Here is a 139,976-nt window from a genome sequence, read left to right as displayed (position 1 = left end):
GAGTACATTTGGCGATCAATCAACGATCAAAGTTCATAAAGTTGACCCAGCTGACTAATGGCAAACGCCCGAGTTGGCATCGCCCGTCAACAGCAGCAGCAAAAACAGCAACAACAGCAACAACAGCAGCAACAACATCAACAACAACAACAAGTTACGCTAATGTACTAGACCGTACTAATGTACACACACACACGCGCACTTACATAAACATGTATCTCAGTCTTTTTGTATGCGCGTAAAAGTACATACTATAAAAAAACGCATGTAAAATGTTGTTGTTGCAGTAGATTGATCGACTATGCAATACCCTTTAAATTAAATAAAAATAAATTATTAAATAAGCTTATTGGCTTAATTTCAATGTTGAATTGAATTATATTATTCTTTTTATTTTATTTATTTCATTTATTCTATTTTATTTATTTTAATTGATTCTCATAAACAAATTATAACAACTTATTGAGGAATTCATGATTTATCCTCTTATATAACAATTTTTATATCAGTTTTAAGCAATAATATATAAATAACGGAAAAATTTAAAGATAGATTAGATGTAATTCTGAATTCTGAATGTGACAAGACGTTTTTATGTCCGTTTAATATATTTTAAACAGTACATCATAAGCAAAGCTTAAAGTTAATATAAAGTTAACAAAAATATTTACATCATATTTATATATACATGCTATTTTGCTTACAAATAAGATTACAAATTTATTTACTATTCATTTCGACTACAATTAAAACATAAATTGGCTGTAAATCATTTTTGACATCTCCCAAAAGTATGCAATGTTAAAATAAATAATAAATAAAATACAATTAAATATTTCAACTAATTTGTTCCAAAAAACACAAAAATTATAATAGTTAAATTATGTACAATAATTATGTATTAATATATTAAAATAAATAATGCAAAAATAAAATGAAATTAGTTAAATGACTTACAACATTTTTAACAAATTAAAATTAAATATCAAAAGATATTTAAAATGATCAAATAATTAAATTTAAATAGTCAAAATATTGTCAACATTTTTACATAGTGAGTGATGCCGTCGCAGATCTACCCGTTTAGCATCAATCGTTTTACAGCCAGCCTCGAATAGTGTATAAAAATCGAGTAATCGCACAGAGGCGTGAAAGGGGTGAGAGGGGGGCGGGGCACTAACTGTAAAGGAAGAGCAGCCCGCCCGCACGTCCGCACGTCCGTCCGTCCATCGGTCCGTCAATTTGTCTGTCCGCTTGGGTCTCGCGTCGGGCGCATAAATATTTTGCTTTTATATTTTTTCAGCCGAAGATGCGCAGCACATAAACCCCTCTATGTAGTTGTTGTCTATAAACAAAAAAGCGTCCATAAAAAAGCACAGCCCAAAGACAGCGACGCCGGCAGCGACGTCACGTCAGCGTTGGCGGTCGCCAATGAGAAAACAACAGCAACAACAACAATAAGAAGAAGAACAACACCAGTCGATGTACTTTTTGTTTATTTACACAAAAAGATTTTAGTGACTCGGGCAGGCAGCCAGGAAGTAACTAAGTAAAATGCTTGTTTGAACTCTACCCCAAAAAACGAAAATGAGAGAAACCGTTTACAGAGCCTCCTTTTGGCAAAATGGTTGCCGGTTGGTAGTACGCCTCAGCTTCTTCTTGCTTCTTCTTGCTTGTCTTTGGTGTGGGTTCTGGGAACAGTGTCCGCTGCATCATTTGATGTAAACGCTTGACACTTTGCGCCGGGCGAGTCACAAACCGCAAGCAGGCAACATCTGGCGGCTGCCCGAAAAGATTAATTTCTGACAGCGCGGGAGCGCAGCCCCAATGGCAAATTATGCACACACACACGCATACGCACACACAAGCACACGCACACACACACACATATATGTAATATATAGATCCAGCTGGAGCTGCTGATGGACACTGATGCGCGTTTTCCACGCCACGCTTTTCACGGTCGCATCCATCAATTCGTGCTGCTTGCTGTCGTAATATAAGACTTTCAAATTGAATTTGAATTCGTATTACATTTATGTTGCTTTGGCGCTGGCCTGGAACCGCGGCGTCAATGGGTCTCTAAAACTAATCATGTGCCAAGCGCGGAGACATAAAACATGCCAGCCCAGCCAGCCACTTGACAATATTTTGTTGTCTCTTTTGGATTTGCTGTTTAGTACTTCATTATAAGCGCACTAACGATGTTATTTTAATGATCTCAGACCAAAGAATCCACTTGACAAAATGCAGCAGCAACAGCAACAACAACAACAGCGACGCTCAAGTGTTTCACACAAGGCAAGGCAACAAAGGGGGCGAGGCAGGGGCGTAGGCCAACGCCGAAGGGTACGTATTTATATATATACAGCCCTATATAGAAACTCATATGCTATATATATTCACATATATATTTATGTATATCTACCCGACTGCACTTATTTTTTTGCACGGACAGACACATTTATGTCCCGGCAATGTGTGAAAAAGTCCGTTGAAAGTCGGGCATTTCTGTGCAGCCTTGTTATATATACACTTATATATATATATACATATGGCTATAGTATCTATAGGGTCGGGGTACTGTTGATTGGCATAGCTATAAAAATTCTTAGTGCCCATGCATGAGTTGCCATTGAAAGTTGTTGCTGAAAGATGATGCCAATGTTAAGCAGGTATATTTCCAGAGGGATATCCGATGGGTAAACACAAAACTAAATAAACTACAAATTTCGAAAGTATTTAAATGCTATTAAAGAAACTTTAAAGTAAGTCGATTTTGGAGTTCTCCAGAAGCGACGAACCATCAATTTTAACTTGCTAATTGAATGCAACCAAAATAGTTTTTGCAATTGAAATATTTGATAAGAGAATTATTTTCAAATACAAAATATTTAAATTTAAGAAAATATGTTGCATTTTTCCTTGAAAGGAACCTAATTACATATAAATTAGATACAATAATTAAACAAACCGAAATAAGCATTACTAAAAAACAAGTCTTTACTTTTTAGATTGAAGAAGGACATTTTTTTATATGTATCTATTTCTATTAAAACTCGTTTAGTTTATAATTAGTTGGCACATGTCTTAATTAGCTGCACACAGTTTCCTCTTAAAAAGCAATAAATGCATTATTAAAAATAATGTATTTAATAATATAAATTTAATCATAAATAATTTAAGCATATTAGCTAACTATTTATTTTATATTCCTAAATAAATGCACGCTTAATACATTTCGCAAAATAATTACAAACACTTTTATAAAAGATTTTTTTCCTACTAATTGGCTTTACAACACTGTTCGACAAAGCGGTTTGTTGTAGCTAGACTTAGAAGATATGGCATTTAAAAAAAAAACAGATAAGAAAACCCGGCAAATGAATCACGGGCAAAAGCACTGTGACGATAAATAAACTGATCAATTCAAATCTATTTTCTGTTTAGAATAAGCATATGTGAAATTATGTTTTACAAAAGTGTGGGATGCTTTGAAGACATAGCGTTAAGTATACCTACAGTAATTGGTAGCTGTCAAATTGTTTTTGCCTATTTTAACTATATTTAACCTATTTTATAAAGTTAATTTGTTAGCAGACAAAAGTGAGGATCTTACTCAAAATTCACGCAAACAGAAAGAGCTGCAGCTGCAACATTTAATTAGTAAACTTTTAAAGAGAGTTTTGAGTGTTTGAAAATACCAAAATATTGAAATAATACGATATACGATATATATGTGGATATGTATAAGACTTTTTACCGTTCTCCCGAAAACTCCGAAAAGTGTTGTGCAATTACATTTAACCCCGTTCCAAAAATCTCCATAAGTGCTTACAGTTCATTTGTGCTCCAATCTTGAGACAATTTAGCTAAGTAATGCAATTCAGTATACATATACATACCTATATATACGTGTATACATATACATATGTATATATATATGTAATCTTGAGTGTATGGAAATTCAAAGCTTTGCTGCACGCTGTTGCACTTGTCTGCACAGAAACGCATGACCAGAGGGGTGGCAGACCCCTCTCCCCCAACCACTGCGGCTGTGTGGAGCTGCGACTACGCAACCCATGAATTGTTTGTATAAGAGCAGAGAGAGGGAGAGAGCGAGAATCGAAAAGACAACAAATAAATGCTAAAGAGTGCAGAGTAAAACACGTGTTTCGAATTAAATGCAAGCGTCTTGCCCCTGCTCCGCCCTCGCTCTGCCCTTAATATGCTGCGTGCAGAATTTCTAATAGAAATTTCTTTGGCACTCTCCTTTCGTCTCTCTCTCCACCTCTCTCGTTCCCTTCCCTCCCTCTGTCTTTCGTTCTTTTTATTTAATAGCGACATTGTCGACGTGCGTTTTTACGCCCCTTGCTGAAATGTTAACTGCAATTGCCCTGCGAGAGACAAACATATAAAAAATAAACGATCTGCTAGAATGCAAAAAAAGTATATAGTCGATCCTAGAATACTCTGTTATATTTCAGGAACATTTGTTAAAAAGAAAGATCAGCTTTTAGAGATTAAAAATCTGGTTAATATCAAAGAGAAATATCCTTATCGATACAAAAAAAAGTTCACACTTTCCATTCGCACGTGTTTCAATTTCCTTAGAAACCTTGTTTCAAGTTTAAGGATTTCAACAAATGATCAACAGACATAAACGGTTAAATAATAACTTTCATATTATATAAGTTTTCTAAAAAAAAAAAATAATTAATTAAATTAACTAGTTTAACATATAATATTGATGAAAAAACTCGGAAATCACCAAAATCGAATAAAAATCCGCATAATTCTAGCTAAAACGTGTTTTTCAATTTTAGGTTTTTTCCATAAAGAGATAATTTAAATAATAAAAGCTGAATTCTAAGCGTGCTGCAATCAACTGTTGCATAACTAACCACAACATCGATTTACCCACTAATTACAGGGTATTTTTGCAGTGAGCAATTTGCACGTGCGTGCAACAATATGAAAATATGCAGGCAAAGAGCTGAAACGTCAATCAAAGCTAGCAATCAAATTGTATCTGAGATACTTATAATAACAATGCACACGCATACACACACACACACACACACACACACACACACACACACACACACACACACACACACACACACACACACACACACATACACAAGTGCAGCTGTGTGGCCGAGTTAACGTCAACCTGTTGCCGACGCTGACTTCGATGTCGACGTCGACGCCGGCAGCACGCGCTGCCTTTTTCAAGCCAACGGCTTTAGCTTTGGCCGCGGCTTTTGGGCGCAGTTGACGAGCTGAGCTGCTGGCCTAAAGACGCGACCGGCAAATCGAGCACAAAAGATGCAACATTAAATTGGCGGCAACAACTGAAACCTAACGGATACTGAACGTGCAACAAAAGTGCGTGCCACAAAGCTGCGTAATACATTATATGAAAGTTTTCTGTTCAGATTCTAATATCATTTCTGAACCTTGGCGAAATTATTGGACTGTGCCACAGATAAAGTGCAAAAAACGTCAAGAGTGAAACAAGAGAAAGAAAAATATAAAACAAATATAAAAAAAAAAGCTCAGTGAAAGTGAAGATGCCTCATCATCATTATCAGCATCATTGAAGAGGCTTGCTGTGATGAATGCGGCGGTTGTGGCTGTTGTTTATGTTGCTGCCACTGGGATTTGGGTCTCATAATTATGGTGGTAGCTGCAACAAGGAAACAATAACAACCACAACTGAATGTTTGCTTGTGCAAATATAACAAAGAGTCAAAACTTTTCACTAACTTTTTAGTCAATAACGAGCAAGAGTTGATGTTTAAGCAGCCCTTTTGAGATATTTTGATATTTTTTTATTTAAAAAAATCCCTAAATCTTCAACTACATAAAATAAAGCAGGAAATTAGGCCATGAACACTGCCCAACACTGAAAAAGAAAAGAAAAAACAAACAAACAAACATTGAAAATAGATTTTTTCTAAATGATTCATTAAATAGCTAAAACTGTAATAAATAAATTTAAATAAAATACAATTCTATAATTACTTAACACAGTTACTCAACACTTTTTAGTGTTTTTAGTTTGCTTTTTAATTAATGAGTGTAATGTACTTATTACATTTTTAATGATTGATCATTTTTCAAAACTACAAACAAGAAATATGATATTTTCTTAAGATTCACGCTTTTGTTTCTAAAACGTTTTAGTAATTAGCTACAATATGCTAAAATCCTATTCAACTGAATGAAATTCAAATGTATGCACACTTATGTGTAAAGGGTAAAGTGTTGTCTAACGCTAAACAACAAACACTTAACTATTATAATTCTTTTACTAGGCTTAAACTTGCTTTCAACTCCAAATACAAGCAATAAATAATAGAAGTAACTCTTCAAGATTCGTCTATATTATACAAAATGTGTTGGAAAGTGCTTCAAGTTAAAGGTGTGCCTAAGGCTTGCTGTTGATTGCCTTTCAGAGACATATCATATAAATTCCCCTAAGTGCATCTCAAGCACCCCTTTTGCTTAGCTGCTCAAGCAAACAACAACAAAATCATCCATTAAGATAATTTTAATACGCATAATATAATTCAAGTTGCGATGCCATAAGATCATATACGTGTTGCCGGCAAAAGCCATTTAATGAGTCGCTGAAATTGCATCCGCTTATGCAAAATGGCAACAATTACCAACACGCGTAAAGCTCGCGACAATAGTCAACCGCAGCTAACGAACGCCGAACCCAAAACCCCAAAAATAAAACTCGCCTTGAGCCAAACAAAAATAGAAAACGCACCAATCGCAGCCTCCAGTTCCATTTCCAGTGCCAGTCAACGGCAAAACCAAAACCAATAAACAAAAAAAAGGCGATTTTTCTTTGTGTCAGTTTGCCACAATTGCAATTCCCATCTCACTCGCGCCTAATTACTCACAATTTCATTTTAAAAGTAACAAATTAACGAACGAAAAACAAAAACAACAAACTACAAAAAAGTAACAACTGCCAACTTAATTACCCGCAGCTAGCTGGCGCTTATCAACACTGTTCGCTTCCCTGTTAACCGACTGTTACATCGACTGGCTGACATCGAATCTCAAAATGAATGATGCTGTTGGCCCTGACCACGGTGCGACAGCCTTGAACTCCACGCAGGTAAACTATAGATGGACGTATACTTATTATTAACATTTTTGGGTTTTTGTGCTTGATCTGAAACCAACCAACCTGAGTTCGCTGCCACAAAAGACACAATCTACAAAACCAGTTTTGTTTCGGATGCTTTTCTTGTACCCTGTTACCAGAAAATTGGGTAAACGAGTTTCATCAATAATAGCTGCCGTATGTAACAGGTGATAGAAGACTTCCTCAACATACTAGGTCTAATGTTTTATCGATTCAAAAACTTTAATTTGACAGAATGCTTTGAGCTCATATATAGATACCAATTTCAATTATATAAACGAATATATATAAAATATAAATTTATAGATACCACTTTCAATATATAAATTCTAAAAACAACTACATATTTTAAGATATTTAGCCTATTCCATAGACTATTCCATCAACTTTTTCTGCCCTAAGATTCTAAGAATAAAGTACTATAGTCAAGACCATTTCAAGACCTAGTTACAGGGTATCTCTATGTCTAAGCCTGCCAGCTTTCGCACTTTTAATTGTTTTGATTTCTGTTTTGTTTTCGCTGACTTTTTATGCGGCAGAAATGTACACGCAGTCGCCTTATACTACGATATACATCGATCATAGTACGCAGCCGCAGATTTGAATGAGAAACAAGTTTCATGTAGCTCAGTCACATCATAATTATAAATGTCGTATATTTACTGGTTGACTCGGTTTGAAAGTCAAGTCCATGGCGTAGGTCAACACTAAACCTGTTGACAGAATGGCTATTTTTTATAACGCCCATCTTACGTTGGGTGCCGTTCAAAGTACTTAGAGTGTTGTACAGTTTAAGGAAATTTAAGAGCTATCTTGAGATCTTTGGAGTAGCCATTTGCATTCAGTTTGCTTGCCAAACATTTACTGATAGATCCGAGCTACCCGAATATCGATAGCTGCTGTTTGTTGAGCGTGTTGAAGATCGCAATGGTAAAAGCAGATTAAACACTTAGGTATATCATTTATAAGGAAATAAAATGCTGTTGACTTTACGCTTAATTTATGGTGGGCACATAATGAATACGAAAACAAATCTTCTTGCAAATAAAGAACAAATAGTCGGCACTCAAGATTTAACTTATATCATACTGACATCCGCATATCTTTAAATATAAATATACTATAAATTTGTTTAAATGTTATAAATCTGTCTAAGATTCTTAGAAATACATGCAAAATTGAACTAATTTTTTTCTATCTACGGCTTAGCTGGTTCCAAAATGTTCAAGAATAACATATAATAACTATGTTATACAAATTTTATTCAATTATGGATAAAAGACAAAATAAAAAGACATTAAAATAGCTCAAGAATAAATGATGATGATTAATCTATTATATGACATATATTGTTTAATGCTTCTATTTTTCAATATTTTCATAATACATTTTATATGATCAAAAACATGTTAGTTCTGTTATCAAATTTGAAGCATAGGCTATAGTTCGTTTATAGAAGTAATACTCGATAATTCTCATTGGCCTAGATTTAAGCATCAAGCAGTTGAATTTGGAAACACAGCTTGTAAAGCTTGTGATATTTGTGTGAAGAATCTGACACAGTCATAAGGCCAGCCAAATATTTGGAGACCATGATGAAAAGCACCGACAACGTGCCATTAGTTGAGGATGGATGCGACACGCCTAACCCCGTACGCCTCACTATCTGGCACAAGGTAAATTGTAGCTCAGCATTTGCTTGCAATCAGCTTACGGATGTGCCCCTCCATGTCCAGGTACTGTTCTATTTGGTGGGGCTGACCGCGGCCCTGACCATTTGCCTGCTCATACGACTGTCCAATAAGCTGGCAGCCGATGCCCAGCGCAGGGCGATGATGCATTTCAAAGAGATCTCCAACCGCATCGGGCACCGATTTGATAATTAGAGGCCAATGTGCCGCACAAATTTGCTAATATAAACAATTTGTGCAAATAAAGCGCTAATTGATTAAATAATACGGCAAATTGAGCAAAAGATTTTATGTGCAAATTGAACAACTGGCAATTAGCAGCAACAAACGAAAAACAAACCGCATATGCTTAAAATATAAAGACACAAATTGTTAAAAAAAAATAAGGTTATGAAGTGTGTTAAAAATTATAAACTATTTTATTGTTCTCTTTGAAAAACCCTGTTCGATTCATCTCCATTTCCAAGTATTAAATGCAATAAATGTCAAAAATTGATAAAATGTTTGTTATGAAAAAAATTTAAGTTTTTTATATTCACGAACAATATGAACTATTTGTTATACTTGACTTTAGCCTTTGTTTTGCACCATTTTCAAGTTGAGAAATAAAAATCGGCGAGCAAATATTGTGATCAGACGAATATGAAAACATGTTTGTCTTGACCTTTAATAGTTTAAAGATCACAAATTTTATTGGGATCAGGCGACAATTTTTGCTTATTAAAAATGTACAACCTTTAATTACTTTATGCAAAACAACCAGTCCGGATTGTTGAGCTTGATGTCATGCGAATCGACTTTTTAACTATGCTTCGAGAAATTATGAAATGTTTTTTACATTTTTATAAAAACTACGACTATCAATGAAAACGAACTATTTTAAAATGTAAAGCCTACCTTTATTAAATCTAAAAATACTTTAAAAGATATCTGAATATAATTATTATGAAGGAAAACAAGAGTTCTCTATTCGGGAGAGCCCGACTAGGGGATACCCTGAACTTTCTACCAACACCAAAGGCAGTTTTCGCTCCGCACTCCTCTTCAATGCATTAAAAAATAAAACCTTTAACAAAAACTAGGTTCCCACTTGAAGAGTCGAACTCGCAACTTCCTATAAGTAACCGAAAAATTGCACTGCCTCATACCTCAAAGCCACGCTGAGAATTGAATTTCTATTAAAAAACAAACGATAGCTATAAAATGAAGGATATGTATACACTATTCTAGAGTAAACAAGTCAAGTTTGCTGACTCTAGCTCCTGAAGAGATTTGCTTAAAAACAAGATTTCGATATCGATTTTTATCGATTGCTTGTAAACAGGGCAAGTTATCGTTTCTTGGAAACAAACTCGTAGACGAACATGGCTAGATCGACTCGGTTATTGTTACTGATCAATCAAATACACACTTTATGGGGTCGGAGATGCTTCCCTCTGCCTGTTACATACATTTGCTGAAATACATTATACCCCTTTTACTCATTTTCAATGGGTTCAGGGTATAAAGAAATTGTGCGCAAATTTTCCAGTCTCGAGAAATAAGTTATGAAAACATGTTTATCTAGTGTTGAGTGAGAGGTTCAAGAGATTAAAGATTTTATTAGGAACAGGTGACAGTGTTTTTTTTCATTTAAAAATGTATAATTGCCTTAAGTCTTGCAAAACAAGCTAAGCTGTTCGGATATTTTGCAATGAGCTAGGTATATTAAAAACAGATCAAAATCAATATGATTTCCATTTAGCTCCCAACTTGCCAGCTCATGCTCTTATAGAGCCTGAGTTCTAATTACTAGAAATTGAACTTGGATTTATAGGTACTATAGAAACCATTCTACAATTTCTTACAGACAACTTCAACAGATGTGCAGATCAGCATGGGTCATACCAAAGTTGATACCAAGAAAAAGGGCAACTGTTGCAGCTGGCTGTTGCTGGCCCTCTTGGTTCCAGTTCTAAGTGCGGCCACTGCTCTGGTCTGGTATTATGAGGGTAACTGGTACGGATTGGCTGCGCTCTATGGCAGTTTGGTGGTGTTGCTGCTGGTGAAGCCGGGCTGGCGCTGGTTCTATATAGCAGCAGTCACGGGTCCACGGGACACCATGTAAGCCCAAGTGGATGCACTTGATCCAGTTAGATATTGATGTCTTTCTTTGCAGCGCGTTGATTGCCTACATTCGCGTTTTGCTGTTTATCAAGGGACAGGAGCGCAAGAATCTCAACGTGGGCGACATCTTTGAGGCGAATGTGGCGCGACAGCCGGACAAGCTGGCCATAGTCAGTGAGTCGCAGAAGTGGACCTTCCGGCAGCTAAACGAGCACGCGAATCGCGTGGCCAACGTGTTCCACAGTCACGGCTACAAGAAGGGCGATGTGGTGGGCCTGCTGCTGGAGAATCGCGCCGAGTTCGTGGCCACCTGGCTGGGACTGTCCAAGATAGGCATCATAACGCCCCTGATCAATACAAATCTTCGCGGCGCATCGCTGCAGCACAGCGTCAAAGTGGGCAATTGCACGGCTCTGATCTATGGCATCAGCTACAGATCGGCGGTGATGGACATAGCCAAGGATCTACCCGCCCATGTGGCGCTCTATCAATTCAATGATGTGGCCAATTCCACGGAAACAACGGACGGTCTTACACAGGGTCTGGCACAACAGCTCAACGCACTGCTCGATTCGGCGCCCAAGGACAAGGTAGCCGCTGGCGCTAGCCGTGCCGATCATCAGGATAAGCTTTTATATATCTACACATCGGGCACCACAGGATTGCCCAAGGCAGCTGTCATCACGCACGCACGGTAAGCTTGAAGAGCACGTTCCCCGAGCAAAACAAAGCTCTTTAGATTTTCAAATTATAACCGATTGAGAATTATAACAGCTTCCATAAACCTACCTACCTAAATATTTGTCTGTCCTTGCAGCTACTTCTTTATAGCCGCTGGCATACACTTTACATTGGGTTTTCGGGACAATGACGTATTCTACACACCGCTGCCGCTTTACCACACGGCTGGCGGCATCATGAGCATGGGCCAGGCGCTGCTCTTTGGCTCCACGGTGGTCATACGCAAGAAATTCAGTGCTTCGGGCTATTTCGCGGACTGCGCCCGCTTTAATTGCACGGTAAGCATACAGATTGCGCAGCTCCCTTTGCTGGTTTTATGCCCACAATTCCTTTGCAGATTGCCCAGTATATTGGCGAGATGGCGCGCTATATATTGGCTACGCCGGCGGCACCACATGATCGCCAGCATCAGGTGCGCATGGTCTTTGGCAACGGGCTGCGACCGCAGATTTGGACACAGTTCGTGGAGCGCTTCAACATAGCCAAGGTGGGTGAGTTCTATGGGGCCACGGAGGGCAATGCGAACATCATGAACAATGACAGCACTGTGGGCGCCATTGGCTTTGTCTCGCGCATATTGCCCCAGGTGTATCCCATATCCATAATACGCGCCGATCCTCACACCGGTGAGCCCATACGCAACGAGAAGGGTCTCTGCGAGCTGTGTGCGCCGCACGAACCGGGCGTGTTCATAGGCAAAATTGTGAAGGGCAATCCGTGCCGCGAATTCCTGGGCTATGTGGATACCAAAGCGTCGTCCAAGAAGGTTGTGCACGACGTCTTCTGCAAGGGCGACAAGGCATTCATATCGGGTGATTTGCTGGTTGCCGATGAGCGAGGCTATTTGTTCTTCAAGGATCGCACGGGTGACACCTTCCGCTGGAAGGGCGAGAATGTCTCCACCAGCGAAGTGGAGGCACAGCTGAGCAATCTGATCAGCTACAAGGACACCATTGTGTATGGCGTGTGCATACCCCAGACAGAGGGACGCGCCGGCATGGCAGCCATCTATGATCCCACGCGGGAGGTAAATGTCTCCCAGCTGGGTGCAGAACTCGCCACAGCACTGCCCAGCTATGCGCGTCCGATATTTCTGCGCTTCCTGCGTCGCATCGACCTGACCGGCACGTTCAAGCTGCGCAAGGTGGAGCTGCAGCAGCAGGGCTTCAATCCAGCCGCCATCGAGGATGAGCTCTACTATGCACAACCCAATGGCAGCTATGCGCCACTGACGCAGTCCATCTACGAGCAAATTCAGCGCAATGAACTGCGCTTTTGAAGAGCGGTTAAATTAGTATTAGCTTTAAGAACCATATAAGACTATCAAGAAAGAACGGTTATCTTTGGAGTGCCGCAGACCCAATACCCTTACTCTGATCCACTACATTTCAAGTCTAAGGTAGATATTTGATATACTCTTCCGATTTTAAATATTTCCGAGCATATCACACTTTTAAAGTTTGGTAAAGATATCTGGAAAAACAAACAAGTTGTTTATCCAAGAACTCAGTTTTACTTCCACTCAATCACATTAATGGAACCTATATGATATAGTGTTCCAATCCTTGCATATATTAATACATCTGTTGATGCAGACCGAGATATATAAAGATAGATTCTATACACGTTCTGTACAAATGTATAATACCTTCTGCAAGGGCATAAGAAGTGTCAACACAATTGCCAGCATTGACAAGGGATTTTCTTATACAAAGAAAACACTTAACCAGCACAAATTTAAGTTCTAGTTTAGCTCTAGTTTTAGTTAATAGGTTCGTGTATTGTGCTAGCGTATGAAATAAAAATCTTAAAGGCGACAAGTGGAACAATTTCTAAGGTTAAATACTTTCAGCAATTTTAGCACTCAGTCCTTTGGGGGCACATCCTTTGTGAGGTCGGCACGTTTCTGTTGCTCCATGCGCTGCTCGACCTGGTCAAGGCGCTCGTTCATCGCATCCAATGAGCTGAGCAGGCCCGCTTGAATCTCGCCATATCGCTTCATGGCCAATATAAGGCTCTCCTCGATCAGTTCGCTTTGCTGCGCGTATTCGCCGTTGTTATCGGTGATCTGCTTGAGCTTGTCTAGGCACTCGCTGGGTATGCTGCGAAAGTATTCCGCACCCAGCGCCGGCTCTAGCTGCTTGATGCGCTCCAGCTGTTCGCTCTGGGCGTATAGCTCGGGCGCAACTGCATTTATATAGACCTCCTTGGTGCGCACCTGTTGATGATCCTCCAAGAAATTAGGATCCAGATACTTCTCCAGCTCCGCTGCACGTCCCACGCACTGCTGCAGCTGTGTGCGTCCCGTGGTGGCTTCGCCCAACAAGGCGTTGGCTGAGCAGAGCGTGTCCACAATATTCGCGGTCTTTGCCGTGCTGCTGCCGTCGGCGTCTCCAGCATATGATTCTGGCAGTGGACCGAGCACACGATTCAGCGAATCTATTCTTTTCTCCAATATGTCAAGGGCTTCCATTCTGATTTGCAAATATCTCAAAGAAAGCGGAATGATGTCAGTGCAATTAGCAAAACAAAAACACACAAAAATACCAAAAACGCGTTGCACTTTAGTTGTTGCATTGTACAACACTGTACGCCTGTAAGCAACCAAGTTACGCCATGCACATATCGATATTTTGATTATCGATAAGCTTTCAGCGCCAATTTCAATTTTTTTAAAATAAATTTATAATTTTGGTTTTATTTGCAATTAAGATTCACAATTTAAAATTCTCTAATGACAAACGCTCTGCATCCTTGTTTATCTGCGCCAGGCTATCCTCAGAAATAATGCGCACCACATCCGCATCCAAATCGTCGCCTGCACTATCATCCAGCACACACAAAAGTCCATCGTTATCCATATAGGGAAAAAAGAATTCGGGTTTGTCCCAGCTCGCACGCTCGCCGATGCCACAGTGCGACTCCTGAGCCATATGCTCGGCCAGCAGCTCGAACTCATCAAATTGCAAATCACAGCACATGCAGCGCAGCAGGCAGAGCTGCCGTCGCACATAATTTACAACCTTAATTTTCTGATAGAAATTCAAGGTGCTAGTAACGGCGTCAAAGTCCAGACGATGCTCTTCAAGCATGTGCTGCTTCAATGTGGAAAACTGAGTCTCCTCCTGGGCACAGTACAGACACTTAATGGCATGGGGCTCGCCATCACCTGCCCAATCGGACCAGTCTGAATCACAATCTCCATCCGAGTCCTGCCGCGCAAAATGCTTATCAAAGTCAACGCTGGCATTTTCCTCCGCTCCTTGGGATTTACGTTTTTGACGCGGCTGCTTGCGCGACGCAGGAGCTGGAACTGTACGATTATAATTGATCAAAAAGAATTTGTCGTACTCGCGACGATTGGGATTGATGCGTTTATGTCCCTTCTTGCGCATATGCTCCTTTAGCGTGGGCCGATCCTGGGCATGCACAAAAGTGTTTAAAAGTTGTATATCATATTATTTATAAGCCTACCTTAAATATCTTTTCGCAGTACAGACACATCAATTTGTTTAAATTTTCCTCGAGCTGATCGAGCAACTCATCCACGTAGACCAGCTTCTCAGGCTTGCCCACAAGCAGAAAATGCCTGTCAAACAAATGATCCAAGTAGTCGGCGCGGAGACCTTTGATGACAGTGCGACAAAACAGGCACTCCTTGCTGAAGCTGCGATCCGTTAGCTCGAACTGGTGACGCTCCAATGCAGCAGTCAAGCGCTGTTTCTGCAGCAGCTTGCGCAGCTCAAAATCCTGCGGCAATATATCACAGAGCAGGTAATATTTCTCGTTCTTGGAGTAGGTACCGTCAGGCAGCTGATCCAGAAACATTGTCGTACAGTATTGTTCGAACTCATGAGCTAGCCAACAACAAATGAATTAAAATCAACTTTATATATGTAAGCAAGCATATTTACATTGGAACTCCTTCTCCCAGTATTGCAGGTAATCCTCCAGCAGCGCTATGTCCTCCACATCTGCAATGACCAGACGATGCTCGAGGTACAAGTGCGCCAGGCAATCGTCCCGGTCAGCGGGGAATATAAACACTTTCGCGCACTTCAAGCATTTAATGGCAGTGTTATGCGTGGGTTTCACTATTTGGGCATCCTTTCTACCAAATGTGGGCACAGGTTCACCAACAATTCCACTTCCTTCCGCCTGCTCCATTTGTTGACCAAAACAAAACTAGAGATGTGATGTGTGCTATCGATATCTACTATCGATACAACCATTTTTGACTGGAGCTCAGGCTAGTATGCTAATGAGGCAACAATTTATGTTCACATTGTTATTGAAATGAACCTAATAGAACCCAATAGAGGGCAGTTACATTACTAAATCTAAACAAAGAATATTATATTCACTCTTATATCGCAATACATTTCCTTAAAGTATTCACATAGCGTACTTGTACTCAATCAGCTTCGATTTGGACGTAACTTTAGCACAAAGTATCGATAGACTATCGGTCTTAATATATGAACTAGTTCCGTAGTGAATTACTCAACTCTTGCAACACGTGTGTTACTCGGCCATTTTCCATAACCTGGCACCGCGTGCGAACGTCTTTGAGCATCGCGGGCATTGTGTGTTAAATAAAATTAATTAAAATGACTGACGTTGGTAAGTAACTATAAAAATAACATAAACAAAGTACTCCCAATGGAATGCGTTATACATAATTACAGATTCGCGTAAGAAAAAGAAGAAAATCAAGGAAGAGCCACTCGATGGCGAAGATATTGGCACTCTACAGAAGCAGAATCAATTTCAAATAAAGCCATCTTCGAAAATAGCCGAGCTGGACACATCCCAGTGGCCGCTGCTGCTTAAAAATTTTGATAAGCTCAACATACGGTCCAATCACTATACGCCGCTGGCACATGGCTCCTCGCCGCTGAATCGCGACATCAAAGAGTACATTAAAACTGGTTTCATAAATCTCGATAAGCCCTCGAATCCCAGCTCGCATGAGGTGGTCGCTTGGATCAAGAAGATATTGAAAGTTGAAAAAACCGGCCACTCCGGCACATTGGATCCGAAGGTTACGGGTAAGCTGAAACCATGTGTTGATATGTGTGTGTGTTGTATAAGTGCGCGCTAGGGATGAGCCATATTTATAATACTCTGACAGTTAAGATTATAAGTGACACGATTTTTAATAAATTTGAAAAGTTCGCCGGTCGTAAAGCGATAGTTTCCTGTCCCAGCGATGTTGTTCATCTCTAACGTGCGTGTTTTTCAACCTAACCTCAAATTTTAACTAACGCACGTGCGTACGCACATTTTCCAACACAGGCTGCTTAATTGTCTGCATTGACCGCGCCACACGTCTCGTCAAATCGCAACAAAGTGCCGGCAAAGAGTATGTGGCTATTTTTAAACTACATGGTCCCGTTGAATCGGTGGCCAAAGTGCGTCAGGGATTGGAAAAATTGCGTGGTGCACTCTTCCAGCGCCCGCCCCTTATATCGGCTGTAAAACGTCAGCTTCGTGTGCGCACAGTCTACGACAGCAAATTGCTGGACTACGATGAGACGCGTAATATGGGTAAGTCACCAAATGCATAATAAACCCACTCAGCTGGAGCTGGTGCGTCGCTGCCCGGCTTAAGGCAGAGACGTGCAGAGCTACCAAAGCAAAAAAAATATAAAAATTACAGCAAAATTATAGTATTTGCACTGGCAAATGCACAGTTTTATTGGTAACACTTTCTCGTTTTTGTCTTTCGATACTCACGTGCTTAGGTGTTTTTTGGGTTAGCTGCGAGGCCGGTTCCTATATACGTACCATGTGCGTCCATCTGGGTCTAGTCCTCGGCGTCGGTGGCCAAATGTTGGAACTGCGTCGAGTGCGCTCCGGTATACAGTCGGAACGCGATGGCATGGTCACCATGCACGACGTGCTCGATGCCATGTGGCTGTATGAGAATCACAAAGACGAGTCCATGCTGCGACGCGTCGTCAAGCCCTTGGAGGGCCTTCTTATCAATCACAAGCGCATCATCATGAAGGACAGCTCGGTAAGTTCACATTTTCAGATCAGATTTTCAATTCCTACCCCATGATATTAAGCCGGCAGACGCATGTATTTTAACCAGCTGCGTCTGTGACTATGACTGGGAACAGTAACGCTGCTGATGTGTGTATGTTGGAGTTGCGCCTTGCTTGTGTATCCGACAAAGTTATTTTCAGACCACAAATTCCAATTCAAAAATTATACATTTACTTTAATACATCACAAATACTAACTAATTCAATATGATTTAGGTCAATGCCGTTTGCTATGGTGCCAAAATCATGTTGCCTGGCGTGTTGCGCTACGAGGATGGCATCGAAATCGAACAGGAGATTGTCATATGCACAACAAAGGGCGAAGCTATTTGCTTGGCCATCGCCATGATGACAACGGCAACCATGTCCTCATGCGATCATGGCGTTGTGGCCAAGATCAAGCGTGTGATTATGGAGCGTGACACATATCCGCGCAAGTGGGGATTGGGTCCAAAAGCATCAGCCAAGAAGGCGCTTATTGCTGCCGGTAAACTGGACAAGTTTGGCAGGCCCAACGAGAATACGCCCAAGGAATGGCTAACGGGCTTTGTGGATTACAACGCCAAAAAGCCAGCGGCGGCAGTTGCACCACAAGCTGCGTCGCCCTCAAATGGCTCTAGTGAACCCAGCAAGGTATGGCATAATACATTTATTTTAATATACAATTTACCTTTAACAATACCTCGTTAATTGCAGCGCAAACACAGCACCTCCAGTGTGGATGAAACGGCAGTTGATGTCACACCCGCCACAACAGAGAAAAAGAAAAAGAAGAAGCACAAGGGTGAGGAGGAGGCGCCAGCTGCAGAGGAATCAGCTGCTGATGTACCTGTAGAGAAAGAGAAGAAGAAAAAGAAGAAGAAGGACAAAGATAGAGATAGAGAAGAGGCTCAGGAATAGCATACTTTCTATAAAACTAGGCATTAGGCTCTATGTCCTCCACTATTTTGAGAGCATTTTCTTAGCTGTTAAGTTTAAAATTTTAGACGGCATCTTGTATATGTGAGCTGTAAAAATGCAAGTTTTCTATGCATTTATAAGTGACATTCGCAACGCAATAAATTGTATAATTTTATTGTACATTTGGTAGCCTGTTTTATTAGGTTGAATTTAACTTGTAGATCTTTTCAAAGGGACACCCTCAACTCTACATTTCTATGGTGAGTTTTTAGTTCCAATTATAATTTTATAATGTACAATTTTCAAATGTTACGTTATCTTCTGATGAGCGAAAACTTTCGCCCCTAGCTGAAAACTAAGTGAAACTTCTCATGTTGAATGCGGGATTGGTCTTACTGAATTTGATAACAAAGTAGATTTGAAAATTGTCTTTATAGAGTGACATTTTAATATTCTTACCATCCATATCATATTACTAACGTAGCTTTTATACCTTACAGCTCGCACAATTTGCACAATGGCCGTGAATCAGGCAGAAAGAACTCTATGGAAAACTATAAGGTAAGTTTATCCATGAACATTTATATTTTTGAAAGTTAGTTTTAATTGTGATGAGCTTAAGCTTTCGCCCCTATCTGAAACCTAAGAGAAACTTCTCATGTTGAGTGCGGGATTGGTCTTACTGATATTGTTCAATGTCTTAAAGCATTGCTTTAAATGTATAAAAATAAATTTTTGATTGAAATTTTTACTTGTTTTACAGTGTTTCCAGAACAGTTTAGACAGCCCCAGAGCCAGCTGTGCAGCTTAGCAGCAATAATAATGGTTAGTATCCTTAAGAAAGCATCGCTAAAATATTCCACTGTGATGATCAATAAACTTTCGCCCCTAGCTGAAAACTAAGAGAAACTTCTCATGTTGAATGCGAGATTGGTCTTACTGAAATAAGATTTGCACAGCAATTGATATAATTCATATCTTGGCATCTTACTCATCAACTTTATTTTGCTTTCAGTTTCTATGGGGCTTTGTTTTTGGCGAGGACGTCTATTTTCAACATCAAATGAAAGGTAAGTGTTGGATCCAAGCAACCAATTTAATCCTGCGTTCTACATGATGAGCATTAAGCTTTCGCCCCTATCTGAAACCTAAGAGAAACTTCTCATGTTGAATGCGAGATTGGTCTTACTGATACCAAACATAGCTCTTCTTGATCTGAATAATTTGTATATATGTTACTAATAAGACATATATCTTTTCTAGATATACCTTTCGATGAATTCCTTTTAAATGAAATCGTTCTTTACGGTAAGCATTGTATAATTAAGTTTGAAATTAAGCTTCTGTTTCTAGATGATGAGCATTAAGCTTTCGCCCCTATCTGAAAACTAAGTGAAACTTCTCATGTTGAATGCGAGGATTGGTCTTACTGAAAATTGATTTACAAAAAATAAATATATGCTAATTTTGAAACTTATACTAAAGCGTCTTCTATTTTTCTTGCAGTTTTTTACGTAAGAACATTACTTGGAATATGCAGTTTAAAAAAGGTAAGCAATCGTTATTTTCGTACATCCCTAATTGATTTAAACTGATGAGAAAGGAAAGCTGAACTGTGGCATGATTCACTAAAACCGCAACAACACAATCCTCAAAAATAGGTCCTACTGAAACGAAATCCTGGCATATATTTATACAAAATTGTTTCCTCAAAATAAAGAGTATATTTTTTTATTTGCAGCCTTTTCCGGATCCTACTCAGAAAAGAAACATAATTGATTGCAATAAAAAGGTGGGTATCATTTAAAAATACAAGATTAACGGTGGTGGCAATCATAGATTTTCTAACATGATGAGAAAGGAAAGCTGAACTGTGGCATGATTCACAAAATCCGCAACAACACAATCCTCAAAAATAGGTCCTACTGAAATTAAAGTCAATAAATCTATGAAACTATTCTCCATTTAAAATAAACGCAAATTTAACTATAATTTTCTATTTTTTGCATTTGCAGGTACAGTACAGTCCTATTGATGCGTGTTATCACTTGCCACTATTTTCCTATATATATATATTTTATTTTTCCTTACTGTACAAATATATTAGCAAACAAATAAAGCAAATTATAATTAAACATGTGTTCATTTTCATAGTGGGACACACACGTGCGCCTAACCTCAAAGTGCAGGGTTGTGCAGTGGCATATTTTTTAATTCAGCTGTACTTTTGGAGGGAAATCAAAAACAGGGTTGTCAGAAGGCGCTCGTTAAACGATATTGTGATGAACTTTGCAAACGTGGCACCACCAAGGCTATTAATATTTAAGGTTTGTTAAGCTGGGTTTTAATTAGCGTCCTTCTAAGCACGTGGTTCAACCAATTGCGATTAGCTTGATTTGGGCGAAATTAAAAATAATATTTCCTTGTCAAAAGAGCTCAGTGAACTTGCACACTAAGCTATTTTTGCTGCTAGCTTTATTGATGACACTTTTTTAGGAATTTGTGAAAGCATTATTTGCTTTAATACGCCAATCAACTTTGCCGCTCATTTTCGTAGCTTTGAATATCACTAGGCTTCAGTTTTTGTTTTCACGCTCTACAACCCTGTGTTCCATTCCACGCTGCTGCCTTGCCGCGCTGTTATCGGTCTCCATATTGAAATTCATCAAGCAGTCGCCGATATATGTGTGTGTCAATTTTGTGTATGTACTCGTTCGTATGTGCTACGCTTTTTACGACGTCAGCAGCGAGAGCCGCAAGTAATTGCGCGTTTAAGTGAAAGAAAAGTTAAAATATTCTAATATTCCTGTGGAATTAGATATTAGAACGGACGGCAGTGCACTGTGTGTGCACAATTTTGTGAAGGTAAGTGTTTTTATTCCCATTTAGTTTCTTACGTGGCAGGACATTTTGAGCTACTCAAAAAAACTTCATTCGGCTTTTCGCTTTGTTAGGGATGGGCGAAGTCGGTGCTTTACATTCTGACGCATGCGATCGGCGGTAGCGTGTGTATGTATCTGTTGACGCGACGCCATGTTGGTTTTCTTTTGAGGTTATCGATTTTTTTAATGCGTGTTTATTGGGAACTGCATAGATTTGTTTGACAGGTGCATGGAATGATGAGGCAATTAAGTAAGGCACAGCTGCATTTGAGAGTTCTTCAATTCTTACATAAGTTGTAGGTTAAGAGAAAATTAAGAAAATGTAAAGATCGCGATTTGTACACTTCATTTGGTTGTATAGAGTTTTTCTGACAGGTGAGCACAATCCTAACAGCAATATAATTTTAGCCCTAATCGCATTGTTATAAATGGCTCAGAACTTGATAGTCCCTTGGCCATATCTCCCTTTTACTTTCACAAAATAAATCGGTTATCGGCACCCACGTGCACACGCACACACATCTACATACATTGCAGAAGTAGTCTTAAAGTATACGTACATACATACATATATGACATAAGCATGACAACTACAGTTGTGCCATTGCCATTGCATTTCGTTGGAACGCCTGAGAATGGACTTACACACTCACACGTCGCCTACATACACACACATGCAGGCCAGTCGTCGTAGGGCCCACACAGAGCTGTTTGTGATCGCAAAATATTCGCACGCGTTCTTCTTGAATATCAAACAAAGTTTAAATAATATCAAGTGCATGTTAAAACAATTATTGCGCACATGCGCAATGCCCACAAATATTTGTTATTGGAATTGTTGGCATTAGTTGAAAAGTCTATGTGCAGTGAGAATGAACACAGCGTGTAAAATGTTTTAGTTGCCTCTGCTGCTGCTGCTGCTGCTGCTCTCGGCGTCGTGTCTGTGTGTGTTGGGGGCGACCAGCGTTTGTGCGAGTGTTGGGCATATTCGAAGGCGCTTAAATAAAAACAACAACAACAAATTGCTGGGCCCTTCTTTTTTCTCTTTTCATCTACCGTTGTGCGGTTTGAAAGTGCGTAATTTTTATTAATGCATGTACGTATGTATGTTTATTTGTTTTAACAGCCGTCACATATTTCGATACGAGCTGCTTGTAGATTTCGATAACTGTTCGATAACAATGTGCTTATTTGTAGTCCTGTGAGAAAGAGCTGGTGTATTTATATGTAAATATAATTGATTTTATTTAATTACAAGTGTGTGTGTGTGTGCATGTCGCATGCCTAATTGTTTTTTCGTTTAGTTCAATTTTCATCCGTCAGGTGCTTGTGTCTGCTTTGTGTGTGTATCTATTATTAGACCAGTGCTGCCTATTTCGCTTGGAACTCTAGCTGGGCAGCACTTTTAGAAAAATTGTGTCTTTCTCATACTTGTAAATAGAAATAGAGTGCATGACGAGTTTTCTTTGTAGCGTGACTGTGCAGTATATCGAGCTTAGACGGTTTAAGAGATTTGCTGTTGTTCACAGAACTTTCTAGAAAAACATTAATATTGAGCTGTCAATAACAGTGTGACCGTTGGTGTTACGTAAGAAAAATTCAAAGTCGAAATTTTCCATCTATTTTTTTGTATTATTTTGGTTAAATAAGTGTTTTGAACTGAAACTAATAATATGAATACTGGAGTTATATTAATTATATATAATATATAGAGGGCGCCCATGACAAAACAGACTTGTCGTCTTGAATGCTTGAAAGTAAATGTTCCCGCGCTCTCGCTAATCGATATTTATTGCTTATTGTACTGTAATATGCCTATCAAAGTCTAACGATTAGTTTTTAGATATTATTTTATACATATGTAGTCTTGTAACGGGACTTTTCGTTTTTCTAGAATGACACAAGAGCTGCCGCCAATTGTACTAAAGGGCAAAGAGTTGAGAAAATTTCTTCACCTGAAACGCAAATATCCCGTTTCACAGGAGTTTCTGCACCGGAACTGGGCCAATGCCAAGCGCTTTATCATCTATGCGCTAAATCCGCGCTGTGTCCTGCGCATCTATGCCTGGCGTAAGCGCAATAACCGGGTGCTGCTCCTACGCCGGGCGCGCCTCCTGCTCTTCGATCCGCGTCTAAAACGCATGATAAAGCGTCGCAAGGCCAATGTCAAGCAATGGTCGTCCAGTATTGTGCGCTACTACAAAAAAATGGGTCAAATAACGGAGTACGAGGAGACGGCACTGTACGGCGAAGAGTTGTCCAAGCAGATGAAACAGCAATTGGAGCTTTTGAAGAGCGGCAAGCGCGGACTTTCACTGATCGAAGATGCCAACAGAAATGTGGAGCTGCGTTTAGACAGACCAGAAAGTCCTGCAGGCCAAGAGGAGCAGGAGGAGAAGCAGGTGGTAGAGAAAGGAGTAGAAAAGGAGCAGGTTGAAGAAAAGCAGGTGGAACAGGGGGCAGCCACAGCAGTAGATGACGAACCTGCCGCAAAAGCTGCTGCCGCCGAGCAGACAACAAGAAAAGACTCGCCGGCAATAGCTGTGGTGCAGCCCAGCAGCATAGCTGAGAAAGTGGCTGAAAAACCATCGGAAAAAACAGGTGGCAGCAAATTTTTGGACATGCTTATGAACAAAGTGCGCGTCAAGAACTTTGCCAAAGAGTCAAATTTCCCCAAGCCAGCAGATGACTTGGACGATGGCAGCCTAAATAAACCCACAACTGCTGTAAACAGCGACTTTAACTTTAATGATGACATCAGCGAGGATTTCGTGGGCTTCGATGAGAGCGCACACCAGCCGGGCATGCTGCTGACACCGCTGGTGCCGCAGAACTGCAAAACCGTCGATGGCAACGGAGCTTTTGTCAGTGATGCGTTGGAAGCGTATATGAAGAAGAATAATCTGCGTGACACAAATCCCGAGGATCGTGAGCTGCTGCTCGAGCCCATGTATCAGGATGGACGTGTCACGGCGCACAGTGTGCCGCCGTATATGGATATGCCGGCGGTGCCGGACAGCCTGCAACGTTTACGCACCGTGGCCGATCGCCGGCACTATCTGCAGCGCTCCAAGAATCAAAAGATGGCCATTATCAACAACGAGGCGAACATCTACCGTGAGCTGCAGCGCAAGCAGCGCCAGCGCAAGGTGAAAATCGCTGCAATGCAGCAGCTGCAATCGTTCAGCACCCAAATGCCTTTCACACGCCAAGGCTGGCAGGCGGCTAGCTATGTGGCCACAGAGACTGACAAGTATTACTATCAGGTCATACGCATCGATGGCGAAATGGTGCGTCTGCCGGGCAGCCAGGGCAACAATGTGCGCCGCGAGAAGCAGCCGCATCGGAGTACGCTCACGGAAAAGGAGCTGGCCACGCTCCAGTGTCGTAACCAATGCGTCGATGCTACTCTGCGCAAGGAACTGAAGGTGCTGCCCACGCGTCAGTGCCAGATCAAGAGCAAGCTGCAGAAGCTCAATCAGTATCCATTGCCAGCCATATTTCGACCATGTCCGCTGTCCCAAAAACCGTATCAGAAGCCGCTGGACGATGATACGGCCGCCCTGTTGCTAGCTGGCGGCAGCATGGCCGTGGTCAGCATGCCCACGGTGCAGCTGGATGTGAAGCCGCAGTTGGGCCGGCCACTGGATGAGATTGCCAAGCGGTATCTGCAGTATATACTGCCGCATCATGACATCACCCGCGAGTGGGCCGAGTTCAGTGTGTCCACGCTGCAGGAGTCGCCCAATAGCATGCGCGAGGCCGAGGCACAAGCCGCCGCCGCGCAAGCCACAAATGCCGGACGGCGCAAAAGCTTCACCTTTGTGATACCCTATCTAAACGATCGTAATCATATCCTGGTGCGACGCGTTGTCGATCGCTCCGAGCAGCTGGACGACAGCTTTAGCTCCGCGCAGCCCCCAGAGAAGCTGCGTGAATTCCAGTTTCGCAAACAGCTGCCAGAGGTCCCAGACCCAATCGCTACGGCCTGCGCCGATATGATAAATGACATGATCAACACTGTGGCCATCAGCTGCAGCGAGAACTCGTTCATCAGCATTGATCCAGATGCGGCTCGTGGCACCACGCCCGACATCAGCCCCATCAAAGAAGAGTCCGCCGTCGAAGGTCCGGCCAAGACGGGCTCCAAGCTGACAGCCAATAAGCCACAGCCACAGCGTCGCCCCAACAAGCAGATGCGTTTGGCCAAGGAACTGCGGCGACTTAATGCCACCATCATCGATGCGGCTGCCATTGCCAAGGATGGTAAGTGCTAGAAATTTAAAGAACATCATTTATAAGTTCTTAATTTAATGGTAGGCATTTAACTGTCTCTATTGAGTTGCGATACAATCGATTGTGTTATCGATCACATCGATCGCAGTGCCTGAATAAGTTATACAGAACACATTAATTTTATATTTGTTTACTTCTTCAATTATTTATTATTTTTTCTTAAGTATTCCTGCAAAATTTCAGAAAAATTAAAAAAAAGTATTTGTAAACGTATCTGAAAATCCTGCTTTAGTCATTTTTTGAAAATTTACTATATTTATTTATGGTTTTTCTCTTATTTTCAAAAAATAATTCCTGGAGTATGTCAGTTTTGCTATTGCAATTGGTATCGATTATTCTAATCGATAACTATCTCTTTATCGAAAGCAGCAAATTTAACCGTAAAAAGAAATTATGGTTAATTTCAAATCTAAATGCTAATACATTCGATGCTCATTATGGCATAGATTATTAACTATTAAGTTGGTATATATAATAAGGTATGCAAATCTTATTACAGCAAATAAGCCATGCATTAAGGATCACTGCCAGCTAGGCTGCCTGTGCGAGAGTTTGGCCGGCGAGCTGCCCGCGCGTGAGCATTGTGGGCGAGCGGATTGTGTGCTGGCTTGCCGCTGCACGGGTGCGGAACTGACGCGCATCATGCGCGTGGAAACGGACGTGAGTAGAGGAACAATCCAAAGATTCAATCAATCCACATTCACTCGCTTCTCTTCGACAGGGTCGTGGGCTTTCCAACGAGGATGCATTCAATTTGCGGCGCAAGGCCACGGCGCGGCTGGCCAAAATGGAAAAGGATTTCACGTCAACGCTTGTGCTGACTGACAACGAGACTCTGCTGATTAACGAGACGCAGTGCGACAAGAAGCGGCGCTGCACCAAGGCGCCCAAGCGCTACGAGGACTTTGACGACTCCATTGAGGATGACGAGGACCCGGTGCGTCCCAGCAAAGCCACAAAGCGTGAGGTTAGCCTGAAACGCGCACGCGGCAGCACCGAAAGCATCAACCTGTCGCTTAACGAACCCTGCAGCGTCAAGGACACGGACTTTGAGCAGCTCAAGCATTGCCAGGTGTCGCTGCGTCGTCTGCCGGACGTGGCCAATTTGGCCACCTTCTGCATGACCCATCAGCTGTACAAATGCTTCTGCGGCGGCTTGGCGACCGAGGGCAAGCCAATTGTGATTGAAAAAGAGCAAGCGGAGCCGCCTATACCGCACTACGTGCCCGAACTGGCCACTCGCGCCCACTACAGCTTTGAGCGTCCACCTGAGGAGCCGCAGTCCAGCAAAAAACGGCGTAAGGAGAAACCACAACCGCAGCAACAGCAACAGCAGCAACTTAAGCTGCTGCCGCAGCTACCAAAGCAGCTCCAGTCGCAGAAGCAGCCGCCGCAGGTGATCAAGATCATACCTCCAAAGCCGGCGGCACCGATTGCCTTGCCAGTACAGCCGCCACCACCACCACCCGCACCCAAGGCCTGTGCGGCGGTGGCGCCAACCCAGCGTCCCGCCGAGCTGGACATTATCTTTAGCTACTATCGTTCACGTCCCAGTCTGTGCCGTCGTGCAGTATCCGTGCCCCGCAATTGTTATTTGCGTCTGAATAGACGTCGGGCAAAGCGCATGCGTTCGGAGGTGGCACGCGCCGAGACGTTGCAAACGCAGGAGCTGCTCGAGAAGCGCGTCACTAGCGCCGTGCGCTACTATCGCTCCGAGCTGGATCAGCAGCGGCGTCTAGAGCTGCAGATATTGGCGCCAGAGTTGACTGTGATTGAGGTGGGCGATGATTCCGACGAAAGCGAAACGAATCGAGTGGCAACCAGTGATGTGGCACGCAAGCGCATCGCCAATGAGTCCACTGGCCTGGAGGAGCAACCCAAACGCAAAAAGCAGTTGACAGCAGAGCAGTACCAACCGTTGTTACAGCCCGCACCCAAACTGGACATACAAATGCCCAAAATTTCTGCCTGCTATTCGCTGAACACCAATGCGGCCATAGATGCCGCCATGGGCAGCAACGAGTCGTCCGCTGTCGCCGTCAACGAGGATAGTCCCAGCGTGGACTCGGTCTCCTTCCGTACCTCCTATAATGATGTTATCAAGAAGATGAACACGCATGTGAGCAAAAAAATGCAGGACATCGATCTGGCGCTGCAGCGTGAGAGTAAAATAATTCCGGCTCCGAACGAGGAGATATTGTGCATCATTAAGTGGACCAACTTTCTGGCCGCCTTCGAGTCCAACTATGTCTTCATTTGGGATGTGCAAATGAAGAACTACAGTTTCCTGGCCGCGACCATTACGAACATGATGCCAGCCGTTTGCGGAGCCATTGCCGTGGTCAACACTCATTTTGCGCCCGATCGCAATGCCCTGCCGCTGATGGCGCGCATGCTGCTGGAGGGCAAGCGGAATGATAATACAAGCCGGCTGGCGGTGGTCATGCAGGGCAGGCAACAGTATTGGCTGGTCAAGGGCTTCCTGCGCTATATGGAGGGCAATGCGTGCACGAAGCCAACGCCACAAACCCATCCCATACTGACCAAAAAGATAAATGTCCTGTGCACGTTGATGGTAAAGCAGCGCATCAGGGAGCAGCAGCGTCATCAGCGGGCAGCAGCTGCAGCCAAACCTGGCGAGGGCACAGGCTTACTCAGCATTAAGGGGACGTCGCCCGCATCAGCGACTCCACCAACGCCGGAAACTCCAGCTGCGGTGCCAGCTTTGCCGGCACCAGCTGCCGCCACAACCACAGCCAGCACAGTATTAGCTCCAGTCACATCTACACCCGCTCCCACAGCCACAGCTACGGCTGCACGTGTCACTTTCAACTCAGCCACCGAAAGCAAGGAGCCCACTCTTAACATCTGCAGCAACATTGAATTCCGCAAGGTCGTCCAAACGGACGTGACTGAGCTGCAAATGCCCGAGATGTACACACATGATCATCGCTGGCTGGTGTTGAATCTCTACGATGACTTCTCGCACATCTTTGTGCCTGCCTTTAAGGACATGATCTCATTGGACCGCATACACAATGTTGTGCGCGTCGCACACGATACCGAAAAGATAGTCAAGCTGCAGTTCTTCCAGGATGCGCCCTACGATGCGTTCGTGACGCCGTCGTCCAGGCGTAAAATATACTTTGGGCCGCTGCGCTTGGATATGCAGCCGCCGGTGCTGGTGCTGCTGCAAAGTGTCGATGGCAAGATGATGCTGCGCGAGGTCTACCAGCGGGATCATAACATTCCGGTCCAGCGCGACAGGCGCACTATGGCCTTTTGGCTGCTCCAGATTAACGGGCAGGTGCACTTTGATATCGATTTGGCTGCCACGAGCACGTCGACGAAGTTGAACAGCTCGGCGCCTATTGCAGAACAGATACAACAACAGGAGCAGGAAACAGATGACGATGACGATTGCGTCATCGTTATCAACGATGATGACGATGATGCTGCAAAGGAAGATCCGCTCGCCAATGAGCAGCCAAAGCAGCAGCAGCAGCAGACGCACGAGCAGAGCATACAACGTATCAACTTTACCATACAGTCGACGCCCAACAATGGCGGCGGCCTGCAGATAACAGCAGCTAGTCCACAGTCAGCTGGTGGTGTTAAGGAACTACACACGTCAACGCTGCCCAGCGGCTTTGTGCCGTTTATAGCAAATGTGCCTGCTACGGGCGGCACAGCGCCGGCCACACAATTTCTCACGCCACAGGTGCAGCTCACCCAGACCGCAGGACCAGCGCCATCGTCCGCTGTGGCCGCCAGTGAGGCAAATGCCCAACCGCCGCCTCCAAAAATAAGTCGCATCTCGGTGCAGCGCTGTGCGGCGCCAGCAACAGCCACAACTGTTGGTGCCACCTCCAAGGACTCGCCGCCCACGAAGATCAACAATACGCTACAGCAACTGCTGAGCAGTGGTAATGGCAACATCAAAATTGGCACATCCTCGACTGGCGTTACCATCACCAAGATGAAGAACAAAGATGGATCCGCGGCAGCTGCTGCTGCTGTTGTTGAGCCCATCAAAATTGGTGCCAAACGCAAGACGCTGGAGTTGCCAACGCAGCCAGCAGCTATTCCGATTGGACATCCTTCCATTCTTAAGCAGGCGGGTACCACCATATCCATTGGAAATCTGCCGGTGCGTCAGGTACGTCCGCCGCCAAAGCTGGCGGCCAAGGCACAATTGGCGACGGTGCGCAAATCGTTGCCCGCTAAACTTCCCAGCGCTGTCGAGCCGGTAATGGCGTCGCTGCCTGGCAAGCTGGTGACGGCGGGATCGACGCTTCCGAACGAGATTCAGGAGACAAACAGAATGCAGCGCTTTCCCACGACGGTGAATGCCAGCAAGACGAGATATGGCTTTCTGGTGGCCAAGGCTTTGCCGCGCTTCAGGGTCAAGATGATGGACGGCAAGGTTATGGTCAAGGTGCCCGATGAGGGCGTGTTCTCGTTCAAGACCTGTGCCGCCGCCAGCGCCTACCTTAATCGGTAAGTTCTCGACAAGCTTATGGGCACTCGGCAGAGCATATAGCTAACATTTTGCATTTTCTAATTACAGACATTTGTCGCGTCAGTTGAATTTCAAGGGTTCTTTACCAGGTGATTGGAAATTTTTACCCTATGACAATCCCAATCTAACGGCCAACGAGGATCAAAAGGATTCAAATGCAACACCCATTGTAATCGAAGATTAACCAAAGTGAGAGGAAAAAACAAACAAAAAAAAATATATACAAAAAACACCCGCGCAGCAGCTAAAATAGACACAACTCATATTTGATATGTAGACAATTCAGTTGTTAATTTAATTATTTACCATTTATTATTTAGTTTCTTTAATTATGAATTGAAGTAATCTTAATTATATATCGTTTTTTTTTGTTTCTACATAAACGAGAGACTAGCGAGCAGGAGAGAAGGAGATAGCACAAAAATAAACAAACAAAACAAGAAAACTCAATTCCAATTCCCACTGTTGCGTTTTATTTGCTAGCTCGCGCGTTGTTCCAATGCCATTTCGTTTCAGCCCAGCAGAACAGCTGTTCGCAGCTGGTTGAGCGTGTTCCGTGTCTGATAGCGTTCGCTTGTGTGTGGGCAGCGATTGCAAAGTAAAAAGTAAATACGCGTCTGTGCGGCGTTTATTTTTAATAAATATAAGTACAAAATCGAAAAAGCTTCGATAAAATCCTGATAAGCCATCAAAGCACAAACGCTTCAAGTTTCAAGAAATTGGCAAAAACGTACCAAGGTCAGTCATTGGACACAGCCAAGAATACACGTATCTACATATTTATGCTAGTGATGAGTCGGTGAATGCTGCCAAATTTCAGTTAGAAGTGATCTATATAAAGTCCACTAAGAGCTAATTAGCAATTATTAGATAGATTCAGTTAATTTTGTGTTAATTTGTTAAACCTGGCATGAATGCTGTTCTATAGTATATATACCAAGTGCATAAAGTTAAATGTTAAAATAAATTGGCAGCTGTTTGTGAGCATACAGAAAGAATTGTAATGAAAAACGGTCATTACAAATCACTTGTTAATACAATTGTTAATATATTTAGTTCCTTAAAGGTTTCAGGTCATTAATAATACCATTCAAGAACCGCAATATCGCTCATCTCTATCCCTATGTGTATGTATGTGTATGCATATATAGGTGTGTGTAGGTGTATGCGTCACATTGAGCACGAGCAAGTGTGCGCGATATTGTATGTAAGCTTTGCTAACGAAAGCGCATCGGGCTTTGTAATACAAAAACTATTCTTATATTTCCATTCCAGTCACAAAGAGCACCACACGTCGAGCATACGAAAAACTCTAACAAAAATCCGTGCAAGCGCTAAAAAGTAAAAAGGCAAAATGGACGCAGTTGACTCGAGCCGGTCTCAGGAGGATGGCTTGGGCTATGTACACATCCAGGATATTCCAGCGCTGAATCAGGAGCACTGCAAAATGCGTGATCCGCAGCGCGTGGAGCGCATCATCAACGAGTTTGTCTGCGGCGGTCCGGAGCGCATGCAACTGGTTTCCGACTTCGACTATACCATTACCAAGCAACGCACTGACGACGGGCTGCCGGTGCTCTCGAGCTTTGGCATCTTTAATGAATGCAAATCCTTGCCAGCAGTCTTCAAGACGGAGACTGACAAGCTCTTCCACAAATATCGGCCCATCGAGATCGATCCACATATGCCCAAGGCGGAGAAGATTCAGTACATGATTGAGTGGTGGACAAAATCGGGCGAGCTGACCAGCGGCTTCCCCTTTGATCAGTCCGAAATAGATCAGATGGCCAGCAAATTTAAGCATGCGCTACGTGACCGAACGCATGAGCTGTTCGAGACGCTGCTGCGCCTGCAAATACCTGTGCTGGTCTTCTCCGCCGGCCTGGGCAACTCGGTGGTGTCGGTGCTGCGACAGGCGAACATCATGTATCCCAATGTGAAAGTTATCTCAAACTTTTTGCAGTACCGCGACGGTCTGTTGGCCGGCTTCCAGGAGCCGATGATACACACATTCAACAAGAACGAAACCGTGCTAAATGGCAGCGAGTATTATGATTTGGTCCATACACGCGATCACATCATTGTCATGGGCGATTCCCTGGGCGACGCGGACATGGCTGCCGGTGTGCCCGCCTCCTCGCACATTATGAAAATTGGTTTTCTCTTCGATCACGTCGAGGCGAACATGGATAAATATATGAACACGTTCGACATTGTGCTAGTCGATGATCAAACAATGGATGTGCCACGAGCGCTGCTCGCGCTCATCGAGCAACGTCATCAGCTGCGCCATCCACACCTAGCGAACGGATCCAGTGCTCCGCCTATGCTGAACGCTGCACTTTAAAATTGTTTATTGGAAAACAGCAGCTACTAACTAGTTAGCTTTAGTTTTAAAACCTCCCTCATGTTTCACATATTTATGTACATATGTTTGTATATCATAATAAAATGATATTTGTTTAGAAATGAGCGTTTAACGACAAAAATTATCTAACCGGAAATACTTTTATATATTTTTTTTATACTCTACTATCTTATTTCCCAAAACTTTCTTGAGATATGGGCTTTTATTTATAATATGTTTCTTGACAGCAATTATTTTGGGGACATCACATTTTTTGCAATTCATTGAGGAAAAAAACGGATCGAAAGTCCTATGTCAAAAATGCTTCACATTTAAACTTAACACGAGTAAATGCTAAAAAAAATAGTAGATATTTCGCCAGGCTTGCATTTATGTATATTAGTTTCCTGTGAGGAAAACATCGATTAATTAGTAAAGTAAGGGTATACACGCTTCGCTAGCTCGAAAGTGAACGGTATTTTTATTTACTTTTTGTTTCTCGCCAAATGTGTGTTATTTTTGATGTGTTTACCAGTCGCAGTTTTCAGCTGTTTCACGTATTACGGGTTCTATCAGCTGATCTGGCGGGGCGGGAGCTAAGCAAATAAGTATGCGAATGCAGATATAAATTTAAAACAGTGGTGCGGAACAGGCGGTTGGAAGTATAAATCTGTTTTGAGAAATAGAATAGAAATGGAATGAATAAGGTGATGTTTATTCATCAAAATGCTAACGATATGTATGAATAATATATAACAAAATTGGCAAGCATTCAATATTTGCACGTTAAAGCAAAATATAAAAACAAAAATTTGAAAGTCGTTAGAAATACATTTAATTAAAAAAACATGTATATTATTTAGACATGTTATATATCCATAACGATTTCGTTTACTATTAAGGGGGGTAAATTGTTAAATAGATTCAATTGGAAGTAAACCTTTTTTGAGTTATCTTTCATCATACAAAAGTAAATACAAATAAAAATAGAAATAACATTTGCAACAAGCATTAAAAAAATGTAATTAACAGGCAAATATAACGTACGTAATGTTATTCGACTGTTTCCTTGGTGTTTGTTAACACTGTACAATTGTATAGTGCTGGACAGCGACGAACAGCTGGCACTTTTGTCATTAATTAGTGCTTTTGCCCAACACAGAGAAAATATACAAATCATTCGTTTTAGCAGTTTTTTTTTACGCAGCCAGAAAATTTAACGTAGACAAGTGAAAAGTGTCTTATAAGTTGCAGTTAAAGCAGCATAACCAGAAGAACTGCTGCCGTCTGTTGCACTTTGGCATTGCAGCAGCGCAGAGACGAATCCCAATTAAGAAACAAAAATTATGTGCTGAGTGGGGGTGAGCGATTGATCAGCTGGGGGAAAATACAACAACAGCAGCAGCAGCAGCAGCAGCGGTACGAGCGGAACTGCTGACAACAATTGCAGCGTCATGTTTGGGTTTGATGGAGAGTATCGGCGCCGACCGGTGCAAAGTCTTGGGGGCGCCTCGCAGACCTGCGACAGGGACACGGCCATACGCAAAGCGGCTCTGGAGCGTCAGAAACGCAACGAGCTGCGCCAGAAGACCCACGGCGCCGTTGTGTTGCAATCGTATGCCCGCTCCTTTATTTATCGCCAGCGACGCAAACGGGCTGAACGGGAGGCCTTTGATGCGTATCTGCACGCTCACCGGGATCGTGTTACCGAGGATGAGAGCATGTGCTTTTTACTGCGGCGCCTCACCTTTTTCTACAGCAATCGCGTGGCCAAGGACAGCGAGCGACTGGTGAGTCAGAGCTAACAAATCGCTTACATAGTTTTATTAATTTGAATTCTTTTTTAGATCGAAATTTGCCAGCCGATCTTGCGGAATCCGGTACGCCTGCTGCAGCATTCAGCCCATGACTCCGTTTGGCTGCTGCGCGTGTGCAAGATTTTGGATGCGTGCCTGTTGCAGTTGGCGCTGCCGCACAGCGCTCAGGCCATACCGCTGCGCATGCTGGAGACATTTACCACGGTGGCATCAGTGGAGCGCTATGTGGAGGATGAGGCGGTGTTGTACAAGTATCTGGAGCGTGTCTTTGTCTTCCTCATTACGCGAAACTACTTTGTGCGTTTGCGTCTGCTGTTAGATGAAAAGTGCCCGCCGCTGGACGGCGAAACTCTGCATGCTCCTACTCCATTCGTCGATGCACTGATGCAGCTGCTGCTGCGACCGTTGAGCGTGGCCATGCGCCAACCGGGAAACGAGTCATCACAGCTCTTCTGTCGCAGGTTCATTATCGATATTTTGGCCACGCCACACACAGAGCCGCTGCGTCACTTTGTGTTGCCCTGTCTGGCCGAGAGCGAAGACTTTCCCTTTGCGTTGCTCATGCACGCGCTGCATGCGCTTCTCGACTTAAGCCAGGCCACGTCCGGCTCTGAGCCAGCGATCACAGATAATGGCAAGCCCAATACTTTGTTATACGGTGTCCTACAGCCCGATGAAGCCAAACAGCTAAAATCGCAGCCGCGTGAAACCTTGTTTAGCTCATTTTTGCTGAACTCGCTGCTGGTGCTGGATCGCAGGCAATTGGGTGAGTGTCTATAATCTTCTTTCAAAGCAACAACATAATCTTATGACCCCTCAACAGCCTCACTGCAGCAGAGCGACTTACTGATTGTCTATGTACGTGTCGTTGCCCAAATGATGCCCAACATATTGCAGCTGCCCAAGTCGACGCTGCGCACGCATGCGACACCACATCGCCACACAGACTCCGACGATGACGACGAGACGGATGAGTCCGACGAGGAGGGGCAGGACCTGCCAACGACTCGCACTATTGATTATGACATGTTACAGTCCTGCCGCCCCACAGGCGAACTGAGCAGCAAAGAGCGCAACAGTCTGCTGGAATCGATAGCCATATTAAACGAAACGCAGCGCGTGGATTTTATTGTGCAGCAAATTGAGCCGCACATTGAGCAAAGCCAGGTGATCTACGCACTCTGCGAGATCTGTCACAATCTGATGATATACAATAAGCATGCGGTCTATGAGTACAAGTATGATTTTATTTATTGCTACCTCTTGCTATGTGCCTAATTTCGCCTTGATTTTTCAGACTTCTATATACTTTGGCCTTTACGCCAAAATTTATACGCGCCGTTTGGTTTAAGTTGGCCGCCGAGTCAACGCAACTGGGCTTCTCAGCACCGCTCACACTTATTTCTAAGGGCGTTGTGCGTAAGTATAAAATCAAAGTATTCACAACTTAAATTAAAAATTAATGCAATTGGTTTTGACAGCCAAGCAACAGGGCGTGGATCGTACTATACCTTTGCTGGCCACCTTTTGCATGCTCTTTGGCCGCCTGCTGCCCACGCTGCACGATGTGGAGTTTGTCGAAAAAAAGCTATTGGAGTCGGCCCCGCCGCATCACGTACGGCTTATGCCGTTTTCTATTGCGGAGATAGTGCAAATGTCCAAGACGCTGAAGGACATAAGCTTGGGTCTGGTAGAGCTCGCCTTTCGCAGTGTGCTGAGTCACACCGACGCGGATGACAAGACACTGCGTCATCAGAAACAAATCTGGGCCAATTTGTTAAATGTCGTTGTATTTGTGCTCAATCAGATACATTCGCGTGATTTGCGTATGGGCTTCTGCCCGGAAGGGCATTGGACTGTTTCCCGCTTGGATTTGCCACTGGACAGGCCAACAGATCTGCCATTGACTCACAGCAGTCGCATGCGCGGCATTCGCCCATTTCAGCCCATACGCGACTTTACGCGCGAGGACTTTGAGAACGGGCCGCCCATGTCAACCAAACAAAAACGATCCATTACCATATTGCGCGAAATACCTTTTGTGGTGGCTTTTAATAAACGTGTAAGCATATTACAGGGCCTGGTTGCGGCTAACAAGATGCGCGTGCAGGGTCATCTACAGGCCTTTCTGCAGGGCCCCTCCATTATGGTGACTGTGCGCCGCACGCATCTATATGAAGATGCCTACGACAAGCTGCGTCCAGAGAATGGTTCGAATCCAAAATGTTGTAATGCTAAATGTTTATTAATAAATTTTATTTTTCAGAACCGGACCTGCGCTTAAAGTTTCGCATTCAGTTTGTGTCTCATTTGGGACTGGACGAGGCAGGCATTGATGGTGGAGGCGTGTTTCGCGAATTTCTATCCGAACTGATTAAAACTGCCTTTGATCCCAACCGTGGCTTCTTTATGTACGATTATGAGAAGCCAATATCCATTTAATTTAATATTAATGAATGTTTCGCCTTTAGGGTAACGACGGACAACAAATTGTATCCTAATCCCAATGTATCGGATCTCTTTAGTGACTTTGAGAAGCATTATTATTTCATTGGCCGTATTTTGGGCAAAGCAATTTATGAGAATTTGCTGGTGGAGCTGCCGTTAGCTGAGTTCTTTTTAACTAAACTCGCTGGAAAGTATTCGGACGTGGATATACATCAATTGGCTTCGCTGGATCCGGAGCTATATCGCAATCTGCTTTACCTCAAGGATTATCCAGGCGATGTTAGTGAATTGAATTTGGATTTTACAGTAGCCAGCAGTTCGCTGGGACAGACGCAAGTGGTAGAATTAAAACCGCAGGGTCAGAGCACGCCGGTTACCAACTCAAATCGCATCGAGTATCTGCAGCTCATAGCCAACTTTAAGCTCAACGTGCAGATAAAACGTCACTGTAAGGCCTTCCGCAAGGGACTGTCGAATGTGTTGCCCATCGAGTGGCTTTATATGTTCAGCAACAAGGAGCTGCAAATACTCATATCGGGCGCCGAAATACCTATTGATCTGGAGGATCTAAAAAAGCACTGCAAATATGGTGGGGAGTATACGCCGGAGCATCCATCAATTGTTGCATTCTGGGAGGCTGTGGAGGGCTTCGATGATTTGCAACGGCGGCAGCTGCTTAAGTTTGTCACCAGCTGCTCGCGGCCACCGTTGCTTGGTTTTAAGGTGAGTTATTTCTAAAATAAATCTAATACTCTTTTCTCATTCAATTGTTGTCTACTTCAGGACTTGGATCCACCCTTTTTTATACAGAATGCTGGGGATATGGAGCGTCTGCCTACGGCCAGCACGTGCACGAATCTGTTGAAGCTGCCGCCTTTCAAGAACGCTGAACAGATGCGCGAAAAGTTAATATATGCCATACAGTCCGGTGTAGGCTTTGAACTTAGCTAAGCTGTGTCCCGGCATACCAGTTACTACACACATATCGAATGCAATGAACCCACACAGAGACCGATTCGAGCGCCCATCCCAGCTGCAGGAATCGATGGCTGGCCAAGCAACTATTCCAGTTCACGTAGAAATTTAATTATGAAAAACATAATTAATTGTCTAATGTAAAGTATGAAGCTTATGAGGTCTGTTTTCCAAGTTTTCTTTTTAGTTAATTTGTGTTTTTTTCGTATTACACAATATAAATGTAACAAAAAAACGAAAATACGATTTGTTTTAGCCCATTTCATGTGGAAAAATTACGGAAAATGTTAGAAATCGAATAGCCGAAGCCTAAAGCCAAGCTCTTTAAATTTACGGACAGCCCCATGCCACACGGCTTGCCAGGCATTCATGTGGTTATATTTGTGTGTGTATGTTTTTGAGTGAGTGTGTCTGTGTGTGTGTGAGTGTCCAGGCTGCTATTTCCGTTTCATTGCGACACAAAGCATGCGGAAGTGCACGCAGATGCACACAAGAGCTGCAGCACAAGCATTCAGAGGTACAGGTCCTGCTCCTGTCCAGTGCTTGGCTTGATTTAGCGCCATTTTCAAGTTGAATTTATACTTGATTACAAAATATTTTGCTTCCTTTCATTGATCATCAATAACAAATAAATAGGAATTTACTTTGAAATGTATTTCACATATAAATTGTTTATTTTGAAAATGGGAAAATAGAGTAAAATAACAGGTATGTTCCCCCCACACAGAAGCCAACTATTTATTTGTTTTGAACTTGTTTGTAGCCCCATCAACTGTGAAATTAAAAAATAAATAAGTCAATCTAGTCTATATCAAGAGCGCATTTCAAAATATTAAATATTTTTTATTGAGAGTAACAAGGATAGTGCCGCCAATGTTTTATGTTTATAATTTAAAAGATTTTTCAAATTTTTGTATTTTTATATTATTTATATTCGTAAATTACAATAATTCATTTACTTCATTTAAAATTCGATTCAACTTCTTGGAAAGGACATGAACATTTTAAGCAAAAGTAAACCCATTCTCTATTAATTCACCAAATGCTCTTATCTGCTTCTTGAACACAACCTTCATTTAAATTGTCATAATTATAACAATTTATAATATGTGAATTTGGCCTAGTAAAGCCAAATTTAAAGTCTTACTTGAGAGAGCAACTGACAAATCATCCGAATAATATTACTTAGGGCAACTTACTCCTCTGATAACGTTGGTATCTCTAATATGAGTTGAGAGCCTTAAGTTCAATTATTTGAGAGTTGACAACGCTCTTATATGAGCCAAGTGAGACCCAGTTAAAAGATACTATATTTACAATAATCCTTACTATCGTGAATATCTTCCATTTAGATGGGATTCTACCTCCCCTTAGGTAGCTTTTCGAATGAAATAACTAACAATAATAGCAGGTAATTGTTGCTTAGCCAACATATTTGTTCAGTTTCCCAAAAATTTTTCGTTTGACTTTTAATTTTCAACGAATTATTTTTCTAAACATTAAAAATATTAATATATATGTATATATATATATTTATATATATTATATATATATATTAATTTAATAAACTCATATAATGTTTTAATTTTGATCACTTTAATATCTCTCAACGAGAGCTCGGAATTCTAATCGTTTCCATGTTCTCAGTTCCCACAAAAAAAATCAAACTGTATCCGGAACTAAACAATTTTTTTTGTAAATTTGTTGTTCCAAAAATTCTGTTTCAACTATCGCATTTATCTAGTCAAACTTGGTAAATGCCAATTTTGAAAAAATATGAAATTCAGCTTGTGCAGTGGAATATATAAATAAGAATAAAATAAAATAAGAATGTATTAAATATATAAGAACCCAAGGGTTGAACCTGGGCTCATGATTGGGGAAAACTGGGCTCACAAACCGAACCTAAATGCAGGGCGTTGGTTCTCAAGAGCTTAAATTCTTGCTCGAGTCTGCAGCCCTGATCCTTATATAATCTATATCTCTATATATCTTTATCTATATATCTTGTATCTTTCTATCTACATATATATTTTTAATTTGTACCATCTATAGTCAATTTATTTGCCTGGCCTGTTGTATGATGCGTTCGTAGATCATCTGCGGCGCTGTGGTTGCATAGAGGAAATCAATGTGATTATAGCCTCGCACCTGGTAGAGCTTGACCCGACTGTTGCGCAACTCTCGCACCAAATGCTGCACATCCCGGCGGCTGGACAATGCATCCCGGTTACCATAGAAGAGCATAAGGTTGAGGCGCACATTTTCCAGCTGATAGGTGGGTGGTGTGGCCTGGCCATAGCGCAGCGAGTTGAGCCGTGCCGAGCTATAGTCGTACTGTTGGAATTTACCTGCATGGACAGAGCAAGGCTGTAGCTGACAGTGCAACCCAGCAGCTGGTGCGGATGGTCATTGTCTTACCGCTGTTGATGAGCTGCCCAAAGTGCAGCAGTTGACCACGTGAGATGCCCGCCGGTGTCGTCTCCAGAATGCGTGGGAATATGCTCTGCAAAATGCGAAATTTTCAATTGATGAGGCACAAAAGCCAAAAGCCAAAAAGCCAAGCATTCAAATTTACGACCTGCCCCACTGCCACTTAACTGTCAGCTCTTCGGAGTGTCTGTGCTTGTGTGTGTGTGTCTGTGATTGTGCTTGTGTGTGTGTGTGCTAGCTGCTATTTCCGATTCAATGTGACACAAAGCACACGGAAGTGCATGCAGCTACACAAATACACAAACAAGATCTGGCACAACGACATAAAGGAATGGAGGTCCTGCTACTGACCTGCTCCTTGGCCTGAATCGACTTAACGACTTTGTGTTTTTACTTTTCTTTTGGAATTTGAAATTATTATAACCTGCTCTAGAAGATTGAAGATGTATTAAATAATATATGCAAGAAGTCAGAAAGTTTAATATATCTACAACTGAAATGCGATCTTAGGGAAACAAAAACTAATATTTATATATCTGCTTCCTGATATCTCTTTATGTAAAACTGTTTGTCATGACTGTCTGACAGATTGATGATCAACACACAGCCCAAACCATAATATCCACAAAGCTGAACATTTTTTCGGAAATTTAACAGAATTACAATTTAACGGAATTATAAAAAAAAAGATTAAATATATATTTAATAGGCTATAAACTAGACTCTAGAAATATAAATCAAGGATCAAGGACTTGGCAAAAGAATTTTTTGTTTAAACTGGGCTCTTAATAACCCATCTAGATCAAGTTGTGTATAAAATGAGATTCAACAAATTATACTACAACGAACTGCTGTATTCTTTGGATGTTGGCAATTTAAATTATTGCTTCAAAATTAGTGTCACAATATACAAAATGTCAATTGAACGCAAAGTATTGCTTAGGTATTAGTTGCCAAAAAAAACATAAATTTGTATACGGGAAACATCTTTAGATATAATCTATAAATTTAAATGTTTTTTTTTCTCTTTTTGATATATTTTGACAGTTCCTCAGTCGGTTGAGTCTCACGTCCTGCGGCAACATATTTTGTTTTGTTTTGATGCTTATTTGATTTTCCGGCTGCCCAATGCATTTTTTCTACTTCTTTCTATTCTGGCTTCTTTTCAATTGCTGCCACTTGCCTCTGGCCCGCTGCAACTTGTGGCAAATAGTTTTGTGTGTCGCCTGCACAGCCGGCAGCTTGTTTGTGTTTCCAGAGTTCTTCTCAGTTTGTTTCTTTTTTTTGTTTTTTGTTATTGTTTTTTTGTTGTTGCATCAAATCATGCTTCACGCATTGCAGTTGCAAAGTGTGCTGAACTTTATGTGGCGTAAAGGCAGGAGGAGTGCGAGGGGGGGGGGGGGGGGGGTGTTAAGTCAGAGCGTCGTGCTCTCAGCTAAATATGCACAAATATTTATTTGCGCGGGCAGCGAGTAAAACGAGTAGGCAACGAGTAGGGGGCATGAGTGGGATTGAGTATGTTGCGATTGGGGCAGCGAGGGGCAGCCAGCTGTATATTGTGCGGCGTGTTTGGCAGTTGTCACAGCATATCTTGCCCCTGCCTTGGCCTGGCCACCACCAAGCCTGACGGAGGGAAGTCATCGCCTTGCGCTATTTGCTTAGCAATTTTGGTGCCTGTTCAGCGTCTGAGACTCTGCTCCATGCTCGTCGACTATTTGCCCGCTTGTTTGTTGACTTTTTTATAGGAGCAATGACGATTTCAGAGATACAGCACGCGGTTGCACTTAGCTTCTAGCTGCCTGTGGCACGAGCTTTGTTGATTTGACTTGAAATTTGAAATGTGAGATATTCGAACTTTTTTATTGCTGGATTGACTCAAAAGAAATTTTTAGCGTGTATCGCTTGCTCTTGGCTTGTATGTGGAATTCTTGAAGGATAAATATGTATTCGCATTATCTTAAGAGAAATGAAATAGGTGAAAGTACGTTTAACAGGTTGATCTAAGGGTAGACTTTCTTTAAAATAATTTAGATATTTATTATTTTGAATAAAAAATTTACAAGAATAATTTATATATGTATCTCAAGATTTTATATAAAATATAATCCACAAGCAAATTCTTCGCTTAAATATATTCAATATAAAAACATTTATCCTGCTTTCAATATCTGAGTTTTCCTAAAATTGCCAAATGATGAGGTTTATAAATATTTTTAATTGATCATTCTTAAAAACCTTACTTACAACAACTCATATTTTGCCGAAGCGTAAAACAATTTATTTTGCTCACCTGTCTCTATTGAATATGCTTCAGTTTTACACTTCTGTTATCAAAACAAGTTGAAGTATAAACCAAAGTTTTAGTACTGTACTACAGAAGAGATTCCGAAACTATCTATTGCCTGTCAAACTTTTGCACATTTTTTGCGGGGCAGCTATAAAAGTGCTACAGCTTCTGCCACACACACACACACACATACACACACACACATATTTTTTGGATATTTTGTGTGTTTTGTTTTTGTAGGCAACCCGGCCAAAGCCAATTGGCAGTGCCCTTACCCTAATAACTAACAGGCACTTGGCGCCAACCTCTTTGGGCCACTCCACAACAGGGCTTAGCCTTTTGAGCACGCGCCCCGAACGCCGTACAGATAAGCCATAAAGTTTGGCAAAAATAACACGAGCGCGATTTATTTGCCATATTTCATGGCAAAACAAAATTTAAATGTGCCGTGTGCGAAAACAAAAAGTGTTTAAGGCAACGTGGCGTATACGTAATGTGTGTTGTATAGTTAGCAGCTGGAGAGCGCGGGCGGCCGGCACGAGCCCGTCGGTCGCGGCCAGGCAGTTGCCGGGCCCCAACGGCTGGCAGAGGCAAAAGTTTAGCGCACCTTTTGGTGCACATTACAGCAAAAAATCCAGAGATGTATGAACGTGCAGCGATCATCGAATATTCAATACACTTATAGATGGTATAAGTCATCTATAATCCTGTCACCTTTCCAGTTGATTTGAGACAAAATTTCATTATTTCAAATATATATTAAAATAATTAAATTGAAAATCCATAATAAAGCAAAGGAATAAACAAACATGGCAGAACAAGGTATCGCAGATATCAATTAAGGTATCGAAGCAGTAAATATGCATATACATTCATAGAACAAGTCGCAAAAGAACATTTGCTAATGATATTTCTGGATTGACCAGATGATGTTTTATGCTAGACACCAATAAAAATTGGATAAAAAAATGATAAACTCTAGATGTGGAAGCCTAAGAAAAATAAATACCTAAAGCATTTCTGTAATTAAAAAAAAAGAAGTACATTTTGCTAATTTTATTATTCGTGAAAATAGGCTTCCCTCTTGTCTAATCTGAATTTAATGGTCTATAATCTAGCTGTTACAGCCTTTTTAAGAAAGCTAATAGACTTTTGGCGAAGACTGTGAAAATAAACGTGCCACAATAGTTGGCACAACTGGCAGGAAACTGGGCAGGCAGCTCGTTTACGCATTTAAATTCAAATAACTTTTATTACCAAAACTAAAGCCGGCTCTTGAATGTGTTTTTCTGTGTGTGGGTGTGTGTCTGTTAGTTGTGTGTGCGAGAGTCAGAGAAAGGGGCGGGGGTGGGTGGGTGCGGCGCACTCCTGAGTGCAATAAAAACTTTTGCATACAACAAAACTTTGGGGCCGCTTTGTTGGCTAAATTATGACTGCATATATAATCGTACTCACACGATCCAGCGGATATTCGCTGAAGCCCACATAGAGCGATGTGAGGAGCGTGCAGAGCGCATAGGTGGGCAGCGCTGGGCTGCAGAAGAGCTGCCCGCCCACCTGGCTCAACGGCGTGGCGGGCAGCAGCTCGTGCAGGCCTAGCTGATTCAGCAGCAGCTGTAACAACACAAGCACAATAACAATACATTAGCCACGCACAACGTGTGGTATACGCAACATTAAGTATACGCACCGTGACGCCAGCCGGATCGCTGGCCAGCAAACGCAACGGCAGACTGCTCAAGTGCTGCAAATACGCAATTGGCGCCAGCAGCGCAACGCTCGAAAACCACGCATTAAAGTCGGGCCGTTGTGCCAGTAGCACGAGCAGCACTGTGGTGCCCTGCGAGTGGCCCACATAGTGCAGCTGTCGCTGACCCGTCACGGCCAGCACATGCTCCACAATGGCGGGCAAATCGTAGACGCCAATCTCATGCCAGCTGAAATCCCAAAAGGCCGGCTGCCTGGCCGACAATGTGCGATGTCTCCGCGATTCTGTGGTGCCCCGTGCATTGGGCAGCCAGACATCGAAGCAGCGTGCATGCAGCTGGAACGCTAAGGCGCTTGCGCGACCCGCAGCCACAAAATCGGCCGCCGAACCGATTAGACCATGCATCAGCACGAATGGCTGTAGTGTGGGGCAGCTCTGGTTGCGCGGCGGCGGAATACGTTGTACGGTCAGCTGATACCCATCCACGGTTTGCACACGATGCTCCTCACACTCCGCCCGATTGCGCTGCACAATTCGGCAAATGGCATCAAGACTGAACGCGAAATGGAGTCCACATCCCATTATCATATAAACCAGGCACACACGCATTTTGTAGCACAGTTTTAGTTAAGACATGTTGCCTATCGCGCTACCAACGCGACTTACGAGCGGCGACTGTGGCCTAGTCGGAAGCTGCTCACTGCTTTTTGTTCAACGCGGCGTATACGCAATGTAAATATAGTGCGGTAGAGCGAGAGCGAGAGCAACAGAGGGCGATGGAATAATAAATATGAGAGTGCCGAGCGCACGATTCAAATACTTATAAGCAGGGCCACAGCTAATGCCAACCATAAATAAACAAGCATTGAGCTCTGTTTGCTCGCAAGCCGACAATTGTTATGGCTAAAAATGATCAATTGCATAGGCCTAGAAAAGGTGTTACCGCTCGTAAGGGTATATTTGATACGGACATGGTTAGCAGCAATATGCAATACAGAAAATATCTATTTTATTAATTTTATTAAATTTTATTATTTTCGATCCATAATCTATCTATCTATATATATATATATAACTAATTGTCCTATCTGATTGGCTGACTGATTGCCGATCAGCGCACAGATAATCAATATTTTTACTGTACTGTACTTGTAGGTTGAATAAGTGTTCGTGAAAACAAGTTTTTGGAAAATTTCCCCCGCAACTGTGGAAAATGAGTGAAAAACGGTAAGCAACGTATCGTGATCAAAATAACACTAAGATTTTTATAAAAATTCATTTCAGACATGCTTATACATACGTACCGTAGCTGAACGTAACTGTGAAAAATTAGTGAAAACTGAGTAAAATTTGAGACACGTTTTATAGTCTGTCGCTGTTGAATGGAAAATATTATTTTTTGTTTGGAATAATGTATAAATTGCTTTAATTATTATATGTTCATGTGTTCTTGAAAGAAACCGGAAGATAAAGAGCTTAGTCGTTGAATAGTTGGAGGATGGAAAATTGGAATCAAAGATAGTATGAGCTAAAGTAAAGTTTCTTCCGATCGGGATATAACTTATTTATAAAACTGTAAGACTGTCTTGTTCGTTGAAAGGGTATCTGCTAGTTGCTTTCAATATGGGAAAATCAATGTTCTAGCGTGTTTAACAAACTTTTTTTTGTTCATGCCCAACTTGTTAGATTTATGCCAAACGCTGTCGACGTGTTAATTGCTGAGCCCAAACGAACGGCTCCACATAAATAACTCATCTCACTTGGTGAATCGCCGTCAGATGCCCGCCTCAAACGAGTGGCCAAGTGGCGTCGGTGATGCGGCCTTGTCGCCCTAATTAGCGATAATAATTTACTGCAAAATGTTGTGGCTCAAACTGAAGCGGGCTCCAGTAGCCCAGTCGTACGGCAGCTGGCTTATGCGTGTCGTCGTATCGTACGACTGGCATTATGGACATATATATATAGTATATCGTTTCTAGTGCTGTTATTGTGAATGCGAATGCACATGTTTAACGGCCTATTTGATTTACAATTCGAATTGCGTCTACGTGCCGAAAATGCAATCGTGCTAATTAAAATGACCGCGATAGGGCGTGTGAAATTATTACATGGTGCCGATATGACGTCGAGTTCGCTTGGTGGGTCTCGCAACGTTTGCGGGTTGCAAGGTAGAGGGGGGTGAGTGGGAGGGGCAGGCGCTGCACTGATAGTGCGGTTGGCCAGCTGGCTATTCGTTTTGGCCATGCCTCAATTCAATTCGTAGAGAGGCACTACTAATAGCGCTCCGCATTGACGTCATCAACAAGTTGAGGTTGGTCATTGCATTTTGGGCTTATTGCGAGCTGACTGGGCAGAAAATCTGTTTAGCGGCATCAAATTTATGGCATTTGAAGGAAAATCAAATATTGCGCCGTGTATAGACCAATCTGACAAGATATCTGCACAACTTCCTGAACGATCCCGGAGTTTTGAAGAATACGTTATATTATTGAATACGTTATATTTGGTATGAAGGTTGCAATGATGTATATTTTTATACCATCAACCCCTTGAAAATACGTATGTAACAGGCAGGTACTCTCTTATTAATTATAAACAATTTCCAATTTTGGTATCTTAGGAATTTGTGGAATACTTTAACTCAGAAAGCCGAAAAGCGAAATTATCTTAGATATAGAATTGTTAAGTTATACTGAAATTAAGATAGTATTCTGTCAGCGGAAGTTATTAAATTTGCTATACTTATCAGACAGAGATTAAACTTATTTGACGTTTGGGATAACTTATCAAACTTTACTGAAAATTAAAAATGAAATACCTTTGTTCAGACGCAATGAAGTGAAAAGAGACATAAATAAGAATATTTGTACTGCTTTGTAGTTCCTTTTTGCTGTGGCCTGATGTTTCACAGAATGTTAACAAAGCAATATCAATTACTGTTTGGCTTCTTTTTTCATATTTATAGCGCCACAAGGCCAACAAGGGTTATCATCATAATTATCTATGCATTAATTATGCTGCTTATAGCTCATAGCTATGCATCTATTTATCTGTTCCCATCCATTTATGTAGAATTTGCACACAGAACGACTTAATTAAAAACGTAGTGCTCATTAAATTGAATGCAATTTCTCAAGCAAAATGCCAGACAACGAAAGCGTTGCACCTGCCCAGCATCAGACACAGACAAAGACTTGGACGACAGGATGATGCACTCTGTTGTGTGTTGGGTAGGGAACTGGTGGGGTGGAGTGGGGTTGTGTTGATGACGACGTTGATGATGACATTATCTCATGCTCATTGAACGCAAATGTGGCGTTTTGTCGCACACCATAAAAGAGGAAGGGTGCAACATCAAGAACAAAGAGCCCAAGTATAAAGCATAAGAAATGGGAAAGAAAACTGCAACCGAATTTTCTGACGACAGCTTTTGCCAGACGTACATTTTCCACGGCAACGTTGAGTACGCCACCTTCCTCCCGCCCCACGTCTATTTGCCGTATGTCATAGGTTTATTGTTGTGTTTTTTTGTTAAAAATGCTTTTGTAATATACCACAACAACAATACCGTGTGCAATAGAAGCTGTGGTCTAGCTCTTCTCAGAAAAGAAACTAAAATAGGAGTCACAGCTGTGTCTTAGTTTGAAGTGAGAAAACCAAAATCACCTGATCTGTAGCTATTTTTAGTAATTTGCAGGTGGTAAAAATGTACATAAAATTTATATTACTTAAATATACTATCATCAATGTTTTCTTCTTTCTTTTGTATTTTGTACTTTTCAATATAATTATTTTCATGTTTCTATTTATATTAATTCTTTTATATTTTTTTAATCAATTAATTACTTGAATCAATTAATTATGTGTTTTTTACGTGTTCTACATTAGCGCAGAGCTTATCGACTATTATGGGATCTCTAGTTCACTCTCCGCTCAGTTCACTTCTCTATTAACCCACTTTTTTGTGGTGCTGTGGTGCAATCTGTGGCTTTTTTTGTTTCTGTTGACATAATTCAAGAAATGCCAGCCACAAAGTTTTCCGGTCAGGTTTTTTTTGTTCTTTTGTTAACGAATTAAGTCAGCGAGCTTTGGGCGCATTTAAATTGACTTTAATCGTGGGTAGAGCCCCGCCGCCCTGACCATTAATCGCATTCAATGGCAGTCGCTCTATTTGTATCTCTTTCTCAGTCTGGCAGCGTTTACGCCAAGTACTTAACAACTTTAATGAGCGGCGGGAAAAAACTGCCGAGCGCCCAAAGTAGCCAACGCGCACTTAATACTAATGGCTGTCATTATCCTTTATCCTTTGGCTGTCGCTACAACTGTCAGTCTCTCTTTCTTTCTCTTTCTCTGTCTCTCTCTCTCTCTCTATTCCCCTTTCTCTCAGTGTTTCTCACTGGCCAGCTGTTTATCTGGCCTTTTGTTGGAACGCACATTTATTAGGCAAACCAAAGCGCCCGCACCCCGCCACAACCAACTTGCTTCGCAAAAATAAAGAACCTTAAAGATAGAGCAAGAGAAAGCAACAAAAAATTAACTTAACTCAATTTAAAAAAGTTTTCGCATTTTTTCTGCTTTTAATTTTTTTTCGTTTACTTTATTGTCTGTTTGCTGTTTGTTGTTTGTTGTTGTTTGACAAAAAACGAATTAAGCCAGCAAGCAAAACTTTAAGTAGCTTTTGTGTCGGAGAAAGTATTAAAATCGTTTCTCAAATGGAACTGAATGAGACAGAGTGCCGTCCGCCCACTCCGCAGCCGCTGCGTGCACAAAAGTAAGTGGCCAAAGGATTCCATGCGCCAAGTGTCCTTGAGTCATATTTACTTAACTTTGGCTCAAGGGCCTGCCGGAGCCAGTGCCCATGCCTATGCCCAATCCCTCCTTTGCTCCCTGCCTCGCCTCCGACTCAGGGTCGAGCTTGTTTTTGTGTGCACAATTTACGCAAGATTTTTGATTTCCAGCTGGAAAAATGAATTTTCACCAGTTTTAGCATAAAAGCATCAAAAACCCTTGAGTTGAGTTAACCAAATTTTTGCAGCAGATCATACTATTACACATTATTCTATTACAAAATTCTTTGTTCTCTGGCCAAGTGGATGCCATTGAGCCAAAAGCTGAGAGTTCAGCCTTTCAAGATTTTATTATATTCTTCTGGCGTAAACTCATTCTGATAACAGAAATATTTTGAATTGAAGCTGATTAGAATAAAGAAAACAAATATATTTGAAAATATCATAGAAAAGATAGTGTAGAGGGGTAAAATATATAAGTGCTATCAAAATCAGTGGAATTTTTGAAATGGAATTAAACTATAATTGAATAATATAAGGAATAAGGAAACAAAGGAAAACAAAGGAAAAAGTAATAACATATTTTTGTTGAAAAGTGGGTACGGCTCAGTATTTTCTTCTTCTCTAATTTCATATTATATTTATTTTTTTTATTTATTAATGGATCACAAAACCTAAGTATTTAATACACTAGAATAGTAAAATTAAAAAAAAATCACTAATCAGAATTCAAATATTTGTAATATCATCATCGACACGTTGGACACGATTCGCCCAGACGGCCAGCTAAGCCCCTTTTCACAGTTAAATTCGTCGTTATGTAGGAAGGCAATGCCGAGGATTATCTCACGGTTAGCTAAAGGGGGAGGACTTAATAAAAGAAACCTGTCTCGTATTTAAATGTTAATTATTTGATTAATTAATTATAAATTTTAAAAAAATTTTGGAATCAAAATAATCGCGACACCGAAAAATAATCTTTTACATTCGAATCATTTTGTATGCCTAACAGCTAAATTTCGTTTAATTTTGAACTAAAAGTAAATTTCATGTGCAATCTGCAATTTTCTGCGCAACTGATTGCTCTTAATATCTTGGGCTAAGTTGGCGTTGGCTTGCACAGTGGCGAAAGACGCTGCCAGGTGCTTACACAATTTGCCACAAAATCAGAGTAAGATCTAACCTTTCAAGTGGGCCAAGCCATTAAGTTTTATCTTTGTGCGAGATTCGCGCTGCAGCTACATTCGTTTGCACAGCAGAGACACGCACCCAGCTGGCTGCTGACAGCTCAAGGATTGGGCCACCTGGCTGCACCCGCATCCAGGGGCAAAGGCAGCTGCAAAGTCAGGGCAACAACAACAACAGCAGCAGCAGCAGAAGCAGCAGCAGCAGCAACACCGGCGGCATAAATCGCGCCATGAGTTTCAACTTTCAACAAAGATGTAAGCCAAGTTAATTGCTTTTTGTTGCCTTACCTACCTATTTTTTTCCGCTGCAATGTCAACAATGAAACTAACGGCGGCTGCTTCTCTTAGTTGTTGTTCGTGTTGTCTTTGTTGCTGTTGTTGTTCTTGTTGCAGTGCCCGTTGCTGCTATTTGAGCAGCTCTTCACAAAGAACAACTTGGCAACATGGGAGCAGCAACGGTAACTTGCCGTTTAGCTGGGGAGCGCGCGCAGCCATTTTGTTGCCAGCGCGCCTGAAAGGCTCTTGAAAAGTCGTTGCCTAACCTTAGGCGCAGTCGAAGTGCTCAGTCAGCGTTGTCTCTGGCTTGGCCATGTTCCATGGCCCATTCAATGCCATTCACTGTTTCAGTATTGCGCCAGCATCTTGGCTGCCGTCCAATAAAGTCCGTGCCACGCCCCGCATCGCTCCGCCCCCATTATTAATGATTAAAATCGGCAACGGACGATGTCTTTGGCTACAATCAATTTACAATTCATGGCGCCCGTCGCCCGGCGCCAAAGCAAAAAGTCGCTAGAAATCAGTCAACTGTGAATATTGCAAAATGAGCTTCCGCCTTCGCATACACTTCCGGCGGCAATTTCCGTTTCCTCATTACCTTTTTATACCCTGCACCCAAAGAATGGGCACAAGCAGTGCATTTCAACCAGTTGTTCACATCTTAATAACAGTTCAATGGTCTCTTTACCAACACTGCACATAAATTGATAACGTAATCGATAGCGCCTGTTTTCGGCTCTCAATATTAAATGCAATGATAACGAAAGATGTATAGATAGATATATGTGGGTTACATTTGGGTAGCATATATTATATTTGTGGACAATTTTCGTAACTGTTTCAAGAGTTCTTTACCAACACTGCACAGTAAATAGTGCTGCAAAACAATCGATATATTTGTATTTTAATTAAGTCCCAACATACGCTTATCAATATTAGAATTAAAATATCGTAGTCTATCAAAAATATTGATAGCTTTTGACATTCTAAAATATCACTATTAGACTTTAATACAAGCGCACGTTTCAAGTTTTAGAAGTTCCTAACCGCTATTCGACTTAATCAAATTTAAATAACAATGCCTATAGGGTATTTAGGAGTCAGGTAGTCTCAATTGAATCGCACTGATGTGTTTCTTTTTGCCATCTTGTGGACTGTCCTTTGGAGCAGGGCCGTGTGCGAGTGCGCGCGCCTTCATATGACAATTTATTATGCTCCCAGCTTCGATTTAAATTGCTTGACAATTATTACACAATGACGAGCACTACATTGCGATGTCATCATCGTTGTTCGGGCTCGGAGCACGAATGCGAATTCGACAATATATATGTATGTGCTTTGTGGCTGGGACTAGGGAGCGGCCCGACCAACTCAGAATTAATGATGGCAAATTTGCAAAGTTCACAAATTTCTTATTAGTAGTTCGGAACGGGACGGCTGCTCGCCTCAGCTTTCGCCGGGACTCCGGGCTTCATATTTCATTCTAGAAGGTTAGTTTGGGGAACTGCCATTCCGAGGCGGCGTTGCGCCGTTTCTGTGGCTTTAAGTTTTCGCACTTTGGCCGCCAGCGCCGGGCGCAAATTTCTCAAACGCTCTAATTTGAATTTTAATTGAGGTCTTTTTGTGGGTTTATTTTTTAAATGTTTTCCATTTTTCTCCGAGTTTTTTTTATTTGTTGGCTGTTGTTTTTGCTGGGTTGGCTGCTTTGAAAATTAACAATAATTATAAATAATTATTATGCTGTTCAGGTTTTGGGCTACGTGACTGCTATGGCCATAATAGGGTTCATTTTCCTTTTAAAGGAATTGTTAAAAACGGGATTCTGGGATCTTTGTTTAGTTAAAAGATCATAAGCGGCATTCCTTCCTTCCTCCCATGCATTTACCCAGTGTTGTTAAGCTTTTAGTCGATACGTCTGATTGCTGTTAGTCGGCATCTTCTTTAATATCGATAGGTGTTTCTTGGCTATTACACTTAATCTAAGTGTAATCTAATCTAGATCATAAAAAAGGCACTGTTCTTTATTTTCTGATTACTGTTGAGCCTTTTATTTTTATATACCCTCCCTCGTATTAGTCATTTAGTCAATCATTTACATATCTTTTAAAATCAATGTCAGTTTGATGAATAAATAGTGCTAACATAACTTTCATTTCAAAGAACATAATGAATAGCATGATTTTAATTTTTTTTTTGTGTATCGTTTACAAGGCTAGTTATTATTGCTTAATTCCGCTGCATAGAACAAAATCAAATCAATGCGAAAATCTTTTATGTACTTTGATGCATTTCGCATGTTGTATAAAAAATTGACGCGCAAATCGTTTGCAAAGCTCATCACATAAAATCATAAAAATAAAAATCAAATATATATTTTTTCAAGTTGAAGCGAGAATAAATTGAAATTGCGTTGTCCCCGGGCGCAACCCTTAAATTTGCAGCGTGTCTCTGAAAGAGGCAAACGGTTTGCGGGAGGGTATGCAAACAAACAAAAAATAATACAAAACCAAATGAATAAAAAACGTTCATAAAAAAATAGTGAAATTCAAATTGTGCCATATATCTAGTCGGACACATCGTGCACGAATATCGCATGTAAATATAAATTTAATTGCGCAAAAAAGTGAAACAAATAAATCAAACCAAAATAAAAAACAACTTCACACACGCGCAGGGCAAACAAAAAGAAGCAGCACAACGGCGACAGCCATGGCAATTGCAATTGCGAGTTTTCCCGATCGGAGATATAATTATGAAAAGCGCTGCAGCCATAGAAATTGTAATTGAAATCCGAACGTTTTTTAACTGGCTTTGGTATGGCTTTCACTTTGTGCATGTGCTTGAAAAGAAAGAGATTGTAGAATCAAACAAAAAAACAAAAAAAAATACGAAAACGCATCGTGCATCGTGCAAAAGAAGAAAAAGTAAATATGCTGTTGCCAAATGAAATCAATTTAATTAATATGCATATCGAAATCTGTGAACATTTTGCAGGTTCTATCGAATTACAAAGAAATAATAAAAGAATGGAAGCATTCATCAGAATTGCATGGTAGATAAAATGTGTAAATGGAAATAGCACACGACTATATTAAATATTTAAAGGTATTAAACCAAAATAATTATAAATTTTTAAATATACATTACTGACCGAACGGAAATCAATAAATAATGTTTTTTTTTTTAAGTTTTCATTGTCAAAATCCAACATCAAATATATTTAATAAGTAACACTTGTTTTACTGTTGTTAAGGGAACATCTTTGATTAAAAGACGGGACCTGGCAGCAATCCTGTACACTTGGGTTCCATAACGCCAGACAGGAGCTATACGGGTTTTATAGATGGCCATTTTATTAATAAGTTACACAAGGCATAGTTAAACGAATTTTTTACAAGTGAGTCTGCTAAAATAAATTAATTGCAAGCTCTTGTAATTCTAAACATGTTTTACCCTCATTTTTAGATCATTTCATGCCTGCTTAAGGAATTTCCTGCAAGCCCTATAATTCTCAAATGGTTTTACACATATTTTTAAATCATTTTGTGCCTGCTCTGAAAAATGGCCCTCGTCAAGTAAAACCACAATTTTATCAGTTTTTCTGTTGCTTTATTTTCTATGCTTTGAATTCTCTTTTGTTCTCTTACAATTCTTACATTCCTTGCATTTTCTACGTTTGCACCGAGCCACAATTACTCGTCTTGCTTATCCAGACAAGTTTTCTTCTTATTATTATGAAATATTTGTTTGCATTTATTTGATTTTTGCATTTTGTTGTTTATTGTTGTCAAATTTGATTTATGGTTTAAGTTCAGCCATCATCGGTGTTGCATTGATTTGAAATTTATGTTTGCATTAAATTTTGATCTTAGCCAAATGCATGACACAATTCCGCTTAATTGTACAAACTTTCGCATTTACGTAATTATTTAAATACAAGCTTAATTTAATGAATTAATTTTAATTGTAAGCCCCTTACCTGGCTCATATAGCTGGCATAATTGCTGTGCTTTGTTTTATCTGATTTTATTTGTTTTATGTTGTTTTTGTTTGCGGCGCCGCTTATAAATTTAATTAGTAATTTATTTATAATTACTGTTTACCATTTGGCTACAAAAAAAGCTCATTGCGTGTTCGGCTTGCATGTTTTTTATTTTTATTGTTATTTTTTTTGTTTTTCATGATTTTCATTTTAATTTGAAGTTTAACCCTAAGCTAATCGCAGATAAATATGCTACACACATAGACACATTCATCTAGACACAGAAAAACAACAACATCAATACGCGCATGTGTGTGTGTGTGTGTGTGTTTGTTGGATTTACCATGGGATTTGTATACATAGAAAACTTTTTAATTGTTTATTTAAAAAAATAATTAGTTGTATGTGTGTTGCCTAATGAAAAATGCCATTGGACTTGCGATTTGGACTTTGGAACTGCTCAAATATTTGTGTTTGTTGTTGCGGCATTTCGTTTTACATTTATTAATATTTATTTATTTAATTTTTTTACTTTTTATTTGGCAGGTACCTGATACTTAAATATCAATTACGGGGAGCAGGCTGTGGGTGAGAGCAAATCAAGTTTACATTTATTATAGACCTTGTAAAATATATGTATAAATATGTTTTTATTTTTTTTCTTCAGTTTTGTTTATTTTTATTTTTTTTTTTTTGGCATGTTTTGTTTTCGCCTGCGTGTAAAAGCGCCTAAAAGCGAGCTATGCACTACTGCAAAAAATGTTAGTGATTGATTTTGGTTTAGTTTTGTATACATAGTTGAATATAGTTTATATGCATATATGTATATGTTTATAAATACACCGATACAAGTATGGCAAAAACTTTGAGTTCACTTCAAGCCTACACACACACATAAATAGTATATTAAATTTATAGTTCATAGTTTTTATAATATAATACTAGCTTGTAAATATTGATTTGGTATGTTTTTATTTTTCTGTTTTCCTTTTGCTTTGATTTGCTTATTAACATCTAGCGCTTAGCCTAGCTGTAGTTTTTGTCTTAAGTAGCTTTGGTTTAAGTTTTTTGGTTTTTTATCATTTTTTTTTAACACTTAGGGTTTTGGCAATTGGAGCTTCGGCCTTGTTTAGCGTGGTAGCCATTTGTTGCGCCGAAAGACTCCAATTATTGGACGAATTGTTGATATACGTTGCGGTTTATGCTCAAAAAGTGAGAGATAGAGAGAGTGTGAGTGTGTGTGAGTGTGGAGTTTAAAAGGTTTGTCTAGTTTTAGATTAGAGCGTAGCGTTGAATAGAACACAGCAGCTAATAAGCTTCTTCATGAAAACGGAATGGAACAATATCCAAATTAGAAAATCTCAAGTAAAAATAAGTAGAGACTTTAAAAAAGATTTTAGTATATTCTCTGTAAGAGAGTATACTTTATTTTATATAAATTTTATATAAATAATTTGAAAAGTAATAAACAAAAATATTACACTTAAACATATAATAAATAAAACTAATAAATAAATATGCTAAAATCATATTGAAAAGGTTACACAAATAAAAAATAAATGTAAAAATATATTTAAAAATAAATATAGATTAAATTACCACAAAAAATTTGAATAACTTTAACATATAAAAACTGTAAAAAACAAGCTGCTGTCACAATTTGGCTTTAATGCCATGTGATGCCAGTATTAATTGATGCTGATGCACCTTGATGCACGTTAATAAAAACATCAGCAAAATTTGTTTGTTGAGCTGCGCATATTTTAAGCTTAAAGGCAGTACGATTGCAACATGACTGTTTAAGTACCTGCAGAACGGCCAAGCTCGCACAGCAAATACCTACACACTTATACACGCACAAATACACACCCACACACACACACACACATACACACGATACTTGGCACAGAATCACATGCTTCGACAAGCACAAGTTTCAATTTGTTGCACTTTTTAAGCATTAAGTAGCTGCCCAAGCGCCCTGACTTAAATGCAATATGTGTGCTGTGCGTGTGTGTTTGTGTGTGTGTGTAAATGTGTGTATATTTGCGCGTGTGCAATGGCCGGCAAAGCGGTTTAGTTGCATTTTAGCTTTTAACAGCTTCTAGTTTTTGTATTTCGCAGTTATTTGTTTTCGGATTTTTATACCCTTGCAAAGGTATTTTCGATTTTGTCATGAATTATATAACGTGAGAAAAAACAGACAGCAATAAACCCGATATATACATATTTTATATACTATATCTTGAAGAAATTTTGAAGGCATTTTTGATACATTAAACATCGTGAATGTAGGTTTGATGAAGATCCAATTCGGATCTTACTATATGTATGTAAATCATAATCAAGTCTATCTTGGGAAAATTTTCTTGTATTAATGTATTATTTAATCTTTCATATAATAATATATTGTTTAAACTCAATTTCTGGATTGATTTAATAAAATATGAGTCAAATCAGAACACAAACTCGATCAGAATTAGTGTGTATAATATAAAACAAATAAATCAAAATTTACAACCAATTTATAATATTAAAAAAAGGTCAGCATTTAAATATCTTTATGCAAGGGTATCAAGTATTCGGCAATCCGAAGTTTGTTGTACCTTAATATTTTTTTATTATTCTTACTCTGCTTATTTTTTTAAAAAGTTTTGTTTTTTCTTTTTTCGTTGTTTATACAACATCGAAAGCACACGAATTAAGCACGTTTAGAGCATTTAGTTAAAATTACAAATTACGCACTAATACACACATAGAAATTTGTTTAACAAAAATAAAAAATGGCAAAAAATTGCCCAGCGTTTGCAGTTTCAACAATTTCGATATTTATTTAAGGGCCGCTGAAAAGTATGCTACACTTTTTGTGTTGGCCTTTTAATTTGCTGCTGCTATCACGTGGGCCACTGCATTGCAAATTGCACTACTTAATAGCTAGGCTTAGAGAATACAGAATACTCAGCTGACAATCGGTAGTTCGTACTAAGAGTGCGTGGCTAGAAGCACAGAGGGATCACGGGGTGCTGCCTATGTGCTGCTGCTGCTGAGATTGGACGGCGGCGGCCATTGCCGCTTAATAACTGCGAAGTGCGTCATTTGAAAGGTGTTTGTCAGCTGGCAGCGACGCTCGACGAAGCCAGTTAGACAGTAGCCCATGTTGTAGTCCTCCATCGATATGTTTGATGTCAGATACAGTTTAAACTCATCATTGTATGCCAGCTGTGATTTGGACTTTGACTGCGCCCTGCCATTTGCGCCAGCAGCAGCCCCGCCTGCTGATGTTGTTCCACCACCCGTTGTTGTTGCAGCCGTTGTTGCTGCTGTTGTTGGCGCTGTTGCAGCACCGCCTGTCGCTGTTATTGACGGCCTGCGAAAGTGTCCGGCAATCAGCAGCGAGCCCTGCTGCTCCATGGGCAACATCCTGGCCTTGGTCGCCTGCCGTTGCGTGCCAGCGCATTCGACAATGCGACAACGATTCGGCTGCCACCAGCAGGGCGTGATGGTCCAGTAGCTGGAGGAGGCGGTGCGCGCCCAGCCCTCCTCCGGATACAGCAATATCTGTGTGTGAATGCAAAGCAAAGAGAAATCGGGTGAGATTTTAGCCAGCGCCAATTGCAAATTGGTTTTGTGTGTCGCTGCTGTCGCACTTTAATTGAAAATCGTAATTAAAAAGTGCAAACTGCTTCACATTTGCATTTCCACCAGCGACTAGTTAGTCATTGTTTAAGCCCTAACTAAACGAAATTTATATGCGCTCCTAAGTGCCACTCATTAGTAAATTGCAATGGAATATACTATGTACATATAAATATACTTGTAAAGGGATGCTCTTTCAAGTGTTGCTAATTAATTAATTGTTTGAACAAAATGTATAAGTTTGTTTCTGACATTTTTATTGCTATATGAATATGGTAATTTTTCGAAATAGTATGAATAAGCTTGTCAATTGAGTGTTTTTATACGAAGAACATTACATGGATAATAGAAAAAATAAAAATAATTTTTTTAATATTTTATAAACATAATCTTACTATTAACTTAAATATTTCTTCATGTCTTAAAATTGTTAAAAATCTCTTGGGTCTTCCTACTGGAATATTTTCCGATATATTATCGGCTGTCAACATTTTAATTTGAACGTCATATGCAGAATTTTTATTTAAAAAAAAATATAAATAATTTCGTTTTATATATATGGAAAATGTACTCTAATAACATATTAATTATAGTGTATTTCATATATTTTATAATATGTAACTGTTGGGAAGCGACGCAAAGTTAATTTAAATGCAATTTAATCGATTTTCAGTGTTCGGTGCGAATTGTATTTTTATTTCAAATATTATTTGAACACTGCAGCGACCGCAAATGTTCTTGTGTTATTGTTGCTGTGGTTGCTGGCATGTGGCACATGCCACATGCCGTACATGGCGGCTTTATCAACGGCAGCTCATAAATAATATGTGTTAGTTAGTTTATCATGAACTGGCAGCGATTTTGCATGCGGTTGATGCGGCCGCTGCAAGAATTTTATTATTAATTCATGTATGTTTGCTTAACAGCGCGTACAACCGGGCGTATGCTTAACAAGCCGCTGCAGCTGCATAGACGACGCTAATCAAACACTGAATTAAACGCACAATGGAGCGACAGTCAGCATTTTAAAAGCGAACAGGGAAGAGAAGATAAAAATCTCTGGAATTCAAAAGAACATTTTTTTTTTTGTGTTTTTTTTTTTATCAACGGAATTGAAATAAAGCAGCAAAGCGTAAAAGAGAAATGAAAACTTGAGCTGCAGGCGGCTGCCAAAGCTGCTGTGGCTGCTGATGCCCCCAACGGCCAACAGGCAGTGGCCAGTGGCAATGGCCACCGCAGCAGAAGTGGCAGTAGTAGCAGTAGCAGCAGCAGCAGAAGCAGCTGCTTTTGAAATTGAAGTGGCTGCAGCTGCAGGCTGCCTGCTCCAGGTTCCCGGAAACTGCCACGCGTTAAGTTTCTGACTTTAAAATAAAATGCTTATGTGGTTATTCAGCTTATTTTTTGTTGTTCTTGAGTGCGGCACAAAAGGCAACCGTGCAGGTAAATTGTTTAAAATAAATGCGCCGCAGACAATGCTTAAAAATGCATACATAATTCCTTCCTTTTTTATATCTATATATTTTTGCTCTTAACGCATTTAACTAGCAGACGGCGCAAAAACAATGCGAATTCAGTTGCCGTGGCCATGGCACATTAATCCCGAATGAAAACCCACTTGACTATTAATGAAAATTAAACGATTTTCGAGTGGCCGCAGCTAAGAGAATAATTTAAAAACAAAAAAAAAATCACGGCTGCAGCGCATGTAAAGAATCCGGCTGCAAATATCCATTAATACATAATTATTGTAAATAGCTGAAGGGGTCGTTTGATGCACTCTGATCCTGTTTGAAAGTTATTTGAAAAGCTATTAAGCACGGCTTTCAAGCAGATTGGAAGGTATGCGTGATTTAATTCAGGCGTAGTCATTGAAAGAGCTATTCAAAAAGTGAAGGCCGGATTTGAAAGTGGTTGAAAAGTTGTTTAAAATTGAGCTCGATGGCAGATAATATTTTAAATCTGCTTGCTGAATGAAAGCTTAAACCTGTGAGCAGTGGATCGAAATTGTTTTGACGAAAGATATAAGAGTTTGCCACTCTAAACCCTGACCGATTTGGGTCTACGGACTGTTAAACGGACTGTGTTGAAAATTGTTCAGAAGAGAAAATTTAATTTTCGATTGGGTTCTCAAATAAATTAATTTGGCATTTACAAATTAAATTTGGCAATTTACGAAATTAATAAGGTCCAATGTGAGCCATTAACTATCTACCACGTCATCCCAAATATGACATGATAATTGGGTAAAATTGTTCTGGATGTATCAAGGAAGTGTTCAGGCTTGCATTCAACAACAAACGCTTCCAAATTGGTTCAGAATGGATATAGTTCAAATTGTAGTTAGAGTATGTCGCTTGGGTGGTTTAGTGTTAAGTTTATACTTTTCCAACGAAGACGATATTTAATTGATTCGTCAATTTTAAAATAATATATGCTAAGTTAGAATAAAATTGTAAATTAATCGTAACTTACGCAAATTAAAACTTTTTAAATTATTTTGCGCTAAAGATTTCTGCAATACACCTCACTTGCTGCATTTTGAGAGTTGGTTAAATCATCAGCCTTTGCTAAAGATGGGGTAATTAGCTGCCAATTAATTAGTGGCCACAATATGTTGGTGATCAGGTCAAATCAGGTGCATTATTGTTGCAATTGTTGTTCGCATATTGTATTAAAGTGCAAAGCACAACCGCAGTCGCAGGCCAATAACGAGCTGCATGTGATTGCAGTTGTATGTATGTGTGTGTCTCGGACATCAATCGTGAGCCACAGATTGGGAACTCACATAAAGACACACACACACACACACACACACACACACACACACACACACACACACACACACACACACACAGTGGGTAGCATATAGTCACGCACGTGCTGCATATATGTCAACTTGCCCCACATGCCAAATGTCGCTGCGCTCGAATTGTGCGCTCGTGTTTGAAAATTATCAAAAAAGGGGAAAAAAATAAATAAAAGTAGGTGGCAGCAGCAGGGCAGCGCCTTAATAAGCTGCCAAAATGCGCAGTCAAAGCTGGTTAAGGATTCATGGTGAAGAGGATGAGGAAAGGGGGGTTTGTTGGGAAGGTTGTGTGCGGGGTTGGAGTTCGGGTCATGTACGCGTTGCAGTTGGTGCCCTGCCATTGCATTATTCAAAGTTGCCAAAGTGCATGCTGCGAAATTGAAAATGCAACGCAACAAATCGCTTGCCACTATCAAGGGTCATAAAATCCTCACACCCACACACACACACACACACGGACACAGACACTAACACATGCTGTGTGCAACATTTACACAGACACGTGCATGCCGGAGGAAAATCACTTCCGCTTTAGGTTTCCAAACTGCAGCGTTGGCAATTTCAGCGCCGGGGCATCAGGTGGCCAAGTCGCCTGGCAATGGCAAAATCGAAAACGTGGCTTGTGGTTGTGATTGTGGCATTGGGTGGTGCTGCTGCCTGTGGTTGCACACCGAGCAGCAGCTATGCTTCCTTGAGGCGTCCATAATCGATTTCTGCGTGGCGCGCAATTGTTTGTTGACTTTGGTTTTTATTGCGTGCCATTTTATTGCCACACAGCAGCGGGTAAATAAATTGCTATGCCCTCCGCCCAAGCCGCACCCCCAAGGCGCCAGCACTTGCAATGTCAGTGCTCAGCTGGCAACTTTGTCTATTAATTTGCTTAATGAGTTCATTGACAAATATTGAACGCCTTGGCTCTGACTTAACAACTACTTAAGTAACTGCCAAGTTTTGCAGCAGTGGAAAACTTTTCTCATTTCGTTCAACGGTCGCTGACATTAATTAATTAACGGCTGCCGCAGACATTTCAACACTTTAACAGTCACTCAGTTTGTCAGTTCGACTATTACTTAGTCCAAAATTTCCCACTATATGTGTGTGTGTGTGTGTGGGTGTTTTGGGCACTCGAAGTTAATTACCCGCCCTCATAAGTATGCTACAGTGCACAGCCAAATCCGGAGTAAGCTCGAAAATCAAAGCTTCAACACGATTGTCTAAGCACTTGAGGTACAGGCTGGCGCATACAAAAACACTTGCCAACAGACATCCCGCATCCGCAGCACCAAGAGCTCGCCAACCACTTCCTCTTTCCCACTACAAATCATTTCAGGCAATTGGGTTAGCATACCCTGTAATCTTCCGGCATTGCTTACTAATGAGAAATGCTAACAATTTCCTTTGGGGGAATATTATATTCACACAAGAAATGAATTAAATCTTAACTTTTTGTTGTGTTCTTTTTCCTTATTCAGTACAGGGTAACGGCAGTTCGAGCATTGCCGTCGCCTTTTTGCAGTCCTTTGTTGCGATTTTTTTTTTGTATTTCATTGGAGCCTTTAGTAACTTGACTTTCAGGTTTTTCCCCTTTCTTACGTGTTTCGAGTGCTTTGCCTTGAAGTGCGGAAGAAATTGAAGTTTTCTTTCTCTAGCTCGTTCCCATTTTCCATTTTCCATTTGCCAATTTATTTTTTTTTGTTTGGTGCTAGCTCAGAAACTGTAAATGAGTTTCGGCTGGCTGTAAACTTATCTTTGGCTTTGTTTTCAATTGGCATTGCTATTCGTATTTATTTATGCGCCTCACGCGCTTCTCCACGCCCTCTCGGAATTCGTGGCACTTGCCATGGGTCCGGCATTCAAATTGGCCTGCAGAGCTGGCGGGGCCAAAAGTTTTAATAAGTTGCTCATTAGCAGAGAAAATGAGGCAGCCAAAACAAAATAATTTACACGCCCAACATCCGTTGCAATTAAACTTGACGCAACTTAAATTTCATGTCTAAGAGAGTGCAGGATATGCGCCCCAAGCCCAAGACCTCAACGCATCCTTTCAGCCCAGACCAGCTGGGCCGCATCATGGCAGGCGGAGTTAACGGCGTGTTGTAAATGTAGATGTCAACGGATGTTAGGCAAACGCCCGGCAAAAGATGCCACGGCCTCAAAGTTTGCCTCGAGTATTTTCTAAATTTAATGAGTTGTATTACGGGCAAACTTTAAGCGGCGTAACTATTTCCCCACACATACCCCATGCCCTTCCCCCAACCAAACCAGCCCCTCACAAAGCAGAAGCCCAAGCAACTTGGGGCGTGTTGTTGAGCGTAACTTTATATGGCAAACTTTTCATGTGTCCCGGATGCAGCTCCCCTTGTCCCGAGTCCTGATCCCGCTGCGGCGTCGCTAGTAATGCAGAAATTAAAGTTCTTTGCCAAAGTACAAGCGCTGCCAAAAGTTTTTGTACTACTCGCAGTTGACATGCTGAGGCGCCGGATATGCGTAGCTACAAATTTGATATGTTAGACAAGTGATGCGGCGAAAACGGCTGCACAGTGGGCAATATAACTGTGAGATGGTAGCAAAATTTAAAGTGTCTATATTTTGGATGATAATTAATAATTTAAAATTTATATGCAGATATTTTTTGCATGACACTTAACATTTTGTTTGTTCATATAATCGACGTATTATTTTTTTTTTATTATTAGTAAAGTAGATAAAAATAAGTTATAAGAAAATAAATATAAAGTCAAAATAAAAGATTTAATAACTGCAAAAAAAAAAATCATAATAAACATACGAAGTAAAAGAAAAAAAAATTATAAATATAAATAAATTTCGATCTTATATCTATTATATCTATTTGTATCAAATTTTCTAGAAAACGCGTAAAGATCTAACGTTTTTCCAAATATATACTGATTGCGTTGTGCTAAGATTGCCGTGAAAATCGAATATATATTATTATTAGAGTGTATAAAATAAACTAAAGTTATACATAATACAGGCTACTCTGATTTTCGTCTAACCATCATAGTAATTTATCTTTCTCTAGGTATTTGAACCCATGACTTCCTCGCTGAGTGACCCTTTTGACTGGGTATGGATAGATAATCTCTGACATAGAAAACTTCTTGCTTTTATCCCAAGTGCAAAATTGATTCAATCGCTTATCTAAGATGAACACATATCACACTGTTGTATCGTATCGTATTCCACACAGCGCTTATCCACTGTGGTCCAGTGCACACACACACACACATATGCACGCATGTAGGTATGCATGTATCTTCATTTGTATGTACTTGAACATGTATCGTTCTCGGTGGGTTGCCGTGTAAAAGATTAAGCACATTTATGTCACAGAGCTGAAGTCGCGGACGTAGACGCTGCGCCACGCATGTGCTACAATTTTAAAGTAGCGTTAATGAAATTTTAGCTGCAGGCAACAGAGTTGCATACATATGCAATATACACTATATATACGTATATAAAAATATGTGTGTATATGTACAGGGGTTAGACGAAGCAGTCCAAAGTTATGCGAATGAGCATGAGGATGAACAGCGTCTAAGGAGCACGCTCTACGCTGTTGGCATTTAAGCGGCACTAAAGCGGCTGACAGGATAAGCCAGGAGCAACTAAACTTTATAAAGCAGATCCCTGGCTCAGCAGATAGCTGTTTAGACAAGTTGAGAGTTATAGCTTTTGTAAGCAGTACTAGTTCAAATCGTACGAACTAACACATAAAGCGCAAAAGGTTCAGTATAAAAGGCAACCATTTGTACCCATCTTTAATATGAGTTAATCAAGCTTGGGCAAAGCTAAAGTTGCAGAATTTATAATTATCAAAAGTGAGGTTAGATTTGGTAAAATGGGCTATAGTATAATTTGTATAAATTTTCATTTCTTCTTAAAGGTATTCCAAGCCAACTTCTTGTATAGGTCTCGACATAAGAAAAGCGCTTTAAATTTGGAATTAAGTTCTATGAAACATAAAAAAGGTGAGGTTAAGGTGGAAAGACAGAAGGTCAAGGTTGTCTTTACAAAGGTTAGCACTTAAATGACTTATTACTATTTCCATTTAATTTTCCCTATACAACAAATTAAATATGTTTTACCCAGATCTAAGCAAAGTGTGAGTAGAGTGCGACGCAAGTGATGCTAGAGTAGATGCACTTAAGCTTAAGCTCAAGGTTTAAATCAGATTTGAGGCTATCTAAAAGCGATTCAAAGTTGAAATTCCAACACGAATTACTCTTGAAAACACTAAAAGCAGTAATCAGGCCTGAGGTGTGAAAGCAGCATGAAACATTGAAAGGATGGTTATGTTTATTAAATTTAAGGCTGCTGCAAAATGATTTAAATTTTTGTTACTACTTCCATTAAGCATATTTATCTTGAGGGCCTTGAACATGAGGTTAGAGTTGAAGCACTAGGGCTTAACGCTGCTTTTGTGCAATTCAAAGTTAAAATTCTCATTAGGCAGCCACAAGTTGTTGCTGTGTTTTGTATTCTCTGCAAAGTCCCAGTCACGCTTCGATTCACACATTCAGCCAGAGACTAAATGCGCCCCAGACCTCCTGCCCGGCAACAGCTTAAAAGTTGGCGCTCGCGCGCTTTGTAACTTATGCCAAGTCAATGCCAAGTTCCCCCAGCGTATTGCAAAATAGCTCATCAATAACCCATTTGCCGATACGCTAGGCCCATGAAAAGGCTGAGCACAGGTCAGAGCGGGCAAGGCAGGGCAGGCCTGGCCTCCGCTGGGAGCAGGCCCTTAGCCCCCAGCCGGCTGGAGTTGGGTTAGCTTGGCAAATGCGCTGCTCGAATGTTCACCGAACGGAAACGACGCTTGCGAATGCGAATAAGGTTGCCAAAAAGGAAAGCTATCTCCGGCCTGCGCTAATTCACATTTATTCAAAGCGTATTCATACTTTAATAGTGCTGGGAATTCGAGCAGCTAGCGTAAATCAGGCGCGATATGAAATACCAAAGCGTCTGTTCAAAAATGTTCGCAACCAATCAACGAATCAGCGGGAATTATTTTCCAATGCTCCTTGTTTCAATTATTGGTAATGACAGGCAGCTCCTAGCGCCTTCCTCCCAGTTTTTCATTTAAAGCAGCGAATATGGCTGCCTTGGAGCTGCATGCAACATGTTAAGCAGCCCAAATGAAATGAAAATTTAATAAAATAAAAATATACGACTCCTTGCGCCACAGGAAACCAAGCGCAAACACGCGCAAAGAGAGGGGGGCCTGGGGGTGAGGCAAAGTCGAAGACGTTTGCTTAAATGAAGATGTATGCCAGCCGGGCGTATGAGTAATATGCGCAAATATGCGCATAAAATAAAGCAACTTGTAGCAATTTCCCTTCAGTCAGCGTCCGTGCCCCTGCCTCTGCAATCCTCCCCCCCCCCCCCCCCCACACACACACACACTTCCTTTCAACTGGCTGCCTTGCCACTTTGGCGGCGCTGCCTTCTTGTGTTTAATTTAGCCAGCCATAAACGTAATGCGGCGCCTGAAGTACGGGCTCCCCGAATTTATATGGCGCCACATAAAAGCCGCCTCTGCAACCCCGCTCCCCACTGCTGGTCCTCGCACTCGTATTTCATTGCCAACAGTGCCTAACATAAAATCATTTCATTTGAGGATGCTTTAAAGCAGCAGCAGATTGTTTAATACGGCACTGTGGCAGCTTGGGAAACTGCGGCAACTGGCGACTGGCGACTGACAATGACAATTTAATTGAATTTTCTATTATTTTAGCATAAGGCAGCGAACTATGGTTAAGTCAGGTGGTCTCCTTTGTGCTTGCAAATCCCATCTATAAATGAACTAGAGTACACAGTGTACCCAATTGATAACGTCTTGATCAATGGCATATCAACTCAGTTGTTGATCCTGTTCTAGAATATATAAATTTAAAGGGTCAGAGATGTATCCCTTTTCTATGCATTAGGCGTATTACGCTTTCAGAATACCAAGGAAACCTTAGTTTGTTTTCATTTGAAAAAATATAAATAAATAGTTCTGTTATGCAATATGTTTATTATCTGTAATTTATTTACAGAATCTACCCCGAGCTTTTGATTTAATTAAAATTTAAATATACCAATAACAGTTTTTAAATATATTCTTAAATTTTTTTATTAGCATACTTATTTGAATGGGCTTCACAAGCAAGTATGGGTTGCATTTACTGTTGATATTTTGTTCATGCATTGTATGTAAAGTATTAAAGCAGCCCCCTGAGAGCGTAGGCCAGTACGCTGCATTGTCCCAAACTGATTTTCAATTCTGTTCAGCTCTGGCCCATTGTGTCTCCCATATCAAAGGCATGCTGCCAAGTCGGTGAATAACGTCGCCATTCCGCGAATCCGTTGGCTGCCAGCACGTTAACATATCTGCGATACCATCCATCAAATATCACGAGTTGCTGGCGTGCCTGTGTGTGTGCGTGTGTGTGTGTACTTGTATGCGGGTCGACTGACTCCGGCTGCCTTCTGTCAAGCCGTCAAATTTGCAAGGACCACCATTCCCGTTTGCCAATGTGGCCTTGCGGGAGTTCTGCTGGATTGTATCAAGATATTTTAAAGGCAGGCAGTTTTATTATACACAGGGCTTTATCTTCCACATAAAATTTAAGTTATTTTGTTGTCTAGTTCATTGAATTAGCTCGGCGCACAGAAACACACGAGCACCAACACATGGACATTAAATAAATTGAATTAAATTGATGCGATGGGAAATTGAGCAGCTTTTCTTGCTCTTTGAAACTGCAAAGGAAATTGCTTTTAATTTTGGCACAAATCTCTTTTTAATTTTTTATTTTTCTTTTAGTTTATTTTTTTTGGCATGACAAAATGAGAGCAGAGCACAGCTGGCTGGGTTCAGACAAATCTTGTTTGGCATCAAAATCTGGTGCCAGGCAAAAATCTCAGCCGGAGCCAAAAATGTTGTTGACAGCACATGTTCCATAGAAATTGCATACACACATACATATAACGTACACACGCATACAAGCAGAGAGCTAATCAAGCGCCAGCTGCGTGCCCCATCAAATTGTTGTCTATGCCACACAGCAGGGCTGCAAAAAAGAGTATAGCATACTCTGCAGCGCCAGTCGGTAACAATTTTGGCATGCGGTCTGGCCAAATGCTAAATAGATGCTGCAATAATTAACTGCATTAAGCCAGCGACAGCAGCAGTAGGAGCCGGAGCTACCCAGCTGCAGCCAGCTGAGTCCTTGCGAATGTCCTTTTGCCTGCAGCTTAACATGGCCTTAACGCAATTTGTCACAGCAGCCGAGCGCAGGCGGCGCCTCACGACAAGCCCGAAAGCTTAGCCAAAGGCGCCTCCCCCTAAAAAAAAGGGGAAGAAAAGTGGCATGCTTTATTTATGTATATCCTTCGTACATTGTCTAAGTACAACAACAGCTACCATGGCACATTGAGCCGACAGGTGAAATGAAATTGTGTGTGCACACAATACAACACACCCACACTCACACACGCACACACCCTATTCAAGCATAAAATTCATTTGAGATGCAAACGGCATGAAAATAAGAAAAATTCACCCAGCATTGACAGCTACAAGTTTTTAGTTTTGCCATTTAAATGAACTTTTTTTTTGTTTATTTTTGTATAGAAAATGCCAAAAAAATTTCGCCTTAAACAACGCACAACATACATAAATGGGCATGGCACGGGAGTGGTAGCTTAACAGTGCTCGCACTTTGCACCAAACTCAGCAGAAAGAGTGGATTTTCTGTGTGTGTGTGCGTGTGTTGTGTCCTTTTAACTGCAAGTGCAGGTGTTAGTGAAAAGTGTATGTTGTTTTGCTTCAATTTTTTTTGGGTGGCCTGTTGGGGCCAGGCCTCCCCAGTAATCCCTTGGGGTGCAAAGCAGCACGAGCACTGATGGAAAAGTACTTGCAACAAGCCTCGTTGGTCAGAGAAATGTTTTCACGCCTCACCCGACTAAGCCACAGACTTCTCATGTGCTGATGAATTATGTGCGGCTGGGCAAAACGTTTCAATTCTCATTCAAACTTGACTAACGGCGAAGTTGCTGCTAGAACAATAATATAAGAATATTTTGAAGACCCTTGTTGAAAATAACTTCAAAAGGTTTTTGGTTTTCTTTTTGGTATTTCTTATTAATTTATTTGTGTTTCAGCTTTACTTGCAAAATAATGCTTTTTAAATATTTTTAATTTTCTCCAGCTATAAAATATTTTAAAATAAAATGTGGGTCTCTGAGGTTGCGTTTTCAGTAAAAACGAGAATGCAATAATTTTTAGGCAAGGCTTAACCGTAATATTTAACATCAGCAAAAATATTATAAGAGGCTACAAATAAAATTGTACACACAACGTTGGCTCTAATAGCAGTTTTTTGGCCTTTATCTCTATACAAGAAACAGTTTGCACCGACTAACTGGTTGACTGACTGACTGTAAGGAAATCCCAGCCGCAAGTGTGCGAAAATTGCGAAAAACGTTTTTGTGAATCTCTTTTTTTGCCATCCGATTGGCCTTAAACTTATTTTCAGAGATCTATGTTCAAATTCATTTGAGGCGTGTCTCAACCATTTTGGGAAATTCTCCAAGAGGGGTTGGAAATTGGGGTCAAAGATTTGGTAGATGAAGATTCATTTGAAGCGTGAGATTTCAGATTTTTTGTTTGCATCAAACTTATTTTTACAGATCTTTGTCAGTTTTATTTGAGATTGTTTTGCGATCTCCTTCGCTCTTGGATGGTAAATGTGGCTTAAAGGCTATTATTGTTTTTTTCTGGCTTCAAGATTCTCACCACAAGAATAACGATGGACTTTAAACATATTTTCAAATATTATTGATTTATTTCAATTCTCAGCTCAAATCTGTCTTTTATGATCATTTCAAATGTAATGTTTTAATTTCAAAGTTTTAATTAAAAATATTAAATCTAATAAATTCCAATAAAATCTGAGCAATTTTTATCGTTTGCCTTACAAAATGTTAAATATGCGTTTAAACAACAATCGAAAATAAACTTGACTTTATTTAAAATATTTTTTCCGCTTAAGTTTAAGCTAGAGATGTTTTCTTGTCAAGGCTTAACATTTTTTTTACTTGTGCGCCACCGAATTCAAGCCAATTCATGTTTTTTTCTGTAAGCTAGTTGCATATTTTAAGTCCATTTTTGGCGCATGCAATTTCCCATTTTGGTTTGTGCATTTTCTTTTGAATTATTAAGTTGCTGTCTACAGTCTGCAGCTGGGCTGCAGCTGTGGTCTTATCGTGCCACCCAATCATAAAAGTTGCCACTCAGCAGTTCAGTAATCGCTATCTATTTAAGATTTTGTGAACGCCACAGCTAAAATTACGCATACGCAGCGTGGCATACAGCTGGAGCGTAGTAAATCGCCTTAGCCGCTACTGCTGCTGCTGGGCTGCTGGTGTTGGTGTTGGTGTTGGTGGGTTTTAAGCCCTAATAAACTAGCTGAAATGCATAGTTAAGCCTTTTGGCTGGCTACCATGGTGCACGGACACACCCAGCAGCACGTCAAGGCTGTAGGCGTGACTTAAACTTTGTCGGCCGTTTAAATCAGTGACGTCGTGTATAAATCTAAAAGTGCTCCTACTTATCGGCGTCGCCTGGCTTTCGGCCTGGTCTGGAGACGGCCAATGAGTCAGTGTTGGAAAAGAAGCCAAAAGGGTCGCAGGCAGAGCGATGTTGCCATTTTGACTGCTTCTATCTCCTTTTTTTTTTGCTCTCGCTTTTTGTTGTTGCTGCTGCCACTGCCACTGCCGCTACTGCTGCTTCTTCTTGCTACAAATCATGATAATAAATTCCAATTTTATTTAGTCAGTGAGGCGGCAAAGCACCCTTGTCATCGTCAACGCTTGGCAGCAGCGCCACCGGGCCGGGGCCGTAGCGGGGCTGCAGCTCCAAAAAAGGGCAAACGCTTCATTTGGTTGGGCAAAAGGGCTTCGAGTCCATTGCTTCAACTACTTGGATTAACGGTTTATTTTTATGACTTTTTATTTTATATATTTTTTGTCTTCTTCTTTTTTGTATATGCAACGTTTTGACTGCTTTTGTTGGGGCATGCGAGAGCATTGGAATAAATTCACTCTTGAATTGAGTTTTTGTCGCTGGCGCCTGTTTAACTTTTGCCAGACATAATCAGGCCTGATTGTAATGAATGCGAACAGTCGGGCCAATCACCAAAAAAAAAAGGCAGCTCATCAGACCGAAGGGGTCGGGTCCTAGCGAGGGGGGGGGAGTATTGGACTTGGGGTCCTAACCACTTTCTACCAGTTGGTTGCCTGGCAGCATTGCGGTTGTCTGAGCAGCGGCGGCCAAAATACATTAGCCGTGTGCTCGAAATGTTGCACAGCTCACGCAGCGTGACATACACACATACACACACGCAAGCATGCATGCATTGAGTCCTCGCTGAGGGATTTCAAGCGAGCTGCAGGACATGTGGCAGCCAACAGTTTGTAACTCAACTCTCTCTCTACTTTTACGCCAGTGTTCGCTGGCTCTTCATTGCCTGTTGGCAATTACAACGTTGCAATGTTGATGGCAATTTTTTCCCCATTTTTTATTTAGTTTTTCTTTTTTTGCATAAGAATATGTGACAGAAATGAACTGTGCTGTGAGTAAGGCACTATAAGATACCCGCACTTAGCTTAAAAGTGACTCGAATCTCGGATTGTTGCTTTTTTTGGCAGCAACCGCTAAAAGCTCATGTAATTAATTGTGTAAGGAATTTTTAGGTAAAATTTGCTACTTTTATGTATGTGCTTAATAAATTTAATTAATACCGTATTAGGGTTATAATTAGGTTGTGTTTGCTTAAGAAAAGAACGAATCTTAGCTTGAACCGAAGCAAATTAGTTTTTAATAATGGTAACAATATTTAAAGAAAAAAAAACTGACGGACGAATCAAGCTTAGAGGAGAGACTTAGGCTCGGACTGTGAACCACGTCACGCAACATTTGAAAGATAATATACCACAACACAAATATATAAATTAAAAAGAATTTATAAGTATATTTAAATGTCTCTAAACGTCTCATAAAACATTTTTACTATATGGAGTGACTAAACTCTTACTTTTTAAATGTGTATATATATATATGTCTTCGACTTTCTTTAACAAATATCTGACTTAAGCTAGATATAAAGTACAGGCATGGTATGACCGATTGCCTACGTCTGGAGCGGGTATAACAATGCTCGCACACAGCACGACGCTCCAAGCGACATACATATTCACACACTTAAGCGCACACATATACGCGCACACACACATACATACACACTGTATCTGACAGGGGCGACAGTCAAAGAGCTGGACAGGAAGACAGACAGATGGGCTAGTCACTTCCGCTTGCAGGCGAGGGCTGTCCATTTTATAATACCCTTTTTTGTTTGAGCTCTCACGGCTTTTGTTGCCGAGGCAGTTGCTTGATTTGCATTTGCATTTGAGCCTTGTGCCAGGACCCTGGCAAGCAGCAACCAGTTACCAGTAACCAGCAACCAGCAAGCAGCTACAGCATAATTATGGGCGATGAAAGGACGAAGGACTTTGGCCAACTAGTCTGTTATGCATGCGCTGGGTCACTAATGTTGGCACATGATGATTTCTTTCATGCGCAAACTTGGTAAAGACTCTTTGGCAATCAGAGAAGAGGAAGCGCCGCCGACACTGATAAACTCTGAAAAGTAATGAAGCCTTTAAGCTGCTCTGCCACAAACTTTACGATAGTTTTGGCTTGTTTACTTCGTAATAGGCACTTTTGTGCACAAAGTGCAAACAATTAAACGCAAGTGCTTTATAGTATGCCGAATTTCAGTTCTTCCAACTATTTAATGGGCCGCAAAGGGCCGCTACCAGACATCAATATATAAAAAAGTATTTTAAGGTCTGCTCTCAATTGAGACTATTTTTTTCCCAGTATTTGCAATTAAAGTGAAGCTCTTCATATTTAAAAAGAAAATTCCTTAAGCTCCTTACCGCAATGAGGCACCAGTCAATACTTATATAGTATGTGCCATATGTCAAATTCTATCAATTTTCTACAAGCATGTGCGCATTATATAACTTTTCACTGATGACCCTTTTCGGTAGATGAATTTAAAGTGAGAATTCTATGTTAAATGTTAATTGTTAAGCCAACTTTTGAAAAAATATATAAATATATATACATAATCTTAATCATTTGTCAAGCTTATTTAAATTCCTAACAAATAGTAAAATTTCTTCTTTGTAAAGTCTTACAATTTCGTAAGGGCCCAGTTTGTCTAGGACTTTCAGCTTAGGAGTCACATTTAAACTGTTTTTATCTGTTTTAAGAGGTGGACAAAGTATTGCGTAGTCGGTGGCATTCAACTGGAGCAATGCAATTTGTTACTTTTTGCAAGTATTTTAAATATATATAATTTTATTACACAGAAGTGTAAAAGTTGTAAAATATATGCGAGCTGCACAGTGAATACTACATAATGAATGGTCTTAATTAAAAACGATTAAAAAATAAAAAGTAATAAAAGTAAATACATTTTTTCAATAAACAAATGAGAATTTGCACTAAAATTAAAAATAAAACATATTTCTTATAAACATGCTGAACTATCACTTTTGATATACATTCAAATTTACTTGGAAACCAAACGAAAGAGTTTTGATAGATAGAATCCTCAGTTCCTTTCAACATAGTTACTCAATCCCATTAAGCACATAGTACCAATAATTATAAAGATATTTGACTGCCGTCTTTTTCAAATTTAATTAAGTAAAGTAAAGAAATTGAAATTGCTCCTGAACATACAGCTCAATTTGCATAAACATATTTAAAGCTGATTACCCAAAATTGTTTCCTTTGTCTGATTTAACTATTCTTCGTGTTTCCTAGCAAATTCGATTTGTTCTGTAATCAAATTTATGCAGCCACACATTTGACTCTCAGTTTGAGCTATCTGCTATCTCTGCCAGCCTTTCATCTTGGTTTCTGAATGCATTTCAAGGCTGCCTTCCAATGAGCTCAGCTGATGACATAAAAGTAATGACATTAGAGCGCTTTTCAAGGTAACACAACCGCCCCCAATTTCCGTAATGCAATATAATCCAAGCATTTGCCAGGGGGTAGGTTTTTTCGGTGGTTGCAAACATTTGCCCACCCCTTCAACCGGTTGTGGTAAAACAAACATTTTGTTTGACTCTGCTCCATAGCTTCATTATAAAATCGATGAGTGGGTTGAGGTGTAAATTAAGCCCTGACCGAGGGGTTCAAGCACAGAGACACTCTCCTGTATTTTCTCTAGCTCAGGTATATGCTGATGTTGTTGCTGGTTCTACTAACCTGGGACACTTAGGAAACTGCCTGGCTTATATGTTTTACAATTTATTTAAGCGCAAACAAACTAAAGCTAACTTTTGCTTGAACTTATTGAAATTTAATGAACTAACTCAAGGCTACTACATTTAAGTTATGAATCATTAAAATCAGTAAAGTACATGAAAACTTAGCGGAAGCTGGTTCGAATTTACGGAACAAGATAAGTTTGAGCTGCAGCTGAAAGCTCTGTGGTAAAAACTCATATCTGTGATTGACTACAAAAAGCATTCGAGACTCTTATATATTATTTTTGAGTCTTATTCAAAGCTTCCCGGTTAGTTCGTGAATAATAAAATTGTAACGCTATACATTAATTTCAAATACAATACCTTCGACTATTTGATTTAAAGCTTATGAACATAAAGCTTAAGGATATGTTAAAGCTTTGAGTGTGTTTACTTGTATTGACAAGAGTTTTTGATTTTGTCATTAAATTAAGAAAAAGTAGCTTCACAAATCGAGGCCTTTAACTTTAACTTAAAGCTTAACGCTCGACCTTTTGTATTGAATAATAATAATAAAACTTTTACTTAAAGCTTAACGCTCGACCGACTTGCCATTGTAATCGTCTGCCCTAGCAGTTGACACTTGTATACTTCACGTACTTCAGCAGAAGTCATTATCGTTTCGACTTCTGTAATACCTTAGCTTAAATTCTTATCTGGCCCTAAAGTTTCAGTGTATTTATCGCTTTTGGTCTAACTGACTGACAGTTGTAAGCGAGAGCTCAACTTGAAACAAGGCTTGGCAGGAATTTTCTTTTGTTTTTTGTGTTTTTTTTTTGTTGCTAGGCCACAAAATCCCGATTGCTAATACTCTTTCGCATAAACCGCCCCTTGTGGCAAATGCAAAGTGCGACTTCGTCTGCCTGGCCAGTTAATGTTCTCTGGCGGTCTTCATCCTTCCTTTTTTTCTGATACTTGTGCAGCAGCTGCATTCGCTTGGTCAGTGCAAAATAGACTGAAATTGATGATGTCACTTGATAGGGCGAATGAGTTTTTCATTTTTCACTTTTCACATGATAGCCCAGGACGGAACGAAGAGCCAGCCAGCCAGCCAGCCAGCCATCCAGCCTCTTGGAGAGCCAACAGCTCCACCAAGCTTCACGTTCATGTTGTTTAACAAATTCATCCTGTTGCTTGCGCTTCAGTGCGTGTCTAGTGCTGGACGGCCAGCACATGGCATTGTATCCTGGGGCGGTAGCAAGCGCACCATACTAACATACATACATACTTGCATATGTATGTGCATTTACATATGTGCATATGCACATATGCGATTTTGGGCAGGCCATTGTTGTGCATCGACCTGTTTGATTGGCTTGCTTTTTGCACGTTTTTAATTAGTGCACGGCAGCATAGAAAGTAGATTGTGTGCAGAGTGTGGCACATGCGGTAGGCAGCAGGCAGCATGTGGCATGTGGCATGTAGCAATATTGCTTTAAGTTGCTGGCGCATTAAACAAAACGAAATATTTCATAAGCGCACTGCGACTCAGCCACAATGCCAAATGATTTATATGCAAAGTACTATGAATATGAGTTCAAGCTTGAATATGAGTATTGCTATGAGTATTTGAGAGTGTGTGTATTTTCGTGTATGTGTGTGTTTGTGTGTGTATACACACACCTTGGCAGGCGGCGCAAACAAAAGGCCAACAATCGACTCAATTCCACACGACTCGTTACAGCCACAGCTACAAATTTTCCAAATTTTCCAACAATAGCGCGCACACACACATGCACAGACAAGCACTCACATACGCACACACATGTTCACATGAAATTTGTGAAGTGAAATCACTTGTGTATTGGTTTTGCTGTTCGCGGTGTTAGGTGACAGTGGTTCAGCCTTTGAACTTCTCTCAAAACTTCTTGAAATTAAATTTATTTCTTTTATTGAAAACCCTACAAATATTTATAATAGTTAAGTCGAGCCGCAGGAAATACACATGAAGACGAATACTTTTAAATTGGATTAATTTAAAAAATGTCTGATTTTTTTCAACACAGAACATCTAGCGTCTAGAACATCTACTAAGGAATGGAAACGCTTAACATTTAAAATCAATTTACCGAAAATGAAAGAATAATTTCTTAGTGTTCGGCTACTTGTATGACTTAGGGCATCAGCTAGTTCGTCTATCTATTTTGCCTTGTAGGCAAGACATAAATATATCATATTTATTATCTTGCTATTGTATTGAAGCCATTCTTTTAGAGGGCATGAAAAGTATTACAGGTCTTGTTGACGTATAAATAAAAGTCTTTGTTTAAATATAAAAAACACTTGAATTTGGATCAAAGCGGAAGAACAGCTAAGCTTTGTAGACAAGGCAAATAAAAGCAATATATATGTAGATTATTTTATATATTAAATATAAGGGTTTTATTATATAAGTGCCCTGAGGTGATTTCCTTTTAAAAGTATAAACCTTATGCTATCAACTAAGTGAGCTCTTAAATGTATTTCAATGTTCTCTCTTAGCCCATATTAGACATAAGACATAATTTTTTCGCGCTAACAATAATGATAAAAAGTTATTGCTTAATAAAAAATTTCATATAAGCTTAGAAAAATAATCAAATAATAATTTTGCTTATTTATTTGCAAGACTAATATTTGATTTGAGTAACTATTGAAAATCATAGCATAATAATGTAATTCATAGCTATAGTATTCCCAAATATTATATTATATATGATCTTCTCTTAGCTATACCCCGCCTTGCAAAGAACCTGAGGCCTTTTAACAGTTTCAAATTGTTTGCTCGGGTGTTTTTGGGCATACCTATAAATAACTTTTTTTTTTACGCGAAGCGAACGAATATTCTGGAATCTGCAGACGGTAACATTGTAGAGATGAAATTTATTATAGTAATATTTTACAGATAAGCAGAGAATTGGGGTATTACAATTTATAGCAAGGTATTCTCGCATCTCTTATCAATAGAATTAAGGAATTGATATATGTTTATTTGCAATACTTTCCTTTAAACTTTTTATCTTTTAAGCAAACTTCGTATGCTGTCACTTGGAGTTTATGCAAATAGGTTTCTTAAATTTGTCAACATATTTTGTGTATTTCTTTTTCTCACATTTCACTTGTCACACCTCAAATCACACACACGCACACACTCAAGCACACAGTTACAGTTACTTTTTGTGGCACTCACCTTATTGGAATTACCATTGAATTTCAATAGCTTCTTGCAGGATTTACCGCGACTCTCGAAGTAGATTTCCTGTGGCGTGCGTCGACGTCGTTGCACTGCCGGCTGTGTTGTCAGTGCTTTACGTTGCATGAACAGTGACTCGCTGTGGCTGCACTCGGTTCCTGCCACCGACTGCGTTGCCTTGTGACGGCTAACGCAGAACAGGCGACTCAAGATGCCGCAGCAGCCGCTTGCTACAGGCGAAGTTGCTGTTGTTGTTGTTGCTGCTGCTGCTGCTATTGTTTCTGTTGTTGCATTGTTGTTGGCACAACAGCGGGCGGATATGGTCATTAGGTTGGCATTGTGCCGTGTCTGGCGATTGACATCCATTTCCATGGTGCGCAACAAAAAACTGTTGCCTACTTTCCTGCGCGCGGTGTTGATTTGCGAAATGTTTTTTTCTTGCCTGTTTACTGTTTGTGTTCTTGTTGTTGTTGCTGCTGTTTTTGCTGTTGTTTAAACACAACTTCCGCCAGTTCCGCTCGCATTTAACTTTCTTTGACCGTTTTTTATATGCAAATCGTTAGCCGGAAGTTTCAGCTTATTTTTTTTTGTGTGTATTTATTTCAGTTTTTTTTTTTTTTTTAATTTTTTTTGTCTGCCACTGAAAATAGCAACGCGCTGTGGCAGGTGGTTCAATGTCGCTGTGCTTGTTGTTGCTCCTGGTTGTTAAAGACACAACAACTTGGCGCCCTCACGCACAAATACAGACGCACACACGCACACGCACTAGCCCTCACACGCTTACGCTTACGTCGCACTCTCGGAGAGTACAAAGCACAGAGCAGCCACGACGCTTTCGAGTCGAGGGCAGCGAGCCTACTGATAGCAGTGCTCAGCAGTTGTGTGGCCTGCTGTCTTAGCACTATAGCGTTGCCAGACCGCGCTGAGAGCAGCTGGTGGCACACAGTGCGCATGCCTGGCACACAGTGAGTTCTAAAAGCATGTCACTAGCGCCCTTTTCAGTTGCTTGTGAATGAAGCAAAGAATTTTGCCTGTTTACGTTACTTGATGATGCTGCTGCTGCTTCTGGTTGTGCGGAGCGCGGCTGGTGGCGGGCGCTTTACTAGCGGGGTGGCTTGTTACGTTGAGCGGGCAGCAGTTCAAAGTTGTAGAGCATTTTGCTTTATGTGTGTAATTGTTTGGCGGCAGTCGAGCGGCGCCTCATGCTATGCAGCAGTTTTTTTGATACCCTGCAAACGAGAGAGAATCTTGGCAGGAATATTCTGCTAGAGCCAGATAGAGGCAGGCGCAGACGGGGACATTTTGTTTGCTTCATTTTAATTTTCCTGTAATTATGAGGAACAACTTTTATTAAATTTAGAAACTACTTTAAAATATTTGTTTGGCCTTTAAAGGCCAATGACAGACTTGAGTGAATTATAAGGTGCACCCTGTCCCTTCTTCATTGTAATATATCATACATATAATAGATGTCCTTTGAAACGTTTCATTTTATTTTTTCATTATTGTATGCTATAAAAAGTATGGAATATATTTTTATAAAAATATTGAAAATGTAGTTGTCGATTCCACTTAGCAGGGTATTTTATGGTCGTGTGCTCAGCATAATCTTATGCAAACTGCTTCCGTTGTTGCATTGCTCTGGTGGCAGATTACTGACTAAAGTGATGAGAAGGCACACATTTCATCAGTTGAGTGTGTATATACATATATATACTTATTTCTATATATATATATATATATACATTTGTGTGTGCTTGTGTGCGAGTGTTGTCTGTCTGCTCTGTACGTAATTTCAATGTTTCAACATAATCTTTGATTTGATTATGTTGTTGAGCTGCCTCCTATGTGTGCACAAAACGTGCCGAGATGTCCTTTTCTCGCTCGCAGTCTGTGTGTGCGAGTGTGTGCGTGCTTGTGTTTGTTTGCACTGGGGAGTGTGTGTGTGTGTGTCTCGGCCACTTCCGGCTGGAGCTATAAACGGATTATAAAGTAATTTAATGCTTTTTGTTGTCTGCCCGACAAGATAGTCGCCGGGTGCGAGCGCGAGTGCATGTGCACAGAGCATCCATCGGCAATAAAAACTTTTAATGTTTCTTTTCTGGCATATCGCATCGCATTAGATCGCATCACGCATACGCACTGTTCTGCCCCGCCAGCCTCGGCCTGGCCTGGACCATTTAATGAGTGGAACTTTTGGCGGTTGTTGCTTGGTCGTTGCCGTCCCACTAGCATTTTTGTGCGTAATGAATGTCCAACCGTTTGGCAGAATTGGCAGCTGTTTGTCCTTCCTTTCCGTCTTCGCATTCACTCCCTTCCCCACCTCCCATGCTCTTTTTATGTATGCGGTTCGTTTGGTCATTTTGGCAACATGTTTATCTGCCTCAATGCGCAAATACATATGTATGCTATATACGCGCATATTTATGCCCGGCCCACACACACGCATTTAGTTAGATTGTCACATTAATTGTGTACGTTAAGCTGTCAACGTGTCCAACAATTTTGTATCTTCTTCTTATTCGTGTGTCCAGCCGGCAGGGTCCTTTATTTTTTTTCTTCCTTTGCTTCACGCACGCCTGTCGATTGCTTTGGCCCCACCATGGCCCAATATCTTGGCCATTTCTCATGCTTTCATCTAGGGTCTCGCAGCCAAGGCAGCGATAAGTGCGTCTTAGTTTATCTTTATGTCTAGGCTTTGCATTAGTTGTTTCTTGTTGTTGTCTCTCTTCTTCTTCTTCTTCATCTTCATCTTCTTCTTCTTCTTCCTGTAGCTGTTTGGCAAATAAATACGTTTGATAATGTGGCACGCACATTATATTGATGGCCTTTGCCTATGACCTTACCGCCTCACCCCTCGCCATAGCTTTTGGTGTTAAATTCAATGAAGTGCAGAGAAATCTGATTGTTGCTATGCAGGAAAAGTAGCCGAGGAATGCATTGCCATAGACATATAAATACATTTACCTTAAATTATTTCGGAGTGCATTTCAGTCACTCAGCATTTGGGAATGTGTAAATTTAAATTTATTGCGAAATTTTCAGATTAATATAAATGTGGGGTAAATATTTGTTTGTGCATAATAACAAATATATATGCATTTCTTGCTTATCCTTAAGAACTGAAATTGAGTTTAAGACGTCTACTAAAATAGCAAGCAATTATTACAATTTTGTAAGTCTTAAGGCTAACAATATTTTGTGATATTTTTGATATATTTATTTTGTACATATTTGATCAGAATATGAGCACATTTATATTTAGATCTAACTTTTTTAAGAGAATTAAATTAAATTAAAATTTTAAGATTTTCACGGGTATTTGTTTTAATAATTGCTAAAAATGCAGTGACTAAATTATAAGTAATAACTATTATTTGAATAAACCAAAAAAATGTTTATAATAATAGCAGTAATAAATCATAAAATAGTTGAAAAGTTTTGATTGTATATTTTATTCTAAGCTAACTTAATGATAGTTTTATTATTAGATCGGGCCGTAAAAATAATCCTTTGTAAATACTCAATTTGTTAAGTACATTTTTTGTATACGATGTTTCTAGCTTTGCAGGCTTTCAGCCAGACACACACACACATACACGAACATAGTTCATGCACATGTGAGTGCAGATACGAATGCCAAATTCGCTTCAAATGCCACACAGGACTCAACTTTTTCATGAAGCAGCTGCAAGCGGCACGCCACGCCTCACAGCCCACTCTGCTTGCCCACAATCAGTCTCAATTACGCAGCATTTTTGTATGTGTCGAACGCTGTTAGCAATGAAAACTGTGCAACTGTAGCCGAAACCGAAAAGTTCCTATTGCATTTACCAGAGTAGAAAGAAAAAAATACCAAAACTGTTGCCTAATTGCAAAAATGCTGCCGGGCAAACACACACACACACACACACACACACACACACACACACACACACACACATACGCACACACAGAGCCCAACTTTCCGTAGCCCAAGCACTCCGAAAAAGAAAAGTACGCTAAAAGCTTAAACAAAACCTCAATAAAGCCGATGGCCATTGCTCGGGTGAGCTGAATGGAGGGTGGTTGGGTTGGGGTCGGGGCCGTGGTCGCTGTGACTGGAGGTCGTTACAAACTATTGAGGCGGCAAATGGCAAACGGAAAAGTTTGCGGCGCATGCGCAGCTCCAGGACGAGCCGCATACCAGAATGCCAATAGTAATGGGAACGATAGCGACAACGACTGCAACAACGACAACAACAACCACGAAAACTACAACGTCATGTAAATGACGCTTTTATGTTGCAATCACGTGCTGCTATCTCTATGGTTTTTAGTATTTTTTGTAGTATTTTTGTTTCATATGCAGTAAAATTTTATGATTATTGCCGAAACGGACAAAAAAGTTGTCCACAAAAGTTTTTACCAAGCACGCCTGGTGCACTTGGCCAAATGTCGCGCTTTGATGCCTTCGTTAGTTGCTGCTGCTGCCATTGTTGTTGCTGCTGCTGTCAGTTATGTCGCGTCCTGACAGGATCAGCCTGGCGTTGCACTGGCTCTGACGACATCGCATGAAATTTATGCAAATGCACGGAATTTGTATGAAAATTGTTTTATTTCATACTGCACGCACACAATCACTCATGCCAGCACACACTCACACACACACACGCGCACGCACACTCACTTAATGCACGCGCGTGTCATTGTCTTGTGCTTAAGCAGAAATTACTCATACCACGTGTTGGCCGGTGCTGCCTTGCGATTTGCCGTTGCCGTTGCTGTTATTGTTGTTGCTGCTGCTGCTGACTTTGACGTCGCCCGGCTTGTGTTTTATGCAAATTCGTTGCTCTGCACAACAATGTTATTAAAAAATGATAACAAGCCAGTGCCCCGCACAACAACTACAACAACAAGCAAAAACACGTCACAAGACAACGACAACTGTCAGTTAGACGGCTGCGGCTGTCCCCATGTCAAGTTTTTAGTTCGCTGCTCCCATTGTGGGTGTTTGCTCTTGTTGTTGTTGTTGCTGTTGTTGTTGATGCTGTTGTCTTTTGCATGCGTTACGAGCACTACTATGAAATTATGCAATGAAATATGTTGCCGCAGCGAATATAAAAAATAAAGAAAACAGAAGGGCAGGAAAAACAAAATACTAACATGAGGCATACCAGAATGCTAATGCCCTTCACTTGAAGGATTTGAGAGGATTATATTGAAATATGTAATAAAATTTGAATAATATCACAATATAATCTTAAATTATATATTTGACAATATATTTAAAACAGGAAATATAAGTATTTATAAACATAAGATATATTTTATTGTTTTTTATTTATTTATTGGTATTGGAGATGGTTCCGTGTGTCAAGAATAAAAGGTTAGAAATAAAAACCAACAATCATATATATTTGAATATAAACTAGCTGTGTCTAAGCTGTGTCTAAGCCTGTTCAACTAAAGTATCTAATAATATTAAAGTGTCTCTCCATAATATACACACATAAAAAATTATATAAAAATAAAAAGTTTTCTTGCACGTGAACGTGAAAGTAGAGTTGACTCATAATTTTCTTTTCAAATTTGTTTACAAAGTCGTTTTAATTTAATTAAAAGCTCTTTTCGAGATGGTTCATGTTATAATTTGGTTTTAAGTTAGAGTATTTCATAAAAATCGAATAGCTAAATTGGTGTGATTCTTAAGGAACTTAAAATAAATATTGAACTTAACCAGTTCAAGTACGATTTCAAAACAGTTAAACAAATTTCTATATGGTGTAGTTTTTTATCGATTTAGAGTCTGTTGCTTGCTTTAATAGACTAGAGTTAAAATGTTTTTAGGGCTGAGACAAATGTGTTTTCAAATCTTGAAAGGAGTCGACAAATATGAGACCTCGAAATATGTTTGGCTGCGTGCGTGTATGTGTACATGAAATATCAGTTGTTGTACAAGAAAATATGACAGATAGACAGGCAGCGAAGTCAGCGATGGCGACGGCAATGCCGACATGTTTCCAGGCGCAACAGCAACAATAGCCACACCAACAGCAACAACAGCAACAACTGCAACAACAGCAACAAATACCTCAACAACAACCTCCACGACAACAACTACTGCAGTTGAAACTTCAGTTGCGACCCGAGTTGAGGCGAACCATGTTAGAAATGTAAAAAGCATGTCAAAATTTCTAGCTGTTGGAAGCATTAGTTTGCGTTTTGAATGCCAAATGCCAAATGCCAAAAAGCAAAGCATTTTGACAATGCCAAAAGCTTTGGCACATATATTTCAGGTGAAACTTAAAAGAATGGTAGCTAAAGTGAGCTTCATAAATGTATCAAAATGGTGCACCAACGTTTTGATTTAAGAGGAGGTCTTCATCTGAGGTTGTTTAAAAGAAATAATACTGCTGATATGTACCGCATTTTATCCTTTAATTACAAAAGTATTTCGAAAGAACGATTTTCAGTTTTAATAAATTATCGTGCTATATAAATTATCGTGCTTCTTAAGCCCAATAACCATCTCTTTTGATCTTATGCCTTCCACCAATTATGATGAAGATCCTATGACACTATGACACTTATATGAACATCTTGTACATCACAATTTGAAAATTCTAACATCGAAAAAACGTAAATAAATCACTTGTACACGAGTTTCTTAAATATGCCAATTGTCTATTGCTTACTCTTTCGCTTGTTCGCATTTTTGACACGCATTTTCTTTGTTTGTTTTTGTTGTGCTCCTTTTCATTTAAATTTAGCATTGTGTAGAGACAACTATGGCAATAATCTGCATTTGTTTACACAAATCCAAAAATAGCCATATGATCCGGAAATAACTGGGCGCAGACAAAACCCACTTCATATAGAAAAAACAAAAACAAACCAAACGCATCAATTAATCTAAATTATTAAAGAAATACTTTTCGCTGGCACTGTGCCAGCTATTTGAAATACTATTTTCACATGAATATGTACTTAGTGTTCATTGTTTATAGCACATATAAATACTATATACTATATATATAATCCCCACTAAATGCATATATTATTATCGCCTGTCGCCGGTGATACTAAATTTGGAAACTAGTTGGCAATTATTTTGCGTATTAGATGTTTGATCTTCCAATATTTGAGCAAAACTATTTGCTCACAATCCACGCGCAATTGGCCATTCACAAGTACAGTTGGAACCTGCTTGACTAAGCCATTGTGGACCAGACTTCAAATGGTTTATCTTGCTTTTTTGTAATATTTTGTAAAACTACAATTTTTTTGTTAATTAAATAGTAAATGAAAGTGTTGGTTCGTTCAAGAAATTATATTAGACTTTAAACGGTTAAAAGAATTTATTTTAAATATTCTTCCTGCTACAATTTATTTAATAATCGTTAAATTACTTCTTGTGGATCACAACTTTAAATAATAGTAAAATTATTTCAATTAGCATTATATATATATATATATATATATATATATATATATATAAGTATATACTTATATTACGAATAGAAGAATATTGCTTTAGATTCTACCCCGATGCTTTAAGTTTTATTTATTTTTCTTATTTAAAGTGAATTATGCATTATTTTATAGTTGCAAAAAGGGTCTTTTTTAGTCCGTTTTGATTTGGTTTTCATGTCAGTTGCTGTCGGGGCTTCTGTCGCATTTTTGCGTCATGTCAGAAAGGCGCTTTGTTGCCATTTTTGCAACCATTTGATTGTTGACAATTGTAGCTGATGTGGCTGCTGCTATTCCTGCTGCTGTTTTTGTTGTTGTGGTGGTGACTGTTGTTGTTGTTGTTTACATTTTTTGGCGAGCATTTCATTTGGCATTACGAATGTTGAGCTGCTGCCATTGCTAATTACATGGCATATGACCTCAGCCAGATTTTTGACACGCCTGCCTGGGCAGCAGTCCTGCATTGCTCGCTCTGTGTCTGTGATAAGGACATTCGAGCAATCATTTCATTAAAATCGCACATCAGCATACATACACTCAAACACACTCGTACACACATGGATTTTAACTACAAGTTTATTGTTATTGTGCGCTATGTTGGCCGTAATTTTATAGCTTAACCCAAATCCAATTAAGTAACAAGCGTAAGCCACTTGGCAAGCGACATCGACGACACATTGGCTCGTTTAACCCATTAAATGTCTGATGCTCACACACACATTCACAGTTGACATGCCAAAACCCAAAGCTGATAATTTCAATCAATTTTAAGCCACAGTCACAGAGAGCCATTTTGCAGTTGGGCGCCTTTTGGGTCCTGCAATTTGGGCCAATGAATCGAGTGGCTGCATTGCAACATTGGGCATTCGCTCCGAGGCATTGTTCTGGGCGGGTGTTTCTTCATTGTTCAACTATGCAATTTGACTTGTTTGCCGGGCAGCAGCAAATGCCATAGCTACTGTCCGCAGTTGTTGCTGTTGTTCTGTTGTTGCTGCTGCTGCTGCAGCCTTCTAATCAAAACTAACCCAACTCAAAAGAGTCAACCAATTAGCTGGGACTCATGTGATAAACAGTTAGGCCAGCATTCAAAAAGAATGGAAATTGTTACTGCCCGTTTTTATAGTCATACTCTACGAGACTACGAAAAGGAGTATATAGTTTGTATAGTAAGCTTGATATTTATATATTTTTATGGTAAACAAATAGAATAAATTAGATTGAATTAGTTTTACTTTCTGCTAAGTTTGCATTATTATTAAAAATATTCAATTTTATAACAATGAGTATATGTTTTTTTTTCATAGGGTATCTTCAGATCATATACCCATTCTGTTGCAACTTCTTGTCTGCCTGCTGCTGTTGTTGTTGCTCTTGTGTGTTGTTGTTATTGCTGTTGTTGTTGTTTCTGGTTTGCTTATGCAGCGGACCTCCAACGTTTTCGCTTTCGATCGTGCCCGAAGCAAAAAACTGGGACTCGAACCAAAAGTGGGGCCTCTCTTGCTCATATACCGGAACCTGGACACTGGGTGTCCACGCCAGGCAACGTGTCTGGGAGCTGTTTGTGTGCGTGTTTTGGGCAATTCTTGCTTACTTTGTTTTGATTCCGAGGTTTTTGGGTTTTTGTGCCTGTCCAAGGCGCTCGCTTAATAACGTTATTTTCTGGTCATTGTACTTTTAATGGGCTGCGTAGCAGGCGAAGCAAATCAAACGCTGCCGTTGCCGACGACGTTGTTGTTGTTGTTATTGCTGCTGCCGCTGTTGCTGTTGCTGCTGTGCTTGGCGTTGACTATTGCCATTCGGCATTGGTTTTGGCAGCGGCATCGATCATCATCATCATCAGCAGCAGCAGCAGCAACATCATCATGAATTGCTCATGATCGCTGTCCCTTGTTAGTTGTTGCTGCTGCTGCTGCTGCTGGTGCTGTTGGTTTCGTGGCAGCAGGCAACTTATCGAAAACACACACAAACTTGTGCGCCAACAACGACAACAACAACATTCAGGATGAGCATGATGAGCACAAGGATGATGATGATGATGATGGAATATGTAGGCTCTTATAAACTTGAGCTTCTGGGTGGCGACGCGTAACAGCTCTACAGCACACACACTCGTACCCACACAGACACACTCACACACACAGATACGAAAAGATCTTTCATCGCATGACAAGCGGCCGAAACGTTTAAACAAAAAAAAAAAAAAAAAAGACTTCGGCGGCGGCGTCAACAACAACAAAAAACGAATTGCCAAAAAATAAAAAAAATAACACAGCTAAAATTGTTGCTGGCATCAAGAGAGTGTTTGTGTGTGTGTGGTATTTATTTATGCATGTAAGATGTTGTTGCTGTTGCTATTGGGGCAAAAATTAAAAATTAAGATATGTTTGTAAAGCAAAAAAATGGACTAGTTGAGTTTTGGTTTTAAAAGAAAAACATTTATTTTGTTTTATATATAATGAGAAAAGATATTTAAATAAAAACCCTTTAGTCCTTGGCAGCGGCCTCTTTGCTTCACTCTGTGAGAAATGTGTTCGGTACTTATAGTCCGATTTTAATGGAATTTTACCATTATAAATATGACAGTCAAAATGTGCGTAAATACCAAAAACCCAGATTCTACGAACTGCGTTAAAAACAAGTATTTGGGAAGTATATTGCAAATGTGACTCAGGTATGCTGTGGCTCAGAACAACTTCTTTGCTTTGCTCTAGGCAAGATCGAATGAACAAGTGTGGGAAATAAAGTTAAGAATATGCGTTTTATAGCAGCTGCAACAAGTGCAAGAGAAGCTTGCCAACTTTGTTTACAATGAACCTCTTTTTATGTTTGCATGAGTGTTTACTAATGCTATTGAGATGCGATTCCTGCAGAATCCAACAGCAATATAACATTTTTTAGCCAAGCTAATTTGCAAAAAGTAGTTATTCATCTATTCTTAAAACGAACTTTGTTAAAAGCTTAAGTCGAATCGCTTTATGTGTAACTTACAAATTCCTGCACAAAAGAAGTTGCCGAAGTTTTGAATTTCACCGAAACGCCTTAAAAGCTAAAGACAAAAACAAGAAATAATTCTCAAATCCTTGCTTGTTTATGTCCTTCTGTAGAAAAGCATGTTGTATTGGCTCTTATATTTTTGCAGGCAACCTACAATTAGGGCTGTTCGTTTGATTGCCTTTTTGTTGAGCTGCTCCAGAGCAGTTGCTCATTAGCATAAGTATCCTTATTCAATATCCTTCTTGCTATCACTATATCCCGTTGCGCGTTCTGAATGCGAAGCTGCAGTTGCCATTGTCTGCGCTGCCTGCCCCCGAGCCAGATTCGTCTGCCCTAATGCTGCCTAATGCAACTTTTGTGTTGCGAAAAGAGCCCGAGATTTCCCGCTGCAATTTCCAGCGGAATGAATCGCTTGCCGTTGCCAATAATCCGCAGCGACAGTTGGCAAAAATGCAATTAAAAAATTTTCACTTTGTCGACTTTCTGTCCCCTTTGTGCGTGTGTAAGTCTCTGTGTGTGTGTGTGTGTGTGTGCGTTGGGCTCTTTCGATTTGCTTGGCATAAGTTTGACAGCAGCTGAGCCCTCCTCACTTTCGCCGCTTGCTCCAGCTAAAAAACATTCTTTCATTTAATAAAATGCGTGCCAAGTTGACAATTTTAGCCTCGCTCCCCGCTGCCCGTTGCCCGCTTGCCACTCCCCTGGCATCCTGGCAAGCCATAGGGCCAAGGATAAAAGCGCCCAGCAGGACGAAGCCAAAGTTTTACCCTCAATTCAACTTTGGCCATTTCTTGGCCCTGCTTTGTGCCACGCCCAGCTGTCAGTCAGTCAGTGAGTGCGGCAGGCGGGCACAGGCAGCGCCTAGTCGCGGCCAGGCAGCAACAGTTGGCTTGGGCCTAGTACCAAGCACCGCCAGGTGTTGCATGCAGCCTTGGCGTGTGTGCAACATTTATTTGCGGCCCGAGGCGCTCTTTTGGCCAAGAAGGTGTTGTAATGTGCTAAAAACTCGAGCTGCAGCTCCGACTCGTCGCTTGGCCCATGCGGCGTGCACTCGACTGACGATGAATGATGGATTTGCATCGCTCGATGGATGCGTGTAAACAAATAATCTAGCTACGCCTGGGAGCCGGGACCTGAGAGCTGGGACATTCAAGCTGGAAGCTGCTAGATGCCACATGGTAGCTGGGTCCAGGGCCCAGTTCAAACGAAGCTACCGAAAACATTGTGAAGCACTGGACCACACACACGCACCGAGTGGCAAAAACGAAACAAGAGTGCTTAGATTTGTAAGAAACGACGTTCAGATACCCTGTAATGGACAATATCTTCTGACAAGGCAGAAATTGGAGCATGTGAAACGGCTCTAAGCGAATATGCTGGATGTCATGGATGTGATATACGAAAATAATATATTAATTTCAATAAAATCTTATTTATTTTTTTATTTTTGCCAAAAATCTGGGCTTACTCCAAATTGGAATACAGTTAACGATTTTTCACTTGCTCCCTATGTATTTTTTTTTTTTTGATAATGCATGTCCAAGCAAATTTCGTTAATTCTGTAGAAATATTAAGCTAACTTTTCATTGAAAGTAAGAAATTTATTTTATTATTTTATGCTTTGTTCAAAATTTAACCCATAAATAAATCTAATATTTTTAAGTCTTCAAATCAAACTTTCTGGCTCTATCGTTTCAAGTCGCTGAGTTCGGAAACTTGGCCAAGCGATCGCAGTCTGACTCATAGCTTAAGAAACGCTTGCAGCTTTATAATTTTTGGCTACAGGGTATACAGAGAAAAGGCAACAACAGAGAAAAAAAAGAAAATATAAAAACTCGGCCAGGCTGTTGTGGCATCCTACATCGCCGTATTGATTATTGTGATCTGCCGTGTGCTTCGGCTCTGTGGGTAATTATGCAGGCAAGCTGGAGCTTAGAAAGAGACAGATAGAGAGAGAGAGAGAGAGAGAGAGAGAGAGAGGGAGACAGAGAGATAGAGGAAGAGAGAGGGCTGGGCGAGGGAGAGAGAGAGCCGCGCATAGGGGGGCGCGGCTGTCATTTATTTTAAACGATTCTTTTACACATGTCGGCCGCTGTCGCCGCTGCAGCCACCAGTCAGCAGTCGCTGCCAACGCTGCCACCGCTGCCGCTCCAGACGGTGACGTTGGCATGCCAATCATTTCGCTTTGATGAAGTGCGAGTGTGAGGCAAAAATGTTGTACCAATAACTCGGATGCAACCAAAAAGAGAAGCAGCAGCACTAGCGGCAGCAGGAGAAGGAGTAACAGGAGCAGCAGCAGGCGCTAAAGATGAAGGAGTCGAAGCAGTAGAGGCAGGAGCAGAGGATGAAGCTGGAGCAGCAGCAGGATATGCAGGACGTGAATTAGAAAAAGAATTAGAAAAGAGAGAAAATGAAACAGGCGCTGAAGATGAAGCAGGATTTGAAGGAAGTGAATTGGAAGAAAGAAGTTGGAGCAGTCGAGTCTGAAGCAGGCACTGAAGATGAAGCTGGAGCAGCAGCAGGATATGCAGGTAATAAATTGGAGGAAAGCAGACGAGGCAGTAGAAATAAGATCAGACGCTGAAGATGCTCAGAGGATCGAACTTGGAGTTGGTTATCGCTTGAATACATTCGCAATACAATTTAATCAATTGCAATTGCCAGGTAAATGCGATTATGTATATTTGAATACTATTAGCTACGAATCATTTTTCATTCACTTATTCATCCGTGACTCTTTGGTTAATCCCACACGCATTGAGTGCCACCCAATCGAATAGCCATCAATTTTTACAATATTCCCATCGTTTAACTGAGCAGACGCAAAAAAAAAGTAAATCCTCATACACACACACACACACACACACACACTCGCACACTCACTCACTCATTCAGTCAGTCAGTCAGGCACTCGTTCCACCTTTTTGTCAATAATTAATTTGTTGAAAAATGCAACGCAACGCCGCTTGGGCCACCACCAGAGCCAAAGTCGAGGCTGACAGGCGGAGCAGCGCCTTGCATTATGCATGAGCCTACCGCTGGCCAGGCCAGCCCTGGCCTGGCGCTGGGACCCTAGCGCTGGGACCTGGGACAGTTGGGCACTGCCTATCAGTTCTGCGTGGCCCTTGAGTTATGCGCTTTAGGGGCGCCTTCAAGGTTGCCCCCGTTCGTCCGCTTCATCAATGTTGGCCCTGTCGTCAACTGTGGATGCTGATGCTGTTGCTGCTGCTGCTGCTGGTTTGTTCCGTGTCTGGTTGCCTCTGATTAAGTCACTTACATTTTCGCTGCTTTTCTAACTAATTTGCTGTTAATTTGCCGCTACGAGCTGCAGCCAGTCCCCAAAAAAGTTCATTTCCTGCCCGCCGCAGCGCATACGCAACAGCTTTTTGGCGTTGTCAGAATTCCGGGAAAACCCCACAGCGGCAACAGGCAAAAGTAAATTGCACAGCCAGCTTGGCCCGTCAGACAGGCAGACTCGCGTCTAAGTCAACGTCAGCGTTCTGTAAGAACGTTAATACAAAATTACATAAAATATTTATTATAATACAAGGAAATATGCGACTTATGAATATACGCAATTAAGTTGTAAGAATTTGCACTCCAATCAAAAGCCAGCATATAAATACTCTCACAATAATATTTATTAACTTGAACAGTATTAAGGTCAATTCTTGATTGTCATTTTTGGAAAATAATGTAAATATTCATTATTAATATTGAATTCTGTATTGGAATAATCTTTGTCCTAAGCATACCAAAGTCTATTAGGTAGATATTCCCAATAAATATATTAAAATTAGTATGACTTAAACATATTTCAAGTTCGTGAGCTTGAATCAAGACTGGGATTGTATTAAACATATTGAACTCAAATTAAGGCCATATTAATCTCATTTCAAGGTGAAAATGCGAAAAATTTAAGTAAATTGAGGGTATTTTGGTCTTATTTTGAGAGTCATTAAATCCTAATTCAATACTATTCCGTTCTTAAATTCATCTTTAGATTTTTTTGTTTTAAAAAAGTCATAATTTAAATAAGAGTTTTATACTTCAATTAAGGTCTTACCGGTCTTATCGTCCTTTTATGATCGGCTATACTTGATTCAAGTACGAAATTCTTGATTTTTTCCCTTTGTATACTAGAACCTAAATACTTTTATTTTTTGTATAAATAAATCGGGTATATTTCCAATCTTCACTATGATATACACATTCCATTAAACAATTGCCACATTCAATACTTTCAGTTAATTTAACATTGTGCATTTATTTTTAATGAATCGCCTTTTGTTCTAGAGTTTGGGTTCATATTCTCAGAACTTGTCAGTTTTTGATTGTGAAGTGTCTTTATTTGGTTTGTTATTTACAAATTTCGTAATTTCTTAGTTCTATTTTGCCATCTTAGAAACTTTCAATACGATTAATATTATAATATTCACATTATTTTAATTTTCTTTTGTGTCGAATTCCCAGAAGAGTCAACAGCTAATTTGCTTAAATTAATAAGTTTTGCAAACCCTAAAAAAAACCCCATTCTATGCTTAGACTTCTTTTAATACTTTTGTTACAAGTTATGCTAAAAATAACCTTGTGCCAATCCAAACAATGTCTAATATTTCTATTGGAGGGCGGCTCGAACTGAATGAAACGGTCACACTACACTGTAATTGTCCCCAGTGCTTTTATGTAAAAGAGCTGCAATAAACTGAAATCCGAAAAAACACATGTACTTAAATCGTAACCATCAGCAAAAAAACACAAACCGCGGGCCCTGTGAAAATTGCACAATGTTTGAAACATGTTCGTCGGCGGTTGCTTGGCGAGAGGGGTGTGGCATGGGGCGGGTGCTAGATGAAACCGAGACAGCGACATGGACACGGACGTCGAAGGCGACTCAAGCTGTGAGTGCACTGAGACCGGAGTCCAGAGGCCGTGTCTAGCAACAGGCGTGGAGCCGGCAGCGGCACAGCGGCTGCACTCGGTATCTGAGCCAGCATCAGAATCAAATGTTTGTCTTCCGTGTTTTTTTTCTTGGTTGCCTCTCGGATTACATATGCCGTGAAGCGGGAGCAGTTGCGGCTGAGTGGCGCTCGGTATTTTTTTGTTTTGTTTTTAATATATTTTTTTATGTATATTTTGCATTGAAAGTCACGTGCCGTGCATAAAACAAACGCATTTAATGTTTCACTTGTTGTTGCTGCTTTCAATGAAAATGAAATTCAAAAATCGAAAATGTTGGCGTGACAAGCCAGCAGCAAGAGGGTAGGCAAAGGGCGTGCTGTGTGGGGTTGCAGGGGGAAAAGGCAAAGAATGAGTCGAGGCTGGCAGCCTCATCAATGGGGCAGCCCCGAAGCAGGCACATTAATTAAGGCAAAGAAAAAAAGCATAAGAAGCTATATATAAACACATACACACACACCACACTCTCACTCACATACAAATACGTACGTACTTACGTACGTGCACGCCTGTGTGCCTGCTGGCAGCGCAGCTACCACTTCGGCTAACATCTTCGTACTTTGGGACGGCATCTTCGTCAATGCTGTGCGCTGCTGCCAGCTGCGACGCTGCTGCTGACGGTGCAGCCAGCGCCAGTTGTGCTCGGGTTTTCGTTTGCTTTGCGCACGACTCTCATTTTGTGTTTGCTCGTCAAGGCAGACGGAAGCAGCAGCTTTAGCTTCCGAATTACGCGCGTGCCTGTGTTTTCAACTGCGCCAGTGTGCGTGCGTGTGTGTGTGCGTAGCAAAAGCAATACCGTGTGCAAATACAAATACCGCTAGCTAACGGTACAAACAAAACACAGTGAAAGACAAACGATGCGCGCTCAAAAAATTGCCAACACCAAAGTGTAGTAAAGTGAGTGTACGTGTGTGTGTGTGTGTGCGAGTGTTATAGGTCTGTGTGTGCGTGTGTGTGCAAGTTTATGGGAGGCGTGTGCCGTTAATTGCTCAGCACGGCGACAACAGGTGGCAACCCCTGCCTGTTGTGCCAGCCCCTATCCCTTTATGATAGCGTTGCCCGATTGCTGCGGCGCACGCAAATTCGCAGAACTTTAATTGCCCGCAAAAAAATAACACAAATCAAAAAAAAGGAAATACAAAAAATTAAATAGAAAGCGCTTGTGTAGGGGGCGTGTGGCCCGCAATTAGCAAATCTAACAGTTCCAAGAATCGATTCACTGCAGCCCAAAATTAATTGGCTGCAAAAGCAAAGAGAAAAGGAAACCCAACACACACAAACTCACTTAAAAAGCCGCCGCACTGCCGCTGCCAAAAATAATTTCTTTTTGCCGATATTCCAGTCCGCCTGAAGAAGTTGTCACAGGCGAAGGCAGCAGCAGCGGCGACGGCGGCGACGTGTGTCAAAGGTTTGACAGGCCTTAATTGTCGCAAGAAGAAGCATCCGCAGCAGCAGGGACTGGGGTTGTGGGGATGGCAGGCTCTGATGTGGGGTCGCAAATCTGCCGAAGTGGCCAAGCAGAAGAGTTAAGGCATCTGGATAAAAAACAATTGCCAGGGGTTAAGCTGAGTCAAATTAAATGATTTATAGCTAGAAACGGAGTTGTTTAGGGGTAATCCTAGATTAAAGCTAGATTTCAAATTTAAACAGATCGGATTATATGAGGCAGCAATGTGAAAAAAAAACACATAAAAGGGCATTAATGTTATTATTATATTTTAGATTAAATTTGTATTTTTTGTGATATCTGCTGTAAATGGGGTTTATACTTCTTGTCAGAGGTAATGCGCTTTAATAATGAAATAAATGGGCATTTCTTTTGCGCTATTTTTTCCCAGAGAAAAAACTTTTTTCACTTTCGTCCAGTTGTGACTTCGCATAACACTTCCTCAAGTTTAAAATAGGAATTTTTGTAAATTTAAATTAAGGATTACCCAGAGAAAACTTGAAGCTCACATAGAAACTTTTAATATACGCTTAGACATATGTTTATTTATACATGCAAACATGTAAAGGTAATTAAATCTTCAGTTGCTCGGCTGGTAATCTGACGCAGGTGAGAAGCAGGTGTTTCCCAAGCAATTACCAACATATATGATATGATATAATATAAAGATGCAGCTGTCATCAAATTATCACAATGATAGAGCATACCTCTAGATATTTTTAACTGCAAAAGTTAGTTTTTCCTATAGCTCAGTGAAATGGCAAGAAAAATAGAGGAATTAAATATTACATATTTTTTGGATGGGAGTAAATAATGAAGTTTAATGTTAAAATGTACAATACTGTACAATGTACAATAATAAAATATATGTTTTTTTCACTCTACGAGGCTTAAAGAACAAGCACACACACACACACACTCACAGCCCAGAACTCAGCTGGGCTCAAACCAAAACTGAGCTCAAAAACTCAGTTAAATCTAAAATTATCAAACAAATCCAATTCAAGGCATTTGCTAGAGTAAACGGACAATAAACTTAAAAGCTAAATTAACAAATAACAAGGAGAAAATAAAATGGCAGGACTTTTGATCCTGCGGCTGCTGCTGCTCTTTCTGCTGCAGTGCCTCACGCACTTGCAGGCAGAGATTGCGCACACGCCTTTGGCCAGCAATCGGATCAGACTGGAGCCGGAGCCGGAGCCGGAGCCGGACTCAGAGGAGACGCATGTGCTGCCCGCCAGCTGCCCGCAGCGAATGGCATACGAGAAAATGCTGAACAGCATCGATGATGTCGAGGATCTGTATGTGGATGTGCCCGTGCACATTGCACTCGAGCAGCGCCAGAAGAAGCGGTAAGTCAACAATCTGTCTAAGCCCTGTCCAAATCCGATTTCCAATCCCCAAGTATTCACGTAATTTGAGTAATGCGCCTAAGTGCGCTGGCGACGCCGCCTGTCACACAAATCAAATTATGTCCAAACAATAACAAAATGCGGCAGCGGCAGGACGAAGATGCCATAAGCGTCGGGGCAGGGCAAACGCGGTGCGAGGGCAGAGGAGGGCTAGCAAAAAGAAACCAACAAAAATAATTTATAACCACGACGTGTGGCTGGCCAAACAAAAACCAGCGCCAGATTTTTACAGTTGCCATAAATATGAGCAGTGTGTGTGTGGTGTGTGTGTGTGGTGTGTGTGTGTGGTGTGTGTGTGTGTAGTGCTTCTTCATCTGCTTATGCCTGTTCGCCTAAGTAGTGTGCGTGCTCTGAGTGTGAGTGTTTGTGTTTTTGCTAGGCCCACAGCTGCGGCCGCGTTGCACGTGGCGTATGAGCAACTTTTTTCATGTTTTCTTTTCGGTTTTTTGTTTGTTTCTGTATTTATTTACTTTTTTTTGTGTGCTCGTTTGGGCCTGGGTCAAGAAAAGCTGTCACGTTTTCGCTTAGCGCGCGCGGCTGGCAGGCATTTTGTCTTCTCGATTTGTATACTCTTGCCGTGACGTTGGGCGTATTAGCATAATCAGGCAGTTTGTACGCATCTTGAAGACAAATCGGAGCGCTCAAGTGTCATTTTGCCTATTTTTGTTTGGCTTGGAAAAAAAGCATCTTTGGAAGGATAACATTATGATGGTCGTGCATTGTTTGCTTTATTTTGATGCCATAATTTAAAAATCTGTTGAACGAATGTTCAAGAAAAAGAAAAACTAATTTCGAATTTAACTATATAGAGGTCTTATATAAGCACAGCTATTGCAAATTTCTCTTGCATATATAATCATTGGAAATTCATGTCTCACGATCACAAAATGAACTATAGTTTTATTAATTATCAATAAATAAAATAAATATAAAGTTATCATTAAATTAATTGAATTTATGTGTTAATAGCAAATCGCAAAAATGTTTGATGCTTTCCTTTGTTTGTTTCCTTTGAGAAATATCAGATATTGGATGTTTTAATTTATTCGTTATACCTAGAATCGGTCAGCATTTTTTTACATTATCTTTTGACAAGAGGCATAATCATTAATTCTTCTTTATTTTTTGGTGTAATAAGAAATTCCCAACTTTGTAAACATTTTATATTAATCACGTTTTTGAAATATTGTATATCTGTAACCAAAGATACAAAATTGGTTCATAATACAAAAGGTACCTTATATCTTATATCTCATCGTTTTATAAATAAGTGAAAGTAATTTCTTGCCCAAGGGTTTCTTTCCGTTCCCCAAATGCTATTGAAAGTGATGAGAAAACTTTTCAAGAACGACTCTTGGTATATTCAATCTCCGATTTCCAAGGTTATATTTCTTGAAATCCACTTTTTTCTAGTTGCCAGGCAAAATTTTACTACTAGGTTAGAGCTAAGAATGTAAAGCATTTTGATGGGCTTCCGCCAAAGATATGCTTGTTTATTAGTTATTAACCATAACGTTCACAAATGCTTCTAAAAATACACTCGAGCAGTTGTGAGTTATTTAAAGATCCCAGTGAAGCGAGCAACTGTAACAAAATGCATATCAAATTCGATATGCCGTGCGCCGAGTTTTCTTGTTCAAATTATGTTTTACTTATTTGTTTTTTTTTTCCCAAACATTTCTGTCTTTTATTTCGCCAAAGAACGTGCGAACCTTTTAAGTTATTTCTCTTGCCAGTTTTTTCTTTAGTTTTTTTGTAATATTTGTTGGAATGGTGCTTGGCTCTTGGCGCTTGTGGAGGCTGCTCTCATATAACTTTGATCATTTCTGGCATAGAATGTCAAACATTCAAATTAATGTTGTGCTCGTTGTCGTTGCTCTATGTGAGCTTACTTTTGGTTTTATTGTCGCGCGACCAGCGGCCACTGTCCCCTGGCCACTGGCCACAGTGAAGTGCTCCGATTGCGGTGCACCAAGTGCTGGCTCCAGTGTCGCCTCCGCGGTGTACGTGATGGCCGTCTCGTGTTGCCGCCCGAAGCGTGTGAAAAGGAGCGAATTGTGTGCGCTGAATTTATGGTGCTTGCAGTCATTAAGAGTTTTGCTAGAATTAAGCGATCTGCATTCGGCAGTCTCTATAAGGATGGGACGGGTCAGGATCTGGCTCCTGTGCAAGGCGCAATCAAGCCACAAGTCCAGTTGCTTGTTAATATTTTTGCGCAAACAAATCATAAATATTAATTTAACGACTTAATTCGACGGCCCCTACCCCACTCCGCAAACACACACAGACACACACACACACACACACACACAGACACTGCTCGCTGCGACTCCAAAACTCGAACTGGAACTGGGACTGGGCCACGCGGACTCGCCTCGCTCTAGTGACCACCTGTAGCACATACGCATATTGCCAATGGCCCGAAAATCAAAACAAAACTACAAAACAACAAATTGTTGTTAATGTGCTGCTGTTGTTGTTGTTGCATTTTTATGTGCGCCGCAGGCTCAAGCGTTGTAAACAACTTTTATAGCCAACCCCTCCCCAGCTACGGCAGCAGCCCCTTGCACAGTTTATGGCGTGAAACTATTTATTTGTAAGCGTATCAAAGAAGCTACAATAAAACAGCAACAACAACAACAACAACAACAAGTGACTAGTAAAAATTGTTTTGACCATAAAAATGCGCTGCATAATTTTTGCCTGAAACTGTGCAGACCTTCAGCGGGCAGCGTTGACGACTTTTTCGTCTTGCCTCAAATAAACGTATAGTTTGCGTATTTTTAGATCAAGACATGTCGCTGCATCTGTGGCTGCATGTGCAACTGCAACTGCAACTGCCGCTGCAACTGCAGCTGCAGCTGCGTCACAGTCACAGACACTTGGGCGTCGCAGCCGGCGAGACAGCGAGCTAGCCAGTCGCTTAGTCAGCCCATCAGACGCTGCTCAAACGCCATAGTTCAATAGTCTAAAATTTCACCAAAAAGCAAATCAACACACACTCGCACACACACTCACACACACGCAGTCACTAAGTGCGCGTTGTGCCCATTCTGTGAGTGCTCTGTGAGTAATCAAGTAAATGTGAATGTGAATGCGTATGTTTATTCAAAGTTCGGACGCTGTGCATAGTTTGAATCATTCACACGCAGCCGAAACGTGACAACTGTTGCTGACAGCAAGTGCTAAGAATAATTAACATAATTTAAATTCTTATAGTTTCATAATTTCTCTATCTTATACATTTGAAATACTTTTGATCTATACAGAATCTAAGTGTTTACCCAAATCTTGTGATTGCAGCTCTTGTGGTTTCCGAGATCAATGAGTTCATAAGACGAATATAGCAGGCATACACAAAAAGTACTGTGTATTATAGACAATAATTAATTTTGGGTTTTCAGAAGGGATCATTTGTCGGTTAGATAAATCTTTTCAGCTAACAGTAGGACGGGCTCTTCACAAATAATTCACTCGCAATGTGGGAGGTTTGCTGCAAAATGTGTTAAATAATTTGCTGTTTTATTTCTTTTCGTTTTTAACTCATGCCTTCTGCATTATAAGGCATGCTCCGCTCTTTTCACATAACTCATTAACTCTGTACACATTTCGGAGTTCAGTTTTCCCTCACATTTAGCTTTAAAAAATTTTTTTAAAATTTCAACTGGATTGCCGGAAAATGAGTGGAAAACTAACTGTGCTTGCAGAAAAATCAGCTTTAATTATCTCAGAGCTTTTTAGAAATGTTCTGCATGATAAGATAAGCTCTGTTCTTTTCAGATTATTCAATACCTTTGTAGAAAATTTCGATCTTAGATTCTCCTTCATATTTTGCATTACAATTATTTTGTTAAATTTCACCATGACTGCCGGAAAAAGTGTGAAATAAAATCTGCTTTTAATTTAATCTCAGATCTTATTAGAAATTTATGCGCTTGTAATACACAAACAGTTTTTTTTATGTATTCTGTAATATTGAAAGACTACAAATAGTGTTGGAAAATGTATTAGGCAGATAATTAGGAGTCTTTTATTTAGTTTAGTATATAAATTGAAAGGAATTTAAAGAAATGTGGTTAAATACAATATATGGAAACCTTTTCAAAGCTAACCCAATTCAATAATAGAAATAATCTTTTCCCCAAAAAAAAACTGCAAACAAAGACTTTTCCTGCCCCAAGTTATACGCTGATTACTGCTTGATGTTGCGTAAAGCTATTTAATTTATTTTTGGTCCGTCTGTGCGGGATTTCTAATCTGTTTGAGTTCGATTTTAAAATCGTTACTTTTTGGACAAAAAACATTGAAGTGCCAAAGTTGTAAGCGCAAAGTTTTGGAAGCTATTTTTTTTTTTTTGTATTTTTTATTTGCAATATTTTACAAACTTTATTTAGATACTTAGTTTCGCAGCGCTAAGAGTGGGTAAATATGCTACTTATAACAATATTATCAGCGACAGTTGACGCTGGGGAGATTTTCTCTGCCAGAACTTCAAATCTTTAGCGTAGCTGTGCAGGAAAAGCAGTTCATTCAAAGCTGATTGTCAATTTGTGCAAGGCAGCAGAGTTCTTAAAGCAGGGAGCAGGGTGCAGACCGGAGACCAACAGACCAACTGACTGCCTGTGTGCCTGCCTGCCTGACTGTCTGCTTGTTTTTCATGCCGTCGCTTTTGATAGTTGCAAAAATAGAATTTTGTCGCTGATTTTAAGTATTTCGCGTGAAAACTACAACTACCAGACGAGACCAGACAGCAGCCAAGGAAGACAACAACAAGACAGCAAAGACAACGACGACCCCAAGAGGCACAGCCACATTGACGTCGTCGTCGTCGTCGTCGGCGTCGTCTTCGTCGTCTTCAATTGCAAATTTATGTGAATTGAGTCAATTTTTATGGTTTAGCTAGTTGGTTTGTTTGTCTGGCTGTGGCGGCTACTTACAGGACTTTGCGTCGCTTAACTGGAGTAAAACGCACCACCGGAGCCACCGCCCGGCGCACTTGCTGCCGCTCCCTGTGCCACTTGCCGCTACCCCGCCGCCGTACCCGTTCCCGCCGGCGTCGACGCTGCCTGCGTCTATGGCTGCGATAGCCGCAGATCAGCTCGCCCAGAAATGTCAGCGAGGCGCTGCATATGCCCACAATTAGTATGCCAAATGGTCCCTTCAGGTGCTCCGTGGTCAGCACAATGACGGTGGCTGCGAACTCCGGTCGCATCTTGGCAATGCGATTCAAGTATGTGTTATTATAGCGAAAATCCGAGTCGATCTTCTGTATGATGCCCACATCGCGCATATAGCGTATTATCATGTTCATCTCGTAAAGGAATGGAAAGCCCGCCTTCATAATTAGCTGCATGGGGCTTGTGAAGACATTCTGAGGAAAGGCGTATATGTCATCCGCATGGAGATTCTGCAGTATATACATGCGGCTGCTCAGTATGCAGCGCATGCCCAGCTCCACCTCCTTCAGATTCTCCGTACGTGGCCTGAACGCTTTCGTGGAATTGTAGGCCTTGAATATCCACAGATCATCCTCATTCTCAAACCAATCGCGACACTCCTCCTCGCCGCCAAAGGGTATGCCCGCCGCGACCACTTCGTGCAGCTCGTCCAGCTGATGCAAATAGCCCGGATCCTGGAATGTGGCTATCATCTTGGATGTGTATACAGCCACCACATTGATGCCGTACAGCGTCAGCATCATGAAGAATATGCGCGTCGTCTCGCAAATGGGTCGCTCCTGTACAGCGACGCATATGGACACCGCCAGCGCGTTGATCCCAGTCAGGCTGAGCTGTTGGTAATACTGTGGCTCCGGCAGCAGCGTGACCAGCGCGTACCAGAAGAGCCAGCTCAGCACGAGCGTCAGCAGGAAACACATCCAGGTGAATGGCTCGAAAATGCCCACCATTGCCTGCCATGCCGGACGACGATCTGCCAGCTTTGTGTACCAGGTGTGCGCGTCCTGCAGGTAGCAATCGGATCCCCAGAATATGCCCTCAACCTCATTGTCCGGATAGAAGCCGCCCATGATAAAGTCACACTCGCCATTCTCCAATTTGCCCAGCAGACCGTTCCATTTACCATTTTCATCCAATTCGCCTCGCGTGTCTCGAGAGCAGGTTTGATTTATCTGTGAATAGAGGATGCTAATTGGTGATTGCTGAGGTAATTGCTAATTGCTAATTGGTAATTGCTGAGATTTTCTTAGATCTTTTGCAAACATATAAATTTATATTTAAGTTAACTTCATCTATTTCCCTAGACTCTCATTATATTTTTAATACTCCATTAAGATTTCGGATTGCAAAGTTTGTTTACAAAAACTCCTCAAATCTATATGGATAAGAATATTGATAAGAAAAGCTAACAAACCAAAATTGAGTGTTGATTATCTTTTAGATCTTAATCTATAGACTCCCATGCTCTACCAACCCATAAAAGTCTGTTCTGTAGTTAAGATAAAAGGGTAAATAATTGGATACCCACCGTAAACTGTAAGCGACTGCGCATAAATCCCAATATGCGCATCTCGATGCCCACAATGCAGTCCTCCTCAACGAAGGGCGCTGCAATGGAGGCGCACACGTAGAAAGTGCAGTTTCTCGGGCTAAAGCCGCTGATGTAGTCCGACATGGCGACATGGACAGCATGTGGTGTGGGATAAAGCTGACCATCGTAGCACTGGCCCACGCTCTGAACGCTGAGCACGCGACAGTCAACATTGCTGTAGTAGTCGTTGACCAGCAGGTTGTAGTCTGTGGAAGAGTTGGCAAAGATGAGCGCCACACGATGCACGTAGAAGTTGCTCATGAGATCGCTGAAGATCTTCGATGCGACTGTCCAGGGCCTGTCACGCATCTGGGCATTGTGGAAGAGCACCAGAAAGCGGGCGCCCGGATTCCAGGAGCGACTCTGGCTAACATAGCGTGCCATGAGCTTGTGCAGACTCTCTACGCTGTCCACGACAATCACATAGTTATCCGCCAGCAGCAGCTCTCCAAAGACCTTCGACCTGTTCTGATGATCCGAGATGACGCGCAGCTGAAATAACTCGCGGTCCGATGGCATCTTCGGATCGCTGATAGCCTCATTGATGCGCTTACTGAAGCCCTGCTGTATCAGAGCGGCGGGCAGTGACATGTTAAAGACATTGGTCAGCATCAGATTGTAGGAGCGCGTGAAACGCTCCAACGGATTGCGATAGAAGAAGATCTGCGCAAAGCTGTCCAGACAGTCGACGCCCACCTGCCAAGTGTGCGGGCCCACATCCTTTGCGGGCAGCATATAGATAACCATATTGGCTGACTCATTCGACGGATTTACTATGCCCAAACCACCAACTGGCAGCCGCAGCAGCAGCAGCAGCAGCGGCATTCGCTTTTCCAATTCCAGTAAATTTGGCCACATTTTCCGTGCACGTTTGACTGAACAATGGTCAAGCAACTGAGCCAACTCCTCGCATGGCGGCTTGTTTGTTGTGGGCTGTCGGCCAAACGGCCGACCAGCGGCTCTTTCTGCGTTCTTGTGCACCCTACAATGCCACGGCATTTCGACAGCTTTCATGCTCTGGCCACCTGTGCAAGATATTTGTATGGGAGAACAAGAAAAGCCGAAATGTGTGCGCTTATCCACTTAAAGCCTACGTACTCTTCGTTTCGCCGTTTTGCTTGGCGATATTCGTTTGATGTTCTATTTCTTAAAGTTTAAATAACTTAAAAGAAACTAAACTTTTTTTTGAATTTTACAATATTACGTCTTCTCAGGAGCTCGAACCGTAAACTTCATGTTCAGTGCTATGGAACATTTTTATTTTAATATTAACTACATTTGTAAAAACAAACTTTTGGATTCTGTGTAAAATATTTTATTTTGTTAAAATGATAAACAGAATATTAACTGTGGAGCAATATAAATAAAACTTGCTTATTTATTAAGGATTAAGGATTTTTTTAAATACAATAGAAACAAAATATTGATTTGGGAGTACTTATTATAATTTGCACAACTTATGGAAAATTGAAGAAAGAAACTTTTGAATCCTTTCTAAAATATTTTTTTTATAAAAGAGTAGCCGTGATAAATTTATACAAAAATAAAATATACCTTTGTTAAATAGCTTTTTTTTTACAAAAATATAAACAGAATATTAATTGTGAAATTATATTTAAAAATGGATTATTTTTATTATTTTTCAACTTATAGAAGAATTACATAAAAAACATTTGGAAACTTAGTAAAATAATTTTTGAGCTATTATTTGTAAATAATTGTATATATAGAAAAGTTATTCATCCTATTATTAAATATATAATACTTTTAAAAGGTATTTTTAAATATTAACTAAAAATTGATTTAGTAAAATGTGATAGAGCAAAGATTAAGTTAATAAATAATTGAGGAATTATATTTTGATTAAAAATTCTTTAAAAATTTTATAGTCCACAAAAATGAAAAGAAAACAGCCTCAATTATAAGTCCGATCGGAAACTAGGAAAGATAATAAACTTATTTTTGCATAAATATGTTATACATTATACAACTGGACTTGACTGTAACAAAAACAAACTTATGTATGAAAAGATTTTCAATGTGCAAACTGCAAATTTTAATTGAAAAATGTGATTAATTTAATTTAAGTAGACATTTCGAGTAGTGCATTCACAAGTCGAGCATACGTCAGAAGGTTCATATTTCGCACATGATGTTTGCCTTTATATAATTGACTGCTGTCATCGGCTGGCAGCAACAAAAACAACAACAACAATAATAATTGTAATAACAACAACACAAAAAGCTTGCAACTGAAACTGCAACATGCGAGGCTTAAATTAAAGCAAATATTTGTGCAGTCGCTGCGGCGCCATCTGAAAATGGCCGCCAACAATGGAGTGCATTAAAACACTCCATCAAACAGTTGGAAGCCTTTTGGCGTTGCGGCCAAATAGACATAAATATGTAGCTTCTGCGGGGGTGTCACAGGGTGGCTAAAAGGGGGGGGGGGGAGGGAGCTGTGTATGTGTGTGTATTGGCAAATGGCGTTGGCCGGAAGTAGCCGGTCATAAAACTTGAGATGACCGGCCATAAGCCAAGTCAATGAGTCACTTTACTGCAATGGCGCTGCCGGCGCATCCTGTTGCCAGCACACACACACACACACATACATTTGGGTGTGTGCCTGTGTGGGTGTGTACTAACTGTGGCACATTTGTCTTGGCCTTTTGTCATTAGAAAAATTGCTCATAAATTTCGCATTTAATTACAAAACAAAACTTTTTGGCTCGCCCCTTGGCCACTGTGGAAATATATAAAAACCAGTTCTGCTCTTGGACTCAATCTTCAACTGCAACATTGTTGCAGCGCCAGCTGCCAAAGGCGCTGACTCACTCGTTGCGCCCGCTGCCCTCTAGCCCATCATCTAGCTCGCTCGCTTGGACAAAGGCGAAACAAATTGCGTGTGATAATTTAGTGTCATGATTTTTGACAAAGGGCGTCAACAGCTCACTTACTCCGCCCCAACTCTGACCCCCGCACCGCACCAGTCCACTTTACTCTGCCGTTTTGTCTCCCTTTTCAGATTTGTGCTGAAATTAAACAACTCAACGCCGTTGATGATTCTGTTCTCAATGCCCGTGGCACGTAAGATTTACTACAATCAGACAGGTAAGTTGCTCCAGCCGCCCAGTTGCCGCCCCTCTGCTACATGCCGCTCATTCCCCTTGTCATTGCCATCCACAGCGAACCTGCTGCGTTTGCCCGCGCAGGCAAAGGGCCCCGCCTCGGACAGACTGGTCCTGCCCTGCGCCCTGCGCGGCCAATACGATCTGTTTGTGCGGGCACGTCAAGGCGGCGCACTCAAACTGGAGGCACAGGCCAAGCATCCGGATCAGTCATGGCCCCTGCTCAATCACACACATCGCATCGCTATCCGAACCCAGAATCGTGTGCGCAAGCGTCAGCTGATTGTCAAATGGGAGCGTAGGTGAGTCAATTCGCTGTAGGATATAGTAAGTGCCTTAAGGAGTTCTGAAAGCAAAGATTTAATTTGGGGAAGAGAAAGTTCTTTGAAAAGATAACATGGTGCATGCTTTCTATGTATGAGTATAGGTAGAAATAAGGGCCTATAACTCCTGCTAAGTCTTAAAAAGGAGTTAAAAAAAAACCGTAAAGCAAAGAAGAATCAATGTCGGCGACAATCAACTTATGCAGGAAGACAGCGGCGAGCATTGCCGCCAACTCAACTATTGCGGTATAATATTGCAAATTTGGTTAGACAAGGAATAAACAAGAGTTCCAGTTGTACTTAAGGAAAGATTTTTAACACGAACTTTTCAAAGTTCGCTGTTAGTTTTTATATAGCTGTAGAGATATAATGTAAATTTCTGCATACAACTGTTTTTTTAGCTGGAAACTTTATTAACCTCGACAGCACTTCATTAATAGTTATATTTATATAATTATTCTTTAACTAACCCAAACTCACAGCAAACTTGATTACCATGCCATGCACTATTGCCTGGTGATCCAACGTGTCGTGGACTTCTCTTCGTCCAGCTCGGGCGGCGGTTTCGACAGCTTTTGTGAGGCCGTCTACGCGTACGGGCGGCAGCAGCAGGCGCATTCGCGTGCCGCTGCCGGTCCCTGCTCGGGCGCCGGCAATATATTGGATCTCGTGTGGTCACGCCCGCCAATGCGAGCGCGTCACCTCAATCCACGGCACAATCTGCACATCGTGTGCACCGGCGCTCGGACAAAGCAGCTGCTGCGCGGGCTACAGCCCAACAGCAACTATCGACTGCAGCTGTTCGGTGTGCATCAGCGTCGACAGAATCTGACGCTGCCGCTGGCCAGCAGCCAGGTGCATTTCAATCGCACGCATCCGACGTCGCTGCGGGAGCAGGCGCTGTCGCTGCTCAAGATTGGCGGCCTGCATGGCGTCCAGGTGTACAGCTTCAAGGTGCCCGCGACTACGCCCCCGCCACGTTTCATGCGATACCTGCTGCTGCCCTGTGCCGGCAGCGAGATACGCGTCGAGCTGCTGCGTCAGCATCGCGTGGTGGGCAGCGTGCGCAACATCTACTTGCCCACCTACAGAAAGCTGGAAGGCGTCCTGCCCGGCGAGCGTTATTTGATGCGCTTTGAGCCCAGCAACGAGGATGAAGCGTTGCGGGCACAAAAAGTGCGCGTAAGTTGTCAATTTCACTCTCCCCTCAACCTCTCGACCAATTGCTGAGTACTGAGACATCTTTCCATCTTCCTTTGCAGCTGGCTCTGAGCAGCGAACGCCTGTTCCGCGATCTGCCGGAACTGCCCGACAACATAACCGTCTTCGATGTGAGCACGCGCTGCACCAGCACAACCATCGCATGGCACGGCTCACCCGATGAGCGCGCCTTAAGGTATGTGAACTTGCAGTATACCAAATTGAGATATCTGTGAGCATGAGCAACGAGCTTGCGAGTTCAAATCCACGGAAAATTATGGATTTAGTGTTACCCTACTTAAAATATAATATTGTTATTAATATTTTATTAAATAATCCATATATTTGTTCTTTATCCCAACAGCTACTGCGTTATTGTCTTTAATCTACCGCAACGCAGTTCTGCGGATTACACAAACTATTGCATGGACTTTGGGGCGTCGCGGATAACGGAGCACAAGAACTTCAAGTATATACGCTGCCGCGAGAAACAGCCCAGGTGAGTAAAGTTGCTAATACCGGAACACTCTGACATATACCAATTAAATCTCAATGCTGCAGCAACGTGGACAAGCTGGAGACGGAAACTATACTGAGCTTGTCGCCAGGCGATAGCTACTTGATTTACGTGACCGCCAACCTGAGCATGGGCAAGCCGCTGCCCTACCAGACGCTGACGGTGCACATGGGCAGTCAGTGCGTGGATCTGGAGTCGCAGGAGCAGCCCGAATACTACTAGGCGTATGCGCAATGCAGTTGTCGAAGCAGAAGAGAAAAAACTCAAAAACAAATAAAAATTATCCGTCGTTGTAAAGCTACCTAATCCACTAAACTAAACTAAATTAAACTATGCAATACCATACTATACTATATCTATGCGGGTTTTTGCGCTAAGCATAAAAGACTATATATATTTAGATCTATATATGGCAAACATAGCTATGTTCACGTGGTGTGTGTGTGCGTGTGTGTTGAGTGTGTGTGTGTGTGAATTTTTAAGTTTGTCAACAAATTCCAAGTATTTTGAGCTCTTATATTTCTTGATCGTAACCTAGCTTTAAATGTTTTTGTATAATTGTTTACGATTTTGTGTGTGTTCATTGTTTAAAATCTCGAATCGGTTTATAGTTTAGTTAATATATATCTATATATTCATGTAAGTTTATTTTATCGCTAGGCTTTTGCTGTTAAGTTTACCAATAATTTTTTATACACAAAAATCTTAGTTTAGCTAAGCTTAACTATGTATACAGAATATATATACATACATACATATATATATTTACATATATTTAATAGCTATAAATGTGCGCTAGTGTGGGCGTTCCAAGCGTTGTATTTTTTGAGGCGACTTAAGCAAAAAACACTGCAAAAATCGATTAAATATAACCATAAATAAATAAATAATGTGGACAATAAAATGTACTAAGCATTAATAAAGTTGGCCAATGCATATTCAAAATATTTGCCAATAAACATGTACGAATAAATAAATCAATGCAAATAAAAACAATTCAGAGTGCTCTACTTGGGAGTGCACGACAAACTAAGTTTACAAACTAAGTTTGTTGCATTTAGCTCATATAATGTTCAAGTCATGCTTAAAAAACCAGCATTAGCATCAATGTTTATCAATATTGTGGAAATGTGGAGCTATTGAAACATTAAATCAAAAATTGCATTGGCTATGTGCCGGTTCCCTGGTCACAATACGCGATTTATAGCCAGGTTTTGATTAAATGCTGCAGCTTGCAATGAATGCTTTTAGCTAAGTTTTGTTTTTGTTTGGCTAACAACAAAAAAATACAATACGTGTACGGTAGCATGACCGGGTGCCTACTTGCGGGTTGAATTTTTCGAAACCCCGTCTGAAGGTGCACCTTCATCACATAAGGTAACTACAGTAAAAATTTCAGAGTTATTTTTCAGGATTTCAGATTTTTGCGCTGAAAATGTACATTTTATGAACATTTTCATTTTGGCAATAAAAAGATATGTATATATTTGTATTAACATACATGAGCTGATTGATTGATTGTGTGACTGTAAGGTGATTAATGCCCTCAGCTAAAAGGGTCTCGGAAGCTGACATATTCACTGAAGCTTCCTTTTGGAAATTAATGCATTATAGCTGGGATTCGATAAGTTTGTCCCCGACACCAGCGTCGAGCTGTCATTACAAACAGTCAAACCTTCTTCTATCAAGAGCTGATTGGAAACTATCCTGATCTGCGCTTAAGCCAAGTTTTTAACTAGTTAATAAGTAAATGGATTAATTTAGCCTTACCAAAGAAACTAAATTAAAAATAAATTCCTCTACTATGCGGCAAATCGACCCCACCACTAAATCAATCTATTGGCAAACTCTGTCTTATTTAGCCTGTTAAATTATACATTTCCGCAAAATCTGTATACTAAATGAATATATTATAAGTTCAGATTCTCATAAAGCACATAGCTAGTTAGTTAAGTCTCTCGCCTGAAAGGACCCCAAGAACATTTTAATTGCAGCTGGAACTGATAAGATGGTTCATCGCAGCATCACCGACCTTGGCTCTCAGCCTGAATACAATTCCATAGAATAGACACAAGTCGCGGCAGAAACAAACAATATTTAACAATATTTTTAATTGCATTTTGAATTTCTGAGACGACGGTCAGCTCATTCTTTGCGATTTTCAGTCGAATTCAAAATGTAGTAGGATAAAATTATTTTCCTGCAGTTCCTGCTTAAGGATTTTACCTATACTTTAGGCAAGGGCTGAGTGAATATATATATTTAAGGTGTATATTAGATAATCAACATAATTGAATATTTAAAAATAAAAAAAGAGCAATGCGATCGGAAGGCCTCCCTTCTAGATTATATACATATATGGCTTGATCTGCTATAAATGTTAATCTGAACGAGAGTAATTTTGTATTAAGAAGTGTTTCGAAACATGGATTAATTCAAATATCTCTTAGAAAAGGGGACTGCACTTTAAAATCGAAGTACTATTTTATTATTTTCTGGTATGTATCATACACATTCTCGAAGTGTGTCTCAAAATCATTCTGATTTTATAGATTAAACAGGCAGTTTGCGGAGATGAAGCACATTCAAAATAGCTTTTATACTATCAAGAGATTTGAGTCGAGCATGAGTTGGTTGTTTTAATCATAAAAACACCCAAAGAACAACTTGACTTAAACCTCTTACATAATACTCTCTCGAACTATTTTCAAGTATTGATAATTGTGGACTCTCGGTTTTGAAGAGTCTTACATGTCGGATATTTCAAGCTTAGCAGAGCTTTTGCATAAATATATTCATTCATTCAATACGAAGCGCAATGTGTTTTCGTTAATTATTATATTTCTTCGTAGCATATTTATGATAAATTCCTTACCTTTGCATGTATTTTTTTTTGGGCTCTGTAAAAAGGGTTGTATTTCGTTTGAATTATACTGTTTTTTCTTAAATTAGTCACCAAAGTTGCTAGAACAAGGTGTAAAAGTTTTCCAATAAGAGAAACGCAAATATATTGATCCTTTTTCATATAGCTGTACACAAGCTAAACTTTTTAATGTGAATTTGTATAAAAAGCCATTTAAATTAAATTAAAACAAAGTTAAATGAAGTTTGTATTCACTTTCAATCATTTAACTATTATATAAATCTCTCTGTTTATAAATCAATAAATATACTAATTGCAAACAAAAAAGTATCAATGTACTTTTATCAATATTTTTTTTAGATATAAGTTTTTGATGCATAATTGCGTGCGTCAATTATATAAGAGGCATATTATGTAGAATTTAATTCATTTTTTCCAAATGATTAACTCAACAAATCATTATTAACTACGATGTTTTATGCTGCCAGTCTCTCTCTTTATATAATGCCTATTACAGCATTGCCTCGCCGTTTTTTCTGTAGTAGCGATTTTCCAATGGATCTGCCATGGTGGCTTAGCATTTTTAACCTGTTCGTGTTTCCGTTCATCTCAACCCATGGATACTCTCGTTTGACGGACATGAAATGTAAGGTATTAAATCGGACTAAATTTGATATCTCGCACTGTTCCCTAACGAATCTGGGCCATGGTAATGTTAGTGCCAATGTGCATTTGAATGTCCATCAGCCACCAGATAAGAACTGGATGGTTAGCTATGGCATCTGGAGAGATCAAGGCGGTTATAAGCCATTTTTCCATAATATTTCACTGGACTTTTGCCGCTTCTTGCAGAATCCGAGTCGGTTACAGCTTTACTACTCATTTCATAAGGCAATTCTGCCCTTTTCCAACTTGAATCACTCCTGCCCCTACACTGTGAGTACCTCCAAATAGCAATACAATCAGATCGTGGACTATGTTTTTGCTTACAATACCCTCTCGTTTAGCACGATATCATTGTGAAGGATTTATTGTTGGAGGACAAGATGTTTTCAGTTATACCGATACCCAAAGGTAGCTATATGTTTAACCTGAGGTTGGGCAGCAATTCCGTCTGGGCGCTTGATCTACGATTTTACGTTGATCTCGATGTAAGAAAATCACTTCGGAAGAGGAAGCCGGATTGATTATTGTAAACAATAATTATGACGATGGAAAATATAAATTAATGTACTTCATAAATGGGAAGAATTCCCCTTTTTTATTAAATTTTTTTATTTTTAGGCACATCATGTCGTTCCGTTTGCGGTGCGATTATTACAAATTTCGTTGCATACTTTCAGGCTGCCCCGATGACATTTATATGGCATCGTCAGCGCTGATCATTGCCAATAGTCGTGCTTCGGTTGTCGATTATCTTTAAACAAATTTATCAGTGCAACAAACTTTGCATCTTCGTCTGCTCTATATATAAATCAGATTTTGTCAAATATGTTTCTCTGAAGGTTTAAGTTTTTAGCTGCTCTCCTAGCTTCATCGAAATAATGATTTTTATTTTCGATTTCGATGCCATGCAATTTGCATGGCTGATTGGGCTTGCCAATTTTGAAAGATGCAATATGTAGTATTAACAATTTTCGTTTCCAAATGATTAACTCATAAAATGTTTAATAATTACAATCGATTTTGCTGCACGTCTATATAGAAACCCTAGTAAGCCATTGTGGTTTTACATTTAGTATCGATTCGCCAGTGGAACTAATATGCGGTTGATAATTTGTTACCTGCTAGTATTCCCGATAATATTATCCTATGGATATACGCGTTTAAAGAACATAAAATGTCAGGCATTAAATCGGACTATACTTGCTGTTTCAGCCTGTTACCTGAAAGATCTGGGACACGGAATTGTTGGGGCCAATGTGCATTTAATTGTTCACAAGCCACCAGCTAAGGAATGGGCCATCAACTATAGCGTCTGGAGAGACCAAGGCGGGTATAAGCCATTTTTCTATAATGTTTCACTGGACTTTTGCAACTTTTTGAAGAATCCGAGTCGGCTGCAACTTTTCTATCTCTTTCATCAGGCAATTCTGCCCTATTCCAATTTGAATCACAGCTGCCCGTACACTGTAAGTACCTCAACAGATGAATCCAATCAGATTAGTCTACTATAGATATAAATATAAATATAAATATATATATATATACATTTTAGCACGATATCATTGTAAAGGATTTTGTGCTGGAAGACAAAATGTTTTTAGGTATACCCATACCAAAAGGTAGCTATATGTATTATCTAAGAATAGCTGGCAATTCCGTTTGGGCGACTGAATTCCGAATTTACATGGACATCGATTTAGGAAAATCCCTACGCAAGAGGAAGGAAGGAGGGAGGAGGATCTGACTGATTATAATTTATTATGTATATATTAAAAATATATTGTTTTTCACTTTAGATGGAAAGTTTCCTTAATACATTTGAATTTTGAATTGGAAAATTTGTTCCTTTTATTCTGGGTAAATAAAACTAATAATAAAGGGAACTTATAAAACATTTTTTAAATATGGCAATGAACTATTGTATATATCAAATGTTTTTTGTTCGGATATTATAAATAATCTTATAAGTAATAGCCGAATGCTAAAATGGATTGCTTAGTCTATATTAATTATTAATAATAAATATAAAAACACTCGAATATGTCTTATCAAACATTATACGTTTGTTCAAACGGTGAAGTTACTCAGTCGATGACTAGTTATTAAGGCTAATAGCTAATTATTTCGTTAAGTAATGTTACTCCAGACCTATGTGATTTAGCTCTGCGGCATCTAAATGTTAATTATTTATGGTGCGCACCAACCCAATGATCCACAGCTTATACAAAATCTATTATGAGGTATTTATATGTGTACATTTTCTAGCCACATTTATCTGACAGATGACGCGCTTCCAGTGCGCTGCGAACCGTGGTCAATCGCCCGACGGCGCATCGCGTGTGGGTTCAACCGATAGCAATCAAATGCGCAGCTAAGCGATTGATAAGGCCCGGCGATATCTGGCGATAATCATTAGCTACACGTTAAAAGTACATCGGTAGCAGCTGACAGGCGGCAGGTGGCACAAACGAGTATTCAATTTTCCTTCAGTCACATCAAAGTCGCTCAGCTCTTCGCACAAGCAATTCGAAATATTGTTGCATACTTTTGGGGCGCGCGTTTAAATGGCATTGCGAGCGCTGATCATCGACACAGACGATTTATATCCGATTGTGATCGCAAGTGATCTGTGCCAAATACATGACACACCACGTTACATATTCATGGCGCTGGTCACGGTGCTCTTCCTGTGCACCTTTGTGGGCAACGTGAGCGCCCTGTATGTGAACATCAGACGCAAGCTGCGGCCTTTTTTTCGTGCCTGCCTCATCTCGCTGGCCTGCAGCGATCTGATCTACTGTGTCAACTTTACCACCTCCAACATTGCCATGTTCAATGCGGAATATCTGGAGTATTGGGTGGGCTACGTGCTTATTGTGTGGAGCTTAATGTTAACTGTGTGCTCTTTCAGATTCTTGGCCCGTTCATGTGCAATTGTGTGCCGTTTGTCAACACAACAACTGTACTGTGCAGCAGTTTTATGCTGGTGGCCATTGCCCTGGATCGTTATATGGCCATAAGACGTGCTGCGATTGGCATTTGGAATCCAGGCTTAGTTTTCTGCGCCGTCTGCATCGCTGGCATTTGGCTAGCCTGCATGGCCGCCGCGGTGCCTCTCTTCTTCATCTATACCCCGATCCAGGTCTATATACAGAGCACGGATGAGCTGCTAATTAGCGAACTGGACCAGGCTACTATGTGCGTGGGCAGAAGGGTGAGTTGCAACTGCTTAACAGCAACGAATAGGACTAGTATGCAGCTCGATCACAAATATGTAAGTCCTGTTTAAAAGCTTGCCAAGCTGAGATACTTGTAAGACTTGCAGTTTTCTAATGCTCTTTCATTTTGAGGTGCTTAAAAATGGTAGATCAAACTATTTTAACACTGCGAGCTGTAAGCTATAAGGTCAGGTACTCGGAATTGTTCGGGGCAATCACAGTTTGACAATCATAGTTGGCATATAGAGTATAGAGAAAGGAAAACATCATTCGGCATTGACATTCTCGAACGAATACTTTCCTCTTAGTAAAGTGGAAATAACTAAAAACTTTAAAACTATTTTAAAGTGAGTTTAAATCCAAACTAAATAGCACAAAAACCTGCAACACTGCATTTTACAAGTTTTCAAGAGATTATCAGTCAGACAGTCTGTCATTCAGTCAATCAATTTTATATATAGCCACAAGAGCTCTATTTAACGGACGAGCACTCGAAATAGCTAATTAATTTCAGGAATTCCATAAGCCCATTCACACATATCCGTTATCTTGAGCTGCGTACTAGCCCTTACATGCTGTTGACATGTGTTTACTATCTTATCGGGCAAACAATTTGCATTTCTGTTCATGTGTTTGCACAGACCCAAATTGGAATCTATAATAGTGTATCGCTCAGTCTTGTCTTTGTGCCCTGCATTGTGGCGTTCGTTTTTCTCAATGCGACCATTGCGCGGCAGCTGTGGCAGCGACGTCACCAGCAGCGCAACCTGCAGCAGCAGCAGAAGGAGCAGGAGCAGCAGCAGGAGCAGCCGCGATTTGTGCACCTGCTGAGCAAGCCGGAGACCACCTATGCCATGATGACTGCCTTCAGTGTGGCTGCCTCCTTTGACATGAGCACTGCGCAGTTGACGGGGCTGCCGCCGCCGCTGCCGCCGCCGCCGCTGCCAGAGAAGCTGAGTCCCGCGGCAGCGGCACGTGTGGCACGCCATCGCCGCATGGTGCGCGTGGTGCTGCTGATGATGGGCGCGTTTATATGCCTGCGTCTGCCCGCCTGGACCTTTCTGCTGATGCGAGTGTATGGCTCCTTCTCCTCGCCTGTGTCCTGGCTGTTCTACTTTAGCTTTGGCCTGCTCAACTTGACCAGTTGTGCACTGAATCCGCTGTTCTACACCTTTCTGCCGCAGACCATGCGAGTGCTGTCCAAGCTCAAGCGTGCGCTAAGCCGGCTGCTCTGCTGTCGGCGGGCATCCAAGTTGGAGTCGGACGCGACTATGCCCCAGGAAACTGCCGAGCGAGCCAGGCGCTGTCTCTGCTGTGGCCTGCAGGTCACCTGGCGCTGCCATCTGAAGTCCCCACCGGCAGCAGCCGGAAGCATCGCAACCCAGACTGTGCCAGTTATCGAAGCGCCCTCCGCTGCCAGCAGCCTGCCACCGGTTGGTGACTGTAAGGACGACTACAAGGACCTCGTCATCTACAATGAGAACTCGCTGCAGACAACTGCTTCAATGAAATCCTACCGCTGAAAGTGCGTCATAATTCATTCATCGCCTGATTGCAATCATGGAATTTTTTTTTATTTTTGTTGACTGCGCTGATCAGTGTCACAGTTCACGCGATTACTGATAGGCTTCAACCTGAATTTGTCTTTGACTTTTACATATAGATATATATTTTATATATAGATTGCAAATAAAGCTACAGTAAAAACACAGACTATTATTTACGTACATTATATATGCACACATATTATGATCATTATCATCGAGTTCTTAGACTCTGGCAATACTTTTCTTGTGTGAAATATAACCTTGAAGTGTACATATGTGGTGAATGAGTCATGGAATACATTTTATATCTGCCAGCTCAGTATTCATACTATACACATACACAATACTCTTTATCTGATATTCCTCAGAATTGCATGGATTAACATTTATTTGGTACAAATTGCATAAATTAACTTTTTATCTACAAGCCTTTTTCATTTGTAATTGCTTCATTATCAAAAAAACTAATTTTTTTTTTTATATTTCATTTTTTTAAATAAAATATAAAAGATACTCAACTATACTGTATCTGGAACTCTAAAACATTACAAAAGATGAAGAATTATATGTTAAGAGATTGCTCAGATTATATTTCCAGAATTGCTTAGTTTTGTTTTTAATAAGAAATTAGAGCAATTTTTTATTTTGTAATGCATTGCTAAGCACTTGTTTATTATACGTCAATAACAATATAATTAATTAAATGTCATGCATATACACATGTATTTAACATTTAAACCATTTCCGTTCTTGAACAATAGCTCTGGACTTGTTTCAAGATAAGCATCACTCTAATTAATGTCAAAAATTGCTGAAGCGAGCAGAAGCTGCGGAACGATTTATCACGCTCCTATTGTGAATTTAATTCAATGAGCGTAACGAAAGCTTATGCTCACACCTTACTCTCTCACTCTCTTTTACACTCACTGTGAACAGCTGTTTGGCGCTCGCAAGCTTGACTCAAAAGCTTCGTCAGTTTTGCTGCTGTTGCTCAGTTGTTGACGGCGTTTCGTGCTGAGCAGTTGGCTTGAAGTTTTGGCTGGTGGAGACGGCGCGAGGTAAAGACCGTATACCGATAAAAGGCAGCCAATCGGGTGAAATCTACGACAACAACAACAACAACAACATCAACGGGTCGTGTCTTTTTTAATCAATGTTCGCCGTTCGGCATTTCAACGCATGCCAAAAGTGTACGAAAATTAGTGAGAAAATTGTAAAATAAATAATACCAAGTCAAACAAAACGAAATGTAAATAAATGAGGCCAAGCGATAAAAGAGAGTCGCGAATTATGGCACACACCCGCTTATAAATAGCCAAGCGGCCACAAAGGAAACGAAAAGTAACAAAACAAAATCAAAGCAACAAGAACAAAGCGCTGCAAAAGAACGAAAGTACACAGTGTTGAAATCCAACCAAAATAAAATTCAATTTGTGACAGGTAAAAGCAACAATTAAATTAAACTTAACTGAACCATTTCTGTAAGCATAAGCCTTAACCCAGTCAAAACACAAACCAGTTGCGTTTGTTACACATTTCGTCAGTGTTGGAAAAAAACGACATGATCAAAAAAAAAAAAACATGTTCGCGCATTTCACTTGACCAATACCCGTTGTCGCAGCCGCACGCATGCGCAACTGTCGGACCGTAGCTTGGCAGCTTTGGCTTGCAAAATCTGAATTACGGTATGCCGACGCCGACGCTGACGTCGACGTCGCCGTTGATGACGATGTCAAAGCTGTCAATGCAGCTGTTTCACTTTTCTTCTTTAGCTGTCAAACAACCGTATTGTTTGGGCCTGGCATTCTAAAGCTTCCTCGCGCCCTCTCTCTCGCACCCGCTGTCTGCGCTGCGCACTCTTTCAGCCAATTGCCGTTTGTCATGCAGCGCGCGCCATACGCAAGACTTCTTTGGGCCTGGTTACGCAGCGCTTTCATTTGTTTTAGCCGCCTTTGGCATTTCGGCCAGTCTTCTTTTTTCTGTCTTCGGTTTTCCGTTTCTGTTTCTGTTTCTATATCAATCGTGAGTTACATACAACTCATTCGGTAGCCGCATACTTAATTAGCTAATGCTTACTAAAATGAAATATATATGCATGTATATTTGGCTTAAATATAGGCCGTCAGCCAGGGCCAAGTTAAAGTTTCACACACTATATATACATCTGCTGAGAATATAGTAGAATCCACAACTGACAAAGCATGCAAATATATGGTCACACTGTAGACTGTGCTTTGTACGTGACTGCAATTTGTTTAATTTGAAATAATGTGCGGTATGTCGACTATTGTGATTCCGCATAAGTAATTCTCTTAAAAAGAAACTTTAATCTTTAATCATTTAACCTCATTATGCGATACATTTACATGTCGTTGTTTATTACTAACGCATTAGCTCGAAGAAATTGAATACTTTTTTATAAGCTTCCTGGATTCAAAGGTGCCCAAGTTAGCAATATAATAAAAAAATAATAGTTAAGATATAAATTAATAATTAATAATTAATAAATAAATAAATCAGTAAAAAGAATATATTAAAAAGAAATAATTTATGTATTATCTTTTATTTTATCTATTTTGTTTGTCAAGGCTCAAAACTTACAAAAATTTACAAGATTTGCATTAAATTGTTTTGTTTAAAAATTGATTATGCTCTTAATCATTTATAAATGTTTTGTTGTTGGGTCAATTTAGTTCTCTCTTCATAGAGTTAAAGTTAAAAATAAAAAGGCGGGACAGATATATCGAACCAGTGTCAGTTTCATCCAATATTATTTTCTTATTAAATTTTCTTCAAAGCAATTAATGCGAAATCTTAAACATCTTTGCCTGGAGTATAATTATTAACTTTAAGCTTATCAATAATAATATTTTGACAGCGAGTTTCGTATGACAGCAGATACCTTTCTTTATAAATGGAAAACTTTATTATGTGTTATGCATTTCCACACCGTGAAAATCACTTTCATTTTCTCTGGCTCTTAATAATTATAAAACATGAAAATTTTGTGACAAGCAGCGTGACGACTGCACCGTTATTTAATAGTAACAACAACAACAACAACAACAACAACAACAACAACAACAACAACAACAACAACAACAACAACAACAACAAATTCCAGCTGCATAATAGTTGGACCAGTCAGCGACTGGAACTGGGCTGTGTTTGGTATTTAGCACATTTCTCCAAAATATATTAAATAAAATTAAAAAAAAAATATAATTTCTAAAGAAAGTGAAAGTTTTTTTGTGTATTTTTTTTTTTGGGCGCGCACAAACTGTTCGATTGCGTTGCGGCCTCTATTGTTGTTGTTGCTGTTGCTGTTGCCGTTGCTGTGGGCAAATGGTTTTTTTGAATAATTACCTGGCCCCAGGGCGCGTGCATTGAATAAACAATGAAAAGGTTAAAAGGGAGCTATGGAGAGGGGGGGGGGGGGGGGGGGGGGGAATGGGGCAGCAAGCTGCACATATGTCAAATATGTTTTTGGTCGCGGAGCTTTATTTGGCTTGACCTCAAAAACCCAACACTCAGCTTAACGCCCTAACCTTGCCCAAAAACGTCACATCAAACTAGTTTGGTTTTGATTTTTGTTGTTGGAGGGGGGGAGAGGGTGGTAAACGGGGTATGTTTTTCCCAGCGCCCATTGAACTCGGCTTTGTGTTTGCGTTTGTTTTGCCTCAGACACTTTCGATTTTCGCACAAAACGAAATCACAAATCTGAAAAGCATGAAAACACACTTTACAATAAAAGTCGCCGCATTTTTATTTTTTCTTTCCTTTTTTGTTTTTGCGAACCCTACTATTTATTTCTTATTACACGCCATCCCATTGACGATTTCTCTCCGCGTCTTGGAGTCTTCGCGTAGGGGCCAATGCACTAGCAGCCCATGCGCCGCACCTCTCTCTCTCTCTGTCCCTCTCTTGGCCCACACACCGTACTCCCGGACAGCTGCCCCCACTACCCTGCTACCCCTTGGAGGGAGGACGTCTGGTCTTCTGTTTGGCCGGCATGCCAATTGCCAATTACCATGCGAGTGCGCAAATGTGCTGCGCGGCATTGAGACGCGCCGACAAGTCGACACCCGTCGCTGGCACCCCGTGACCCCTCTGTGAAGCCCCTGCCCCCAACCGTGCAGTGCCAGCAGCGAGTCGGTGACTACATTGAAATTATGCATAATGGGCTCGCACAATAAACACTCAAATGGTCTTAAGGTTATACGACAGATGCCACAAAAAAAAAAAAATGAAAAAAAAGAAGCAAACAAATCAATTTCTATAGCGTCTATTCGTAGTTTTTTTATCGTGGGTGTCATGTGATACTCACACGAGATATTATGAAAGTCAGTCTGGAAAAATCTTGGACAAATACAGAAAATTAATTTTATGATATTTTATACATATATCATAATAAAACGTATTTGTCTGCTTTTAATCAAGTTTAATCAAATAAATAGAAACAAGTATGCCAATTAAAATAATCTAATGTAGAAAAGAAATTTATATTCGTCATCAGGTGCATGAAATTCCGGAAACTACGTATAAGCAGCAAATACTTCAACATGATACTTCATTAATGATATTTTTATATATATTATTTTCTCGTCAGGCTTAATATTTTAAAATTAAATTTAATTAAATCAAGTTAGAGTGAGAGTTTTTTGAATGCAAATCGAAAATCCACAACTTACTTAAATATTCTACATCTTTAATGTTAAGAAATCTACTATTACTATCCCATTTATTCGTTCGTGAATACATGAATTTATTTCGCAACAAACTAAACATCGCACTGATTGGCACAAATTGTAAACCTTCGGCTATACGAAGTCCGAGACATTGTATTTATATGGATGAAGTGAATATACATTTGTTTATTTACAATCAATTCTCGGGTTTCGATTTTGTCATAATTTGAATGAAGTTGATTTAAAGAGTCAAAGCTAATTATGCGGAGAAGTGGAGAAATAAGTGGAGAATACAAAAGCTTGTTTAATTTGTGATTCCAATTATTAAGGAATAAGTTCTAGTTATACTTTTTGTGCATGATTGTGTTGCGCATACGCCCGGCTAGCCCGTTTGTTAGCTAAAACATTGCTAATTCCTCGCTGCTTGTTGGGGGTTGGCTTCAGCATCAATATGTCAATTTTTGGACATTGCACGTGCATCCACATTTTGACAGCACTTAAAAACTCGTTAACTGTAAAATGTCAGCCATGTTTAAGCACCCACAACACAGCAGACAACAGCATTCAGTCATGTCACATGGAGTCTGTGCGAGTGTGTGTGCGGGTGTGTGCGGGTGTGGGTGCGAGTGTGTGTGTGGATGCAGTCAACTGTTAATGGCCATTAGAGGCAACTGCAACTGCAACTGCAGCTGCAACTGCAACTGCTGCACGCTTGTGTTTAACAAGCGTGATTTATGGGATATTCGTTTGTTTATCTGTGACTGTTGCTCTCATTTTTATTGTTTTTGGTGTTTATTTTGGCTCGTTTGAGTCAACAAATGCCCAGCTTTAACTTATCCATCTAATTTACAGCTGCCCAAGATTGACATATTTCTTGCTGCTGCTGCTGTTGTTGCCTTCATCAGCTTCATTGGGCAAGAGACATTTGATAGTTGAACAGCTTACTAAGATTGGCCGCAGCTTCTTCTCGTTATGGGTTCTCATGGGTCTCAGCTTGTTGATCTCTGGATGTTGATCTCTGGACAAGCAAATATATGTCAAACGCCCTTATCAGCTAAATGATTTATATTACTTGCCTTTGTTATTGAGGCGTACATGATAAGCGTGCTTTTGAAATCTGGTAGCTAGAAGTGGAAAACAATAACAATTCTTCAAAAATTCGACAAGGCTGTGACTCCATTGATTGAAACACTTTACTCTGATAAACTAGAGCTGTTCAAAGAAGGTTCAAAGGGCAGTTCCTTGGCCTGGTCTTCGCTCTTATCATTGAGATTCGCATGCGCAAAGTCTGCCTATTTTCGGCTTAGCACAGATTTTATATTTTCTTATCGCTTAAGCTGCAAATGCTGCGCAAAAGTAAGCCCTGCAGGTTCGAAAAAATGTTCAATGCCTAGTCTTAAACTTCAGTTCTGGCATCTAGCTCAAAATTGTTAACTAAAGATAATAATAATAACAATCATAATATTAATTATAATAATAAAAACAACCAGTTAATTTATAGAAACTCGGAATTTTCCATTCTTATATTTTTTTAATAATAATAATAATAGTATTTTCTTTAATAATAATAGTAAATCAATTTATCGAATAATAATTATAACAATAAAAAATAAATCAAAAAAATTATTATTTATCGATTAATAAATATTAAAATCAATAATAATAATAATATTTAAAAAAATTTTAACGAAGCTCATAATTTTAATTTTTAATTTTCATCTCATTTAAACTACATTTATTGTTTTTATGTCTGTTTTAGTTCAAGTTCACTTATATTATTTTTGGGGGTTCAGGTTTGATAAAGAACCAGCTGGCTTCCTTGGTTTTTCTCGATATCATTGAAAGTTTCTCTTATCTTGCAATAACTTCTTATTCGTTCGCTTTTATATGCCAGCTTTTATGATTTTATCCTTTATATATTGTTGATAACTCTTGTATAACTCTTTTATACCGCTTGCATGCATCTCTTAGCCTTAAATCATAAATGGCCAGGTGCTTGCATAAACTGGTTTTCACTTCAGTAAATTCAAGCTTTGAGTATTTTCATAATATTTGCAAGTTTTCGATTTGTCAATATAAAAAAAAGGTTTTGTTTACAGGCTCGCAAGTCCATAAAAATTGAAACAACAAATTGAAAACGATTTTGGCTTAATTTATGCTGTGCTCAAAATATGTCTTGCCAGAGTCGAAGAGTCTGAAGAACGTGAATTGTCACGACGTAATAATATTGATGACTGCATAATAAACAAGAGTACACACAAATGCACACATTAATGTATATATGTATATATATATATATGTATTTATTTATAATATATCCCATGCTGGACAACATTTATTAACAAGTTGAACATAATAATGACTGTTCATATTTCCTTTTGATTTGGTTTTTGTGTAACGCACGCAAAATGTAGGTCAAGTGGCTGGCTACCTGGCCGAGACGAGACGCAGTGGTGGTGCTGGCGGTGCTGGTGGCAGCGCCACAATTATGACACAGGCCATGCCACAACGGAGATCGAGCCGGCAAATCTGCTGGCTCATTGCGGCACTTGTCGTGGCAGGGCTTACAGCTAGCGATGGTAAGTAATGGAGCCCGTGCAGCCGAGTAGAAAGTTCTAACTTTGTATATGCCCCGCCTTTCAGCTCTACCCTTCCTGTACACAAACGCGCGGACGCCCATCAACTGGACGCAGCCGGAGCTGGACGATTGGCAGGTGGAGGTGCAGCCGCGCAGCATATTGCCGCACGTGGAGCTGAAGCGTCATGCGAATCGGACCAACAGTCAGCCCGCCGATAGCGATGCGGAGTTCCTGGAACGTTTGCGGACTCTGCGCCAGAATCGCACCTCGCCGCGCATGCTGTGGTACGATGCAGCCGCCGGCGATGGCCTCACCTATCCGCCTTTCGTGGACAAGGCTCTGAAACTGTTCAATCTGAAGCAGGTGGCTTTCGAGATTGAGAACAGCGTCCTGTCCAAGGTGTCCTGCACGGCGTGCAAGGCGGGCGCCGGTCTGCTGCAGCACTACATCAAGTCCGGCAAGACGGATGCGGAGCTCATGAAAATGATTGCCCAGTACTGCACCAATCTCAGCATACAGAGCCCGCGCGTCTGTGACGGCGTCGCCCAGCTCTTTGGCAGCGAGGTCATCTATGTGCTGCAGCGCGTCAATCTGGGACCCGATGAACTGTGCAGCTTCATCATTGGCGACGGCTGCGGCGATGTCTATAATCCCTATCACGAGTGGGAGGTCGTCTTTCCGCCGGTGCCCAAGCCGCCGCGACTCTCGGAGCTGCCCATGCCGCTAGAGGCGGCGCCGTTCTTTAAGGTGCTCCACATCTCCGACACCCACTACGATCCGCACTATGTTGAGGGCGCTAATGCGGACTGCAATGAGCCGCTTTGCTGTCGCCTGAGCAGCGGTCGCCCCGCCAATCCAAATGCGGCGGCAGGCAAATGGGGGGATTACCGCAAATGCGACACGCCCAAGCGCACCGTGGACAATATGCTGGAGCACATAGCCGAGACCCACAAGGATATTGACTATATACTCTGGACGGGTGATCTGCCGCCGCACGATGTCTGGAATCAGACGAAACAGGAGAATCTGGAGATCATCAAGGAGACAGTCAAGCAAATGACTGAAAAATTCCCCGGCGTGCCCATCTTCCCGGCACTAGGCAATCACGAGAGCGCGCCGGTCAACAGTTTTCCGCCACCCTATGTCAACCAGGTGGACATATCCATCAACTGGCTCTACGATGAGCTCGACGTCCAGTGGCGTCGCTGGCTGCCGCAGAGCGTCTCCCACACGGTGCGTCGTGGCGCCTTCTACTCGGTGCTGGTGCGTCCCGGCTTTCGCATCATTTCGCTCAACATGAACTACTGCAACAACAAGAACTGGTGGCTGTTGCTCAACTCCACAGATCCCGCCACGGAGCTGCAATGGTCAGTCAACTAACAGGGATTTCCAGTCCGAAGAACTCCACTGACATCTACCATCTCTTTTGCTTTTAGGTTCATCTACGAGCTGCAGAGCGCCGAGTTCTCCAATGAGAAAGTCCATGTCATTGGCCACATACCGCCTGGTCATTCGGATTGCCTGAAGGTCTGGTCCCGCAATTTCTACAAAATCATTTCGCGCTATGAGAGCACCATTACCGCTCAGTTCTATGGACACACGCACTTTGATGAGTTTGAAATGTTCTACGATCCACATGATTTGAGTATGTATTTCGGTTTTCATTACCATTTAAATAATATTCAACACAATTTTCTTAAATTACTTTAAACATTCTTTAATCATTAAACGTAAAATTAAGCTCATATTTCTTACATATTTAAAAAATTAACGTATTCAATGTTAAATAACATTTTTCCATGGTTCTCGTTTTTGTTTACACTTTTAATTTTTCAAATGTTATGTCTACAAGGATATTAAATTTTCCTCAATTAAATAACATTTGAGATTTATCTTTAACAATTTTCATCTTTACCCAACACTGAATGATTATCATACAAACATAATTTCCTTTGCTTTTTAAAAGATTTTATCTTGTCACAATTCTTTTTGATATTTTTGTACTCATCCCATGTTTTTACTCTATTAATATAAATTAATAAAAAATGTTGTTTGAATTCTAGCGCATTCAAATAGCATTGCCTATATCGGACCCTCCGTATCGCCCTATTATGATCTGAATCCAGGCTATCGCATTTATTATGTAAGTTAAACAGAAACCACACTAAATGACGACAATTCTATCTACCTCTTAAATTCAGCATGAAATATTCAAAAATAATTTTTAAATCCCAGTAAGGAACATTTTCAAAGTAGAAACATAATAAATACTTTGTCAGCTATTAATCTAATTCACTTTTAGGTGGACGGTGATCACGATACAACGACGCGCTTGGTCATTGACCATGAATCCTGGATAATGAATCTGAAGGAGGCCAATCTATATGGATATCCGATCTGGTACAAGCTATATACGGCCAGAGCTGCATACAATATGAAGGCGCTGCGGCCCAGCGATTGGGACAAGCTGCTCAACGAGCTGACCGACAATCAGGAGCTGTTCGAGATGTACTACAAGTAAGCCAACAGTCTGGCAGAGGCTCGCGATTGTTCCTCAGTATTAACTATATGCATATTTTTTATGTTTATTAGAAATTACTGGAAAAACTCGCCGGCCCGACCCACTTGCGATGCGGAATGCAAGAAGCGCATGTTGTGCGATTGCAAGAGCGGACGCTCACACGATCGTCGCCATTTCTGCGCGGATGTGGAGTCCAAGATCGATGAGGGCTCCTCGAAGTCATGGAAGTCTTGGCTCTATCGCGGACTCAGCAATTCGTATGTATCGTAGTTGTTGCTGTTTGTTCTATTTGTTGTACTTTTGTTGGTGCTGGTTTGCGAACACTTTGTGCTCATTTGTGTCCAATTGTTCTATTGTAATTGTTGTTGCTTTTGTAGTTGCACACACACACACATACACATACTGTCTCATATAATTGCCACAAATAATTTCACACACTTTTATTCTCTCTGGTTTGGGCACACATTCATACAAACAGCGGGGAAGAGAACAACGTGGAGCCGGAGAGCACAAATCACGCAAATGACTGGGAATTTTCGGATGTGGTTTTTGGTACATATGGTTGAGGTCAAAACGAAATTGTAAATATTATCAACGAATATATATAAGTATTTATGTTTAAGCACTGACTAAAGGGGCTGCTGGTGTTGTTTTGTAAACCTTTAATTAATATTTATATTTGACAACATTAATATTATTAATATTTGACAATAAACTTTACAAGAATTTAACCTTAACCCGCACACATGCTTCCGGTTTGTTTGTGCCTATGTTCGTCTATCACAGCTATAGCCTGATTTCGTCCATCACCTACCTGCCCAAGTATCTGCTGAGCTATGGCTGAGCTGCCTTTCGGCCATGTCAACGAGTCAACCGCAAGTCAAAGTGCATCGAATCAGTGCAAATTACAACGTCTACGTAATAAGTTTACTATGTGATAATTAGTGCATAGACTAAATTAGACACGTATATGATTACTCTAAGGTTTACTCCACGCACGTCACAATGAACCTGCCCCTGCCCCTACTCCTGATCCTGCCCTGGCCGTGCAGCCAGCAGCTACCACCCGGACAGAGCCGCATCGGCATAGCTAACTTTTCTCACATCTAAACTGAGTCAATGAACAATAGTCATTAAATTAGTCGAATCATCGTCATTGTCGTCATCGTTGTCGCCGTTGAGTGGGCGTGGCAATTGCGACAGCGGCCAGCCCTGTGGGCTGGTAGCGTCACTCGCCTGATGTAGGCAACACAATATAACCCGTTGAACAAATTACTCAATAGTCTTTTAGACCTAATTAACGTAAGTTTCTAATACGTAAATAAAGTGCAATTATTTTAATGAGATTATAAAAATATTTCATCAGTTTTATTATGTATATCAAATACTTTAAAGACCAATAATATTTTATTATTAATTTTGCATTCTTTGTTTATAAATGAATATCTAAACCTAACGCTTCTTTTCAAACGAAAGCAGTGCTGTAAAATGACAGTTTTATTGGCGCTCAACAGCTCTGTTGGGTAACAGTTGCGCGAGTGCAGCAACAGAGCATTAACAGTAACAGCTGTTTTAGTATTAGCAATCGTCTGTTAAGTTACTTAACAGAAGTTTGCCGCGGTGAATAACTTGCGCGCCGAAAGTCACAAGGCGAATTCGGAGGTGACTTCACATTTAAAAACTATGGTGAATATTTTATTTTAACGGTTATTCTAAACAAAGCGTATTGAAGAATACTTGATAAGATAATTCTATTTAACAAATATAGATGAAAACAAGAAAGATAAGCTTTCTTAACGTCGAATATGAAATACCCTTACAATTTATCTAAGTTCGTAATTGCTAAGTTTGTATACATTATCTTGGAAAGCAGAACGCTTACAAATAATCGATTGTTCCCTATATTTTGCTTATGTATACGGATCACAGTGAAACAAATAAATGACAGATTTATCAGGATATCTTGATAAGCTACAAGTATGTTTATAGGAGAACTTCATTTTCGGTTTAATATTCCTATGGAAGCCGTATGATATATTCTGTAAGGGTATTCAGTCTTCAATAATCCACAAATATAACTTCTTTCTTATTTGTAATTATTTGTGTTTAATTTGTAAATTGTGCCGATTTCTGATAACCTGCATGGCCTCTTGGCTGTGCATTCAAGCGGCCAAGACAAGGTTAAGTCCTAAGGCAGAGACAACTGCTTTTGTGTGTGTGTGTGTGGGAGAGCTCATGCATTATCTGTCTTATTAGGTACATTTACAATGCACACTTTCAGCTTACAGTTAATTTGCGATGGCAAACAGAACGGCGGCCAGGACAAAGCCAATGGGCCAACACTATTAGACCACAATGCAAATCCGTTGTGATTGCTTCAGCTAACCAGAAGCCCAGGCCCGCACTCACACACGCAGCAAGCTGAGCAAAAGGACCGTCAGGAATCAGGTTTCAAGTTGTTTTTGTTTTTGTTTTTATTGTTGCTGTTGCTGTTGTTGTGTCAACCCGCTGCTTGAGTTGCGTGCGTGTTTTCCCGCATTGTAGATAAGACACGCAACGCAGCGCAGTCGACGTTGGCGTCGGCGTCAGCGACGACGTCATCACCTTGTGCCTGCCAATGCATGAGTGGGCGTTATGCATATGTGTGTGTGTGTGGGAGTGGGAGTGTGTGTGGGAGTGGGAGTGTGTGTGGGAGTGTGTGCTTGGCCTGTGCCCCGCCAGCTTGTCATTATCCCTTTGCCACGCATACACACACAAACACACACGCTGAGCAAGCAAAACAATTCCGTTTACATTTCCCACATTTCTCACACCCCAGCACACACACAGGCACACACACACATATAGTTTCGTGTATGCGTGTGTGTGTGTGGCGTGCGCCGCTTTTTGCTTTGCATACTTTTTGGGGCGCTGCTGCTGGGAACCGCACACATGTGCGACAAACAAACAAACAAACAAACAACAACAATGAAATGCGTGCAAATTTTTAGAAAAATATACAAACACACATCAGCTCAGAGCCGGGCATTATCTCATGCAGCAGGCGGCTGGCACAGAACGATGCCGCTTAAATGGCGCTTAACATATTTGGTTTTTTCCCGTTTTTGTTGTTGTCAACATTGTTTGTCCTGTTTGCTTGATTGTTGTTGCTGCTGCCACGATGAAAAATAAATTTGCGATTCGACAAAGCACTACTACACACACACACAAATACACGGCCACACACACATGTTAACCCATTACTAGCAATAGCTTAAGAGATTTTCAATTTTCTAAAACGAACTTTAACCAGTTAAAGTTATCGTTGGTTCGGCTTATGGTTAAAAATGATTTACTATATTATTATTATATATATATTATATTTATTATTTTATTCACAGCGTACTGAACCATCGTTAGAGATCCTGTAGAGATTATTTAGGCTGGGAAGCGTACGGGAGTACGCCAGTCTCTGTGAGTATTATAACAGCTGTGCTGCGCGCAGAATATCGGTTAGTAATGTTAAGGCAGACAATGCGTGTGCTTGGCAGCTGCACAAAAGTTGTTTTCATAAGCTACGCGTATAATTAATTTGTGTATTTAAATATTTATAGTAGAGTACAGGGTATGAGTGCACAGTGTATATTATATTGCAAAAAAATTTAAACCATTATAAATTTTGAGCTTTAAATCTTAAGCTTCAAAATCGGGAAGCAAAACAGTACTAAAATACTCTCTTTAGCTTGGTTAACAGAGTGTTTGAATTTAAACAAAACTTTTATTACAGAAAACAGTTACTTTAAACATCCACGTGCTTCTTAAGGTGTTTCGCTGTTATGCAACACTGCACCTTTCGAAAAATTAGATAAGCATGACAGTTCTCAACACTGGCTCGATGGCTCAACCACTAACCATACAATGCTCAACTTCACAAAAAAAAGAAGCTTTTGGCGTTAAGCAACACTGTGTTTGGCTGCTATTGCTGCTTGGCATGAATAAATTGTGTACTTTTAGGACAGTGTCAATGCGTTTGCACTTCATACAAATTAATTATATTTTTTAATGGCATTCCTTACATTTACTCAATTTAACTTTTTCTTTAGCTTATTCTCATGCTGTCAATGGGTTAATGTGCATGTGGAATCGAGTTTTGGGATCTAATTTGAATGCCGTAACACGTTTTTAAATAAATGAACGCATTAATTATTTTAGTACACATAAATCGCTAAGCTGTCGATGTCGATTTCAATGTTTTGCGACTCATGAAACGCCCACTTGCCACCCCACACACACACACACACACAAACATTCATCCACACATTTTTATTAGCTACGCATAATTGCTGCGGCAATAAAGTTGCTGCTGTTGTTGTTGTTGCTGCTGCTGTTGCTGCTGCTGCTGCTGCTGTTGCTCCCAGCTCGGACATGGAACATTGTGCCGCGCGTGACCCGACAACATAACGACATTTAAGTGGCCACCACAGCTGCGGGCAGTGCGGGGGCGGCCTGAGTGTGGGTGTGGGCATGATGGGCGTGGCTTAACCATGTTTGGCAACATGTTACAAAAAATTGATGCGACGGTTGTTGTTGCTGTCGTTGTTGCTGCAGCTGCACACACACTATTTATGGCTGGCAAAAAACCTTGTCAAATAGTTGCCAAAATTTATTGACGACCCGTTGTACACACAGCGTATACTCAACGCCTTAAAGCCCCGCTTCCGCCTAGAGCCAATGTTGCTGCCAGCAGCAGTAGCCACAGCAGCAGTAGCATCAGCAGCAGCAGCAGCAAGAATCAATCCCCTCATCCCGCTGGACGACAGCACTGCGCTGCATTTGATAGCTGAGTGAGCAGCAGCAACTGTCATTGTTGTTACCCGTGTAAAACGCAAAAGAAAATTATATTTAATTACTCAAGCAAAAGCATGACAACTGCAAATGTCGACAGTCCAACGGGCGCGCGGAGGCGAACGGGGCGAATGCGGGGGCGGCCTGGGGTGCGGACTGTCAGCTTGTCAGCAGCAGGCGCCAATGCCGAGCGGCTGGTCAGTTCTTTATTTTCTGTCGTTGTTTTTCCTTTTTTGTTAAATTTATATTTAAATTGTGGAAATAAATATGCTCGAATCTGAGCTGGCACTGAGAAGCGAGCAGCGAGCAGCACTGCAATCAGCCGCTGCAGTTGGCAGCGCTGTCAGCAGCTAAACAAAAGCCACACACAAATATATGGCAACACGAGAGCAGGAGTCTACTGCTAGCTGGGGTGTGTTAGTGTGAGAGTGGGTGTGTGTACAAGTGGGTGTGTGCGTTGCTTTTTATTTTTGGAAAAACACCCAAAGTCTTCAGCTGTGGTTGCTGGGGTAAGGTCAGTCCAAACTGTTTGGCTGAGTCAAGTGTTAACCAGCTTTCAAAGTGGAGATAAGATAAGTTTGCGAGCCTTTCCGAATGTTATCTAAACCGTAAAACAATTATCAACATTCACAACATATTAATACATTTATTAATAAGCTGTAATGTTGAGATTTTATATAGATTTTTGATTACTCAGCCTTAGACTATATAAATATGAAGTTTGGGGCTTGACATATAAGCAATACTCTTGTCGACAATTTATTTTGATTTTAAAGGTTTACTAAGTAAACTATTTCATTTTACATTGTAAAATAACTATATTAACATTTGAGTATATTTATGTTATATTGAAAAATAATTGTGAGTAGGACAAAAACTAAATTTTAAAAAGTTTCCTTACAATGCTTTTCATAAGTTAATAAGTCTTTGACAACGTTAGTCATACATGTTAAGATAAGGAAATCTGTATTCATAATATTAATAAACTAATGCCTTACAATTACTGAATGATTGACTAATCTTACCTGTAAGAATTATAGAACATAGTACGCTCTTAATCTCCATAAAGTGTGTTCCATTAATAATAGCAAAATAAACAATTTTTAGTACAGAAGTTAGCTATGTATATTATAATGATCCGATCCAGCCGTGTGTCTGTCGCAAATTCAGTTATAGCATGAACCCATTGAAAGGATTATATAAATAGATGTATAACTGGAAGGCATCTGCGACCGCAAAAAAAAATAACTATGTAGTTTCGGTCAGCATCAATAGCCGTGTCGATCTAGTCACGTCTGTCTGTCTGTCCATTGATAGAAGAAGGTTCAGGATATACCCTACTCGGGCACTCGCGGCTAGGGTACTCTTAATTATACCCTGAACCCATTAAAAATGGGTATAAGGGTATATTGTATTTGTGCAAAATTCAAATGTATGTAACAGGCAGAAGGAAGCATCTCCGACCCCATAAAGTATATATATTCTTGATCAGCATAAAAAGCTGAGTCGATCTAGCCATGTCCGTCTGTCTGTCCGTCCGTCCGTATGTATGAACGCAAGGATCTCAGAACCTATAAGAGCTAGAGACTTGAAATTTTAGATATAGATGCTCCTAGCTTCCGCGCAGATTTTGGTAAATAATAAGAACTAGAGTCACCAAACTTGACATATAGCTTCTAAAATAGAATATATAGAGATTCGTATATAGACATGGGTCAAAATTTACCACCCCCATATCTCGGCCAAATCTCATCCGATTTTCACGAAATTTGGCTTTTTCTTCATGATTTTCCCTCTAGATTAATCTGGCATTCAAATCTGAACACCAATTTTTTAGTCGAAATTCATGTCCAAATTTTACCCCAAGATTCGTATATAGACATGGGTCAAAATTTACCACCCCCATATCTCGGCCAAATCTCATCCGATTTTCACGAAGTTTGGCTTTTTCTTCATGGGTTTCCCTCTAGATTAATGTGGCATTCGAATCTGAACACCGATTTTTTAGTCGAAATTCATGTCCAAATCTTACCCCAAGATTCGTATATAGACATGGGTCAAAATTTACCACCCCCATATCTCGGCCAAATCTCATCCGATTTTCACGAAGTTTGACTTTTTCTTCATGGTTTTCCCTCTAGAATAATCTGGCATTCAAATCTGAACACCGATTTCTTAGTCGAAATTCATGTCCAAATCTTACCCCAAGATTCGTATATAGACATGGGTCAAAATTTACCACCCCCATATCTCGGCCAAATCTCATCCGATTTTCACGAAGTTTGGCTTTTTCTTCATGGTTTTCCCTCTAGATTAATCTGGCACTCAAATCTGAACACCGATTTTTTAGTCGAAATTCATGTCCAAATCTTACCCCAAGATTCGTATATAGACATGGGTCAAAATTTACCACCCCCATATCTCGGCCTAATCTCATCCGATTTCCACGAAGTTTGGATTTTTCTTCATGATTTTCCCTCTAGATTAATGTGGCATTCAAATCTCGACACCGATTTTTTGGTCGAAATTCATGTCCAAATCTTACCCCAAGATTCGTATATAGACATGGGTCAAAATTTACCACCCCCATATCTCGGCCAAATCTCATCCGATTTCCACGAAGTTGGGCTTTTTCTTTACGATTTTCCCTCTTGATTAATCTGGCATTCAAATCTGAACACCGATTTTTTGGTCGAAATTTATGTCCAAATCTTACCCAAAGATTCGTATATAGACATGGGTCAAAATGTACCACCCCCATATCTCGGCCAAATCTCATCCGATTTTCACGAAGTTTGGCTTTTTCTTCATGGTTTTCCCTCTAGATTAATCTGGCATTCAAATCTGAACACCGATTTCTTAGTGGAAATTCATGTCCAAATCTTACCCCAAGATTCGTATATATGGGTCAAAATTTACCACCCCCATATCTCGGTCAAATCTCATCGGATTTTCACGAAGTTTGGCTTTTTCTTCATGGTTTTCCCTCTAGAATAATCTGGCATTCAAATCTGAACACCGATTTTTTGGTCGAAATTCATGTTCAAATCGTACCCAAAGATTCGTATATAGACATGGGTCAAAATTTACCACCCCATATCTCGGCCAAATCTCATCCGATTTTCACAAAGTTTGGCTTTTTCTTCATGGTTTTCCCTCTTAATTAATCTGGCATTTAAATCTGAACACCGATTTTTTAGTCGAAATTCATGTTCAAATCTTACCCCAAGATTCGTATATAGACATGGGTCAAAATTTACCACCCCCATATCTCGGCCAAATCTCATCCGATTTTCACGAAGTTTGGCTTTTTCTTCATGGTTTTCCCTCTAGATTAATCTGGCATTCAAATGTGAACACCGATTTTTTAGTCGAAATTCATGTCCAAATCTTACCCCAAGATTCGTATATAGACATAGGTCAAAATTTACCACCCCCATATCTCGGCCAAATCTCATCCGATATTCACGAAGTTTGGATTTTTCTTCATGGTTTTCCCTCTAGATTAATGTGGCATTCAAATCTGAACACCGATTTTTTGGTCGCAATTCATGTCCAAATCTTACCCCAAGATTCGTATATAGACATGGGTCAAAATTTACCACCCCCATATCTCGGCCAAATCTCATCCGATTTCCACGAAGTTTGGCCTTTTCTTCATGATTTTCCCTCTAGATTAATGTGGCATTCAAATCTCGACACCGATTTTTTGGTCGAAATTCATGTCCAAATCTTACCCCAAGATTCGTATATAGACATGGGTCAAAATTTACCACCCCCATATCTCGGCCAAATCTCATCCGATTTCCACGAAGTTTGGCTTTTTCTTCATGATTTTCCCTCTAGAATAATCTGACATTCAAATCTGAACACCGATTTTTTGGTCGAAATTCAAGTCCATATCTTACCCCAAGATTCGTATATAGACATGGGTCAAAATGTACCACCCCATATCTCGGCCAAATCTCATCCGATTTTCACGAAGCTTGGCTTTTTCTTAATAGTTTTCCCTCTAGATTAATGTGGCATTCAAATCTCGACACCGATTTTTTGGTCGAAATTCATGTCCAAATCTTACCCCAAGATTCGTATATAGACATGGGTCAAAATTTACCACCCCCATATCTCGGCCAAATCTCATCCGATATTCACGAAGTTTGGATTTTTCTTCATGGTTTTCCCTCTAGATTAATGTGGCATTCAAATCTGAACACCGATTTTTTGGTCGCAATTCATGTCCAAATCTTACCCCAAGATTCGTATATAGACATGGGTCAAAATTTACCACCCCCATATCTCGGCCAAATCTCATCCGATTTCCACGAAGTTTGGCCTTTTCTTCATGATTTTCCCTCTAGATTAATGTGGCATTCAAATCTCGACACCGATTTTTTGGTCGAAATTCATGTCCAAATCTTACCCCAAGATTCGTATATAGACATGGGTCAAAATTTACCACCCCCATATCTCGGCCAAATCTCATCCGATTTCCACGAAGTTTGGCTTTTTCTTCATGATTTTCCCTCTAGAATAATCTGACATTCAAATCTGAACACCGATTTTTTGGTCGAAATTCAAGTCCATATCTTACCCCAAGATTCGTATATAGACATGGGTCAAAATGTACCACCCCATATCTCGGCCAAATCTCATCCGATTTTCACGAAGCTTGGCTTTTTCTTAATAGTTTTCCCTCTAGATTAATGTGGCATTCAAATCTCGACACCGATTTTTTGGTCGAAATTCATGTCCAAATCTTACCCCAAGATTCGTATATAGACATGGGTCAAAATTTACCACCCCCATATCTCGGCCAAATCTCATCCGATTTCCACGAAGTTTGGCTTTTTCTTCATGATTTTCCCTCTAGAATAATCTGACATTCAAATCTGAATACCGATTTTTTGGTCGAAATTCAAGTCCAAATCTTACCCCAAGATTCGTATATAGACATGGGTCAAAATTTACCACCCCCATATCTCGGCCAAATCTCATCCGATTTTCACAAAGTTTGGCTTTTTCTTCATGATTTTCCCTCTAGATTAATGTGGCATTCAAATCTCGACACCGATTTTTTGGTCGAAATTCATGTCCAAATCTTACCCCAAGATTCGTATATAGACATGGGTCAAAATTTACCACCCCCATATCTCGGCCAAATCTCATCCGATTTTCACGAAGTTTGGCTTTTTCTTCATGGTTTTCCCTCTAGATTAATCTGGCTTTCAAATCTGAACACCGATTTCTTAGTCGAAATTCATGTCCAAGTCTTACCCCAAGATTCGTATATAGACATGGGTCAAAATGTACCACCCCATATCTCGGCCAAATCTCATCCGATTTTCACGAAGCTTGGCTTTTTCTTAATAGTTTTCCCTCTAAATTAATGTTACATTCAAATCTCGACACCGATTTTTTAGTCGAAATTCATGTCCAAATCTTACCCCAAGATTCGTATATAGACATGGGTCAAAATGTACCACCCCATATCTCGGCCAAATCTCATCCGATTTTCACGAAGCTTGGCTTTTTCTTAATAGTTTTCCCTCTAAATTCATGTGGCATTCAAATCTCGACACCGATTTTTTAGTCGAAATTCATGTCCAAATCTTACCCCAAGATTCGTATATAGACATGGGTCAAAATTTACCACCCCCATATCTCGGCCAAATCTCATCCGATTTTCACGAAGTTTGGCTTTTTCTTCATGGTTTTCCCTCTAGAATAATCTGGCATTCAAATCTGAACACCGATTTCTTAGTCGAAATTCATGTCCAAATCTTACCCCAAGATTCGTATATAGACATGGGTCAAAATTTACCACCCCCATATCTCGGCCAAATCTCATCCGATTTTCACGAAGTTTGGCTTTTTCTTCATGGTTTTCCCTCTAGGTTAATCTGGCACTCAAATCTGAACACCGATTTTTTAGTCGAAATTCATGTCCAAATCTTACCCCAAGATTCGTATATAGACATGGGTCAAAATTTACCACCCCCATATCTCGGCCTAATCTCATCCGATTTCCACGAAGTTTGGCTTTTTCTTCATGATTTTCCCTCTAGATTAATGTGGCATTCAAATCTCGACACCGATTTTTTGGTCGAAATTCATGTCCAAATCTTACCCCAAGATTCGTATATAGACATGGGTCAAAATTTACCACCCCCATATCTCGGCCAAATCTCATCCGATTTCCACGAAGTTTGGCTTTTTCTTTACGATTTTCCCTCTTGATTAATCTGGCATTCAAATCTGAACACCGAATTTTTGGTCGAAATTTATGTCCAAATCTTACCCCAAGATTCGTATATAGACATGGGTCAAAATTTACCACCCCCATATCTCGGCCAAATCTCATCCGATTTTCACGAAGTTTGGCTTTTTCTTCATGGTTTTCCCTCTTAATTAATCTGGCATTTAAATCTGAACACCGATTTTTTAGTCGAAATTCATGTTCAAATCTTACCCCAAGATTCGTATATAGACATGGGTCAAAATTTACCACCCCCATATCTCGGCCAAATCTCATCCGATTTTCACGAAGTTTGGCTTTTTCTTCATGGTTTTCCCTCTAGATTAATCTGGCATTCAAATGTGAACACCGATTTTTTAGTCGAAATTCATGTCCAAATCTTACCCCAAGATTCGTATATAGACATAGGTCAAAATTTACCACCCCCATATCTCGGCCAAATCTCATCCGATATTCACGAAGTTTGGATTTTTCTTCATGGTTTTCCCTCTAGATTAATGTGGCATTCAAATCTGAACACCGATTTTTTGGTCGCAATTCATGTCCAAATCTTACCCCAAGATTCGTATATAGACATGGGTCAAAATTTACCACCCCCATATCTCGGCCAAATCTCATCCGATTTCCATGAAGTTTGGCTTTTTCTTCATGATTTTCCCTCTAGAATAATCTGACATTCAAATCTGAACACCGATTTTTTGGTCGAAATTCAAGTCCATATCTTACCCCAAGATTCGTATATAGACATGGGTCAAAATGTACCACCCCATATCTCGGCCAAATCTCATCCGATTTTCACGAAGCTTGGCTTTTTCTTAATAGTTTTCCCTCTAGATTAATGTGGCATTCAAATCTCGACACCGATTTTTTGGTCGAAATTCATGTCCAAATCTTACCCCAAGATTCGTATATAGACATGGGTCAAAATTTACCACCCCCATATCTCGGCCAAATCTCATCCGATTTCCACGAAGTTTGGCTTTTTCTTCATGGTTTTCCCTCTAGATTAATCTGGCTTTCAAATCTGAACACCGATTTCTTAGTCGAAATTCATGTCCAAATCTTACCCCAAGATTCGTATATAGACATGGGTCAAAATGTACCACCCCATATCTCGGCCAAATCTCATCCGATTTTCACGAAGCTTGGCTTTTTCTTAATAGTTTTCCCTCTAAATTAATGTGGCATTCAAATCTCGACACCGATTTTTTAGTCGAAATTCATGTCCAAATCTTACCCCAAGATTCGTATATAGACATGGGTCAAAATGTACCGCCCCATATCTCGGCCAAATCTCATCCGATTTTCACGAAGCTTGGCTTTTTCTTAATAGTTTTCCCTCTAAATTCATGTGGCATTCAAATCTCGACACCGATTTTTTGGTCGAAATTCATGTCCAAATCTTACCCCAAGATTCGTATATAGACATGGGTCAATATATACCACCCCCATATCTCGGCCAAATCTCATCCGATTTTCACGAAGGTTGGCTTTTTCTTCATGGTTTTCCCTCTAGATTAATGTGTCATTCAAATCTGAACACCGATTTTTTAGTCGAAATTCATGTCCAAATCTTACTCCAAGATTCGTATATAGACATGGGTCAAAATATATCACCCCCATATCTCGGCCAAATCTCATCCGATTTTCACGAAGTTTGGCTTTTTCTTCATGGTTTTCCCTCTAGATTAATGTGGCATTCAAATCTGAACACCGGTTTTTTAGTCGAAATTCATGTCCAAATCTTACCCCAAGATTCGTATATAGACATGGGTCAAAATTTACCACCCCCATATCTCGGCCAAATCTCATCCGATTTCCACGAAGTTTGGCTTTTTCTTCATGATTTTCCCTCTAGATTAATGTGGCATTCAAATCTCGACACCGATTTTTTGGTCGAAATTCATGTCCAAATCTTAGATTAATGTGGCATTCAAATCTGAACACCTATTTTTAGTCGAAACTCATGTCCAAATCTTACCCCAAGTTTCGTATATAAACATGGGTCAAAATGTACCACCCCCATATCTCGGCCAAATCTCATCCGATTTTCACGAAGTTTGGCTTTTTATACCCTGAACCCAATAAAAATGGGTATAAGGGTATATTGTATTTGTGCGAAAGCCAAATGTATGTAACAGGCAGAAGGAAGCAACTCCGACCCCATAAAGTATATATATTCTTGATCAGTATAAATAGCTGAGTCGATAAAGCCATGTCCGTCTGTCCGTCCGTCCGTCCATCCGTCCGTCCGTCCGTATGTATGAACGCAAGGATCTCAGAACCTATAAGAGCTAGAGAAATTTTAGATGAAGATGCTCCTGGCTCCCGCGCAGATCGAGTTTGTTTCCGATAATCGATAACGTACTCCGTTTCCAAGCAATCGATAAAAATCGATATCGATATCCTGTTTTTTGGGCAATTTTGGTAAATAATAAGATCTAGGGTCACCAAATTTGACATATAGCTTCTAAAATAGAATATATATATGCATTTGATGTTGGAAGAAGAGGGTTTAGGGTATGCCCTAGTCGGGAGCTGCCGACTAGAACCTCTTACTTGTTTTTATAATTTGGATGTCTTTAAAAATTACACAGGCCTTTCGCATTTCAAGGCAAACCCCCTCTCCAGGGGTATAAAATGGTTGTGTGTTAAAATAATTCAAAATTCTACGAAAAATGGATGGGTTGATTATTTATTATAACGTTAGTTTTTAAGTTATATTAGGGTTAGCAGTTATTTACCTATTTTTTTAAGCACTGACAAACATTTCCAACGGCTAAGACAAAGCTTAGCTAGATTTTCAAACCGGTTGCTCGAGCTCGGATCCTTTTCAAGGAACTGACTTGGATGGCTATTTTTGCTTCCCAGAGATACATATGCCACAATCTAGGCATACTATGTATATCTGAGGTTTGTGATATGGTATGCACTTTAAGGAATTAAATATACCGACTCTTGGCAGCTTGGCAGATGACTTGCGACAGCGGGAGTTATGTGGGTTCACTTTATTGTATAATTCTAAGCACACACCCGCATAAGCTCACACACACAAACACAAACACACACATATTTGCTGTGGCGTAGTCAGAGCCCAACTGCACAATTCATCAATAAAGTCGCCTCGGAATACAATGCTAATCTCAGGCTTTGAGTTAACGTTCGTGTCCCTGTCCAGTTGCACAGATCCATTCGAGATGTCTCAATTGTTCACATGT

General features: G+C 40.5%; 15 protein-coding genes and 6 non-coding genes across 24 annotated transcripts; 16 read left to right on the top strand and 5 right to left on the bottom strand.

Moving 5' to 3' along the window:
- The first annotated feature begins 7,016 nt into the window (after nt 1-7,016).
- LOC115757944 (long-chain fatty acid transport protein 1) lies at nt 7,017-13,007 on the top strand. The gene is made up of 5 exons (XM_030698415.1): nt 7,017-7,141; nt 10,712-10,965; nt 11,021-11,662; nt 11,786-11,987; nt 12,047-13,007. The coding sequence occupies exons 1-5, from the start codon at nt 7,088-7,090 to the stop codon at nt 12,986-12,988; spliced, it is 2,094 nt and encodes a 697-aa protein (XP_030554275.1). The 5' UTR covers nt 7,017-7,087; the 3' UTR covers nt 12,989-13,007.
- Nucleotides 8,640-9,328, top strand: LOC115757946. The gene is made up of 2 exons (XM_030698417.1): nt 8,640-8,847; nt 8,908-9,328. Exons 1-2 carry the CDS (start codon nt 8,764-8,766, stop codon nt 9,055-9,057), a joined length of 234 nt encoding a protein of 77 aa, XP_030554277.1. The 5' UTR covers nt 8,640-8,763; the 3' UTR covers nt 9,058-9,328.
- Nucleotides 13,008-13,028: 21 nt separating the features above from the next.
- On the bottom strand, nt 13,029-14,237 carry LOC115757945. Its single transcript, XM_030698416.1, has one exon. The coding sequence runs from the start codon at nt 14,180-14,182 to the stop codon at nt 13,574-13,576; it is 609 nt and encodes a 202-aa protein (XP_030554276.1). The 5' UTR covers nt 14,183-14,237; the 3' UTR covers nt 13,029-13,573.
- Nucleotides 14,238-14,408: 171 nt separating this feature from the next.
- On the bottom strand, nt 14,409-15,954 carry LOC115757906 (zinc finger protein 277). The gene is made up of 3 exons (XM_030698357.1): nt 15,624-15,954; nt 15,184-15,566; nt 14,409-15,128 (listed from the first exon to the last, which is right to left on the bottom strand). The coding sequence occupies exons 1-3, from the start codon at nt 15,874-15,876 to the stop codon at nt 14,424-14,426; spliced, it is 1,341 nt and encodes a 446-aa protein (XP_030554217.1). The 5' UTR covers nt 15,877-15,954; the 3' UTR covers nt 14,409-14,423.
- Nucleotides 15,955-16,254: 300 nt separating this feature from the next.
- Nucleotides 16,255-18,844, top strand: LOC115757905 (H/ACA ribonucleoprotein complex subunit 4). Of its 2 annotated transcripts, XM_030698355.1 has the most exons (6): nt 16,255-16,332; nt 16,398-16,760; nt 17,008-17,259; nt 17,457-17,731; nt 17,979-18,395; nt 18,459-18,844. In XM_030698355.1, exons 1-6 carry the CDS (start codon nt 16,320-16,322, stop codon nt 18,660-18,662), a joined length of 1,524 nt encoding a protein of 507 aa, XP_030554215.1. In that variant the 5' UTR covers nt 16,255-16,319; the 3' UTR covers nt 18,663-18,844. The 2 variants fall into 2 exon arrangements, with proteins under 2 accessions (XP_030554215.1, XP_030554216.1); XM_030698356.1 differs by lacking the exons at nt 17,979-18,395; nt 18,459-18,844 and having other exon boundaries at nt 17,473-17,608.
- LOC115758126 lies at nt 17,768-17,909 on the top strand. Its single transcript, XR_004017403.1, has one exon. It is a non-coding gene; the product is annotated as a small nucleolar RNA snoR639/H1 (small nucleolar RNA).
- Nucleotides 18,845-18,977: 133 nt separating the features above from the next.
- LOC115758127 lies at nt 18,978-19,073 on the top strand. Its single transcript, XR_004017404.1, has one exon. It is a non-coding gene; the product is annotated as a small nucleolar RNA Me28S-Gm1083 (small nucleolar RNA).
- A 192-nt stretch (nt 19,074-19,265) lies between these two features.
- Nucleotides 19,266-19,356, top strand: LOC115758124. Its single transcript, XR_004017401.1, has one exon. It is a non-coding gene; the product is annotated as a small nucleolar RNA Me28S-Gm1083 (small nucleolar RNA).
- A 168-nt stretch (nt 19,357-19,524) lies between these two features.
- Nucleotides 19,525-19,614, top strand: LOC115758122. The gene has a single exon (XR_004017399.1). It is a non-coding gene; the product is annotated as a small nucleolar RNA Me28S-Gm1083 (small nucleolar RNA).
- A 155-nt stretch (nt 19,615-19,769) lies between these two features.
- LOC115758128 lies at nt 19,770-19,863 on the top strand. Its single transcript, XR_004017405.1, has one exon. It is a non-coding gene; the product is annotated as a small nucleolar RNA Me28S-Gm1083 (small nucleolar RNA).
- A 143-nt stretch (nt 19,864-20,006) lies between these two features.
- On the top strand, nt 20,007-20,104 carry LOC115758123. Its single transcript, XR_004017400.1, has one exon. It is a non-coding gene; the product is annotated as a small nucleolar RNA Me28S-Gm1083 (small nucleolar RNA).
- Nucleotides 20,105-21,071: 967 nt separating this feature from the next.
- Nucleotides 21,072-30,852, top strand: LOC115757796. Of its 3 annotated transcripts, none has more exons than XM_030698212.1 (5): nt 21,072-21,527; nt 23,439-25,810; nt 26,340-26,500; nt 26,562-30,340; nt 30,411-30,852. In XM_030698212.1, exons 2-5 carry the CDS (start codon nt 23,440-23,442, stop codon nt 30,544-30,546), a joined length of 6,447 nt encoding a protein of 2,148 aa, XP_030554072.1. In that variant the 5' UTR covers nt 21,072-21,527; nt 23,439; the 3' UTR covers nt 30,547-30,852. The 3 variants fall into 3 exon arrangements, with proteins under 3 accessions (XP_030554072.1, XP_030554071.1, XP_030554070.1); XM_030698211.1 differs by lacking the exon at nt 21,072-21,527 and adding an exon at nt 22,315-22,617; XM_030698210.1 differs by lacking the exon at nt 21,072-21,527 and adding an exon at nt 22,315-22,640.
- Nucleotides 30,853-31,696: 844 nt separating this feature from the next.
- LOC115757797 (7-methylguanosine phosphate-specific 5'-nucleotidase) lies at nt 31,697-32,851 on the top strand. The gene has a single exon (XM_030698213.1). It carries the CDS (start codon nt 31,717-31,719, stop codon nt 32,707-32,709), a length of 993 nt encoding a protein of 330 aa, XP_030554073.1. The 5' UTR covers nt 31,697-31,716; the 3' UTR covers nt 32,710-32,851.
- Nucleotides 32,852-33,728: 877 nt separating this feature from the next.
- LOC115757827 (ubiquitin-protein ligase E3C) lies at nt 33,729-38,169 on the top strand. The gene is made up of 8 exons (XM_030698251.1): nt 33,729-34,499; nt 34,557-35,292; nt 35,350-35,764; nt 35,824-35,945; nt 36,008-36,736; nt 36,793-36,937; nt 36,998-37,697; nt 37,758-38,169. Exons 1-8 carry the CDS (start codon nt 34,164-34,166, stop codon nt 37,923-37,925), a joined length of 3,351 nt encoding a protein of 1,116 aa, XP_030554111.1. The 5' UTR covers nt 33,729-34,163; the 3' UTR covers nt 37,926-38,169.
- Nucleotides 38,170-40,002: 1,833 nt separating this feature from the next.
- On the bottom strand, nt 40,003-45,031 carry LOC115757937 (lipase 3). Its single transcript, XM_030698405.1, has 4 exons — nt 44,360-45,031; nt 44,125-44,283; nt 40,371-40,455; nt 40,003-40,300 (listed from the first exon to the last, which is right to left on the bottom strand). Exons 1-4 carry the CDS (start codon nt 44,984-44,986, stop codon nt 40,005-40,007), a joined length of 1,167 nt encoding a protein of 388 aa, XP_030554265.1. The 5' UTR covers nt 44,987-45,031; the 3' UTR covers nt 40,003-40,004.
- A 12,605-nt stretch (nt 45,032-57,636) lies between these two features.
- On the bottom strand, nt 57,637-78,041 carry LOC115758065. Its single transcript, XM_030698579.1, has 2 exons — nt 77,616-78,041; nt 57,637-58,167 (listed from the first exon to the last, which is right to left on the bottom strand). The coding sequence occupies exons 1-2, from the start codon at nt 77,988-77,990 to the stop codon at nt 57,637-57,639; spliced, it is 906 nt and encodes a 301-aa protein (XP_030554439.1). The 5' UTR covers nt 77,991-78,041.
- Nucleotides 78,042-93,872: 15,831 nt separating this feature from the next.
- Nucleotides 93,873-108,445, top strand: LOC115758082 (protein NDNF). The gene is made up of 8 exons (XM_030698597.1): nt 93,873-93,917; nt 95,475-95,819; nt 105,454-105,539; nt 105,615-105,858; nt 106,362-107,061; nt 107,142-107,275; nt 107,444-107,578; nt 107,641-108,445. The coding sequence occupies exons 2-8, from the start codon at nt 95,542-95,544 to the stop codon at nt 107,816-107,818; spliced, it is 1,755 nt and encodes a 584-aa protein (XP_030554457.1). The 5' UTR covers nt 93,873-93,917; nt 95,475-95,541; the 3' UTR covers nt 107,819-108,445.
- On the bottom strand, nt 100,813-103,286 carry LOC115757825. The gene is made up of 2 exons (XM_030698248.1): nt 102,366-103,286; nt 100,813-102,009 (listed from the first exon to the last, which is right to left on the bottom strand). Exons 1-2 carry the CDS (start codon nt 103,284-103,286, stop codon nt 100,813-100,815), a joined length of 2,118 nt encoding a protein of 705 aa, XP_030554108.1.
- Nucleotides 108,446-111,014: 2,569 nt separating the features above from the next.
- On the top strand, nt 111,015-113,500 carry LOC115758064. The gene is made up of 3 exons (XM_030698578.1): nt 111,015-111,395; nt 111,467-111,610; nt 113,408-113,500. The coding sequence occupies exons 1-3, from the start codon at nt 111,015-111,017 to the stop codon at nt 113,498-113,500; spliced, it is 618 nt and encodes a 205-aa protein (XP_030554438.1).
- Nucleotides 113,501-113,689: 189 nt separating this feature from the next.
- LOC115758063 lies at nt 113,690-116,025 on the top strand. The gene is made up of 3 exons (XM_030698577.1): nt 113,690-113,983; nt 114,037-114,339; nt 114,844-116,025. Exons 1-3 carry the CDS (start codon nt 113,690-113,692, stop codon nt 115,864-115,866), a joined length of 1,620 nt encoding a protein of 539 aa, XP_030554437.1. The 3' UTR covers nt 115,867-116,025.
- Nucleotides 116,026-116,907: 882 nt separating this feature from the next.
- Nucleotides 116,908-126,398, top strand: LOC115757977 (sphingomyelin phosphodiesterase). Its single transcript, XM_030698458.1, has 8 exons — nt 116,908-117,330; nt 122,993-123,157; nt 123,222-124,524; nt 124,594-124,802; nt 125,221-125,300; nt 125,460-125,674; nt 125,750-125,935; nt 126,157-126,398. The coding sequence occupies exons 2-8, from the start codon at nt 123,067-123,069 to the stop codon at nt 126,242-126,244; spliced, it is 2,172 nt and encodes a 723-aa protein (XP_030554318.1). The 5' UTR covers nt 116,908-117,330; nt 122,993-123,066; the 3' UTR covers nt 126,245-126,398.
- The last annotated feature ends 13,578 nt before the right edge of the window (nt 126,399-139,976 follow it).

The sequence above is a fragment of the Drosophila novamexicana genome, unplaced genomic scaffold (assembly GCF_003285875.2).
Source record: "Drosophila novamexicana strain 15010-1031.04,08,12 unplaced genomic scaffold, DnovRS2.1 tig00000121-arrow-pilon, whole genome shotgun sequence".
In the NCBI taxonomy this organism is placed as follows: domain Eukaryota; kingdom Metazoa; phylum Arthropoda; class Insecta; order Diptera; family Drosophilidae; genus Drosophila; species Drosophila novamexicana.
This window is presented reverse-complemented; position numbering and strand designations above follow the sequence as displayed.

What these genes read in the sequence shown, in the direction of transcription:
- LOC115757937 (XM_030698405.1), bottom strand. Translation starts at nt 44,986, where the DNA reads ATGCGTGTGTGCCTGGTTTATATGATAATGGGATGTGGACTCCATTTC. An exon ending in GCGATCCGGCTGGCGTCACG is followed by an intron (nt 44,284 to 44,359) that starts GTGCGTATACTT and finishes GTGTTGTTACAG; the next exon opens with CTGCTGCTGAATCAGCTAGG. An exon ending in GCGAATATCCGCTGGATCGT is followed by an intron (nt 40,456 to 44,124) that starts GTGAGTACGATT and finishes CGCATTTTGCAG; the next exon opens with AGCATATTCCCACGCATTCT.
- LOC115758082 (XM_030698597.1), top strand. Translation starts at nt 95,542, where the DNA reads ATGGCAGGACTTTTGATCCTGCGGCTGCTGCTGCTCTTTCTGCTGCAG. An exon ending in TGCGGGCACAAAAAGTGCGC is followed by an intron (nt 107,062 to 107,141) that starts GTAAGTTGTCAA and finishes CTTCCTTTGCAG; the next exon opens with CTGGCTCTGAGCAGCGAACG. An exon ending in CCCGATGAGCGCGCCTTAAG is followed by an intron (nt 107,276 to 107,443) that starts GTATGTGAACTT and finishes TTATCCCAACAG; the next exon opens with CTACTGCGTTATTGTCTTTA.
- LOC115758065 (XM_030698579.1), bottom strand. Translation starts at nt 77,990, where the DNA reads ATGGAAATGGATGTCAATCGCCAGACACGGCACAATGCCAACCTAATG. An exon ending in TCAATGGTAATTCCAATAAG is followed by an intron (nt 58,168 to 77,615) that starts GTGAGTGCCACA and finishes ATTCACACACAG; the next exon opens with ATATTGCTGTATCCGGAGGA.
- LOC115757977 (XM_030698458.1), top strand. Translation starts at nt 123,067, where the DNA reads ATGACACAGGCCATGCCACAACGGAGATCGAGCCGGCAAATCTGCTGG. An exon ending in AGGGCTTACAGCTAGCGATG is followed by an intron (nt 123,158 to 123,221) that starts GTAAGTAATGGA and finishes CCCGCCTTTCAG; the next exon opens with CTCTACCCTTCCTGTACACA. An exon ending in CTACGATCCACATGATTTGA is followed by an intron (nt 124,803 to 125,220) that starts GTATGTATTTCG and finishes TTTGAATTCTAG; the next exon opens with CGCATTCAAATAGCATTGCC.
- LOC115757945 (XM_030698416.1), bottom strand. Translation starts at nt 14,182, where the DNA reads ATGGAAGCCCTTGACATATTGGAGAAAAGAATAGATTCGCTGAATCGT.
- LOC115758063 (XM_030698577.1), top strand. Translation starts at nt 113,690, where the DNA reads ATGGCATTGCGAGCGCTGATCATCGACACAGACGATTTATATCCGATT. An exon ending in CGGAATATCTGGAGTATTGG is followed by an intron (nt 113,984 to 114,036) that starts GTGGGCTACGTG and finishes GTGCTCTTTCAG; the next exon opens with ATTCTTGGCCCGTTCATGTG. An exon ending in CTATGTGCGTGGGCAGAAGG is followed by an intron (nt 114,340 to 114,843) that starts GTGAGTTGCAAC and finishes CACTCGAAATAG; the next exon opens with CTAATTAATTTCAGGAATTC.
- LOC115757946 (XM_030698417.1), top strand. Translation starts at nt 8,764, where the DNA reads ATGATGAAAAGCACCGACAACGTGCCATTAGTTGAGGATGGATGCGAC. An exon ending in GCCTCACTATCTGGCACAAG is followed by an intron (nt 8,848 to 8,907) that starts GTAAATTGTAGC and finishes CTCCATGTCCAG; the next exon opens with GTACTGTTCTATTTGGTGGG.
- LOC115757796 (XM_030698212.1), top strand. Translation starts at nt 23,440, where the DNA reads ATGACACAAGAGCTGCCGCCAATTGTACTAAAGGGCAAAGAGTTGAGA. An exon ending in GGCTGCCATTGCCAAGGATG is followed by an intron (nt 25,811 to 26,339) that starts GTAAGTGCTAGA and finishes ATCTTATTACAG; the next exon opens with CAAATAAGCCATGCATTAAG. An exon ending in TCATGCGCGTGGAAACGGAC is followed by an intron (nt 26,501 to 26,561) that starts GTGAGTAGAGGA and finishes TCTCTTCGACAG; the next exon opens with GGTCGTGGGCTTTCCAACGA.
- LOC115757797 (XM_030698213.1), top strand. Translation starts at nt 31,717, where the DNA reads ATGGACGCAGTTGACTCGAGCCGGTCTCAGGAGGATGGCTTGGGCTAT.
- LOC115757905 (XM_030698355.1), top strand. An exon ending in TCATCATGAAGGACAGCTCG is followed by an intron (nt 17,732 to 17,978) that starts GTAAGTTCACAT and finishes AATATGATTTAG; the next exon opens with GTCAATGCCGTTTGCTATGG. An exon ending in GCTCTAGTGAACCCAGCAAG is followed by an intron (nt 18,396 to 18,458) that starts GTATGGCATAAT and finishes CGTTAATTGCAG; the next exon opens with CGCAAACACAGCACCTCCAG.
- LOC115757944 (XM_030698415.1), top strand. Translation starts at nt 7,088, where the DNA reads ATGAATGATGCTGTTGGCCCTGACCACGGTGCGACAGCCTTGAACTCC. An exon ending in CAGCCTTGAACTCCACGCAG is followed by an intron (nt 7,142 to 10,711) that starts GTAAACTATAGA and finishes AATTTCTTACAG; the next exon opens with ACAACTTCAACAGATGTGCA. An exon ending in GCTGTCATCACGCACGCACG is followed by an intron (nt 11,663 to 11,785) that starts GTAAGCTTGAAG and finishes CTGTCCTTGCAG; the next exon opens with CTACTTCTTTATAGCCGCTG.
- LOC115757906 (XM_030698357.1), bottom strand. Translation starts at nt 15,876, where the DNA reads ATGGAGCAGGCGGAAGGAAGTGGAATTGTTGGTGAACCTGTGCCCACA. An exon ending in CTGGGAGAAGGAGTTCCAAT is followed by an intron (nt 15,567 to 15,623) that starts GTAAATATGCTT and finishes GTTGTTGGCTAG; the next exon opens with CTCATGAGTTCGAACAATAC. An exon ending in ACTGCGAAAAGATATTTAAG is followed by an intron (nt 15,129 to 15,183) that starts GTAGGCTTATAA and finishes GTGCATGCCCAG; the next exon opens with GATCGGCCCACGCTAAAGGA.
- LOC115758064 (XM_030698578.1), top strand. Translation starts at nt 111,015, where the DNA reads ATGGATCTGCCATGGTGGCTTAGCATTTTTAACCTGTTCGTGTTTCCG. An exon ending in ATCACTCCTGCCCCTACACT is followed by an intron (nt 111,396 to 111,466) that starts GTGAGTACCTCC and finishes CCTCTCGTTTAG; the next exon opens with CACGATATCATTGTGAAGGA. An exon ending in GATTTTACGTTGATCTCGAT is followed by an intron (nt 111,611 to 113,407) that starts GTAAGAAAATCA and finishes TTTATCTGACAG; the next exon opens with ATGACGCGCTTCCAGTGCGC.
- LOC115757827 (XM_030698251.1), top strand. Translation starts at nt 34,164, where the DNA reads ATGTTTGGGTTTGATGGAGAGTATCGGCGCCGACCGGTGCAAAGTCTT. An exon ending in CCAAGGACAGCGAGCGACTG is followed by an intron (nt 34,500 to 34,556) that starts GTGAGTCAGAGC and finishes ATTCTTTTTTAG; the next exon opens with ATCGAAATTTGCCAGCCGAT. An exon ending in CCCAACCGTGGCTTCTTTAT is followed by an intron (nt 36,938 to 36,997) that starts GTACGATTATGA and finishes TTTCGCCTTTAG; the next exon opens with GGTAACGACGGACAACAAAT.
- LOC115757825 (XM_030698248.1), bottom strand. Translation starts at nt 103,286, where the DNA reads ATGTGGCCAAATTTACTGGAATTGGAAAAGCGAATGCCGCTGCTGCTG. An exon ending in GCAGTCGCTTACAGTTTACG is followed by an intron (nt 102,010 to 102,365) that starts GTGGGTATCCAA and finishes CTCTATTCACAG; the next exon opens with ATAAATCAAACCTGCTCTCG.